Genomic DNA, 141,618 nt, shown 5'->3' with positions numbered 1-141,618 from the left:
CTGCAGCAGCTTGGGTTGCTGCTGTGAGGCAGTTTTGATCCATGGCCTGGAAACATCCACATGCCAAAGATGTGGCAAAAAAAAAAAGTGTTGGCGAGGATGTGGAGACATTAGAGCCCTTGTGCAGTGTTGGTGGAAATGTAAAACGATGCAGCCACTATGGAAAACAGTACAGTGGTGGAGTTCCCATCGTGGCTCAGTGGTTAAGGAACCCAACTAGGAACCATAAGGTTGTGGGTTCAATCCCTGGCCTCACTCAGTGGGTTAAGGATCCGGCGTTGCCATGAGCTGTGGTGTAGATTGCAGACGCGCCTTGGATCCTGCATTGCTTTGCTCTGGCGTAGGCCGGCAGCTACAGCTCCAATTAGACCCCTAGCCTGGGAACCTCCATATGCCGAGGGAGCAGCCCTAGAAAAGGCAAAAAGACAAAAAAAAATTAATTAAAAAAAAAAGAAAACAGTACAGTGGCTCCTTAAACAATTTAACATAGAATTACCACATGATCCAGCAATTCTACTGGGTGTGTACCCCCAAAAATTGGAAGCATGTTTCAAAGAGATATTTGCATACCTGTGTTCATAGCAGCATTATTCACAATAGCCAAAAGATGGAAGCAACACATGTGTCTATTGACAGATGAATGGAAAAACAAAATGTGGTATAGCCATACAATGGAACCATATTCAACCTAAAAAAGCAAGGGCATTCTGACACATGCTGCAACATAAATTTTAAAGACATTTTGCTGAGAGAAATCAGCCAGTACAAAGACAAATACTGTATGATCCCATAGTATTTGTGGGATCTATTTCTATTCTGTACCTCAAGTTCATAGAAACAGAAAGTGGAATGGTGATTACCAAGGCGGAGGGGAGGAAGAAATGGAAAGTTGTTGTCTAATGGGTACAGAATTTCAGTTTTGCCAGATGAAGAGAGTTCTGGAAACGGACGGTGGTGATGGTTGCACAAGAAAGTGAAAGTACTTCATGTCACTGTACACATGTACCCTTAAAAATGGTTAGGATGCTCAGTTTTATGTGTACTTCACAATATTTAAAAAGACAAACAATTTGAACATTGAATACATAATGGAATAGATTATTCGACCTTCCCCCAGTAGAATACATTGCCACTATAAAAAGGAATGAATGATCTCTATGTCCTGCTGAGGTGTGACCTCCAGGATGTGTCGTGGAGAAAGTGAGGGTGTCTGGCTGCACTCCACAGGCCTGCAAGCCTGGTAATTGCCCAGCTGTGAGACTTTAAAGAGATCCTGGAGAGAGTGACAGAGTCAATGATTTTAGATGGAGAATCTTACAAATCCCAGGCAAAGTCTTAGAGCACCCCCCACTGTGTATGACAGACAGCAAGCAGATCAATCAAGACAGCACTCTTTGCTACTGGGGTGGGTGGAGCAGCAGAGAGAATGAGGCTACCATTTACAAGGGAAATTGATGTCACCTCGGCTCATCAGTTACCAGGGAAACCAGCAGCTAGGGCAAACATGAAGGCGGTTACTGATTAAGCCCTGTGATTAAGAGGATTGAATAGTCAAGTGAGTCGGTGTAGGAGAAGCTGGGACTGGTCGAGCTTGAAATGTACCGAGAGCAGAAGAACAGCCATCTTGAGTGGCCTGACCATACAAGGGGGCTTTACAGGGTTTTGTTTTGTTTTGTTTTGTTTTTGTCTTTTTAGGGCTGCACCCATGGCTTATGGAGGCTCCCAGGCTAGGGGTCAAATCAGAGTTGTAGCTGCTAGCCTACACCACAGCCACAGCAATGCGGGATCCCAGCTGAGTCTGCGATCAACACCACAGTTCACAGCAAAGCTGGATCCTTAACCCACTGAGCGAATCCAGAGATCGAACCTTCATCCTCACGGATGATAGATGTGTTTCCGCTGAGCCATGATGGGAACTCCTTTACAGGTTTTATATTATGCTGCAGTAAGTGAGAAAGGGAGGAAATATGAATATATGTGTTTGTATTTTCAAATAGAAACAGTGGAAGGGTATTTCAAATCTCAGTATAAACATTGACCTAGATGGGGAGGAACGATCAGGGCAGATGGCACAAGGGTGTAGCTAGACACATCTGTATCTACCTCGCTTCATAGTTTTGTCTGTGGAAACATGTAAATGTGCACACAATTTTTCGAAGATTTATTCAGTATTGAGTTAGTTGGATTGATTTCTCTGCAGAGAAATAAATTGGTAAGCCTAGTCTGAGGAGGCAAATGGTGATTTTTGAGATTTCTTCCTCTAGGGTGGGTATTTTTAAAAACAGAGAAAATAACAAGTTTTGATGAGAATGTGAAGAAATTGGAATCCTCATACATTATTGGTGGGAATGTAAAATGGCTGCTTCAGAAAATAGCCTGGCTTCCACAAAAATTTAAACACATACCTAAGAGATAGGAAAACACATGTCCACACAAAGGCTTGTACACAAATGTTTGTAGCAGCTTTATTTATAATAGCCCAAAACTAGGAACAATCCAAATTTCTACCAGCAGGTGAGGAGATAAACAAACTGTAGTGTTTCTGCACAATGGAATACCACTCACTAATAAAGAGGAGTGCTAATGTACCAAACGACATAGATGAATCTCAAAGTAATTATGCAGAGTAAACGAAACTAGATTTGTTTCGTACATACTGAATTATTCCATATGTGTGTGTGTGTGTGTGTGTGTATATATATATATATATATGTTTCGTTGTTGTTTTGTTTTTGTTTTTGTTTTGCTTTTTAGGGCCATACCCATGGCACATGGAAGTTCCCAGGCTAGGGGTCAAATTGGAGCTACAGCTGCCAACCTATGCCACAGCCACATCAGCACAGGATCTGAGCCTCATCTGTGACCTATACCACAGCTCACAGCAACGCCTGCATCCTCATGGATACTAGTCAGATTTGTTTTTGCTGAACCACAAGAGGGACTCCATTTGCATAAATTTCTAAAAAATGACAATAATCTAAAGTGACAAAAAGCAGATCAGTGGTGTCCTGAGTGAGGGGTAAGAGGGAAGAATTACTAAGGAACACAAAGAACTTTTGGGATGGTGAATATGTTCATCATTTGATTGTGATGATGGTTTCATGGGTATATACATAAGACAAAAGTCATCCAATTATAGGAGTTCACATTGTGGCCCAGCGGGTTAAGGACATAACTAGTCTCCATAAGGATTCGGGTTTGATCCTTGGCCTTGCTCAGTGGGTTGAGGATCTGGCATTGCCACAAGCTGTAGCATAGGTCGTAGATGTAGCTGGGATCTGGGATCTGGCATTGCAATGGCTGTGGCATAGACCAGCAGCTACAGCTCTGATTTGACTCCCCCCAGCCTGGGAACTTCCATATGCAAGGTGCAACCATAAAACGAAAAAAAAAAGTCATCCAAGTATACACTTTAAACATGTACAGGTAATTGTTTACCAAAAAAGGATGCAACAGTAAAAAACAATACCTAGGAATTTTTAAAAACAATGGATGTTGGAAGTTTTTGGAGGAGGTCTTCTATCCAATTAAAAATTTCTCTCTCTCTCACTCTCTTTGGCCGTGCCCATAGTATGCAGATGTTCTGGGACCAGGGATCTAACCTGTACCACAGCAGTGGCCTGAGCCACAGCAGTTACAATGCCTAATCCTTAACCCACTGAACTACCAGGGAACTCCTTCTTTCTGTTTTTATTTTACAAAGAATTTTTCTTTCCAATGAAGTATTCATCACATACTTTCTTGGTATATATTGAGATCATTACATGGTTTTTCTTCTTTAATCTGTTTGTATAGTATATTTATAGATTTTCTAACATTAGTTTACCTTTGTATCCCTGGGATAAATTAAACTTAACCATGACACATTTGTCACTTTATTTATTTATTTATTTATTTGTCTTTTTAGGGCTGCACCTGAGGCATATGGAAGTTTCCAGGCTACGCAGAACCAGGCAATTAGGAGTTCCCACTGTGGATAAGCAGTAATGAACCCAACTAGTATCCATGATTTGGGTTAGATCCCTGGCCCCACTCAGTGGGTTAAGGATGTGGCATTGCTGTGAGATGTGGTGTAGGCTGGCAGCTGTAGCTCCGACTAGACCCCTAGCCTGGGAACCTCCAAATGCCTCGGGTGTGGCCCTAAAAAGAAAAAAAAGACAATAGGCAATTAGCATTGGTACAATATTTGTACAGTTCTGAGTCATTTTATCACATGAGGAGGTTCATATAACCACCACCATCACCATCAAGATACAGAACTAGTAGTTCCCACTGTGGCATGAGGGATCCGTGGCATCTCTAAAGCATAAGGACAGGAGTTCCCCTCGTGGCACAGTGGTTAACGAATCCAACTAGGAACATGGGGTTGCGGGTTCGATCCCTGGCCTTGCTCAGTGGGTTGGGGATCCGGCGTTGCTGTGAGCTGTGGTGTAGGTTGCAGACGCGGCTCGGATCCCGCGTTGCTGTGGCTGTGGTGTAGGCCGGGGGCTACAGCTCCGATTCAACCCCTAGCCTGGGAACCTCCATATGCCACAGGAGCGGCCCAAGAAATGGCAAAAATGACAAAAAAAAAAAGAAAGAAAGAAATTTTTAAAAAATAAAGCATAAGGACATAGGTTCGTTCAATCCCTGGCCAACCACAGTGTGTTAAAGGATCCCATGTTGCAGCTGCTGGTAGGTCAAAACTGTAGCTTGGATCTAATCCCTGGCCCAGGAACCCCAAATGCCACAGGGCAGCCAAAAATGAAAAGAAAAAAAAAAACTCAGTCAAAGCAATTCTGGCATCTTCAGGTCATCGATCATAGGCCACCATCACATCCAAGCTTCTAGAGTCATCCACTAGTACACTAGGTCAAGCTCCAGGTCTTCTTGGCAGGACTCTAAGTCTTTTTTTTTTTTTGTCTTTTGTTGTTGTTATTGTTGTTGTTGTTGTTGTTGCTATTTCTTGGGCCGCTCCCGCTAGGGGTTGAATCGGAGCTGTAGCCACCGGCCTACGCCAGAGCCACAGCAACGCGGGATCCGAGCTGCGTCTGCAACCTACACCACAGCTCACGGCAACGCTGGATCGTTAACCCACTGAGCAAGGGCAGGGACCGAACCCGCAACCTCATGGTTCCTAGTCGGATTCGTTAACCACTGCGCCACGACGGGAACTCCAGAACTCTAAGTCTTGAGTCGTGGGAAATGTTCTCATTACAATCAACTTCCAACCCAGTCTTATATACCCTCTACCCCCATCTGTTACCGTAGAGATCCATAAACACAGCTGTTCCCAAGGAGGTCCTACAGTTAGACATGGCCTGCAACCTTTGGGTGATCAAGCTATTTCCTCCCAGAGTAGGGATTGTACTTCACAACTTGGACTATGCTGATGCTTGATCCTAGCTATTGGTCTAGAGGCAATGAGAGGTGGAGCTTCAGAAGGATTGGCATCATTTTAAAAGTTATCCACCCACCTTAGCTGGGATCTTCGTATTGTCTACAGGAGAAATGAGGCTGTTCTTCTCTATCAAGGGAAGGAGGCACCTGCTATTGGTCAGAAGGGTCCAGGAGTTCTGGGGGTTCAAGTTTCTTAGGTATCCACCCAAATATCCCCATGAGAGACCTTAGGGTCCCATTCTTTCCTTTTCAAAGCCCTGACTTGGACTTCCCATTGTGGCTCAGCAGAAATGAGCCTGACTAATATCCATAGGATGTGGGTTCGTTCCCTGTCCCTGCTCAGTGAGTTAAGGATCTGGTGTTGCCCTGAACTATAGTGTAGGTCACAGACACGGCTCGGATTCCCCATTGCTGTGGCTGTGGTGTAGGCTGGCAGCTGCAGCTCTGATTTGACCTCTAGCCTGGGAATCTCCATGTGCCACGCATATGGCCCTAAAAGGCAAAAAAAAAAAAAAAAAAAAAAGAGCCCTGACTCTAGTACAGGAAAATTGTTAAGGATCACAGGTCTCCTCTGCAGCCATGCTGCCCTTGATTAAATCTTGGGCCTCATTTTCAGCACACTCCTCTTCCCTGGCTGCAGGAGCCCGTCTTTACATGCTGCCTTGGGAGAATTTCTGACTTTCATATCATGTCCTGAGTTGAGGGGGCTGAGAAGAGGCTTTCATTCTTTCTTCAAAGCTTCTAAGGTAGTTTAGAAAAGTTAACCACCTCTATAATCCTTGTAATTATATTTGGAGAGCCAAAGCTACTTCATAAGCCAAGCTTTCCCTTTAATTTCTACCTCATTCCAGTCTACCAAAGGTAAGAGTCTTGTGCTTCAGGACACTAGGGGTTATGACCATCCTACTCACTAACAGTGGTGAGGTCTTTGCTGCCTTCTGAATGGTGGGTGATCTAGTTCTAGATTCCTGTCCCTCTGGCCTGCCTTCTAGTGCTGCTTCCTACTAAGTGCTGTAGCTTGTATCCCCATAAAAGCAGAGTCTGAGCCTAGAACTTGGCTACAGATATTTGGTAGACGATTCCAGGAACTAAGAGAGAGGGAGTGAGGAAAATGACACAGGATAAAAGGAAAATTCTACAAAGTATGCTTTGGCTTCTGTCCTCAATTGGTGGTTGCCCCTGAAGGCATCAGCTCTTCTGCATGCCCAGGCTATGCCTATGGGTCAAGAGAGCTCCTAAGGCTTAGGAGAAAGCTCTGAAACAGAAAGGCGGAGAAACCCACAGCACACTTGAAATGAGGCACAGACAATATACACAGAGCCATCTACAAAAATTGCGGCTAAAATCAGAGGTGAGCTTGTCAGATGTAACCCAAAGTTCCAAAAGCATCTGGTACACCTTCCCTGCCTCCAAGGGGATCAGACATCTGTGACAAGGCCAAAAGCCAAATACCATCTGCTGCCACCTGGGATTCAGGTGCCTGTCTCTTGTAGATCTTTCTTCATTCTAGAAAATATTTGAAAGGTGCCTAGTGATAAGAGCTTTTCTACACTGAGATACAGGAGAGAACAGAAAAAAAAAAAAAGAAAAAAAAAGCCCTGTGGAACTTACACTGTGGTTGGGGCGGGGAAGGGAGACTGACAAATATATGGCATGTTAAATGGTGACAGATGCTAAGAAACTAAGCAAGAAAGGAGAGTAAGCAAGAAAGTACTGGTTTGGTTGGGGGTGAGGAGAATGCATGCCTTTTTTTTTTTTTTTTTTGTCTTTTTGCCATTTCTTGGGTCGCTCCCACAGCATATGGAGGTTCCCAGGCTAGGGGTCTAATGGGAGCTGTAGCCACAGGCCTCTGCCGCAGCCACAGCAACACAGGATCCAAGCCATGTCTGCCACCTACACCACAGCTCAGGGCAACACTAGATCCTCAACTTACTGAGTGAGGCCAGGGATTGAACCCGCAACCTCATGGTTCCTAGTCGGATTCGTTAACCACTGAGCCACTTTGGGAACTCCCTCTCTCTTTTTTTTTTTAGGGACGCACCCACAGCATATGGAGTTCCCAGGCTAGGGGTTGAATTGGAGCTGCAGCTGCTGGCCTACACCACAGCCACAGCAAGACAGGATCCAAACTGCATCTGAGACCTACACCACAGCTCATGGCAACACTGGATCCCCTACCCACTGAGCAAGGCCAGAGATCAAACCCACATCCCCATGAATACTAGTCAGATTTGTTTCCTCTGTGCCACACAGAAACTCTAATATATGCTCTTTTAAATTAAGCCATTAAGGAAAACTTCACTGAAAAGGTGACATTTAAGCAGACACCTGAAGGACGTGAGAGTAAAATTAACAAGACACTGAGAAGGAGCAACTGTGAGGCAGGGAAAAAAATCACAAGTGTAGTGCCCTAGAAGCCAAGTGTGGACAGTGTTTCAAGAGTAAGGAGGGGTCAGCTGCATGAAATGCTGCTGATGGGTAGCCAAAGACTTAACAACACTGGAGTCAAGGCATCCTTGATAAGAGCAGCCTGGGGAGAATTGGAGGGGAGGGGAACTATGAGCAAAGAGGGAGGGGAGGAACTGAAGACAGAGAATGTAAGCAACTTTTTGGTGTTTAGTTATAAAGGGAGATGAGAAATGAGGCAGTGGCCAAAAGGTGGCAGAGGGTCAGCAAAGGGCTTTTTCCAAGATGGAAGACCTACTAGGATCTCTACTTCCATTTCTCATCTTTCCTCTTGCTGTAGACACATCTACAACCTTTTGGACCTCCCTCCTCAAATCCAAAAATATTTTTGCAAAGCTCTGTTCTCCAGAGGGTTCTGAGCTGTAGAGGATGAAAGCCACAAAGAATCCTTTGTTCCTACTTTCTGCTCTGTCGCACCCCCCCTCTCCCCTGGGGCAATGAGCTTTGGGCCTCAGGGGGTGAAATTCTAGAGCAGAAAGAATGAGGTCATATATCTCAAAATATCACCCTGCCCCATTTAATCTGGGTCTTTAATCCCTTTGGATGCTCCTCCCTAAACACAGGGTTCCCTGCCTGCCACTTAGCTGGCAAGGAGATACTTTATTCTATTCTATTTATTTATTTATTTATTTATTTGTCTTTTTGCCTTTTCTAGGGCTGCACCCACAGCATATGGAGGTTCCCAGGCTAGGGGTCTAATGGGAGCTGTAGCCACAGGCCTACGCCACAGCCACAGCAACACAGGATCTGTCTGCCACCTACACCACAGCTCAGGGCAACACTAGATCCTTAACCTACTGAGTGAGGCCAGGGATGGAACCCAAAACCTCATGGTTCCTAATCGGATTCATTAACCACTGAGTCACAACAGGAACTCCCTTTTCTCTATTCTAAAACTATTTGTTTGAAGTGCTCTGGCCAAAGCAATATTTCCTAAACTTTAGGCAATTTTGATCACCTCTATGGGTTCTGCTATTTCCCCATACTACATAGTTTTTACATGTTTCAATGTAAAGCAATTTCCTCCTTTAAAAAAAAAATTTTTTTTTTTGTCTTTTTAGGCCCATACCCAGGACATACGGAGGTTCCCAGGCTAGGGGTTTAATTGGAGCTGTAGCCGCCAGCCTACACCACAGCCACAGCAACATGGGATCGGCGTTGGGTCTACAACTTACACCACATCTCACGGCAATACCGGCTCCCTAACCCACTGAGTGAGGCCAGGGATAGAACCTGTGTCCTCATGAATGCTAATCAGGTTTGTTAACCGCTGCGCCATGACGGGAACTCCTAAAAAAATTTTTTATTGTGGTAAAACTTACACAACAAAACTACCTTGGAGCTCCTGCTGTGGTGCAGCAGGTTAAGGATCCGAGGTGCCACAGCTGTGGCACAGGTCACAGTTGCAGCTCTGATTGAATCCCTGGCTTAGGGAACTTCCATATGCTGTAGATGTGGCCAAAAAAACCCCCAAACTAACTTAAAGTGTACAATTCAGTGGCTTCTAGAATATTCATAATGTTGAGCAATTATTACCACTACAGCTTCAAAACATTTGAACCCAAGAGGAAACCCTGGTCCTGTTAAGTAGTCACTTCCTCCTCACTTCTCCCCCCAGTTCCTGGTAACCACCAATCTGCTTTCTGTCTCTGTGGATTCCCCTACTCTGGATATTTTATATAAACAAAATCATACAATATGTAGTGGTTTGCATCTTGCTGCTGCTGCTGCTTCTTTTTTTTTTTTTTTTTTGTCTTTTTTGGGCCACACCCAAGGCATAAGGAGGTTATCAGGCTAGGGGTTGAATCAAGCTACAGCTGCTGGCCTACACCACAGCCACAGCAATGCTGAATTGGAGCTGAATCTGTGACCAACACCACAGCTCAGGGCAACGCTGGATCCTTAACCCATTGAACAAGGCCAGGAATCAAACTCTCGCTGTCATCGATGCTAGTCAGGTTTGTTAACCACTGAGCCACAACAGGAACTCCCTTCTTTTAACTGACTGATTTCTCCATCAGTGCCTTCTTTTATGTTTTTTCCCCCAGGGTATATTTTTTATTTTCTCAGTTATTCTAAAAGGAAATTTTATTTCACCATTACAACTATTTAAATATTTTAATCCACATTAACATAAGTACATATTTTTATTTATTTATTTTTTATTTTTTTGCTTATTTTAGGGTTGCACCCGTGGTTCCCAGGCTAGGGGTTAAATCGGAGCTACAGCTGCCGGACTACGCCACAGCCACAGCCACAGCAATCCAAGGATCCAAGCCGCATCTTCAACCTACCACAGCTCACCACAACGCCAGATCCTTAACCCACTGAGAGAGGCCAGGGATTGAACCCACAACCTCATGTTCCTAGTTGGATTCGTTTCTGCTGTGCCACGACGGGAACTCCAGTACAGAATTGTTAATAATACAAAAGATCCAGGAGATCTAAATCAAACCTATAGAAGGAAAGGAGTGAAGCTGACAATTGTCAGCCACAATTCAGATACCTGTTGCTGGGCAGAAGGATGGTCCAGGAAGGCTAAGAGTTCTGGGTTTTTCAGGATATCTGGATTTTTTTTTTCTTTTTAGGACTGCACCCTAAAAAACATACAGGATGGCATATGGAAGCTCCCAGGCTAGGTGTGGAATGGGAGCTGGAGCTGCTGGCCTAAGCCACAGACAGCCAAGATCCAAGAGATGTCTGCCACTTACGCTGCAGCTCCAGGCAACGCCTCATGGATCCTTAACCCAATGAGCAAGGCCAGGGATCAATGGAGTTAAGTTGGGTTCTTAACCTGCTGAGCCACAATAGGAACTCCCAGAAATCTGGATTTTTAATGTGAAATCTCCACATTCTTAAATGTTGGGAACTGGTTCAAGATTGTAAAATAAACGGGCTGAGCAAATCCTATCTATGCAGAGGATTGATTAGACTTGGAAAGTGCTTGTTTGTCCCTGGGTAGGACAAACCCATCATTCTAGAGAGAAAAAAGAAGCATGTAACCAAAAAGCCACTCGCCAAAAACCGCATGGCCAGGAGGGGGAGGCAGAGCCCAAAGTCTCGAGAAAGCTTTCGGGGGTTGGCTGGGGGAAACAGCTTCCAGGTTGTAAAACACACTTCTATTCTGGACTCCGGCTTAAACCCCTCCCGCGAGCGCCGCAAGGACGGAAGGGCCAAGTGCAAGGTCCCCGACCCCGCCCGTCCAACAGCACCCTCCATCCCTGCAGCCAGGGTTTCCTTGACGCCCGGATTTTGCCGCCTCTTTCCCTCCGCCCCTCCGTCCGCCGTCCCTTGGGTAAAGAAAAATATTGCTTCCACTGCCTTTCATCACCTGCCATCCCCCCCCACCCACCCCCAAGCTCTGCCTGCTGAAAGCCTGGCTTCCACTCCGCGTTCCCAGGGGACCGCAAACTGATCTTCCTCCAGGGCCTTATCGAACTCTCCTGAGACAGGCTGCTGGTTGAGCCACCCGTCCACACCAGTTCATGAGCGACGGTTTCTGCAGGCAGGCAACTCGCCCCACGCCCGCTGCGAGCCCAATCCAGGCCGGGCCTGCACCCTGTACGCGCCCAGGCCTGCGGCAAGGAGCAAGACGCCCATGCGCCCCATGGGCTTTATTGCGTCACCGCGACCCCGAAGCGCGCGGCTCGATCATGAGCACGCCGCCTGAACCTTCACGCTTGCGCATCTTCCTTTGCCAGGCGCGCGCCCCGGTCGCCAGGCTGGTCTCGTTATCCAGCTGCTTCTCCAGCAGGTGCATGCGCGCAGTGGTTTCGGTTAGCATGTCCATGAGCAGTTCCTGCTGCAATTTGAGGTAGTTGTTCTCCTCCAGCAGCACCTGGTTCTTGACCCGCTGCACCTTCCAGCCAGAGATGATCGGCGAGGGCGGCGGCGGCCGCGATCGTATCGGCTGGCCCTCAATCGTCCACCGACCGCGGCGGAACACGAAGGCCTCGTCGTTGAGGCGCGTGCGCGGCGCGCCGTAGCTTAGGCCCAGCTCGGCCTGGCGCGTCTGGTGGTCCAGCAAGTAGAAGGTGGACATGGAGGAGATGCGGCGCAGCGGCGGGCGCCGCGGCGAGAAGCGCCGTGAGAAGTGGTCCGCCCAGAACTGCCGCAACTGCGCCCACAGGCGGCTGGTGTGGCCCGAGGCCGAGCACCCGAAGACCTCCAGGGCGAGTGCAGAATGGTCCTCGTCGGGCGCGCGGATGCCTGGAGCGGAGCCGCTGAGGACGCGGACGATCCGGGCTGCGCCCTTGCCTCTGGAGCCCCGATGTCCAGAATGATGAAGGCGAACCAGGGCCACTGCTAGGGAGCAAGAGTCCGGGTGAGCAGCCTGCTCCAACAGGCTGCCCCTCAAACCCGGAGGCCCTTAGGGCGGGAGTAACCAACTGCTGGCCACTGAGGAGTCCATCCCTGAAACTACCTTCCCCAAAAAACACTCTGTGTCAGGCCTTGAGGATAGATAGGCAGATGTAGGACCAGAGTTCTGGAGTCTGAGTGCTTGGTGGCTGCTGAAAGGGGTTATGGGCCAGGAAGGGGGGAATGATAGCAGAAACAAGTACGTACTTAAAAGAGGTGCGGGAATTTGACAGGCAGAGTCCCTAGGCAGATCAAAGAGGTAGACATGGCTAGCACCTTGCGCATGTGAGGAAGAGCTTGAGGTCCAGTTGGTGCAGGGTATTCAGCTGGGAATAGCAGAAGAGGAAGCTGGAAAGGGACACCAGGACACTATGTGAAGGTGCCCTACTGGAGGCTTAAAAGTTTAGACTTCCTTCTGTGGCGTAGAGGGTGCTACTGAAAGATTTTGCACAGCCAGGACTAGATCTATATTCTGAAAAGTGTCTGGTGGGACATCTAGCATATCCAACAGCATTACTGTCCTCAGTTATTCAGTTATTTTACAACCTTGCACTGGCACGTGCTCTGTGCCTGGCCCTGATCTGGGCAGAGGGTCCCAGTAAGCCTGTGCCTGCCCTCCCGATGCAGCTTGGAAAGCCAGATGTGTGTAAGCAGATCAGAGTCCCGTGTGGCCATCCTGGGGGCATATGTCATGGGCTACGTCCTATGCTTAGAGCTTGAACTAACAGGGGTTGTGCAGACCAGACATGACTTTTGTCCCAAGCAGACTACATGCTCAAGAAATCCAAAGTCCAGATAACAGATATGTCCCATTCTCCCTATCTCCTGTACTGATTCTGTTGTGTGTGAAAGAAGACTATGTTTTCTTTTAAATTCCTCTTCTCACAGACAGCAAAAAGGAAGAGAACCCTCTGTCATGCCTTCATCAATTCAACACATGCTTATTCCTCACACTTAGCTGGGCAGGACTATCCCCTAGATCTGGCTCAGGGGCACATCTCTGAAAGACCACCCTTGAGGTTGCATCTTTCCAGAGGACCCTTCCCCAATAATCCTTGCATGTGGTGTCTCACCTGGAGGATGTGTTGGAGATGCTGAGCTGCTGTCCCAGGCTTGGCTCCATCTCTGAACCACTCAGTTGCTGTCTACCAGCTGTGACTCACAATGCTTCAAGGCCAGATCAGCTAAGCTATAAAACAGACCCCTAGGCCCCCCTCTTTATGCATTCAGCACACTTACTGAATGCCTACCGTGTACCAGGCACTGTTTGGGGGAGGTGATGAAGAGATTCCTTCATCGAGCTATCATTCTTGGAAGGAGAAGGTCAGAATCAGAATCTGAGATAGGAATTTATTCTAGGGGAGTGAACAATACGGTCCCTTGAAGCTAACCAAGGGTGTCATGGGTCAGATTTCCTAGAAGCGGAGCCTAGGATGAGAATTTATTTTATTTTATTTTATTTTATTTTATTTTTTGCTTTTTAGGGCCACACCTGTGGCTTACGGAAGTGCCCAGGCTAGAGGTCGATCGGAGCTGCAGCTGCTGGCCAACTCCACAGCCACAGCAACAGGGGATCCGAGCCCCGTCTGTGACCTACACCACAGTTCTGGGCAACTTTGATTGCCGACCCACTGAGCAAGGCCAGAGATCAAACCCGCATCCTCATGGATAGTAGTCGGATTGATTCCACTGTGCCACAATGGGAACTCCCTAAGATGAGGAATTTTGAAGGATTTACTTGGACGTGTTCTGGGGAGAAGAAGGGAAGGAGGACAGGGCATGGAAAAAAGCTAAACCTAAGCAAGAATGTGGCCTTGGATTCTGGTTCGATCCCTGGCCTCGCTCAGTGGGTTAAGGATCCTGTGTTGCTGTGAGCTGTGGTGTAGGTGGCAGACCTGGCTCAGATCCCACGTTTCTGTGGCTGTGGCTTAGGCCAGCGGCTGCAACTCTGATTGGACCCCTATAGCCTGGGAACCTCCATATGCCGAGGGTGGGACCCTAAAAAGAAAAAATAAACAACAAAACCTAGGAGTATAATGGCTGGATCATATGTTGGTGTGTTTACCTTTTTATGGTGCTGCCAAGCTTTTTTCAAAATGGTTGTACCACAGCCCCACCAGCAGTGAAATAGTTTCTATTCCTGTTTCCTCCACATACTTGCCAATACTTAGTACGTTCACCCTTTTTGGTTCTAGTCATTCTAGGGAGTGTATCTAAATTGCGGTTTTAATTTCATTCCTCTATTGGCTAATGATGTTGAGTGTCTTTTCATGTGCTCATTTGTTATCCTCACTGCTGAAGTTGTTCATGTCTTCTGCCCTTTTTTTAAAAAACTGGATTTTTTTTTAGTATAAAGACTTATTTAATGGTAGATAAAAATCATTTGTCAGATATGTTTTGCAAAAATTTTTTCCACTGTCTGTGGCTTGCCTATTAAAGCAAAAGTGTTTAATTTGAATAAAGTCTGGTTTGTCAATTTTTACTTTTATTTTTTTTAGGGCCACACCCAGGGCATATGGAAGTTCCCAGGCTAGGGGTCTAATTAGAGCTGTAGCCACTGGCCTACCCCACAGCCACAGCAACTTTGGATCCAAGCCACATCTGCAGCCTATACCACAGCTCATGGCAATGCTGGATCCTTAACCCACTGAGCAGGGCCAGGGATTGAACCCGCATCCTCACGGATACTAGTCAGGTTCATTACCGATGAGCCATGAAAGGAACTCCTATCGATTTTTACTTTTGAGGGTCATGCTTTTTAGTGTTGTATTTAGGAATGCTTTGCCAACTAGAAGTTTCATGGTTTTAGCTTTACATTTTGTGCTCCATTTTGAGTTAATTTTTGTTAGATGGTTTGCTTTGTTTTGTTTTGTTTTTCAGCCTGAAGGCCTGCCTTTGGTGTTTCCTATAAGGCAGTTCTGCTAGTAATGAAGTCTCTCACTCTTTGTTCATCTGGGAATTTTTCTCTTTCTCTCTTTCTCTCCTACCTTCCTTCCTTCATCTGTCTTTTTAGGGCCACACCCATAGCTATGGAAGTTCCCAGGCTAGAGGTCAAATCGGAGCTGCAGCTGCCAGCCTACGCCACAGCCAAAGCAACACCAGATCCCAGCCGCAGCTCACGGCATCACCAGATCCTTAACCCACTGAGGTGAGGCCAGGGATTGAACCCGAAACCTTGTGAATACCAGTCAGGTTTGTTAACCACTGAGCCATGATGGGAACTCCAATATTGTTTTCATGTGGATGTCAGGTTGATCCAGCACCATTTATAGAAGTCTAGCCCTTCCCCATGATTTGGAGTTGTGCCTTTGCTGTTCATCATGTGACTGTGTATAACTGTTTCTGGGCCCTCTATTCACTTCCTTTTTTTTTTTGTCTTTTTGCCTTTTCTTGAGCTGCTCCCGTGGCATATGGAGGTTCCCAGGCTAGGGGTCTAATCGGAGCTGTAGCCACCAGCCTACGCCAGAGCCACAGCAATGCAGGATCCGAGCCACATCTGCGACCTACACCACAGCTCACGGCAACGCCAGATCCTTAACCTGCTGAACAAGGCCAGGGATTGAACCCACAACTTCACCGTTTCTAGTCGGATTCGTTATCCACTGTGCCACGACAGGAACTCTGCATTGGTCTTTTTTTAAAAAGTTTTTTATTACAGTTGATTTACGATGCACTGGTCTTTTTATTCTTGCACCAATACTATATTTTCTTAACTGTTGTAGTTACAGTAAGTCTTTATCTCATAGTGTAAATCTTCCAACAGTTTCTTTTAAAGATTGCTTTGGTTTTCTAGGTCTTTGGAATTTTCATATAATTTCAATTCAATGTAATTGAATTTCTACCCTAATTTTAGAATTAGAATATCAGTTTCTACAAATAAACCCTTATGCTCACTGTTCAAAGTTCTCTCTTCCTATCATCAGCATAACGTTGAATCGGCCCTCAGAAGGTTGTCAAATGGACCTGGAATCAGAGCCCAGGAATATTTCAACCCTGCTATCACTCATTCCTACTCTCTCCCTTCCTCTCTCTTTTGCCCCCCTCCCAAGAGGGCCTATGTTATGAAAGCTAATTTTCACTAACAGTGGCATTTCAGGAAACCATGAGGTTGCGGGTTCGATCCCTAGCCTCGCTCAGTGGGTTAAGGATCTGGCGTTGCTGTGAGCTGTGGTGTAGGTCACAGACGCAGCTCAGATCTGCGTTGCTGTGGCTGTGGCTGTGGCTGGCAGCTGTAACTCCGATTGGACCCCTAGCCTGGGAACCTCCATGTGCTGAAGGTGCAGCCCTAAAAACACAAAAGACAACAACAACAACAAAAAGTTAACTCTTTTTACAAGCAGACATTGATTTTGAGGAAATTTAATGAAAACTGGAGAATTTAAAGGTCTGCAATTCAAAACAATGGTTCCCAGCTCCTGGCACAAGAAGAACATAGTTATATAAAATACACTTCACCAGGGACCTCCATTTCCTGCACGGTGCCTTTTTAGGAAGAACAACTTTAGCAGGGGAAGAAGCCCATCCACTAAGTGGTTCATTCTTCCCTTAGGCTTTTTCTTCTTTAGCTTCCCCTTCAGCTTTCCTCTTGGGCTTGGTGGTGACCCCAGTAGTTGTTTAGGGTTTGCTCTTGCTCTTTCTTACCCATGCTGCTTCTAAGCCACTGTGCCTTACAATTAGTTACATGCATGTTCTCTAGAATCTGCAATACTCTATGGAAGACATTTACATTTTCTGGGTTTTTTTTAATTTTTCTTTTTTGGCCACCCCAGGGCACATGGAGTTTGGCTGCAGATGTGGCAACACGAGACTTCCAACCCAATGAGCTGGGCTATGGATTGAACCTGCATCCCAGCACTCCCAAGACCCTACCCATCCTATTGGGCCACAGCTGGAACTCCTCTGTTTTAATTTTAAAACTAATAGAAGAAAAAGTATTGATGATGTTCTTTCTGCTTTAGATTAACCACCTTGTGACCAGGAAGCTCCCCAGAACCTGAGCGTCTGCACGGGGGTTGGAGTGTTGGCGGCTCACCAGAGGGGACGGCAAGCATGAGAGTACTGAGTTCCCCAGTCAATGGAAGATTTCAAAGTCTTCTGAAAGGTGAAAAATGAACTGAGAATGTGCACCATGGCCCAACAGAGAGCGTGTGCCTGCTGAACTCGAAAACATCTGCCTCGGGGCATTGACAGCAGATCACAGGTCAAATAGCACTTATTTTCAGCAGGAAACACTTTTTGCTGTTCTTTTTAAGTGTTAATTTAAATATTTCTGTTTTATAGGTAGCGTATAAATTTCTTGTGGTTTTACATTTGTATAACAGCTGTAAATGAATGAGCTTATATTTATAGACATTTATTATTTTCTCTGGCCACACCCACAGCAAGCAGAAGTTCCTGGGCCAGAGATCAAGCCCTTGCCACAGCAACAACACATGCCACAGCAGTGACAACACTTGATCCTTAACATGCTAGGCCACCAGGGAACTCCTACAGGCATTTAAGCAGGAAAGTGTAGTGGGCTAATGTTTTGATTAGTTTAGGTAATTTGTCCTGATTCTTTCTTTTTACATAGGTACCTGTTATCATTTAAATGGAAATATGAAAAAAAAAATAAATGGAAACATGAGGGCATTCCCATTGTGGCTCAGCAGGTCAAGAATCTGACTAATATCCATAAGGATGTGGGTTTGATCCCTGGCCTCGATCAGTGGGTTAAAGGGTCTGGTGTTGCTGTGACCTGTGATGTAGTTCACAGACTCAGCTCGGATCTGGCGTTGCTGTGGCTGCGCTATAGGTCGGCAGCTGCAGCTCTGATTCAGCCCCTAGCCTGGGAACTTCCATGTGCCATGGGTGCGGCCCTAAAAATAAATATAAATAAGTAAATAAATAGATAGATGGAAATATGAGGCTTTCAGCAGAAAACAGAATTATTTGAGGGTTTTTAACTTCCAAAATAGGCTCCGAACAATTGTTTTGAATTGTGAGAGCCTGGCATTTTTTTTTACGTTGTAGATTTTAAAATTGTGCAAGGAACATCTATATACCCTTTATCCAGATTCTCCTACATCCAACACTTTACCCTATTTTCTTTATCATTTCTGAACCCTTTATATACATCATTGTCCCCTAAATACTTCAGTGTGTATTCTCTTACATAACCACGGTACAGTTATCAACCTTATGAATTTATGTTGATATAATAATCAACCATCCATATGTTGATTTAGTTTACTAATAATGTCCTTTATAACATTTTTGTCCCTCTAGTACAGATACCATCTAAGGAAAGGTATTGCATTTAAATGTTGCAAGGGAGTCTTCTTGACTGTGGGCAGACGCTTTTAAGACCATTTAAATGTCCTGTTCCTCCATGAGGTTGCGGGTTTGGTCCCTGCCCTTGCTCAGTGGGTTGATGATCTGGCGTTGCCGCGAGCTGTGGTATGGGTCACAGACGCGGCTCAGATCCCGCGTTGCTGTGGCTCTGGCGTAGGCTGGCAGCTGTAGCTCTGATTTGACCCCTAGCCTGGGAACCTCCATATGCCGCAAAAAGACAAAAAAAAAAAAAAAAAGTCCTGTTCCTCAAAATTCCCCCTAAAGTTAGCATCCATTGGTGATTCTTCCTTGACCCAATCTTTACCTTTATGGTTGCCAAATTATGCTTCACTAACACTTGTACGCAACTGAAACTATCGGTCAGCCCTCAGCTTTCTACGATAAGCAAGAGACCTTCCTTCTCCTCCACTGGTATTGTGAGATAATAGAAAAAAAAAATGTATTGATCTCTGCCCCCAGTTCCTGGCACAGAGTTCTTAAAACCTTATAATTTCTTGAGTGTTAAGAGCACTACACACGTGTTTTGTTCTAATATTTGGTCTTTGACCCCTGTTTCTGACAGTTTCTAAATCCCTTAGAATTTCCTGAGTGATGGCAGTGTGTTTCAGTCTAATTAAATGACTCATGGCAGGCCTCTGGATGGGGGCTCTTTACCAGAAAGACCAAGCCATCACTGGATGCTTGGAAGTTTCAGTCCCCCTTCCGCCATTCTACAGACACGAGGAAAGGCTGGAAATGGAATTAATGATTGATCATGCTTCTATAAAAGTCCCCAAAGCACGGGGTTCAGAGAGTCTCCAGGTTAGTGAACCCATCCATGTACTGGGTGGGTGACGATGCACCAACTGCATGGAGACAGATCCTGCTTGAACCCTTCCAGACCTCACCCTGTATATCTCTTCATCTGGCTCTTTATCAGTATCTTTTATAATAACTTTTAATAAGCTGATACATGTAAGTGTTTTCTTGAATTCTGTAAGCATCAAGGGGAAGGAGGACATAGGAACTTCTGATTTATAGCCAAGTCAGACAGAAATTGTGGGTAACTTAGATATACACTACTTGAGATGAGCATTTGAGGTGGGGTCCATCTTAACTGAATTGCGCCCTTAATCTTCAGGTAGATGGTGTCAGAATTGAGTTAAATTGTAGGACATCCAGCTTGGCATGGGGAAAACTCCCACACATCTGGTATAGGAAATGTTGTGAATGTGGAAGTAGTGTGACAGTAAACAAGATACATAGGAGTGTAAACTTTTTCTAAGTGCAGACTTATTTCTATTTTACTTTTCCTTTTAAAAATTTGTTGACAGTTCTCTTTCTTCAGTGGTTTATCGTTTAATTTTTTTTTTTTTTTGGCCACTCCCGCAGCATGCAGAAGTTCCTGGGCCAGCGATTGAACCTGGGTGAAAGCAGTGACCCAAGTCACAGCAGCAACAACGCTGCATCTTTAACCTACTTGGCCACCAGGGTGGTACTCATTAAGTTGTTTTGATTCTCAAATGGCTGGGCCCTCCCCCAGAGATTCTGATGTAATGTTCTGGGGGTACAGCTTGGATCCCAGGATTTTAAAAGCTTTCCAGGTGATACCAATGCACAGACAAGGCAAAAAAAACCCCAAACAAACCTGAAATCAAAAAAAAAAACCTCACACTGTAAAACATAGAGGCCAAGGCGAGCAAACAGAAAACAACTTAGAGGAAACAGAAAATATATATAGAGAAAAAAATCTTCAACTAAAAGTAGTCTGGTGGCATGAGGAGATCAGTAAATTTTCTCCCCAGAAAACAATTATGAAACTAGAAAAAACTTTTTCAAATTTTTTTAGCTCTGGAAATTGACCAAAAGTAATTGAGAAGCATTTATCCATGAAAAATTTCTGAACTCTGGTTAGAACAGTGAGAGCCTGTGGTATTCTTGCCTGGGGCGGCTTACATTCCCACCCCACCCCACCCCCCCCGCCCCCCTTGCTCAGCAAGGTAGCTGAGAACTGCACAAAACAACAGCTTCTCTGACAAAGGGACCTCATTGAATTTGAAACACACAATAAAGAGACCCATTAAAATGGCTCTAATCAAAAAGTTATTTGGTGGAGTTCCCGTTGTGACTCCTCTTACAAGTCGGGTAACAAACTCAACCTGTATCCATGAGGACACGACTTCAATCTCTGGCCTCACTCAGTGGGTTAAGGATCCAATGTTGCCGTGAGCTGTGGTGTATGTCGCAGACATGGCTCAGATCTGACGTTGCTGTGGCTGTGGTGCAGGCCAGCAGTTGCAGCTCTGATTTGACCCCTAGCCTGGGAACTTCCATATGCCTTGGGTGCAACCCTAAAAAGACAAATAATAATAATAATTAAAAATTAAAAAATTTTTAAAAATAAAAATAAATATTGGGAGAGTTCTCTTGTGGCAGAGTGGGTTAAGGACCTGGTGTTGTCACAGCAGTGGCCCTTATTACTACTATGGCTTGGGTTCGATATCTGACCTGGGAACTTCTGCATGTCACGGGTGTGGCCAAAAAAAAAAAAAAAAAGGTATAGCAAGTGCTGGCAATAATCTGGAGAAACTGAAACCCTCCCACATGGAAATGTAAAATGAGCAGCCAATTTGGAAAACAATTTGGCAGCTTCTTAAACAGTTAAACATAAACTTAGGATACAATTCAGCAATTCTTTTCCTATTACTACCCAACAGAAATGGAAACATGTTCATAAAGACTTTAAGGAGTTCCCTGGGAGTTAAGGATCCAGTGTTGTCGCTGCTATGGCTAAGGTTGCTGTTGTGGCACATGTTTGATCCTTGGCCCAGGAACTTCTGCATGCCACAAGCCTGGCCAAAAACAAAAGCAAATGTTCATGGCAGCATTATGTTTATGGCCAAAAGCTGGAAATAATCTAAATGTCTGTAGACTGTTCAATGGATAAATAAAAAGTCTATCTATTCAGTGGAATAGTATTCAACAATAAAAAGGAGTCAGTTCTTGGGGTTCCCGTCATGACGCAGTGGTTTAACGGAATCCGACTAGGAACCATGAGGTTGTGGGTTCCATCCCTGGCCTTGCTCAGTGGGTTAAGGATCCGGCGTTGCCGTGAGCTGTGGTGTAGGTCGTAGACGAGGCTTGGATCCCGAGTTGCTGTGGCTCTCTTGAAAGCTCCGATTAGACCCTGAGCCTGGGAACCTCTATATGCCTCAGGTGTGGCCTAGAAAAGGCAAAAAGACAAAAAAAAAAAAAGGAATCAATTCTTGATACATGCTATAATGTGAAGTACAAAACCATTATCCTTAGGTAATGTACCTTAGTCAGATACCAAAGACTGCACATTGTATGATTCCATTTGCATGAAATAGCCAGAAAAGAGAAATCAATAGGAGAAAGCAGTTACATGGTTGCCTTGGTTTGGCTGGGGATTGACTACAAATGGGCACAAAGGAACTTTTTGGTGGTGGAATTATTCTAAAATTAGATTGTGGTAATGGTGTACAATTCTATAAATTTACTAAAAAAAAATCAATGAATCATTTACTGGCAGTGGGCAAATTTTATGGTATATAAATTATATTTCAATAAAGTTTAAAAAAACTATGTGAGGATAGAATAAAGACACTTGTAGATTGCAAGATCTCAAAAAAAAAATTACTACATAGTCTTTCTCAGGATGGATGCAACTATCCATTGAGGCAATTAACCAAGAAAAAGTGAAGGTGTCAGGTTTTAAGGGAAAAATTAAATATGTGTTTCTGCAAAGAGTGGTACAACATATCCACAGCAGTTTCATATTATATAGCAAAAAATTGGGAACAGCCCAGGTGTCAATTACCTGGCTAATGCATAAACAAACTGTGGCATACTTGTACAGTAGAATACTACTAAACAATTAAAAGCAACAAATTACTGCTAAATGTTACAACATAGATGAGGATCTCAAAACAATATGCTTTGTTTGTTTGTTTTTATTTGTTTGTTTGTTTCTTTAAGGTCATACCAGCAGCATATGGAGGTTCCCAGGCTAGGGGTCAAATCAGAGCTGTAGCTGCTGGCCTATGCCACAGCCATGGCAACTCGGGATCCAAGCTACGTCTGCCACCTACACCACAGCATTTGGCAACGCCAGATCCTTAACCCACTGAACAAGGCCAGGGATCGAACCTGCATCCTCATGGATGCTAGTCAGATTTGTTTCCACTGAACCATGATGGGAACTCATCAAAACAGTATGTTGAGTGAAAGAAGCCAGATACAAAACACTATATACTATATAATTCCATTTATATGAAGCTCTAGAAAAGACCAGTCTATTCTATAGTAATACAAAGCAGATCATTTTTTTGCCTGGTGGTGGGGACAGAATGGGAATGGATATGAGTATGAGGGAACTGTGGAATAATAAAAATACCTGTGGTCTTCATTGTGGGTTCCTGGCACAGAACTTCTAAAACCCTGGGCATTTCTTGAGTGATGAGTGTATTTTGTTATTCATAATTAGCTTCTTCCAACAACATCTGAATTTATTCTAATCAGGTGATTATTGCTGAGCACCCTTATCACTTCAGGAGAGGGGCTTTAGGAACCAAACCAAGTGATTAGAGTGGACTTTCAGCTCCACTTCCTGACCTCTGGGGAGGGAAGGGGGCTAGAGATTGAATGCAATCACCAATAGTCAATGATTTATCAATCATGCCTATTAATGGAAGCTTCATAAAAACCCCTAAATTATGGTGCTCAGAGAGATTACTGCTTGGTCAGCACATCTAGGTACTGGGAGGTTGGCACATCCAGAGAGGGCATAGAGGCTCTATGCGTGCCTACACACACACACACACACACACATACACACACGCATGCACACAGAGGTATGTTCACACCTTGCCCTCTGCATTTTTTCATTTGGCTGTTCCTGAGTTGCAGCTTTTTAAATAAACCTGTAATAGCAAGTAAAGCACTTTCCTGAGTTCTGTGAGTTATTCTAGTGAATTACTGAAACCAAAGGAGGGTCATGAGAACCCCTGAAGGGGTAGCTGTCTAAGCAGACATGTAGGTAGCCTGGGCATGTCATTTGCAGCTGACCTCTGATGTGGTGGCAGTCTTGACCCTTAAACTTGCAGTGTCTGAGTCTAACTGGGTAGTTAGTGTCATAACTGAATGGAGTGGTGTCAGAAGGCAACATGTTTTTTTTGTTTTTTGTTTTTGTTTTTGTTTTTTGTCTTTTTGTCTTTTTTGACTTTTTTTGTTGTTGTTGTTGCTATTTCTTGGGCCGCTCCCTCGGCATATGGAGGTTCCCAGGCCAGGGGTTGAATCGGAGCTGTAGCCACCGGCCTACGCCAGAGCCACAGCAACGCGGCATCCGAGCCGCGTCTACAACCTACACCACAGCTCACGGCAACGCCGGATCGTTAACCCACTGAGCAAGGGCAGGGACCGAACCCGCAACCTCATGGTTCCTAGTCAGATTCGTTAACCACTGCGCCACGACGGGAACTCCAACACGTTTTTTTTTGGTGTCAGAAGAAAAGAAAGAACTGCCGTCAAAACTTAAGAGGTAATGAAGGAATTCTCTTGTAGCTCAGTAAGTTGAAGGATCTAGCATTGTCACTGCAGAGGCTTGGGTCGCTGCTGTGGCACAGGTTTGATCCCTAGCCTGGGAACTTCCATATGCCATGAGCTAGGCAAGAAAGAAAAAAAGAAAAAAGATAACGTAAGTGTTCTGTATCTTTGTTATGTAGTGGTGACGTGGTATGTGCTATATATTACCAAAATCACAGAACAATGAAGTTGAATTTTTAATTTTAATTTTATTTTATTTTTGTCTTTTTGACTTTTTCTAGGGCCGCTTCCTGTGGCACATGGAGGTTCCCAGGCTCGGGGTCAAATCAGAGCTGTAGCCGTCGGCCAACACCGGAGCCATAGCAACTCGGGATCTGAGCTGCGTCTGTGACCTACACCACAGCTCACGGCAATGCCGGATCCTTAACCCACTGAGCAAGGGCAGCGATCAAACCCACAACCTTATGGTTCCTAGAGGGATTTGTTAACCACTGCACCATGACAGGAACTCCTGAAGTTGAATTTTTTGAATGTGGGTTGTAGGGATTGAGGAAACAGGAGCTCTGAATCCAGGAGAAGGAGGTCCAGTGACAGTGGCTGAAGAACAGTATGATGATTGAAAAAAAAAATTGCACAACATAAAAGCTGAGAATTATGTTTTATTTGGTGGACTTACTGAAGACTTAAGCCTGGGAGACAGCCTCTCAGCTCTGAGGGACTGCTCCAAAGAGACAGGGAGGAGTCAAGATACATAGGGGTTTTTGAAATGAAAATCAGGTAGTTGGAACATCAAAAGATTACTATTAAGAAAAATCAAACATCTCAAGTTAATGAATTTAACCCTTCTCTATGTATGGGAAGATGCACGTGCCTGGGCTCACTGAAATTATTCCTTGATATGCACCTTAATTAGGGCATCTTGTTTTGTTCTGTTTTGTTTTGTTTTTTGGCCACACCCATGGCATGCAAAAGTTCCCATGCCACATCAACAACCCAAGCCACAGCAGTGACAAAGCTGGATCCTTAACCCACCTAGGGACTCTAGCATCCTGTTTTTCTCTATCCTACATCCCCTCAGGGTGCAGAGTGGGAAAGCTGCAGAGGCTGATGGCTTGATGGCCTCAACATCCTTTGTTTACTGATACAGCAGGCAACATTCTTCATCCACAAGTCCTAGAGAGTAGACTAAAGTAGAGCAGGAAGACAGGTCTCTCTGTGAGCGATCTCAACCAAAAGATAGAATGGAAAAATTGTCTAGTGTGCTGGGACAGTTGGGAGGAGATGTCACAACTGAAGGAGAATTGGCGATGTACTGATCCTAAGTCCATAGAGGACTCCAAATGGCCCTTGAGTTGAGGCACCGGCATGTAAAGTAGAGTTGCAGGCATGTTAACCTTGTAAAATGGTACTGAGGTGAAACCTCTAAAGAGGGAGGGAGGAGAATGGAGCAGAGGTTTGGGCACCAGGTGGCTCTGAAAGGCACAGTCTCTATGCCCATTCCTAGCTCCCAGTAGCATAAGGTCAGGCAGGACTTCTTTTCCTTTCCCCTGGGTTCTTTGGCATTCCGATGTATTTTCCTTGAGTTTGTTTCAGAATATTTCTGTTCCATAGAACCAAAAAGAGCCCCAAACTAAAAGCTTTTAAACTGGGGGAGATAATTGTAATAGATAAACTGATATCCTAATGCATAAAGTTTTCTTATAAATCGAGGATAAGAAAACTGTTATAGACAAAACCTGCTATAGAAAAATAGACAATTCACAAAGGAAGAAATATATATGATTGATGAACATGAAAAATGTTTAATTTCATCATAATAAAAAGAAACTTGGGGGAGATCCTGTCATGGCACAGTGGTTAACAAATCCGACTAGGAACCATGAGGTTGCGGGTTCGATGCCTGGCCTTGCTCAGTGGGTTAAGGATCCGGCGTGCCGTGAGCTGTGGTCTAGGTCGCAGACGCAGCTTGGCTCTGGTGTGGCTGTGGCTGTGGCTGTGGCTATGGCGTTGGCCAGTGGCTATAGCTCCGATTAGACCCCAAGCCTGAGAACCTCCATATACCGTGGGAAGCAGCCCTAGAAAAGGAAAAAAGACAAAAAAAAAAAGAAAAAGAAACTTCGGGAGTTCCTATTGTGGTTCAGTGGGTTACAAACCCGACTAGTATCCATGAGGATGTGGGTTCAATCTCTGGCCTCACCCAGTGGGTTAAGGATTCAGCATTGCCTAGCATCGAGGTGCAGGTTGAAGATGAGGCTTGGACATGGTGTTCCTGTGTCTGTGGCATAGGCCAGCAGCTGCAGCTCTGATTCGACCCCTAGCCTGGGAACTTCCTTATGCTGCAGGTGCAGCCATAAAAAGACAAAAACAAAACAAAACCCCAAAAAACCCACCTTGAATGAACGTAATTACTTTCCGTTTTTCCCCTATCAATTTAACAAGGCCAGATTAGTGTGGGTGTAGAGAAATGACCATTACTGGTCTAACCGGTAAGAAAGGACCAGATGGGAATGTAGGGTGCTCCTCTGGCTGTGTGCCTACTTCCTCCTTCAAGCAAAGAGGGTAAGGATGAGCCAGGATGCGGGCTGCTTTGCAGGCAGGGTGGAGGAGCAAGTTAAGCTATAAGCAGAAGCTGGATAGAAAGGACAAATTGCTCAAGAATTTTTTCTTATGATGAGTTTTTTTTTTTTCCTTTTTGGCCACCAACGAGCATATGGAGCTCCTGGGCCAGGGATCAGATCTGAGCCACAGTTATGATTTGCTGCGGCAACACTGGATCCTTAACCCGCTGTGATGGGCCAGGGATTAAACTTGTGTACCAGTGTCCTCTGATCCCGCTGCATCGTAGTGGGAACTCGTCTGATGAGTATTTAATATATAGTCTCTTTTTTTGAAAAACTAAGCAAAAAAGCAAAAATTTGATTCCTTATTGCAAAAATAATATATAAACTTTATAAAAAAAGTCTCCTTTTGGAGTTCCCGTCGTGGCGCAGTGGTTAACGAATCCGACTAGGAACCATGAGGTTGCGGGTTCGGTCCCTGCCCTTGCTCAATGGGTTAAGGATCCGGCGCTGCCGTGAGCTGTGGTGTAGGTCGCAGACGTGGCTCAGATCCTGCGTTGCTGTGGCTCTGGCGTAGGCCGGCGGCTACAGCTCCGATTAGATCTCTAGCCTGGGAACCTCCATATGCCGCAGGAGCGGCCCAAGAAATAGCAAAAAGACAAAAAAAAAAAAGTCTCCTTTTCACTTCCAGAGTCTTAGCCACCTCTTTGGCCTCTTTGACCACTCTTAGCAGTTTCTTGTTCGTCTTTCCAGGATGGTTTTTGTCTGTGCTTATGATAATATATCTCCCTTTGCAACATGAAAGGAAACATACTTTTCTCAGTGCTTTTTCACATAACATTAAATCTTGGCAGTCATATCTATACACATATGTGTTTGCCAATGCCTTCCAATGGGGCAGAATCATTATACAGATGACCTATATTTAACTAGTCCTCTATGATGGTTAGGTAGTTTCTAGGATTTGTGTACCACAAACAATGCTGCAATGCACATCATTGTGTGTGTGTGTGTGTGTGTGTGTATGTGTGTATGTACATATATGTATATTTTGGCCACTCCTGTGGCATGTGGAAGTTCCCAGGCCAGGGATCAAACCCAAGCCACAGCAGTGACAATGCCAGATCCTTAAGCTACTGAGCCACTAGGCAACTTCTTGTGTATATTTTTAAACACAAGCACTTCACATGGCTTATTCTACCTACCTACCTGCAAGAAAACCATCTTGCAGGAGTTCCCGTTGTGGCTCAGTGGTTAACGAATCTGACTAGGAACCATGAGGTTGCGGGTTCGATCCCTGGCCTTGCTCAGTGGGTTGAGGATCCAGCATTGCCATGAGCTGTGGTGTAGGTTGCAGACTTGGCTCGGATCCCGTGTTGCTGTGGCTCTGGCATAGGCCAGTGGCTACAGCTCCGATTAGACCCTTAGCCTGGGAACCTCCATATGCCACGGGAGTGGCCCTAGAAAAGGCAAAAAGACAAAAAAAAAAAAAAAGAAAACCATCTTGCAGATTATACCATAAGATCGAAATACATTTAACCCAATCTCCCACATGTTCTACATCTAATAATTATAAAATGATTATAATTATAAAATATTCTAATACCTCAAGTACCCTTTTTTGCATTATCAAGAAAAGATTGCAAGTCTTTTTTTTTTCTTTTTCCTTTTATGATGTACCTGTGGTATATGGAAGTTTCTAGGAATGGGGTCAAATCAGAGCTGCAGCTGCCAGCTTACACCACAGCCACAGCAGCACCAGATCCAAGCAGCATCTGCAACCTACACGGCAGCTTGCAGCAACACTGGATCCTAAATCCGCTAAGCGAGGCCAGGGATTGAACCCGCATACTCACAGACACTATGTCTGGGTTCTCACTCCCCTGAGCCACAGTGAACTCCAAGATATCAAGTTTTCTTCCAGGTGAAACCATGGTGAGTTTAGAAGAAAAAAAAAAAAAAAAGGCAAATCCTTAAGAAAAAAAGTGGAGGAATTTTACGGACCCTGGGATTAAGTTCCTGAGTTTGCCTAAAAGAGGTTTTGAAAGGAAAGGAAGAAGCTTACCTATGAAAAAGCTAATCATGTCATAGGGAATATAGGCAGATAGAACTGAGATTCAGATGGCAAGGATAACAAGAAAAGTGGGCAAGTTTGGTGTACCTGAGGGACCCAAATGGGCATTCCTCATCAGGATCACAGATATCAATGGTGTGAGCCCAGAGATCTGAAAGTGTTGCATGTTCTTTGTTTTCACCAAATCTTCAACTGCACCCTTGTTAAGCTCAAGGAAGCTTCAGTTAACACTTGAGGATTATGGAACCACATACTGCATGGAAGGTACCCACACCTGAAGTCAGAAGATGAGTGGATCTCCAAGCCAGAAGATAAATGAATCTCCAGTCGTGGTTATGGCAAATCAACAAGAAGGAAACTGCCCTGACAGATAACACTTGGACTGCTCCATCTCTTGGTAAATAAGCCATCATGCAGGATCTTACCTTTTTTTTTTTCCCTCTTTTCTTTCTTTCTCCCCCTCCCTCCCCCCCTTTTGTTTTGTTTTGTTTTGTTTTGTTTTGTTTAGGCCCACATATGTGGCATATGGAAGTTCCCAGGCTAGGGGTTGAATCAGAGCTGCAGCTGCTGGCCTACACCACCGCCACAGCAACATGGGATTGCAGATGTGATAAATTCATTTGAGTAATAAAAAAAATGAAAAAAACAAAAACAACAACAAAAAAACCCCATGGGATTGCAGCCACATCTGTGACCTACGCCTAAGCTTAGGATGGATCCTTAACCCACTGAGCAAGGCCAGGGATTGAATCCGCATCCTCACAGACACTATGTCGGGTTCTTAATTCACTAAGCCACAATAGGAACTCCTGGAGGATCTTATTCATGAAATCCGTACTGTTGGAAAATGCTTCAAATAAGCAAACAACATCCTGTGGCCCTTCAAACTATCTTCTCCTGAAGGGCCCAGATAAATAGATGTAACAGGCTTACTAAATGGATGAACTGAGGTGTCTATGTGATTATTTTTGTAATCTGGGTCAGTAAATAAAGTGACTTCAAATTGTGAAAAAAACAAACACAAAATTCATTCTTCAGGGATTTGGCCTCAGCTTCCTTTTAAGAACATTGTGCTTTAACGGAAAAAAAATCTCTAACAAGATCCTTAGCAGGATCTACAGTCCTGCTCTGTCTCAGGCCCAGAAAACTGAAGATGTGCTAAAAGTTAGTTACAAAATCTGTGGTGTGTTTGAAAATTTTCCATTGCACCATCTTTTTCTCTCACTCACAGCTGTTAAGTGTGATTGTGCCCTTTTTTGTCTTATCTTACTTTTGGAAACATCACAAATTGAAAGTTGAAGTAACGCTGAATTATAGTATTCTGGGCTATATTTTGACTTTGGGTGATAAGGCGGCCTCAGGCTGCTGGGCCCAGAGCAATGACTCTGCAGGAACGGTGGCGCCTGGTATACAGCGACTCCAGCACAGGCCAAGGGAGCCGTGACTGATTCCGTCATATCTGCGCACTCGCTGCACTGGAAACCAGGTCCTTCCCGATAGCTCAATGGACCTCCCACCCATCCTGCCAGCTTCCATTTGCTCCCTCATCGAAGGGAATGAGATGCCAGACCCCGAGGCCCGGGTCCAGGCACCTGAACGGTCGAAACCATAGAGATTAGGATGCAGTGCCGGGCAGCGCGCCCACTAAGGCACCAGAACAACCAGCGCGGGAACGCCTGCCTGGCCAGTCCCGCCCCATGGCGCGCGCGCGCGCGCCCCCGCCGGTCCCGATGCCGCCGTACACCGCCTCCTTCCATACTGCCCAACCAACAGCCACTTCCTGCCTCACTCCTAGCCAATCCCCACACTCCACGAAGAATAGCCCTAGGGGGCGTATGGGAAGGTGCATAGAGCGATGGCCACAGTAACCAATAGAATTCAGGATCTTGCGCGAGAGGGCGGGACTTGGCGCTGGTGGTAGCTACTGAGGAGACAGGGGCGGACGCAGGGCCGGGCTTCGTGCGGTGGGGCTCGCTCGCGCGGCGGCTGCAGGAGTCGAGGCCTCTTGGTTCTGCGGCACGTGACGGTCGGGCTCCCTCAGCCGCTGTCTCCACTGCAGCGTGGGGCCAGGTGTGCGGGCGGGAGGAGGCGCGGGCACCACCGGCGGTCCTCCTGAGGCTTGAGGTGAGACTGGGGCCTGCCCGTGTCTTCGGGCCTGTGAGGACCCTCGGGGGCCTGGGTGCGCGGCCTGGCGGCGGAGGTCTCGAGAAGCCGGGCGTGGCCGGGGCCGAGGGGTCCGGCTGAGTTTCGAGAGCTCAGGCCCTGGTGGACGCGCCAGCCGGGATGGGTTAGGCCTGAACCTGGGCCGCTTGAGTTGCGGAGCCAGGCCCAGGCCGCGCCGCCAGGGTTGGGAGGCGTGGCAGGTGTCCTAGAGCCTCTCTTGACCTCTGGGAAAGCTAACTTCTCTTCATGGTTCTGCTTCTAGGGCTTTCTTATACCTATTGCTGACTGCCTGGGAAGCTGTGAGGTGGGCTAGAGTAACCGGGCAAAGGTCTGGAATAGGATCGGGCCTTGTTGGTACTCTTAGTAGTGGGGAAAGGTGATAATAGGACAGAGAGAGGATATTTAGAATTAGCATTACAGATCCAAAATTTGAAAATTAAAACCGCAAAGTGAAGACTGGACTGTAGTAGCCTGAAGAGTATGGAGAATGTGCCAGAACACGCACTGGTTAAAAAACTTAAGTCCTAACATTTACATCTATTTGGAGATTGGGGGAGTAAGTAATCTCGTCGTAAATTCAGTGGGCTTTTAAAAGCAGGAAAACACCCAAAAGCTCTCCGTGGGCAGGTCGTTTTATAGTGAAGGAAACTGAGGCCCAGAGCTCAGAAATGATCGGCCCAAGGTCATGCGATTAGTTTTATGATCACGTTGGAATTACAGTTGAAAGCTAGGCAGTTTGTGTGTAGTGGTTAAGACTAAGGCCCTTGTTCAGGTCCTTCATCAGCCATTTGTTGCTATGTGAACCTGGGCAGTTCACTTCTTTTCAGATAATGGATGTAATACCTGATAGAGTTGTTACGATTAAGACGTGTGTAAGAAAGAGCAGGAAAGTTAGATGTACATTTTTAACTGCTTGATAAATGACTGCAGTAAATTATTATGGTCTGAATGCTGTTGATCCACTACACTAACATCCTAATTAGCTAAGTCCTATTTTCCAGGACCTGAAGTCACATTTATGGAAATAGGAAGAAACTGGACCTAGTGGTTTGACTGCTGATTGAGGGAAGTTAAACTGAGCTGGATATTAATTAAAAGCTTGGGAGGACAAAGGTGAACCACAGTTAGGTCTCTTTACCTCTAATTTAAGAAATAGAACCTTTTACTTAATTTCTTAATGGGTAGAATGGTGTGGGAAGGTTTTTGTTCTGTTTTGTTTTGTTTTAAGAGGGGAACCCTGTTGATCTTCAAGACTGTTGTGTACCTCACTCTTTTTTCAGTACTGTTGAAGGGTCACTGCTGAGTTGTATATTTGCTGTAGTTAGAGCAGACGTAAAGCACTGTGTGGGAGTCCTCCTGTGCACCAGTCTGTGTGCACAAGCAAACAAGCCAGGAAACTGGATCATGAGGTGGCTACAGTGAGCTGTGTATTGGAGTAAATGTGTTGCACCGCAAATTTTCTGACCTATCCGATAATGGGTGTTAGCATCCCTTCCTACTTGACTATCTCTGCTTAACAGTTTCAGCTAACACATTATCTTCCAAAGAGTAAACGTTTTGACAGAAGTTGTTGCTGCAGTTTTGGCAATCCTGCTATTGCATCCTTTCAGTTACAGAGTTCACTTTGCCCTGAGAGATAGCTTAAGGGAACGAAGCGACAGTTGGTAAGCATAAATGTAGACTCAAGAGACTTGAATTCCAGGCCCAGCATGGTAACTAGCTTATGAGCTAAGTTGGTTTCTATGTCTTTAAAATTGGAATGAGAAATCCTCTGACTACCTACCTTACCATTAGGGGGCTTTTTAGAAGGGACAAGTAAGATGGTGAACATGAAACTACTTTGAATGGAATAATGAACTGAACTGTGCAAAGAAGAGCTGACAGCTCATAACTCCTAGAAAATAATAAAAGTGCCTGAACATAGTTATAACCTATAGACTTACTGTAGAATTGCAGGAAGGTGCAGGTTGAATATTTTGTTGCCTAAAACAGATGTACATTTAAATTAATCTTAGCTGTGAGCTGTGAAAATTATTTGGAGAATTATGCTTTTTAGAGGATTTAGAATCTTTAGCAGCGTTTGAGTAGCCACCTCTTAAACCTTCTTACTTTATAGGAAAAAACCGCTATGGGAAAATAGATTTTAATGTTCCTGTCAGTGAAAAGCAAACTTCAAAACAGTAAACTAGGAAACTAGGCAGTATATATCTATTTTCAAGTAGATGAGCATTTACAATAAAGACTACTTTGAATTTTATGTACTTCCCCCCTGTAAGTGCTTTTATGGACATGTAGTAATATCAGACAATACAGATACAGAAAGTAGTCGTAAAATGGTTATCTGAGACTGGAATCAAATTCCTTTTAAATGGTTCCTTTCCAATCTAAGACTTCAAATTTCTTATTGGCCTTAAAACTCAGAATTTTATTTTTAAATTTTTTTTGTGGGTTTTTGGGCTTTTTGTCTTTTTAGGGCCACATGCACGGCATATGGAGGTTCCCAGGCTAGGGGTCTAACCTGAGCTGTGGCTGCTAGCCTATGCCAGAGCCACAGCAAGGCAAGGTCTGAGCCCCGTCTGTGACCTACACCACAGCTCATGGCAACACTGGATCCTTAACCCACTGAGCAAAGCCAGGGATCAAACTCACATCCTCATGGATACTAGTCAGGTTCATTAACCACTGGGCCATGACAGGAGCTCCTCAGGATTTTAGAACCATCAAAACTTGGAGTTCTCTTGTGGTGCAACAGGTTAAGGATTTGGCATTGTCACTGCCATGACGAGAGTTTGATCCTTGGCCCAGAAACTTCCACATGCCATAAGTGTGGCCAAAAAAAAAAAAAAACCCAGACTTCAATGATGTCACTGGGCAATACCTAGCTAGTAACAGTAGAATTCACTACTAATGTTGAGCACATACCATAAGCCAGTTACTGACATAAACACTTAATATGAATTTTGTTTATCTAATAATCCTAAAAAGTAGATAATGTTATTCTCATTTTAGAGTTTTAGAAACTGAGGTCCTGGAAGTAATAATTCACTAACACACCATGTTGTTAAGTAGCCAATCAGGGAATGTGACTTCTGAGTTCCCGATCAAAAATACTACCTCATGTCTAACTGTGACCTTGGACAGTTTATGTAACTTCTCTTAGTCTTTGTTTCCTTGTGTGTCACATGGGTATGATAGAACTCCTGGGGTTCTTTTGAGGGTTAAATTAGACAACATAAGGTATTTGAAACCTGTAAGACTTGATGTTTAATAATGGTATATAAACAGGTGAATGGATATCCTACGTGAAAGAAAAATTACCTCATTTTTAAATTACATAATGCCTTATTTTTGCTGCACCCATAGCATGTGGATATTCTCCACCCAGGGATGGAATCCATGCCACAGTGGTGATGAGCTGCTGCAGTGACAGTGCTGGATCCTTAACCCACTGCACCACAAGGGAACTTCACAATGCCTTTTTTTTTAAATCAAATTTTTTTTTTCATCAAGAATACCAGCTAAGTCATTTCTTCTGTTCCTCTTTCTAAGAGACAGAGTTCTACAAAGAAAAGCCCAGAACCAAATGGTTGCACTGGTGAATTCTACCAAATACTTAGGGAAGAATTAACACTAATCCTTCATAAATTCTTCTAAAAAACAGGAGGAGAACACTCTTCAGCTCATTCTATGAGGCCAATATTACCCTGATACCAAAACCAGACAAAGACTTCACGAGAAAACGAGAGACCTGGAGTTCCTGTTGTGGCTCAGCAGCAAGGAGCCCAACTGGTATCCATGAGGATACAGGTTTGTTCCCTGGCCTCGCTCAGTGGGTTAAGGATTTGGTGTTGCTGCAAGCTGAGGCATACGTGGAAGATGCAGCTCAGATCTGACGTTGGCTGTGGCATAGCCCAGCAGCTGCAGTTCCAATTCCATCCCTAGCCTGGGAATGTCCATATGCCCAGGGTGCGGTCCTAAAAAGTAGGAAAAAGTAAACCATAGACCACTATGTCCTTTATGAAAATAGATGCAAAAATCTGCAAAATGCTAGCAAGTGGGATCCAGCAACATACATAAAGGATTATATACACCACAACCAAGTGGGATTTATCCCAGGAATGCAAGGTTGGTTCAGTATACAATAAAGAGTGTAACATGGAGTTCCCATCATGGCTCAGTGGTTAACAAATCCGACGAGGAACCATGAGGTTGTGGGTTCGATCCCTGGCCTTGCTCAGTGGGTTAAGGATTTGGCGTTGCTGTGAGCTGTGGTGTAGGTTGCAGACACGGCTTGGATCCTGTGTTGCTATGGCTGTGATGTAGGCCTGCGGCTACAGCTCTGATTAGACCCCTAGCCTGGGAACCTCCATATGCTGCAGGAAGCGGCCCTAGAAAAGGCAAAAAGACCAAAAAAAAAAAAAAGAATGTAACATACCATGTTAACAAAGGACAAAAACCACATAATTCTCTCAGTTTGACAGAGTGCAGCATCCTTTCATGACAGAAGCTCCCAATTAGGAATAGAAAGGAATTTCCTCAGCCCGATTAAGAGACAAATAACCCCTTCTGTGAGATTTCTTCTGTTTTTCCTGCTAATTTCTCATGGATTAAAGGAATCAGATGTAAAATTTCCAAATTAATTTTTTTTTTTTTTTTTTTTTTTAGGGCTGCACCTGTGACATATGGAAGTTCCCAGGCTAGGGGTTGACAGAGTTGTAGCTGCCAGCCGGTGCCACAGTCACAGCAACACCAGATCAGAGTTGCATCTGCAGCTTATGCCACAGTTTATGACAATTCTCGATCCTTAACCTGCTGCGCGAGGCCAGGGATTAAACTCACATCCTCATGGATACTGAGCCACAATGGAAGCTCCCTAACTACCTTTTAAGAGACAGAGTCCCACAAAGAAAACCTAGAACCAAATGGTTTCACTGGTGAACTCTACCAAAAACTTAGTAATTAACACACTAATCCTTCACAAAATCTTCCAAAAATAGAGGAGGCGAGAATACTCTTCAACTGATTCTATGAGGCCGATGTTACCCAGATACTAGAACCAGACAAAGACTTCATAAGAAAACCATAAACCAATATCTTTTATGAAAATGGATGAAAAAATAGAATTAACTTGAAAGTTTAAAGGCTTAGGAGTTCTCTTATGGCATGGTGGGTTAAGGATCTGGCATCATCACTGCAGCAGCTTGGGTCGCTGCTGTGGCATGGGTGTGATCTCTGGTTCAAGAACTTCCACATGATGCAAATGGGCCAAAAAAAGAAAGGAAAATATGAAAGTTTAACTTAAAAATAATTCGAGCCTTCATTTGTTTTAAGGATCTTTTTTCTTTTCTTTCTTTCTTTCTTTTTTTTTTTATATGACGGTGCCCACAGCATATAGAGGTTCCCAGGCCAAGGACTGAATCTGAATCCCAGCTGCGACCTAATGTCAAAACTGCAACATCACTGGATCCTTTAACCTACTGTGCTGGGCGGGGTATCCAACCTGTGCCTCTGCAGTTACCTTAGCTACTGTAGGCAGATTCTTAACCCAGTGTGCAGTGAGATTCTTAACCCACAGTGGGAACTCCAAAGATCTTTTTTCTGAATGGACCCCTTTTGAGCTTAAAGCTTCTGCCTTTGAGAGCTGACAAATTTAATATTTCTTTAGTTTTTGCCTATCCCAGAGCTGATCTTAATCAGTTTTGGATTTGTTAAAATTTAGGGAGTTCCCTTCTTGGTGCAGCGGAAATGAATCCAACTAGGAAGCATGAGGTTGTGGGTTCTATCCCTGGCCTTGCTCAGTGGGTTAAGGATTCGGCATTGCCGAGAACTGTGGTGTAGGTTGCAGACATGGTTCGGATCTGGCATTGCTGTGGCTCTGGCCTAGGCTAGCAGCTACAGCTCCAATTTGACCCCTAGCCTGGGAACTTCCATAGGCCGTGGGTGTGGCCCTGAAAAGACAAAAAAAAAAAAAAATTAGTAGAGAATGTGTTTCTGTTAGACTGTTTTGTGTTCAGTTGAAGTCTCATACATGTTTAAATATGTATAGTGAAATACTTTGGACTTTTGTTAGATTGTATGCTGATAACAATTATCGTTAACCAAAAATAAGTTAAATTTAGGGGAATTCATAAAATTGGTGGCAGAGCAGGGGGAAAAAATCACAAACAGATATTTTCATGTCCAAAAGCTATAATTGCATATGTTGTTGCACAGAAGAGTTAAATAATTAGAGGAAAGCGAGTTTTCCTTGTTATGTAAAACCAGTCAGCTTTGTTGAAATATATAGGAGACATGTTATACTTTTTGACCTCTTCTGGGAATTGAAAATGTACTTGCTGTGGTTCTGATTGTGTATCAAAGAACAAATCATTTGCATACTCCTATGAAGTGCTGGACTCTGACAGACTGTATTTTTACAGCAAGTCTTTGAGCCAGCAGTATTATTACCGCCCATCTATAAAAATAGGGAAATAAGATTTCTGGAAGTTTAATGAGTTGACCAAGGCCACAGAGAGGATCAGGCGTCTGAACCCACCTTTCTCTGACTTGACAGTTTATACCACCATGTACACTCTACTGTCTTGTGTACAAGGAATTAATTTTCTGAATCATCAGTTTTAAAATCTGAAACTTCCATCTCTAGAATTGAAGATATATTTACTTCAGACTGAAAGAGTAGACTGAAATATTAAAAGTGAGTAGGTTAGGTCCTCTTGAAGAATTTTTCTAACTGTGATATCAAGAACTGGGCTTTTTGCTCTATCCTTGGAAAATTGGGAAGCAATTCAAAAATCACTGATATTATTTATAAATGTATATGAAAAATGTGCATGTATTTAGTTCCTGTTTTCTTGGCTTTGTGTGCATTTGTCCATGTGATTCCAGAGGGTATTCTCTGATTTGGATATAGGTTGATAATTTGATAACTAAAAACAAAACACTAATTAGGAGTTGCCATTGTGGCTTGGCAGATTAAGAATCTGACTGGTATCCATGAGGATGCATGGGTTCAATCCCTGGCCTTGATCAGTGGGTTAAGGATCTGGTGTTGCCGCAAGCTGTGGCTTAGGTCAGAGATGCAGCTTTGATCTGGTGTTGCTGTGGCTGTAGCATAGGCTGGCAGCTATAGCTCTGATTTGACCCTTAGCGGGAGAACTTCCATATGCCACAGGTGTGGTCCTAAAAAGAACCCCCCCTCAAAAAAAAAGACCTCCAAAATACTAATTAGCTGGAAGAAGGGGAGGAAAAGCTCATATTTCTGAGTCTTCCTCTGTAGTTATATGCTTTAGAGGACCCAGTTGATCCAGAGCTAGTTTCTAGACAACTTTGATCAAGACTGAAGAACCATCTATACTGATCCAGTAATACTTATTTTTGGTAAAGAAACTTTTAATTTTGAAATAATTATAGACCTTCACGAAGTTGTAAAATAGTACAGAGGTCTCTTGTACCTGTTACCCAGCTTCTCCTAATAGCAGCATAGATAGATAACTATAGTAAGATAATCAAAACCAGGACAAAATTGCACTGGAACAGTCTACAGACCTTATTCAAATTTCTCCAGGTTTTTCATTTTACATTCCCCTGCATGTACATAGTTATATGCATTTCTTTCTTTTTTTGCCACACCAGCTCCTCAGCCCCCGCAGTGACAACACTGGATCTTTCACCCACTGCACCAAAAGGGATCTATAGTTACATGCAACTTTATCATGACACTAATACATTTTAGAAATTTTTACTTTTTTGGCATTGTTTGCTGTTGTTGGTTTTTTTTTTCTTTTTTTTTTAGGGCTGCTCCCGAGGCATATGGAGATTCCCAGGCTAGGGGTCTAATCGGAGCTACAGCTGCCAGCCTACGCCACAGCCACAGCAACGCCAGATCCGAGCCTCGTCTGCGATGGATTGTTAACCCACTGAGCGAGGCCAGGGATTGAACCCGCAACCTCATGGTTCCTAGTCAGATTCATTTCCGCTGCACAATGACAGGAACTCCTGGCATTGTTTTTTATAGAAGGAAAATACTAGCATGAGTCTTCAGTAGTACTAACAAACCTATGTGCATTTTTTTCTTAGGTGGAGGTTATAATATGAGTTTATTTTGATATTGTCCCCCTCAGTCCCCAAAAACTTGATTGGTAGAACTAATACGGGATATTCATAAACTCTTAAAACATGTGCAAATTCTTTTTATGTTTCTGGTTTTTAAGGACACCCTATATATAGGGTTGAACTCCTGAAGGTCAGAGACTTTTTTTTTTTATTTTTAAATGCTTGATAACTAGTTGGCACTCACAGAATTGACCCTTATCAGCAAACATTCTTTTCGTGTCTAATATGTACCAGGTTTTCTGATGGGCATCAGACGCATTTTCTCCTTTAACCGTTTTGAAACACAGAATTCAGACAGCAGAATCTTTTTTTTTTTTTTTCTTTTTAGGGCCACGCCTACGGCATATGGAGGTTCCCAGGCTAGGGGTCGAATCGGCTGCCCTACACTGCAGCCACAGCAACACCAGATCCGAGCCATGTCTGTGACTAACACTACAGCTCATGGCAGCACCAGTTCCTTAACCCATTGAGTAAGGCCAGGGATTGAACCTGTGTCCTCATGGATGTTAGTCAGATTCATTAACTGCTGAGCCGCAATGGGAACTCCCAGACAGTTCAGTCTTTTGACTGTCAGAAACAAGTCTTGAATTCTGCCACTCAGCATTTTATCAGAAATCCAATTGAAAGGTTACTTGATGAGTATTTGAAGGAAATGCTGTCTCTTCACGTCTCTATAACCTAGATATTGTTAAGTTTTATTTGTGGATCAAAAGAAATCAGCACTTGAACCACATAGTGTTGGCCCTCATAGTATTGTTTTTTATTGACTTAGCCTTTGCTCCTTTAAGGGATTTCATAAGATAAAGCCATATAAAACTCACTTTACATATAACTTAAAAGTATTTTTGAGAAAAGTCCACCTTAGTAGACTCATAAATGTTGAAAGATTTTCATGTTTGTGTTTTCAGCTTTTAATTGTTGGCTTTCCCGAGGTCCACACTGGTAATTTGGCCAAGATAGGAATTTAAATGGGCCCACTTTGAGACAGTTTGTGGCACTAAGTAGCTTAGTCATTAATTAGACATCCATCCACCATTTGCATCCTAGCTCAAAGGGGCACTGCTATAGAGTTTAAGGTAATGGTCTTGCAATGAGGAAAAAAAAATTATGAGAGAGAGAGAACAGAATGGCTTCTGAAAGAAACCAGGAAATGAAGTGCTCAAAAAAATGTTGGCTTTCAGGTAGAAAGTAAAAGTATGGGTAAAACTGTGCTATGATGGCATTCAGGGATATGGGACACCTTGCATTAAGAGAGCTAATATATTTTGGTGAGCATAAACTGAAGGAGAAGGACTTTTAGAAAATGTGGGAGTTCCTGTTGTGGCTCAGTGGTAGCTAACCCAATTACTGTCCGTGAGGATGCATGTTTAATCCCTGGCCTTACTTAGTGCAAATATCTTATGTTGCCATTAACTGGTGTGTAGGTCACAGACGAAGCTCAGATCTTGAGTTGCTGTGGCTGTGACATAGGCCAGCAGCTGCAGCTCCAGTTCAGCCCCTAGTCTAGGAACTTCCAGACGTGGCCCTAAAAAGCAAAAAAAAGGGGGGGGGGATATGGTAAATGTTTCTCTATTGCAGAAAAGTGTAGAAATAACAACAACAACAACAAAAAGACAAAAAAAAAAAAGGAGTTCCCATCGTGGCGCAGTGGTTGACGAATCCGACTAGGAACCATGAGGTTGCGGGTTCGGTTCCTGCCCTTGCTCAGTGGGTTAACGATCCGGCGTTGCCGTGAGCTGGGGTGTAGGTTGCAGATGCGGCTCGGATCCCGCGTTGCTGTGGCTCTGGCGTAGGCCGGTGGCTACAGCTCCAATTGGACCCCTAGCCTGGGAACCTCCATATGCCGTGGGAGCGGCCCAAGAAATAGCAACAACAACAACAACAACAAGACAAAAGACAAAAAAAAAAAAAGAAAAAGAAAAGAAAAGTGTTACTCAGTTTTAAGGTACACAATTTCTTTATTAACATTTATTCCTGAGCATTCTAGATCTAGGAATCACTTGCTCTGTGGCTTTGGGGCAATGGGTGGGGGTGGGGGGAGGAGAGGTGTGCTATTTGTTTTTTAAAAGCGCTGTTGCTTCACTGTTGAGCTACTTGTTATATATTTACTACTGATAATCTTAGAAATGGTGACAACAGAAGTACACTCTGGTGAGGAGTATAAATGTTAAATGAAAAATTTTTTAGGGAAAAAACTTCTGAAATCTTCTTAGACATTAAAATTTGTGAAAAAAATTTTCGTGTCTCTTAAGACAAAAGCAATATAGAATTACTAAGTAGGATGCACGTTATTGGGAGATGGGAGACTTGGCTGTGATCCTGGTTCTGCCATTAACTGGTTTTTGGCAAGTCAGTCTCTTATACCTCAGTTTCTCCTCAAAAAGGAGCATTGACTAGATTCCAATAGTGTATTTCAGCCTTGTGATTTTTCTTTGGAGGGCTGAGGAGATCAACATTTGATCCATAAGAATGGAACATCTTTTTTTAAAAAAGAAATAACTAATTTTTATGTAATAGTTTAGATCTATGGAAAAATTACTTGGGGAAAATAATTGTATTCCCATATAACCCATACCCAGTTTCTGCCATTTTAACAACTTAACATTGGTATATACATTTATTATAGTTAATGAAACAACATTGATTAATAATTACCAGCTAAAGTCCGCATTGAATTCAATTCAGGTTTCTTTTTTTTTTTTTTTTTTTTGGTCTTTTGTCTTTTTAGGGCCACACCCGCGGCATATGGAGGTTCTTCAGCTAGGGGTCTAATCGGAGCTGTTGGCCACCAGCCACAGCAACACCAGATCCGAGCCGCTTCTGCGACCTACACCGCAGCTGGATCCTTAATCCACTGAGCAAGGCCAGGGATCGAACCCGAAACCTCATGGTTCCTAGTCGCATTCGTTTCTGCTGTGCCACGACGGGAACTCCGTATTTAGGTTTCCTTTGTTTTTATCTGCTGCCCTTTTCTGTTCCAGGGTACCACATTACATTTAGTCATCATGTCTCCTTAAGTGCCTCTTGGCTGTGACAGTTTTCTATTTATTTTATTTAAATTTTTTTTTTTTTTTTTTAGGGCCACACCTGCAGCATATGGAGATTCCCAGGCTAGGGGCTGAATCAGAGCTATAGCTGCTGGCGTACACCACAGCCACAGTAATGCCGGATCCATGCCGAGTCTTCGATCTATACCTAGTCAAGTATAGAGTTCATTTACTGCTGAGCCACGAGTGTGACAGTTTTTTAGACATTTGTTTTTAATGACCTTGGTGTATTTGAGGGCTACTGATCAGATTATTTTGTAGACTATCCCTCTATTAGGATTTCTTTGATGTTTTTCTCATGATTAGAAGGAATATGCGTTTTCGGAAGGAAGACCCACAGAGATTAAAGTACTGTTTTCATCACCTTGTATCAAGTGTACATACTATCAACATGACCTATGACTGTTGATGTTGTTCTTGATCACCTAACTGAGGTAGTGTTTGCTAGGTTTCTCCACTGTACGGTTCCTGTCTTTCCCCCCTTCCCATGCTGTGCTCTCGGGAAGCATATCACTATGTGTAGCCCATGTGTAAAGAGTGGTGTCGGTTAGGTTCCATCTCTTTGTCGGGTGGAGTATCTATGTCTGTTACTTGGAGTGTTTCTACACGGTAAATTTGTCTCTTCCTCATTTATTCATTTACTCAGTCATATATTTGTATTATACAGATTCTTGGGCATTTATTTTATACTTTGGAGTATAATCCAGTACCACTTATGTTGTTGCTAGCATTGTTGCCATTGCCTGCTCTTGTGGGATCTCATTCCCAGACCAGGAATTGATCCCAGGCCACAGTGGTGACTGCACAGAATCCTAACTGCTAGCCTGCCTGGGAACTCCCAAGATAGCCCCCATCTTTGTGGATATTCTGTTTTTATTTTTGTTTTGAACACTTCTTTCCTTTCTGGCACTAGAATCTCCTGCCCTGATCCTAGAATCAGCCAAGGAGCCCTGTTTCCTTTTATTGGAGATAATTTTGGAAACCAGGATCCTTGGTACCAGGTATATTTATTGCTATTGGAGTGTAGCAGTTTTTCGTATGCCCTCTGTGCAAACAGAGCAAGGAAATGTATGTAAGTATACGCATGTAGCTGTAAATACTTCTACATGTGACCCTTTGTATATTAAAATAAACATGGGTTCACACTGTAGTCTCCAGCTCTTGCCCATTACCATGTGGATTATTCTAGCCTCTTTTCCTTGCTTATCTGTAATCTCTCCCACACCCAACATTGAAAGTGGCTCCCACCATCTGCCATCCATTCACTTAGTTGTTCAGTATACATGTATGGCAGTATGTGAATTGTTAACCTGTATACTTAGTGTGAAACAACTCAATCAGCTTGAACAGTGCTTTTGTACAGTCTAGTTTTACAGACTCCACTCATTTCCGGAGTTACTCAGGTTAACGTCTTTTCCCTCCACCCATTTCACTGAGGTTGTTTCATATATTTGTAATACAGTTAGATTGTTTCGTCACATCCTGCATGCATGCTATCCTTGGATCACTTAATCTCCTAAATGATTTTTAAAATTTTTGGACATAAAGAATCACTTTGAGTTGTAAAGTTTTACAGGTTTTGATGAGTGCATAGTGTCATGTATCCATAATTATACCATCACTTGTAATAGTTTTACTGCCTGAAAAAGTCCCCTGTGCTTACCTGTTCAGCCTCTACCAAACCCTGCAGCCACTGATTTTTTTTTAATTTTAATTTTTGTTATTAGTGTATCCAGAGATTTGCCATTTCCAGATTGTGATATAATTGGGGAGTTCCCATCGTGGCTCAGTGGTAATGAATCCATAGGATCCATGAGGATGTGGGTTCGATCCCTGGCTTCACTCAGTGGGTTATGGAACTAGTGTTGTCGTGAGCTATGGTATAGGTCACAGACAAGGCTCAGATCCTGCCTTGCTGTGATTGTGGTATAGGCCAGCAGCTGCAGCTCCAATTTGACCCCTAGCCTGGGAACCTCCATATGTTGTGGGTGTGGCCCTAAAAAGCCAAAAAAAAAAAAATTATAAGAATGTGATACAAGTGGAATTATATTAGCATGTCATCTTTTCAGACTGGCTTCTTTCACTTAAGTTTTTTGGTTGGTTTGTTGTTTTTGTTTTGTTTTGGCTTGATAGCTCATCTTTTAATTTCTGAACAGTATTCCATTGTATGGGTATACTACAGTTTGTTTATTCCTTCACCTATCGAGGACATTTTGGTTTCTTTGAGTTTTGGGTGATTGGATAAAGCCGCTATAAACTTTTGTGTGCAGGTTTTTGTGTGTTTGTAAGCTTTTAGATCAGTTCGGCAAGTACCTGGGAGCATGATTGCCAAATCCTGTGGTAAGATTATAATTAGCTTTGTAAGAAATTGCCAAACTTTGTTCCAAAGTGGCTGTACTACTTTGGATTTTCACCAGCAACGAAATGAGAGTTACTGTTACTCACATGCTTGCCTGTTTTTTTGGATCATCTTAGCCATTCTAATAGATGTACGGTGGTATCTCATTGTTTTAATTTGCAGTTAAGAGTTACCTGGCAATGGCAAATGATGTTTGAGCATCTTTTCATATGCTATCTGAATATCTTCTTTAGTGAGATATCCGTTCAGGTTTTTTGCCTATTTTGTAATTGGATGATTTGTTTTCATATTGAATTTGTGTCCTTTTGTATTTTGGAAATCAGTTCATTATCAGGTATGAATTTTACAAATATTTTCTCCTAGTTTGATTTGTCTTGTAATTCTCTTAATTTCTTGAACAGGGTTGAAGTTTTTCTTTATTTTTTTTGGCTGTGCCCACAATATATGCAATTTCCTGGGCCAGGGATTGAACTTGAGCCACAGCACTGACTCAAGCCACTGTAGTGACAATCCTAGATCCCTCACCTGCTGTGCCACAAGAGAACTCCTGAAGTTTTTATTATTTATTTATTTATTTATTTTGCTTTTTAGGGCTGCATCCTCGGTATTTGGAAGTTCCTAGCCTAGGGGTCAAATCAGAACTGCAGCTACCAGCCTACACCACAGTCACAGCAACATGGGATCCTAGCCGAGCCTTCGACCTACGCCACAGCTGATGGCAACACTGGATGCTTAACCCACTGAGTGAGCCCAGGGGTGGAACCTGCCTCATGGATCCTAGTCAGGTTTGTTAACCACTGAGCCATGAAGGAAACGCCTGAAGTTTTTAATTTTATTTTATTTTATTATTTTTTTTTTGTCTTTTTGTCTTTTGTTGTTGTTGTTGTTGTTGCTGTTTCTTGGGCCGCTCCCGCGGCATATGGAGGTTCCCAGGCTAGGGGTCCAATCGGAGCTGTAGCCACCGGCCTACGCCAGAGCCACAGCAACGCGGGATCCGAGCCGCATCTGCAACCTACACCCCAGCTCACGGCAACGCCGGATCGTTAACCCACTGAGCAAGGGCAGGAACGGAACCCGCAACCTCATGGTTCCTAGTCGGATTCGTTAACCACTGCGCCACAACGGGAACTCCTGAAGTTTTTAATTTTAATGAAGTTCAAATTAACCAATTTTTTCTTTCATGTATCTTGCTTTCAATGTTGTGTTGAAAACTCATTGTCAGTCCCAGGATCACTTTAATTTTTCCTGTGTTTTCTTTGAGAAAGCATAATAGTGCAACATTCTTGCTCTACACCCACTCAATAGGTACAGACTTTTGGACTCCATTTGATAAAAGGGAGTGTGAGTAGGAGGACTGAAATGAGGGGAAATTTGATTTCTTGGTAATGTTGGATTTTCATTAATGAAGTGGAGAATTAGGATCACCTTAAAATATACTGTCTTGAATTATTTGTAAGTGCAGACAAGTCTTTAACAAAACATGAAATGCTGGAGTTCCTGTCATGGCTCAGTGGTTAGCAAATCTGAGTAGGAACCATGCGGTTATGGGTTTGATCTCTGGCCTTGCTCAGTGGGTTAGAGATCTGGCGTTGCCGTGAGCTGTGGTGTTGACTCAGATCTGGCGTGGCTGTGGCTGTGGCATAGGCCAGCAGCTACAGCTCCGATTAGACCCCTAGCTTGGGAATCTCCATATGCCCCAAGTGTGGCCCTAGAAAATGCAAAAAGATCAAAAAAACAACCTGGAAAGTTTAAGCTGGCTTAATAGTGGCTCTCAGAACTAGACCTGTTTATTTATTATTATTATTTTTTTTGCCTTTTCTAGGGCCACTCCCTCTGCATATGGAGGTTCCCAGGCTAGGGGTCTAATCGGAGCTGTAGCCGCTGGCCTATGCCACAGCTGCAGCAATGCGGGATCCGACCCATGTCTGCAAGCTACACCACAGCAATGCTGGATCCTTAACCCACTGAGCAAGGCCAGGGATAGAACCTGCAACCTCATGGTTCCTACTCAGATTCGTTAACCACTGCGCCACAACTGGAACTCCTAGACCTGTTTATTTCTGTAGCATTTTCTTGGGAGTATTGGCAAATTACACATGTTGAAATAGCATATATAAAACTAGCAATGGCTTAGGCTCATAAGTGCACAGCTGTAAGAATCACATTTGTCACACATTTTGGCACTAGTGGTTCATCCACAGCCTTAAAGACCCCCTGGATAGTGTGAAAGTTAACAGATGAGTGCCCAAGACATCTCCTATCTGAAAAACCAGTTGCAACTCAGGGTGTAGGGGAAATGGAGGTGGAGAGAAGTGCGTTTCCTGGAAACTCCCTATCTGTGACAGGGATGGTAGCCACCTGCTACCTGAAAACTATTTTCCCCTGCCTCCCCCACATAGATGCCTCCTTGGTCCGCCAACTCGGCCTAGATGTTCTGCAGTTGCATTCTGACTCACTAAACCCTACCTGAAACCCCCATTCCAGACCACTCCCTTTGGTACCCTTCCTGGCTTAGTTGTCCTGGCCTGTCTCTATTACACCGCTTCAGTATTCAGCTTACATTTTGTCTAGTGTAATAGAAATATGGGATTTGGATTCTTGGATTCGACAATTATTGGTTGTGATGATGAGTAGATGATCAGGTTATTTTAATTTCACCAGGTCTTAGTTACTGATCTGTAAAGTAAAGTGAGACTAATACCTCAAGGGAGGTTTATGTGAAACAGTGTAACAATGTATGTTTGTGAAAGTGCTTTATAACCTGGAAAACAAAGCACAAATTATTAATAAACCCTAATCAGTGGTTCTCAAAGTGTGTTTCCTGACCTAGCAGCCTTAGCATCCCCTGGAACTTGTTAGAAATATAAAATCCCAGCCCACACCTACTGAATCAGCAGTCTGTTCTAGGAAGCCACTCCCTGAGTGATGCTGATACATTCTAAGTTTGAGAAGCAGTGCCCTATAACATTATACTTAACCTAAGGACAATTGTATTAGTCTGCCGTAACAGTACCACAGACTGAGTGGCTTAAACCACAGAAATTATTTTTTTAATTTTTTTATTTTTTTTGTCTTTTCTAGGGCCGTTCCCGCGGCATATGGAGGTTCCCAGGCTAGGGGTCTAATGGAGCTGTAGCTGCCAGCCTACACCACAGTCACAGCAACATGGGATCCGAGCCTCACCTGCGACCTACACCACAGCTCACGGCAACGCCAGATCCTTAACCCACTGAGCGAGGCTAGGGATTGAACCTGCAACCTCACGGTTCCCAGTCAGATTCGTTAACCACTGCACCACAACGGGAACTCCCACAGAAATTAATTTTATCACAGTTCTGGAGGCTGGGGGTCCAAGATCAAGTCATTGACAGAGTCACTGTCTGGTGTGGACTTTTTTCTTGACTTGGAGAAGACCACCATCCTCAGTGGACTTACCTCTGTGCCCACAAACTCTTTTTTCTCTTGTACTTATATAGACACCAGGCCTGTTGCATTAGGGCCCCACCCTTATGACCTCTCTTAACCTTACTTCCTTCCTTGAAGGTCCTGTGTCCAAATATAGTTACATTGGAAGTTATGACTTTAACATATGAATTTGGGGGAAAGATGGTAAAGTAGTTAACCCTTCGCTCTGATTAGCTTTTACTTGAGCAGCAGTGTTCGAGCAGCAGTGTTCTAGCATCAGTATTTAATCCTGATTAATCCATTGGTTTTGTGTTTTACCTAATTACTACTAGGCTTACTGCATTTTGTCTTACTTTTTAAAAGTTGTAGCAATTCTATGCATGTATTGTTTTAGCTATGTTTTGAATTAATTTGGTTTTGTAGCTTATCCCTGGAATCCATCTACTATTTATACCATTGTTTCTTTGAGGACTTGTACAGAGTTGATTTAGATAAAAAGTGTTGAATCAGCCTGTTTAGTTTTAGAGACTCCCTTGTAGTTGTAAATCAGAGCAATATTGGTGTTTCATTGTATTTTGGCATTAGAGAATAGAGGCCTTTCCAGTGAATAAATGTAAGATTACTGCTATTTCATAGTGTATAAGAAACGATACCAGAATGTTGACATTGAGAGTTTCTTCTAAAAACTAATGCCATCCTAGGATAGGTTATAAATGATTTTATTTAGCACTTTTATTTTCTGTAGTGCCTAAATGCTAAGAATTTAGGAATCCAGTGAATTTTGCCTTCTTGCATTTTGTGAACACTACCCATGATGTGTAAATAAAGGAAACACTACCAAATGGTATATGAGAACCTAGTTTGTTTTTGTTTGTTTGTTTGTTTGTTTTTGTCTTTTTGCCATTTCTTGGGCCACTCTCGCAGCATATGGAGGTTCCCAGGCTAGGGGTCGAATCAGAGCCATAGCCACCAGCCTACGCCAGAGCCACGGCAACGTGGGATCCGAGCTGTCTACACCACAGCTTACGGCAATGCCAAATCCTTAACCCACTGAGCAAGGCCGGGGATCGAACCCACAACCTCCTGGTTCCTAGTCAGATTCGTTAACCACTGAGCCACAACGGGAACTCCAGAGATCTAGTTTTGTGTGTGTGTGTGTGTTTGTACCTTTTTTAAGGGCTGCACCTACTACATGGATATTTGCAGGCTAGGGGTCGAATCAGAGCTGCAGCTGCTGACATATGCCACAGTCATTGGAACACCAGATCCAAGCCATCCATGTCTGTGACCTACACTGCAGCTCACAGCAATGCCGGATCCTTAACCCACTGAGTGGAGCCAGGGATGGAAGTCGAATCCTTATGGATATTAGCTGGGTTTGTTACTGCTGAACCTCAACAGAAACTCTGAAAATCTAGTTCTATGTATTGTTATTTTAAAGGATTATAGAGTTTACAAGGAACTAGACATTAAATTCATCATTAGAGTAAGTTGAGACCAAGAAATTAAGATCATTTTATTTTTTTAAGTCTCTGTTATTGTAGCAAAAAAGCTGGAGTTCCCGACGTGGCGCAGTGGTTAACGAATCCGACTAGGAACCATGAGGTTGCAGGTTCGGTCCCTGCCCTTGCTCAGTGGGTTAAGGATCCGGCGTTGCCGTGAGCTGGGGTGTAGGTTGCAGACGCGGCTCGGATCCTGAGTTGCTGTGGCTCTGGTGTAGGCCGGTGGCTACAGCTCCGATTGGACCCCTAGCCTGGGAATCTCCATATGCCGCGGGAGCAGCCCAAGAAATAGCAAAAAAAAAAAAAGCTTATCATAAGATTTACCATCTTAACTGTTCTTAAGTATAGAGTTTGGTGGCATTAAGCATATTCAGTCTTTTAACTAACTGATTATAGGAAAACCTCTTTATCTCCCCGGGCTCAACTCTCTTTATCTGTAAAATGAAATAACTCACATAAAGTTCCTTTTAGCTCTGATTTGAAAGCCTTAATTTTAGATGGGTGAGGGGTTAGTGGTCTTCACAAAATTTTTAAAAGGAGGTGATAGATTTCACTTTACTCTTTTTATATTTAGATCATGGAAGGGAAGTGGTTGCTATGTATGTTACTGGTCCTTGGAACTGCTGTTGTTCAGGCTCATGATGGACACGACGATGATGTGATTGATATTGAGGATGACCTTGATGATGTCATTGAAGAGGTAGAAGACTCAAAACCTAAACCAGACACCAGTGCTCCGCCATCTCCGAAGGTTTGAAATTGCCTTTGCATTTATTCGCATTTAACTCTTGAGATGATCAGAGGGTGAAGGTAAATTTAACTCTTGAGATGATCAGAGAGTGAAGGTAAATTTTGGATCCTCATCACAGGGAAAGCAAAATTTGCTAAAATCCTCTTATTGATCTCTGTCAGCCTTTTTATATTGTACAAGAGATAAATTATATGGATTGAATTCGAGGTTCAGCCATTAAAGTTTGAAAGCAAACCAATAGATCCTGCTAAGAAAGGAATGTTGCTGAATGTTTCTTTTTTTTGTCTTTTTTTTTTTTTTGGTCTTTTTAGGGCCATACTCATGGCATATGGAAGTTCCCAGGCTAGGGGTCAAATTGGAGCTGCAGCTGCCAGCCTAGGCCAGAGCCACAGCAATGCCAGATCCCAGCCACGTCTGCGGCCTACACCACAGCTCACAGCAACGCCAGATCCTTAACCCACTGAGCGAGGTCAGGAATCCAACCTACATCCTCATGGATGCTAATCGGGTTAACCATTGAGCCATGACGGGAACTCCTGAATATTTCTTTTCTTTTTTTTTTTTTTTTGCTATTTCTTTGGGCCGCTTCCGCGTTATATGGAGGTTCCCAGGCTAGGGGTCTAATCAGAGCTGTAGCCGCTGGCCTACGCCAGAGCCACAGCAACGCGGGATCCGAGCCACATCTGCAACCTACACCACAGCTCACGGCAATGCCGGATCGTTAACCCACTGAGCAAGGGCAGGGACCGAACCTGCAACCTCATGGTTCCTAGTTGGATCCGTTAACCACTGCGCCACGACAGGAACTCCTGAATATTTCAATTCTTAGTTTATTTTTTATATTTAATGCAGGTCACCTACAAAGCTCCAGTTCCAACAGGGGAAGTGTATTTTGCTGATTCCTTTGACAGAGGAACTCTGTCAGGGTAAGTATTTCTTAGGTGGGGAAAAAATCTTAGGGCAGATATCATGTAAATAAGATGGATTCCTTTTTGGATATTATTTTACATAGTGAATATCTGATTATTTTATATTTTCAGAATTCATGTCCATTTAGGAAAAGTCTTTTAGAACATAAAAGTTGAAAGTAGAGGTTAAGTAGGCTAAGAAGAGCTGGATGGATGTTTCCTGTTTTTATTAGTATTTACATTGTTTCTTTTCACAGGCCAGCTGTAATTTGAATCTTAACTTGAGTGTGTGTCTTAATTACAGGTGGATTTTATCCAAAGCCAAGAAAGATGATACTGATGATGAAATTGCCAAATATGATGGTGAGAGTTCCATTTGATTTAGCTATAATAACAGATTGAGGTTTGACATATTTCTGTAGTGTCTCTTAAAATTAGTTTAAAGGGAGTATGTATACATTTTAAGATTTTTCTTTGGAAGTTTGCTGTTTTTGTGTTTTCCATTACATTTTATAGGGTTAGACCAGTTGAAATGTTTATTTTACACCATAAAACAGAGATAATTTAGTACCTGTGATGCTGTATTTTGGAAATGGAAAGTCTTTTCTAGGCATTGGTAAAATGAATGTGCTATAAGTTTTTAAAAACCATATCTTAATATTTGTCAGTTGTATGCGTTTGATATTAAAACACCAGCTCTTAGTTGAAAGGAACGTTTTACACATTTGTCAGTATGATGGATTTGCATAAATTGGGGTTTTGTTTGTTACCATTTAAAGGATCTTCAGAGGTAGAGTTAGGGAGTGGAACTTTTTTTTGTTGTCTTGCAGGAAAATGGGAAGTAGATGAAATGAAGGAAACAAAACTTCCAGGTGATAAAGGACTTGTATTGCTATCTCGGGCCAAACATCATGCTATTTCCACTAAACTGAATAAGCCCTTCATCTTTGATACCAAGCCTCTCATTGTTCAGTGAGTAAAACACTTGCTTGACAGAAGCTCTCTAGGAATGGTGAAGACATTATGTTGTAAAACTATTACTTTATCTAAAAAAAAATTGTGAGAATAATTACATGCTAGAATAGGCATTTGGGGGTGTATTTAAGCATCCTATAACCTTAACTTTTTTTTCTTGCCCAATAAATCATTTTGAGTAAATCAGCTTTTTCATCCTGGTATCAAATTCCTGGATTTTTGCAGAATGTATTTATTGGGAATCTACATTAAGACTTTATTTTCTGGGAGTTCCATTGTGGCTCAGCTCTAACAAACCCAACTAGTATCCATGAAGACATGGGTTCGATGCCTGGCCTCGCTCAGTGGGTTAAGTAAGGATCCAGTGTTGCCATGAGCTGCAATGTAGGTCGCAGACGCAGCTCAGATCTGGTGTGACTGTGGACTCTGGACAGCAGCTGCAGTTCTGATGCAGCCCCTAGCCTGGGAACCTCCATATGCCACAGGTGCAGCCCTAAGAAAAAAAGGGAAAAAAAAAAAGAGTTTATTTTCTTTTACTTATTTATTTTGAGGGATTGTGTAGCCATAACGATGGAAGATGGAATCTTCATATATGACCTGTGATAAAACATGTGACCGAGATGAGAGAAAGGGCACATAAATTAAGAAATTTGATTTTTCAAAATGCCACATGGTTTTCTGCCTTTCTCTCTGCTATTAGGTATGAGGTTAATTTCCAAAATGGAATAGAATGTGGCGGTGCCTATGTAAAACTACTTTCCAAAACTCCAGAACTCAACCTGGTAGGTACTTCCATTTCTTTATGTGGCCACCCAGAGTTATCTTTTAAGAATCTCAGAGGAAAGGAAAGAAAATTTTCTAAGAATGAAAGTAAAGGCCTTCTCTTATGCTGTTGAAATACTTCGGAGGTTGGGAATACTGACTTTGACATTTCTGTGCTTTTTATTTGAAATGTAAATTTCAAGCAGTGCTGTTTTATCCTTGGTTTCTGTTCTGTGTGTGTGTGTGTGTGTTTTCTTTTTTTTTTTCTTGTTCTGTGTAATTTTTAGTTTCATCAAACTTTGTTTTATGAAAGAAGCAGTTAACTGTCTAGATATATACATTATTGTGTGTTTTTAAGCACTTTCATACATTCTCATGTAAAATTTCTTGTTAATTTCTGGTTATTTCTTTTCACTGGTATCTATACAAACCTCACAAATGAATAAAGTTTTCCTTTAATGCGACACTGTTTGGGAGTTTATAAGACAATATATCACACTTTTGAAAGGTTACTTTTCAACACTTTGAGTTACTTAAACCATTTTTGTTTCTGAAGGATCAGTTCCACGACAAGACCCCTTATACAATTATGTTTGGTCCAGATAAATGTGGAGAAGACTATAAATTGCACTTCATCTTCCGCCACAAAAACCCCAAAACGGGTGTCTATGAAGAAAAGCATGCTAAGAGGCCAGATGCAGATCTGAAGACCTATTTTACTGATAAGAAAACACATCTTTATACATTAAGTAAGAAAAACTTAATTTCTGGGTTTTATGGCATTACACATTTATCACCCATTTAAGTTAAAGGTTGTACACCTGCAGAAGACCTAAGCCTTCAAATAAGAGTCTCTGTTTACTTAATATCTTAGTGGTGAAATGAACTTAATTTCTCTGCACTAAAAGAAACGTCTTTTCATAGGTGGAATTGAGAACTAAGGTTTGAAATAATTTTAAGAATAAGCTCGTATGCCCTATATAAAGAGCTTCTGTGCTTGATTCCCACCCCTCATTTCCTCCCTTTGTTTTCTTCTTGATAAAATCTTAACTAATACTACACAAAGTAGAAATATAAGTATATTTTTTTTTCAAAGTATCTTTTAGTTTGGCTGCTCTAACACCTAGACAACTGAGTAGACACATGGTTTGATAAATAAAAGGTTTGTGTAATGTGAAATTTTGGTAACATAGTGATAATCCAACTCAAAAAATGAAGAAATGGGCCTTTCCCACTGGGGGATGGTCATAATAAATACTTACTTGCCTGTTGACTGGTGTGTAACCATTTGTGTTAGACCAACATTGCATTAGTACCTTTGTTTTTTTGATGCTTTTAATGTTCATACATGGAATCTTTTAGTGTTTTAAAATTCTATCTCATATTTAATTCCTAGAAACTGGAAGAATTAATGTTTATGACTTACAGATAAGGAAAAGAGTGCTAACTTGCCCAACGCTCTAAGACCCGAGGTCTTTACTCCATGCTTTCACTTTATGTAAAGAGAGCTTAGGAACGAAGAGCTAATTAACTTTTTAAAATTGCATTTAATTTGTTTCAGTCTTGAATCCAGATAATAGTTTTGAAATATTAGTGGACCAAGCTGTTGTGAATAGTGGGAATCTGTTAAATGACATGACTCCTCCTGTAAATCCTTCACGTGAAATTGAGGACCCAGAAGACAGGAAGCCTGAAGATTGGGATGAAAGACCAAAAATTCCAGATCCTGATGCTGTCAAACCAGATGACTGGTGAGTCTTTGGGACCTGTCTTTGAGTGCATTGGAGCATTTCATATGTTTCATGTGGCTTGAATAAGCAAATATTGGTTGAGATCTGATAATTTCAATAATCCGTGATGCAGCCTAATGTTAGGAAACATAGAGACTACTGTAGCTGAAAATAGTAGTGACTACCCTAGTGATCACTAGGGCCATCATGATCGCCTGCCTTGCCTCACACCATTTTACAAGCCACCAAATGCTAAAACCAATGATATAGTTTGCCTGGGTAACATGTTGGTTTGTGGCAGAACCTCAAGTCTCTTGGACCAGCCTTTCTAATGCTTCTATGAATTCATATTTAAAGCTGGAGTCCTAAAATTATAAATTTTATTTTATTTATTTATTTTTGGCCACCCTGCAGCATATGGAGTTCCCCAGGCCAGGGATCAGATATGAGCCACATCTGTGGCCCACTCCATAGCTGTGGCAATGCCAGGATTCCTAACCCTTTATGCCAGGCTGGGAATTGAACCTGTGTCCCAGTGCTCCTAAGACGCTGATCCTGTTACATTGCAGTGGGAACTCCATAAAATCTTAAATTTTAATTTGAAGAATTACCTCTTTCCTATTGAAACAATACTCAGGAGATTACTGCTCTCTGTTGGGCGGTGGAATACAAAGCCACAAGGACACCAACTGCCTATGCAACTCCGAGTGGAGTTGTAAGACAGGCAAGTGAAGTTGACGTGTATGTGGTAAGTGGTCTAATAGGTATTATTTGATTACCAGGGCACCAGGTATACCTAACTCTAGCAGTTTCTTGGAGCAGGGCAAATCAAACTGAAACTTGCAAGTGGGGCAAGAATTAACTAACTGCTGCAGATGTGAAATGGTAATCCCTGATTAAAGAATATGTAGAAAAGTAGAGGAACAGGAGTGAGCTGAGCATATATATGAGGGAAATTGAGTATATGTAGCCTTTTATGTAGGGAACACATTGGAGCCTGGTGAGAAAACAAGCAGCTTATACTCTTATGTAGTATAAGAGTTTGAACACAGTGCAGTGACTCTTGGCAATGTCAGAAAGTAAACAAAGAATAATAGTAAGACTGATCTTCCATTTGTAAAAGTATCCTCTTAGGCTTAGCAGTTAAATTCTAGTTGATAGTGCATGGCTATAAAGGGTGAGTTTATTTGTATATTTGGTGAATACCAGGTTTGGACTAAGCCTTATTATTCAGTATTGTGTTCCTTAACTAGCTATTTTATCTTGGGAGTAAGGGGTGAATGTTCAGTTTAAAAGGCCACTGAATGATATACAAGTTTAAGTTTTCATACAGGAAATTTTAAGACAAGCATAGTTCAAAAACAAGCATAATCCTGACCAAGAATTTAAAAAAGAAGCCCATACCCATTAATCAGTTACTCCCTATCTCTGCCTTCCACTAACCCCTGAAAACCACTAATCTGCTTTCTCTCTCTATGGATTTGCCCATTCTGGATATAGAATAATAAAATACGTGGTCTTTTGTGGGCAGTTTCTTGCACTTAGCATAATGTTTTCAAGACTCATCCATATTGAAGCATGTATCAATCCCTTTTATGACTGAGTAGTACTCCATTGTATGGATAATACCACATTTTATTTATCGATTATTTAATCAGTATGTAGGTTTCCCTTTTTTGTATGTGGTTAATGAATAACGCTACGAACATTCATGTATAGATTTTTGGGTGAATGTCCATTTTAATTTCTCTTGGTCGTTATTCCTAGAAGTGGAATTGTTGGGTCATATGGTAACTATGTTTTACTTTTTGAGGAACTGCCAAATTGTTTTCCAAAGTGGCTGCACCACTGTGCTTTCCCACAAGTGGTGTATGAGAGTTTCATTTTCTCCACATTGCCAACATTTTTCTTTTTTTTGGCCGCCCCAAGGCATACGGAGTTCCTGGGCCAGGGATCCCAAGCCATAGTTGTGACCTACACCACAGCTGTGGCACACTCGTGTCCTTAACCTACTGTACCAGGCTGGGGATCAAACATGCCTCCTGGCACTGCAGAGATGCTGATGATACCATTGTGCCACATCGGGAACTCCCAAGAGATTTTTAGATTGCCCTAAGATTCACAAAGTGGGACCACATTGTGATTTACTGGGCAGTGTTGTCAGTTGACCTTTTCTTTTGTGTTTAAGGGATGAAGATGCCCCTGCTAAGATTCCAGATGAAGAAGCCACTAAGCCTATAGGCTGGTTAGATGATGAGCCTGAATATGTACCTGATCCAGATGCAGAGAAGCCAGAGGATTGGTATGAGCTTTAGTTAACTTTTCTTTCTTTCTCTCTCTCTGTCTCTCTCCCCCCCTCCCTTCCTTCCTTCCTTCCTTCCTTCCTAGGGTTGCACCTGCAGCATGTGGAAGTTCCCAGGTTAGGGGTCTAATTGGAGCTGTGTGGCCACAGCAACTCAGCAGCTGACCCACGTCAGTGACCTATGCCACAGCTCACGGCAACACCAGATCCTTACCCCACTGAGCCGGGATCTGAACCTTCGTCCTCATGGATGCTAGTCAGATTTGTTAACCACTGAGCCACTTCGGGAATTCCGAGCTTTAGTTAACTTTTAAACTTACCTACTTTTTTTTTTTTTTGAAGTAAAAGTTGGTACCTAAATACACCCAAGTGTTCAAAATGTAGAGCTCAACAAACTAATTACATTTTCATCTCTCTCCTTTTTTTTTTTTTTTGGCTTTTGTCTTTTTTGTTGTTGTTGCTGCTATTTCTTGGGCTGCTCCCACGGCATATGGAGGTTCCCAGGCTAGGGGTTGAATCGGAGCTGTAGCCACCTGCCTACGCCAGAGCCACAGCAACGCGGGATCCGAGCCGCGTCTGCAACCTACACCACAGCTCACGGCAACGCCGGATCGTTAACCCACTGAGCAAGGGCAGGAACCGAACCCGCAACCTCATGGTTCCTAGTCGGATTCGTTAACCACTGCGCCACGACGGGAACTCCCCACAGCTCTCTTTTTTTAATGCACCTGTCATGAAATACCCTTGTTGCTGGAAATGTGAAAACAAGATGATGCTCTGTAGTACAACACTTAGAAATTATCATGCAGGATTTCAGGGAAGCCTTGGGATAGCTTTTCATAGTCCTGCATCACAGCATCCACTTGGAGTTTGTTTATATCTCCACAGGGATGAAGATATGGATGGAGAGTGGGAGGCTCCTCAGATTGCCAACCCCAAGTGTGAGTCGGCCCCTGGGTGTGGTGTCTGGCAGCGACCTATGATTGACAACCCTAATTATAAGGGCAAATGGAAACCTCCCATGATTGACAATCCTAACTACCAGGTTTGTACCTCTTAATGGTTGAGTTGCTTCATTGATCTCTGTGTTCAGATAGAAGCTTTGTCTGTAGTGAGGCTGCCAGTTTGATCACTATATTCAAACTGTTGTATTAAAAACAAAGTAAACTTCAAAACTGAGAGGGAACTAATGTGTTAATTATTAAAAAGATAAACCTGGAAGCTGGAAGGAAGAGCATTCCTAATTGCTTTTTATGTTTAGAAACAAAAAGAAACAAAAAATGGGAAACTTGTGATTTGGTTACCCTGCTCCTGTGTGGCAGGGGTGCGGTAGCCACAGAATTCAAATTGTGATGGGGTGGGTAGAGGACTGTGATGGGAGTTGGCTTCCTGACCACAAGTCAGCTTATTACTTGACCTCAGTATTTTCCACTGTAAAAAGACTGTGAGACTCAAATGAGATGATAAGAATAAAGGTGGTGATATTATAAAGCTTCGAGTTTACTATAGACATAACCACTCAGACCCTGGTCTCACTTCTGTTTCTAGTCAGGTTATTTAAAATCATTAATTTCTACTTTGTTACATTTTCAAATGTGCGGTGTAGGTCTGCATCTCTCTGTATAAACTGTATATTTTTCTGTTTTTAAATGTATTTTTAATTGAGCCATTAATGAGAAATTAAAAATTGCCTTTTAGCTGCTTTATCTATGGCCATTTTGGTGAATTGCCATTTTTGCTTTTAGTCCTTACTTAAGTGATTTTTCTTCTGAATGTATGTGGTAACTATTTCTTTAGGAAGTTAGCTGAAGTGAAATAATCTGGTTGAAGATGGTGTACCTTTTAAATCATCCCTGAAGAAGTCTGTACTGACTCCCTGCTAGCAGTTGATAAGAGTAGAGGCTTTTGGGAGTTCCCTTTTGTGGCACAGCAGAAATGAATCTGACCGGGAAACATGAGGTTGCAGGTTCGATCCCTGGCCTCACTCAGTGGGTTAAGGATCTGGTGTTGCTGTGAGCTGTGGTATAGGTTGTAGGTACAGCTTGGATCTGGCGTGGCTGTGGCTGTGGCGTAGGACGGCAGCTACAGCTCCGATTAGACCTCTAGCCTGGGAATCTCAATATGCCACAGGTGTGTCCCTAAAAAGACAAAAAAAAAAGAATACAGGCTGTTGGAATGTGCCAGGCAGAGGAAGCTTGTTGGTTTGAATCACAATCATGGGTGATAATTAGAAATTAAAAGGGGTTGGAGTCTAGACCTGAATTTATGTTGATCATTATCTTTTCTCTAGGGAATTTGGAAACCCCGGAAAATACCAAATCCAGATTTCTTTGAAGATTTGGAACCTTTCAAAATGACTCCTTTTAGTGCTATTGGTTTAGAACTGTGGTCTATGACCTCGGACATTTTTTTTGACAATTTCATCATTTGTGGTGATCGAAGAGTGGTTGATGATTGGGCCAATGATGGATGGGGTCTGAAGAAGGCTGCCGATGGGGCTGCTGAGGTTTGTGCTTTCTTGTTTCTTGTACATTTATATCTTTTATTACAGGTAACTAACTGCTGCTGTTGCGAAAAGCCGTCTTCTAAAATTTGTCTTTTCTCTTATTTGGGAATATTGGCATAGAAAGTGTGTGACCTCTGTGTGCTCAAGACAAAATAACTGGGTGTTTGGATATGGTTTCATTAGGCGAATGTAATGGCTTTAGAGTCCATATTTGTGTTACTTACAGTGTATTTTTTTAAAAATAGTGTTAAGACATATATATAACAATATTTGCCATTTAGGGTATATTTTGAGGCATTTTTAACTATTGAATCTTGGAGTTCCCATTGTGGCTCAGCAGTAATGAACCCGACTAGTGTCCGTGAGGATGTGGGTTTGATCCCTGGCCTTTCTTAGTGGGTTAAGAATCTAGCATTGCCATGAGCTGCAGTATAGATTGTAGCTCAGATCCTGTGTGGCTGTGGTGTAGGCTGGCAGCTATAGCTCTGATTGTACCCCTAGCCTGGGAACCTCCATATGCCGCAGGTAAATACTGAATCTTGATTTACCCATAAATGGAGTTTTTAAGGAATTTGTCATATGGCCAAGCTGGGAATTGGAGAGATAGAGACATTGAGATCAAGAAATTCTTGATTCGTCGGAGTTCCCATCGTGGCGCAGTGGTTAACGAATCCGACTAGGAACCATGAGTTTGCGAGTTCCATCCCTGGCCTTGCTCAGTGGGTTAAGGATCTGGCGTTGCTGTGAGCTGTGGTGTAGGTCGCAGACTCGGCTCGGATCCTGCGCTGCTGTGGCTCTGGCATAGGCTGGGAACCTCCATATGCCACGGGAGCCATCCTAGAAAAGGCAAAAAGACAAAAAAAGAAAAAAAAGAAAAGAAATTCTTTGTTCGTTGATCCCTGAGGTTAAGGGAACCTTTGCAGGTGATTAAGAAGCCAGCTTTCACACCTAGGAAAGGAAAGTTACCTTGATGATAAGGAGAGCAGGAAAATTAAGGCTTTTCTCTTCTTTGCTTTTTCATCTGTATAAACAGCTAGGCTTGAATGAATCCTTTGAAACAGCACGTGCCTGAGTAGTGCCTTGCAGTAATTGAACAGTGGAACAGTACAGCCACAGCCTGTGTTTGGTGTCAAAGGTCAGAAGGTGAAATCAGTCCTGTCTTGTTTTTCAGCCAGGTGTGGTGGGGCAGATGATTGAGGCAGCCGAGGAGCGCCCATGGCTCTGGGTGGTTTATATTTTGACTGTGGCATTGCCTGTGTTTCTTGTCATCCTCTTCTGCTGTTCTGGAAAGGTATGAGTTGTTGGTTTGTTTTGTTTTTTATTTTGATTCACTTTTAGTCACTCTTATAAATTGCCTGAAATTTTCTTTGTAGCAGCATGGTAGTGACTGGGCCACATATTGTGTTGACTTCTGAAACCTGTTCACTACTCTTAGTGTCTATTTAATGTTCCCAGGTAGGAATAGGATTTTTTAGCTCCTAGTAGAAGCCCCTAGTAGTTTCTAGTAGTATTAGTCCACTGTGTTACTCTACTTTATATTTGGCAGCAGCTTTCTAAAAGAAAAGAAACCAACTTAGATATAAAACCTAGCCATCTGGGCACAGACTAGCTTTTCCTTCTGTCATAGCTATTTCTATTCATGTACTTTATATTTCAGTCTTTGATTCCTCATTATCCATTCCTTCCTCAGTATCCCTACCTTTCCTCCTGGAAAAACACATGTTAGGGGTATTCCACAGCCTTATTGTAGGTTTTTCTTGTTTAGCCTTTGATATTTAAAAATTTAGGGAGTTCCCATCGTGGCGCAGTGGTTAACGAATCCGACTAGGAACCATGAGGTTGCGGGTTCGGTCCCTGCCCTTGCTCAGTGGGTTAACGATCCGGCGTTGCCGAGAGCTGTGGTGTAGGTTGCAGACGCGGCTCGGATCCCTTGTTGCTGTGGCTCTGGCGTAAGCCAGTGGCTACAGCTCCGATTCGACCCCTACCCTGGGAACCCCCATATGCCGCGGGAGCGGCCCAAGAAATAGCAAAAAGACCAAAAAAAAAAAAAATTAAAAAACAGGAGTTTCCACAGTGGCGCAGTGGGATTGGCAGGCTTTCTGCAGTACTGGGAGGCAGGTTTGATCTCCAACCCAGCACAATGGGTTAAGGATCCAGCATTGCTGTGGCTCGAATCTGATCCCTGGCCCAGGAACTCCATATGCTACAGTGTGGCCTAAAAAGAAAAAAAAAATTACAAAATAAAAAACAAAATTTTGTGTAGGCCCTCTACTTCTACTAAATGAGAATTATGCTTTACCTTGCATTCAAGATGTTTTGTAACCTGATCCCCAATCTTCATTTCCAACCTTATCCCCCACCATTATTCTGCATATCTGTGCCTCAGTCACCTTGATTAATAATGAGACCTGCACATTACTCTCTGAACCCTTTGCTCATACTGTTTCTTCTACCTTGAACCACACACATGCTCACTGAGAGGAAGCTGTGAGGCAGGAATTCAGTCTTAATTCATTTCTGTGTATCTACCCCAGCATATATGCTGGATACAGAACTTTGCTCATAAGCATTCAATAATTATGTGGTAATGTAATCTATAAAATGTGAACAAAACTGTAGTGCTTTGGGGGCATATTTCAGAAACAGGTCAGTCCTGTGGAGTATAAGAAGACTGATGCTCCTCAACCAGATGTGAAGGAGGAAGAAGAAGAAAAGGAAGAAGAAAAGGAAAAGGGAGATGAGGAGGAGGAAGGTGAAGAGAAACTTGGTAAGAAGTAGACCCCAAGATGTTTCAAAGCCGTTTAAGCCAATTACTGGCAAGGTTATTTTAGACTCTAGAGGTATGTTCTAATGCTAATTTTGGGCTACTAAAAACAAGTGTAAGGTTTTGCTCATTTGTTTTACTTTGACTTATGTCTTAGAAGAGAAGCAAAAAAGTGATGCTGAAGAAGATGGTGGCACTGTCAGTCAGGAGGAGGAAGATAGGAAACCGAAAGCAGAGGTAATACGGGGGGAGAGTATATTTTGTATTTCAAGCAACTCGAGTGAAGCTACATTTAAGTAGAGAGTATTTTCATAGGGTAATTTTTAGTGGCTGTGGCAATAAAAATTCTGTTACAGCCAATTTTGTAAAAGTGGAATTCTTAGCAACACAAGTCAGCATTTTATAATTTCTAATTACATCTTAATCTCAGAAGTATTTTATGTGTTGAAAATGGTTTTCTGGAATAAGCAGAAGGTTGTGGGGAAAGACTGATAAAATGCTTTCTGCGATGACAACTTCAGGTCATTTTATAATTCTGTCTCATCATCTCTCTCTCCTCATTGTGCTCTTAAAAAATATTTCTTGGACAGGAGTTATTAGCTGAAGTGAAATAATCTGGTTGAAGATGGTATACCTTTTAAATCATCCCTGAAGAAGTCTGTACTGACTCCCTGCTAGCAGTTGATAAGAGTAGAGGCTTTTGGGAGTTCCCTTTGTGGCACAGCAGAAACGAATCTTACTAGGAACCATGAGGTTGCGGGTTCAATCCCTGGCCTCACTCAGTGGGTTAAGGATCTGGCATTGCTGTGAGCTGTGCTATAGGTCACAGACGCAACTCGGATCTGTCATTGCTGTGGCTCTGGCATAGGCCTGAAGCAACAGCTCCGATTAGACCTCTAGCCTGGGAACCTCCATATGCTGTGGCCCTAAAAAGACAAAAAAGACCAAAATAACAATATTTCTTGGACAAATCACTGCATTTTATTTTATTTTATTTTTTTGTCCTTTTAAGGCCAAACCCACGGCATATGGAGGTTCCCAGGCTAGGAGTTGAATCAGAGCTACAGTTGCTGGCCCTCACCACAGCCACAGCAACATGGGATCCGAGCCACATCTGCGACCTACACCACAGCTCATGGCAACACCAGATCCTTAACCCGCTGAGCAAGGCCAGGGATCAAAACCAAGTCGTCATGGATACTAGTCGAGTTTTTAACTGCTGAGCCCTGACAGGAACTCCAGTCATTGTCCTTGCTGATGGATTCATTTGTTCATTCATTCCACAAATACTTGTAGAGTACCATTATGTGCCAGGCATTGTTAGTGAATAAGACAAAGATAACCCTGCCTTGGGGAGTCTGTATTCTAGTGAAAGGAAGCAGACCATATGTGGTAGACATTATAAAGAAGTAAATGAACAGTATATTAAAGAGCAATGGGGAGTTCCCCTCATGATGCAGTGGAAACGAATCCAGCTAGAAACCATGAGGTTGCAGGTTCGATCCCTGCCTTCGGCAGCAACAGCTCTGATTAGACCCCTAGCCTGAGAACCTCCATATGCTGCAGGTGCAGCCCTAAAAGGACAAAAGACAAAAAAAAAAAAAAAAAAAAACAATGGGCTATGAAGAAAGTAGGACAGGGAAAGATATGAAAGTGCTAGAGGTGGTGGGATGGGTTGCTAGGTAGCCCTCAGTGGAGAGGTGAGCAGAGACTTGAGAGAGATTAAGGATTTTGCCATGGAGCTGTCCATGGGAAGAGCATTTCTGGGAGAACAGCCAGTACAGGGGCCTGAGGTAGTAGTCTAAAAGGCCAGTATGGCCTGCAGATTGAAAGGGTGGGGAAAAGGCACATGGACATGGGCAAGGCTGCAGATTAGGTGGGGCCTCTGAGGCTGTTGTATGGGCTGCTTCTCCTAGTGAAATGGGCAGCCATTGTAGACTTTGGAGCAAAGTTGTGACTGGATCTCATTACTCTAGCTGCTATGTTTTCTACAGAGCAGGGAGCATCAAGGAGCCTGATTAGGAAGCTGTTATAATCCAGGAAGGGTATGGTGGCTCTGAGCAGGGCAATAGGAGAGAAGGATGTGAGCTTATCTGAGTTTTCTCGTGGATTGAATATGAGGTATAAGGGGAATAAAACAGTCCACACCTTTCTTAGCAGGGTCCCCTCTCCCCCCCCCCCCTTTTTTTTTTTTTTTTTGCTTTTTAGGGCCCCACCCATGGCATATGGAAATTTCCCAGGCCAGGGATCGAATCAGAGGCCTACACCACAGCCATAGCAACTCGGAATCTGAGCCGTGTCTGCAACCTGCACCACAGCTCACAGCAGTGCCAGATCCCTGACCCACTGAGTGATGCCGGGGATCAAACCCTCATCCTTGTGGATACTAGTTGTTGGATTCGTTTCTGCTGCACCACAATGGGAACTCCCCAGGGTCCTTTTTCCAAGTGCTTCTCTGTTTCCTTCTGATCCTTTCTGGAAACTCTGGAAACTCCACCCATTTTCCGTTTCTGGCTACCAGAGCTCCCCTCCTATTGATAAAGGTCAGTGCTGTTTATATTTTCAATGGATATATTCTGACTCAACCAGAATGCAGTTCTTTCAGGTAGAGACTGGTCTCACATACATTTCTATATTCTCCAAACTTCCTTGCAAATACGAAGTCACTGTGTAGAGTAGTAGAAAGAGTGGTCTTGAGTATTGTATGGGACCTCATGAATCTTGAAGTCTTCATGAATCTTTGCTTTCTTAGTCTCAAAATGATGGGGCTGATGTGTCCACAGACCAGTAGATTATTTAGAATTGAGCAAGATTACATGGAAAGGCTTGGTGTCCAGTTGTTTTTATTTTTATTTATTTGTTTATTGTCTTTTTTTGCCAATTTTTTGGGTCACTTTCATGCCATATGGAGGTTCCCAGGCTAGGGATCCAATCGGAGCCATAGCCGCCGGCCTACGCCAGAGCCACAGCAGTGCAGGATCCAAGCCACATCTGCAACCTATACCACAGCTCACGGCAACGCTGGATCCCTGACCCACTGAGCAAGGCCAGGGATCAAACCCTCAACCTCATGGTTCCTACTTGGATTCATCAACTACTGAACCACAACGGGAACTCCCCCCAGTCGTTTTTAAAGAAAATGTTTATGGGTTAGATTTAGAAAAGTGTTAATGGAAAACAGAGACTAACTTAGAACACACACAACTCCATCACCTCTGCAACAATCATGTTTTGGTGTGTTTTCTTCTAATTATTTTTCTTTTCTTGAAAGATGGGTTAAGCAGGTTATACTCAGCTTGGCTGATCTTGAAAACTTGGTGAATTTTTACTCTTTAAAAAATTACTATGGAATTCCCCGGTGGCTCAGCGGATTAAGGGTCTGGCATTGTCACTGCTGTAGCACAGGTTTGATCCCTGGCCTAGGAACTTCTGCATGCCATGGGTGAGGCCAAAAAAAGTTTTTTTAACTTCTAATTACAGTGAATTTCTTTTTTTCTCAACCAACAGGAGGATGAAATCTTGAACAGATCACCAAGAAACAGAAAGCCACGAAGAGAGTGAAACAATCTTAAGAACTTGATCTGTTATTTCCTCTCCCTCCCCTCCCCCTGCAAGTGTGGGTCCTAGGAGAGGACCTGACACACCTTAGGTTGAAACTCAGAAAACCTCCAGACGTCACCATCAACAGGTTCCAGTTGAACACTAGCCCGTGTAATTTTAAACACCTAGCAGTACATAATTGCAGTTGTGACATAAAGGACCCTGTTTCTGTAGAAAGAGCATTTAACATAATGGTTGTGAAATGTAACTTGAGGCAACTAACTTGTACTTTTTTTTTTTTAAAACATCTTTGTTTTTTTAAATAGAGTGATAGAACTTTGCCAGTCTTTAAAAATGTTGGCTTAATTTAATATATTAATATGTCCATGCAGAAATAACACCAACCTTTAAAAATGCTAGGGAGATGAATTTGAAGTTTTTATAACTGATTTTGTTTTTTAAGTGTGGTATTATAAAACATGCAAGTGTCTCTGTCCCTTGAAGTTGATAATCATGTTTAAAGTTCAGTCATTTGTGGTTATGATCTTGTTTTGCTTGCTTCCATTATTCAATTCCTCCTAAGGAAATTGAGGAGAGGGATTGGATGGAAGCCCAAATTTATATAAAGGTTCTGTTTAAGTTGTATTAAAAATAGACATACAAAAAGAAAAAACTTTTCACTTGATGTTGGTTATACCATAAAAAGTGTGTGTTCTTTTGCCCTTGGAACAACTCAGTTCCCAGACATCTTTGCAGTTAGCGGAGGAGGTGGCATAATGTGGCACTCAGGCATTCATACTTCATATACTGAGTGTCTGCGTTCCAGCCTTCTCGAGCAGGTGGCTTTTTCAGGAACGCTCCCAGGGCATGTGAGCTCCAGAGTAGATGCAGATGTTTTCATCACATCTTCCACTGTGTTGACACTGTTTTACCTTCCTAGTTTCCCCAAATTCCCAGTTTTCTCCTCTGCTATGCATTGTCTTCACTGTGCAGCTTGCAGTCTGTTGCTGAAAAATGATTATAAGCTCTGCATAGTGTTAAGCTTTATTGTAATTAAGTGTATGTTTCTTCTTCCTTTGTTAAGCAGACCCACACCTTTCCAGGGTCAAAAAGTACAGGATAGAATACCATCTTCCATTTTTACCATTTTTTTCACTCTGTGTAAAGACTTTAGAAGTCTAATCCAGAGGTGAACCAATTCAGAATTGACTAATTGAACACAGGCTAAAAGTATTTATGGGAGGAGTGACTTATAGCATGAGTTTTCCGATTTTTGTAGCTGCTGATAAACCTTTTAAATCTTTATTTGCAGTTTGTGTAACAGTTGTGTCTTCAATTACAAGATAAAGCAGTCAGTCCTATTCCAAAAAAAAAATTTTTTTTTTCCAGAGTATGTGGCTTGTAGAATTTTTAAGAAATGATCTTAAGTTTGTTTTTTCATGTGGAATGCAGATGGGTGCTATCATAGCCTCTCTCCCATCACGATAGTGTAATAATATCATTATTACACCACACTGAAATGTATTCAGAATTAGATTTTTTTTTAGCTTTATTCTTCAGAGGTGTTTCAAATGTACCGAAGATACTGTTCCTTGCACTGAATATATAAACACTCCAGAGTGTTTATATTGGGGAAATATTGGGGAGGAAGTATATTCGTAAAAGATGAAGGCTGTATCTGTTTATTTTGTTTATCTTCAATTTTTTACTGGTTCACTTAAATTCTTACGAGGGTGGGATGCATTTTTCTTGCTGTTCAGTGCTTTATCCTTTTCATCTGTTGTTCTGTGGTCACAGTGACCTTAGCTATGTAGCAGACTTTCCCAAATGTATTGAGTGCAAATAAACAGTTTCTTAGCAAGACCTGAAAATATGTCTGCAGGTTTCTCCTTGAAGCAAGTGTGTGGGATCATTGCATTTCTAGAAGCCTTCTTCACTCTCCATTGATATTATATTTCATGCCTTCCTTAAAGTTTCTTCTGCTGAGCTATCAAATAATAAGTATAAATCAATAGAGTGTTCATTTGCCTTTCAGGGTAATTTAGCAACACTTGTTCGGAAAAAAAAGAAAACCAAAACAAAGTCTTTTCTTGATTCTCTTTTTCACTCTTTGTAGAAGGTGCAGCCTCCTGACACATTAAAGAATGACCAGCAGCCATGAACGGCCCTTTAAAAGGCACTTACGTTATGATTTTATATGCTGGTTGTTTATAGCATTGTTGTAAAATGCCCAGCCCAACAGATATGTTCCTCAATTTCTCTTATCCATAAAATAATCTCCATTTTTCTCAAATTGTCACGTTACTAAATGGTATTACATTAAAGTCCTGTGTTAAAGCATCTGCTTTTGACTCAACTTCTTCATAGTAATCTTCAGTTTGTGTGTTTTACTGTTTCAATAGTGGGTTAATTTTCCTTTAATTGGCCACTTCACAAGCGTTTACTAATGTGCAGGAACTATTATGGACCATGAAATAATTCATCTCATCATGTGGATTTGATCCAGTCTAACTGAAAGTAGCCTTTGCTTCCTTTTTCTGCTGGGTTGGGGGTTCAGCAGTTTCAGTTGTATAGCAGCTCATAAAGGGAGGGATCATTTGTACATAATAGTCTTGGAGATTGATGAGAACCATTGATTGAACTTTTTAATTTTTTTTATTAGAAAATAAATCTTTGTTCAGAATCGGACTCTTTCAGGATTTCCCACTGTGGCTCAGCAGTAATGAATCTGACTAGTATCCTTGAGAACCATGCAGGTTCTATTCCTGGCCTCGCTCAGTGGGTTAAAGGCTCCTGCGTTGCCATGAGCTGTGGTGTGGCATTGCTGTGACGGTGGCATAGGCTGGCAGCTGCAGCTCTGATTCGACCCCTAGCCTGGGGGTATTCAACTCCATAAGGCAAAATATATATATATAGAGAGAGAGAGAGAATTGGATTCTTTCAAATATTCCTACATATTTCAGTTTGTTTTTTTAATGGTCGCACCGAGGATAGATGGACCTTCCTGGACCAGGGGCTGAATCTTAAGTCATAGCCACAGCTGCAGCAGCACCAGAGCCTTTAACCCCCTGCTGGGTCAGGGATTGAACCCTCGCCTCCTCATCAACCCAAGCTGCTGCAGTCAGATTCTAGACCCACTGCACCACAGTGAAACTCCTTCAGTGATATTTTTGAAAGACCACAACTATTTTTATGCAATATTAGGCTTTTGAAGTGCTTACTAAAGTACTGGAAATGTAATGCTCCTAGTTACTATTATCTTTGCTATTAGAAAAGAAATTAATTCCAGTGTAGAATTTGTTTGAAGAATGTTAAGAGCAGGACCATGTTATGGCATTCATGAGCCCTAGGCAATTTTGCCTTTCTGGGCCACTTAAATTTTTTTCTGCGTTTGTATAAAAACAAATACTATTTGAATGAGGACTCAATTTTTTCTTCTGATTTTAAAATAAAACGTTTTCACTGGCCTAGTAAAAAGTGTAACATGTTTGAGCTATTATTGACGTTTCTCATTATTTTGGCACCTCCTATTTAACTTTTTAGCAATCAGGGTGCCAATACCTGTTTCTAGTTAACTTGGCCCAACACCACAGACTATCTGTTTCATTGCTCCTGTTTTTTCCCTACAGTCTTCCATTCTCTTTAAGTACTGGTTATAATACTAGAGTGCAGTTGTCTTTAGTTGGATTTTGTTGAGTGACTCTTTTACCTAACAATCTTTAAAACTTTTTAAAATCTTTAAAATATATTTTTTAAACAGTTTGCAGGCTAGGCTCCCTGATTGGGTGGGTGTGTGTGTGTTTACTTAAGGATCATCCTTTGCACTTCTATTCTCCCACCACCACCACCACCCCGCACAGAAAGAGCTAGACTCTTCTCTCTTCGTATCTACTAGGGATTTTTTTTTTTAAAGTGGTAGTTGAACTTTTGAAATCTGTTAAGACATATAAAGGGAGATGATAGTCTCGATGATTCAGAATAGTGCAAGAGGAAACCTCTTCAGCTCACTCGTGTACGATTCTGACCAATTGTGAGGCTGAATATAATGAGTGAGGGAAGAAAATCAGCTGGAAAAAGCATGGCGTACTTGAGAGCTCATCAAAGCCGAATTTAAAGAGGCTGAAGGAGTGCCAGGCGGGCGTCTGGGTTTAGCCAGTTAGGCCTGCCCCTCCTTCCTCTGCGGACCCGGAAGGGCCTCCCCGCATGAGGCGGTGTTAGGGCCGGCTCCGGGCGGTCTCAGTTGGCTGGAAGCCCAGGCCTGAAGCCCGCCCAGCTGCTACCCTCTGCCTCTCACTAGAGAGTTCCTTTTAAACTCCGCACGGGAGCCCTAGCGTGCCTCTTGCGTGCTCGCGCCCGCCCCTCGGGCCGCCCACTCTTTCTTCTCTGATTGGCTGCAATCTCTGTTCATCAGCCGTGACGCCGGGGTAGCTTGCCGGGGCCCTGCCCTCTTCCGAGAGCCCTGAAAACAATTTTAAGATGGCGGCGGCGGCGGCGCGGAAAACAATGGGTTCGGGGCGGCGGGGACAGGCCGAGGCCTGAGGTGGGCAGCGAACGCCTGCCCCGGTTGGGCCGAGCGGGGCCGGAGCAAGACCCGCCGCCGCGCTCGAGCCCGCTGCACAGCTCTCGGGGTCATGGCGTGGCCATAAGGCGGCCGGGCCACGGGCGGGGAGCGGAGCCCACAGTGCCAGCCGGCCCCGAGAGGCCCGACTTGGGCCCGGCCCGTGCAGCCCGCGGCCCATGGTGCTGCCCACCTGCCCCATGGCGGAGTTTGCGCTGCCGCGGCACAGCGCGGTCATGGAGCGCCTCCGCCGGCGCATCGAGCTGTGTCGGCGCCACCACAGCACCTGCGAGGCCCGCTACGAGGCCGTGTCGCCCGAACGTCTGGAGCTCGAACGCCAGCACACCTTCGCCCTACACCAGCGCTGCATCCAGGCCAAGGCCAAACGCGCCGGCAAGCACCGGCAGCCGCCCGCCCCGGCCCCGGCCCCGGCGCCTGCCCCGGCCCCCCGCCTCGACGTCACTGACGGCCCGGAGCACGGCCGCCCTGTCGCGGTGAGTAGGGCTCGGGGAGCCTCCCCTTCCTGGGAGACTCTGCCCCGACGCCTCCTGGGGCCCTTTGAGACTTCCCCAGTGCCCTCAATTCGTCGGGTCTGGCTCGGGGGAGGCTAATATGGCAGGGACTGAGCAGTTGTCATCTGCGGGAAATGGCACTGTGGCGTTACTTTGGGAAAACACGACCCCAAGGACCTTACGTTAAGGCTCCGGCCGGGAAGGTTGGCGAACCATCGCTGAAAGGTTTTTCTTCCAGACTTGATTCCGAAATTATGAATAGTTTACTTTGGAACAGACTGGTATTAAAGTTGCCTTTGAGAGTGGCTTCATTTACTCTGTAAATGTCCATTGGGTCCTTGCTCTTTACAGCGTCAGGGCTTAAATATGAGAATAAGACGAACTTTAGTTGACCAGATCAAACTGTTCTGAATGGAAAATCCAAGAATCTGGAAATCTTAGTGAAGGCATAGTACTGCTCATTGCGTGGCACAAAAGTATTCTTTGTTTAGGGAATTCTGAAGTTTGTGTATTTGTGATTCCAGCAATATTGTGGACAATTCCAGTTTTAATTATAAGCCTGTTTAAAATCTCTGACGGTGTTAAGTTTCGTCGGTAAATTATTGTTCCCTTTGGGTTCTCAGTAGATATTCGGGAAATTTGTTGGTTAGAAGTTTTCCTCCCTGAAACTGATAAAACAGGTTTTGTTGTTGTTGTTTTCTGGGTAATGTGGAGTTTAGAACAAATGTCACCAATTTAATTTGTAATGTGTATTTTTTAATTCATGCCTTTATTACCTTTCACCTGGCCTGTTGCAGTACTCCTCCCTAACTAGTCTTTAGGTGTTTAGTCTCTTAACCTTTAAATGCTATGTCCCTCACAGGTCCTATGCGCTGGTTGAATTATTTTCCTTATTCTCTCCCACACTAGCCTGGGATGATGGATGTTTCATTGTGTATTGTTATCAAATCTAATAGAGTCAGATTTTCTCCTCCTCATTTTTCTCGTCTGTAAACTGAGGATGTGTTTGGTTTCTTATCCTCTAGGATTCTTACAATTCAAAAGAAATGAGTGTGCATATGAAAATATTTCATCAACTTGGAAAGGCTGCCTGCCACACTCTCCCCCGTCACCTTTTCAGAATTCTGCCATTCTTGAGGTCCAGCTCATCTTCTCTTTAAAGCCAGTTCTCATCCACCCTACCCCACAGCAGTTAGAATCTTGTCAAAACATTTTGGAAATGTATTGTCTGTGCTATTTATTTTAAGCACCAAGTCACATACTGCTTTAGATCACGTCTTGTAAACCAGACTGTAAACCTTGGGATGCAGGGAGGAGTTGAAGGAAAGACTTGTAAGTTGTGGGTGATCATTGCAGTGTAAGTAAATAATGAAAGCTCTACAAATCTCAGTTTTACACACAAATAGCTGCTTTGAACACCCCCTAGAAAGTATATTAGTAGTGATTCTGTTTGTTTAAAGAGGGTGAGAGTTTAGATCCTCAGTGGTATTTTTAGTCCTAAACTACTGGAGAGAAATTTGGCATGCTCTTTGAAGAGAAATTAATTCTCAGTGTGTTAGAACTTGAGTCTGGCCTGTCAGTCATTCCTTTGGGTTATCAGGTATGCCATGTTAGGTTGATGTCTTATCACATTAAACCTTGACCTATGGGTTTCATGAGTTTAAACTTTAGAATGGAAGTGCTCTTTCTTCTCCCTGCTAGGAAGAGGGACCCTTTTCACTTCAGTCTCCAAGTGATTCTAGGGGAGCTCTTTAGCCTTGGAGTGGGTTTTTAGGAAGGGAAGATCAGTGTCATTAAGAACACAGTGGCATTTTCCGTTTTGGTGGCTCCTTCAGTTCAGAGGGGGAGAGAGTCCTTACCTGGGTAGGATTTTGGCTTGGAAGGAGCACAGCTTTGCCCAGAGAGATGGAGAGGAGAAATTACCTCTTAGTCATTGTTATTTTTGATAACTCAGAATTTATATTTGATCTAATTAATAATCCTTACATAAGGAATATTATTGTTTTTTTCCAAATGTTCTTCAGTACTCTTAGGCAGCCTTTCATAGCAAAGTTACCATCAATGAACCATTTGTACAAATGAAATTTACTAATAGAGTTCACCCTCTGGTTATTTTTCCCCCCTTAGGCTCTTCCACCACACCAAAGGCCTGACCACTATGTACTTATTCTGTTAGAGGTGGATCAGAAACAGTGTTTCAGACTTTTTTTTCTACTCTAGTAGTTGGTTTTCATCATATCCTATGTGCTCGTTAGAAAGTAAAGTTTTCTAATAAGTTAGTATTGACTTCTTTTTTGACATAAAGAATTATCTACTAACTTTATACAAACATTCATTCTGTCATGAAAATCGTCTTCTACAAGAGTTTGAACATTTTCTTTTAGTAAAATGCTATAAAGGTTTACGCCATATGCCTTTATCCATCTTTGTCAAACTTTTACTGCTTATTCCTTAAGTAGTTATGATATTGTACTAAGAAATTTGGCAGTTGCATGCCAACCATTCATGGAAGTTGAAGTTGCCTTTCCTGCTTAGTTAGGCATGCAGAATTTCTTTCTCTCTCTCTCAGCTGTACATAATTTAAAACTTAAGAGTTTTGTCATTTTCACACAGACTCTCCTTCTCCCCTCTATCCCTCTCCCTAAAACTTTGTTCTCTAAACCGCTTGTGAAGACACTGCACGCAGGCACTCTATCCCAGACACCCCCGTGTATACCATCTAAAAGTTAAAGATGTGCAGAATTTTAATAATGATCTTGTAGAAAGAACTTATGTAAGAATTACATTAATAACAGGTTATTTTCAAGGAGTAGAAATTTCTGAACATTAAAGACATTGTACTGTGGAATAATTTTATAGAAAAGATGACTACCACTGTGGCTTTAGGATCTCATTTCTTCCTAGAACATTTGAGACCTTGTCCTAGCACCCTCTTTCTTTTTTGTCTTCAGTATCCCCTTTCCCACTGGATCCTTCCCTTTAGCTTGAAAGCATGAGCAAATATTCTCCTTTCTTTTGTCTTTTCTCACCCTGAAAATAGTATTCCATCATCTCCCTTCCCTTTGCCCATTCCACTGCACTTCCCATTTACTCGTTAGCCCATTGTAATTTGCCTTCTACCTTTCTACTTTTCCAAAGCTGTCCCCTTAAAGGACACCAAAGATGGAATTGCCAAATTCAGTGGCTTCTTAGTCATTCTTCTTGACTTCCTCCTTCTTAAGACTCTTCTCAAAAAAAAAAAAAAAAAAAAAAGACGCTTCTCTTAGCTTTTACTCTCTTTGATCTGCTTTCCAGCTTTCTGACTCTCTTCTCGGTCTCCTTCCTGCTTTCCCTTATTAATTCATACAACAAATATTTGAGTGCCTACTGTGGGCCAGAGCATATTTTAGTCATTAGGGATACAGTGATGAACAAGACAAATTAAAACTCTGCTTTCCTGGAGAGGGATCAATAATTTTAAAAATCAATTTTAAGTTATAATAAATGCTAAGAAAAAATTTAAGGAGTTATGTGATACTAAGGGATTTATAGTAGCAGCTTTAGAGATGATACGTCTTAATTTGCCTGAATCACAGGAGGTTATTGATCAGCTGCAGCTGAAAGTTTCAGAAAAGAACATTCTAGTTAGAAAGAACCACCAGCACAAGGTCTCTGAGGCAGGCACCTTCTGAGCTTGCATGAAGAACAGAAAAGAGGTCAGTGTGGTCAGAGCAGCAGATAGACAACTGATGTGAGAGGTGGGTAAGTAAGGATCAAGATAGTGCAGTGGGAAGCGATAGCTTGATTTTAAGCAAAAATATTACATGATCTGACATTTTTAAAGGACCATTCTGGTGTTAGATAGAGGATGTTTGGGCAAGAGTGGATGCAGTCAAAGCTTTTCAATGGTCTAGACTGGAGCTGGTAGTAATAAATAGTACAGATAGGAGGAGATGGATTCTGGAGAGCTTCTGAAGGCAGAGATGACAGAGCTTTGTGATGGGCTAGATGGATTGGATGGGGGCAAGTGGGAGAAGTTGAGGGGAATTCCAAGTTTTCTGGCCTGAGAAAATTTCTTTGCACACTTTTTTTTTTGTCTTTTGTCCTTTTAAGGCTGCACCCAAGGCATATGGAGGTTCCCAGGCTTGGGGTCTAATCGGAGCTGCAGCTGCCGGCCTACACCACAGCCACAGCAACGCCAGATCTGAGCCTTGCCTGCAGACTACACCACAGCTCACGGCAGCACCAGATCCTTAACCCACTGAGCGAGGCCAGGGATCGAACCTGCAACCTCATGGTTCCTAGTTGGATTAGTTTCCACTGTGCCATGACGGGAACTCCCTCTTTGCACATTTTTAAAATGTTAATGTTCCTCAGCCAATTACATGCTCTACTTTTTTCACTCGATTTTCATTTCCTGGATTAATGTCATTGATTCTTTCATGGCTTCATCTATTGCCTGTAACAGTGAGATTCTCCAGATCTCCATATTCTCCAGATATCTCTTCCAGCTGTCTACTGGACATTTACACTTTGATTTCCCATATGTCCAAAAGCAACTCTCCCTTTTTCCTGCCAATCTTATATTCCTTCAGAGTATTTTCCCTAGTCCAGTGATCCAAAGTAGAAGCTTAGGAATTATCCACTCATTGCCTTCCATCTTTAAATTGGTCATTTGTTCAACCAACTTTGAGCTGCTGGGAGCCAGGAATTGTGGTGGTGCCAATAGGTGCAGCCTGTTGGGGAGTAGATGGTAAATAGGTCACTGCAAAGCCCTATTGAGGGGTGCAAAGCTTGTCGGAACATTGGGAAAGGGATGTCCCTTGGGTGAAGTTTGAAAAGCCTTAAAGACTTGACATTTTTTTGGCCACACACATGGCATGTGGAAGTTCCTGGGCCAGGGATCAAACCCACACCACAGTACAACCCAAGCCACTGCAGTGACAATGCTGGATCCTTAAACTGCTGCACCCCAAGAGAACTCCAAGACTTTACATTTTAAATGAGCCTTCATATTTCGCCAGATGTTTTCCCAAAAAGTGTTCCATGGGACTTCCCATCGTGGCTCAGCAAAAACGAATCTGACTAGTATCCATGAGGACACAGGTTTGATCCCTGGCCTTGTCCGGTGGGTTAAGGATCTGGCATTGCTGTGAGCTGAGGGGTAGGTCGCAGACTTGGCTCAGATCTGTCATTGCTTTGGCTGTGGAGTAGGCAAGTGGCTATAGCTCGGATTCAACCCCAAGCCTGGGGACCTCCATATGCCACAGGTGCGGCCCTAAAAAGACAAAAAAAAAAAAAAAAAGTCTTCCATGAAACACTAATTTCGTGGGCTATTAAAAGAGTTATAGAGTGACACTGGGACAAAAAAATTTAAACGGTTTTCTTCATTTAGGATATTTCCAAACATTTAGTATGCATGCGGACTTGAGCTCTTTCACGGGGCATCAAATGGGGCTTTGGTCCCTTTGGGAAACTAAACAAAAGCACGAAATTATTACAGTGAGTAATTCTTTTAATTTGGGGCTTAATGTGCCAGAGGCAGGAAGATAAAACTGGAAAGGTAGGAGTAGTATCACAAAAAACTTTATATTTGATACTGGGTGATTGGATTAAATAATTTTGAAACATTGTGAACCCCCTCACACATTTTTGTTGACATCTCAAATTTTCATCCTGTTTTTAATCTTACTAGAAATTGTAATACATTTATTGTGTTGATCAATTTTATACTAAATTACCATAACAATTTGTTGAGTGAAATATATGAAATAAGAAATTAGTGCAACACAGAGCCTAATAAGTGCTAAATATGTTTAATATGAATCAACTATTTTAAAAAGAGAAAAGAGAAAGGACCAAAAAAATGCTGTTTATAGTTGCGTAGGATATAACTTCCAGAGAATTATAAATATTGACATTTAAAAATAAAATGGTTATGTCACTTTTAAAAACATAGCCAGTGGAGGAGTTCCCTTATGGTGCAGCAGGTTTAAGGATTCGACATTGTCACTGCCATGGCTCCGGTCTCTGCTGCGGCATGAGTTTGATCCCTGGCTCGAGAACTTCTGTAATGCCACAGGCATGGCCAGAATAATAAGCAAAATAAAATGTAGCTAGAGGAATCTGAATACCTTAGTGATACGCTTTCATCAACCATTTAAAGAATGCTTTTCTTTTAGCAAAAATTTTAAGTCATTCCTTTTTCTTTTGGAACTTGCATTTCTTCTACACTTGTCCCACATAGTTTTATTCTGACATAATGAATCCTTAAAGGTATTTGATCACTCTAGCATATTTCTCTGCAACAGAAAACGGTATTAAAAACTTTTCAATTTACTTTGATCATAAAGCTCTATGCTTATTTTTGCATTTTTAAAGTTGTTTTAGGGGGTTCCCTTTGTGGCTTAGCTGTAACAAACCCAGCTAGTATCCGTGAGGGTGCAGGTTCGGTCCCTGGCCTTGCTCAGTGTGTTAAGGATCCTGTTTTGCTATGGCTGTGGTGTAGGCCGGCAGCTGCAGCTCCAATTCAACCACTTGCCTGGGAACATCCATATGCCTTGGGTGCAGCTCAAAAAACAAACAAACAAAGGTGTTTTATAAAGAAGAATGTATGTAGCATTTATAAGGTTCTGTGTGTTATATATATTTATCTCATTAAGTTGAGTTAGGCATTCCCACTGTGGTGCAGTGGGTTAAGAGTCTGACTCCTGCAGTTCCGGTTGCGTCAGAGGTGTGGCACAGTGGGTTAAAGGATCCAGCGTTGCCACAGCTGCGAGCTCAGATTCTATCCCTGGCCCAGGAACTTAAATATCCCTCAGGTGCAGCCATTAAAAAAAAAAAAAAGTTGAGTTATAGCAAATAGAACAAACAAAAAATACATTATAAATTTTTATAAATACCGAGTTCCTGTCATGGCTCTGTGGTAACGAACCCAACTACTATCCATGAGGATTGGGGTTTGATCCCTGGCCTCGCACAGTGGGTTTAGGATCTGGCATTGCCGTGAGCTGTGGTGTAGTTTGCAGACTCACCTCCCATCTGGTGTTGTGACTGTGGTGTAGGCTCATAGCTACAACTCTGATTTGACCCCTAGCCTAGGATCTTCCATGTGCCTTGGGTGCAGCCCCCCAAAAAAAGGACAGATTTTTTTTATATATAAATAATTGCTAAACAAAAAAATACAAGTTTATTAGAAATGCTTCCCTATTCCTGTTTTCTCATTTTTATAAATATAAGTTCTGGAAATCCTTGTTCACTAAAGGAGGAAATTTAATTATAACATTATTTTTCAGGAGTTCCCTTGTGACTCACCTGGTAAAGGATCTGTTGTTGTCGCTGCAGTGCCTCTAGTTATTGCAGTGGGGGTTCAGTCCCACGCCCAGGAACTTTCATGTGTTACAGGTGCAGCCAAAAAAAAAAAGTTTTTAATTTTTTGAAATTAGAGTTATGTGCCAAAAATCACAGTGCTATGTATCATCAAAAATTAAGTTACTATGAGCTGACAGCTTGGTTAGGTATACTTTCAATTTTAATGAAAGCAGAGAATTAGAAACCATCTGACTTATGAAAGGATAACCTAGTCATCAGTCACTCACTTTCTCAGTTACTGAGAAATGTAACAAAAGGGCTTTATATACCTGATCTTATCAATTGATTGTTGATTATACTTGTTATTCTTTCACTTAGAAGGACATCATTTAACCTTATATACTCAAATTTGGTTGGGAAAATCAAAATACTCTTCATTTTAGTGTACCTTTGCCAGTAGTGTTTTTGGGAAAATACTTTTATCTGTTTTACATATGTTTTCATCAAAACCTTGAGCTGTAACTATAGCTTGTTTAGTATATAAAAAATTTCTGCAAAAAAAAAAAAAAAAGTTCCCGTCGTGGCGCAGTGGTTAATGAATCCCACTAGGAACCATGAGGTTGCGGGTTCGGTCCCTGCCCTTGCTCAGTGGGTTAACGATCCGGCGTTGCCGTGAGCTGTGGTGTAGGTTGCAGACGCGGCTCGGATCCTGCGTTGCTGTGGCTCTGGCGTAGGCCAGTGGCTACAGCTCCGATTCGACCCCTAGCCTGGGAACCTCCATATGCCGCGGGAGCAGCCCAAGAAATAGCAAAAAGACAAAAAAAAAAAAATTTCTGCCAGGTAACCGAATTGGCAAAATCAGTCTTCATTGTCAAATTAATCAGCTTTAGGTCAGAAAAAGTTTGACTTCATTTTTCAAGTCCACATAATAATATACATTACCGTAACTGCCATCTCACTTCTGAATTCTTGTCACGAGTTTTGTTGCCTGCATCAAACACGGCATATATCTTACTCATATTAAGCATTCTTTTTTTTTTTTTTTCTTTAAGCATTCTTTTTAAGAACTATACATTGTTTGGTCAGGTGAGGATGGAAGAATGATATCTTTGAAAAATATCATCACTCCTGTTGTCCACTCTATGGTGTTCTTTTTTTTTTGTCTTTTGTCTTTTGTTGTTGTTGTTGTTGTTGCTATTTCTTGGGCCGATCCCACGGCATATGGAGGTTCCCAGGCTAGGTGTTGAATTGGAGCTGTAACCACCAGCCTACACCAGAGCCACAGCAACGCGGAATCCGAGCCGCGTCTGCAACCTACACCACAGCTCACAGCAACGCCGGATCGTTAACCCACTGAGCAAGGGCAGGGACCGAACCCGCAACCTCATGGTTCCTAGTCGGATTCGTTAACCACTGCGCCACGACGGGAACTCCCTGGTGTTCTGAATTCAAAGCATCCCAACTCACAGGCCAAACTTTGACTATTTATTTTTTGTCTTTTTGTCTTTTCTAGGGCCGATTCTGCGGCATATGGAGGTTCCCAGGCTAGGGGTTGGATCAGAGCTGTAGCCACCGGCCTACGCCAGAGCCATAGCAACATGGGATCCGAGCCACGTCTGCGACCTACACCACAGCTCACGGCAGTGCCAGATCCTTAACCCACTGAGCAAGGCCAGGGATCAAACCCGCAACCTTATGGGTCCTAGTCGGATTCATTAACCACTGAGCCACGATGGGAACTCCCCAACTTTGGCAATTTAAATGCTCGAGGCCCTTAAATTAGTGAAGAACTATGTGCCTAGCAGAGCAGCAGAAGAAACCATGGTACACAATAAACGTTTGGAGCAGCTTCAGTGTTTCTAGGCCTGGTGGAGCAGCATGTCGTGGGATGGTATCTGACATCATGGGAATAAAGCCCATGTGCGGCATTCCAAGATCCCTAAAATTCTTTGAATACAGTTCTTTGAAAATGGCCTAATTTCTCTTGTGTCTTCATATGTATGTCCTTCCCTCATTTCATAATGTTTGACACCTGCTCACCATTGAGAACTTTTTCTTTTCTTTTTTTTTTTTTTTTTTTTTTTGGTCTTTGTTGTTGTTGTTGTTGCTATTTCTTGGGCCGCTCCCGCGGCATATGGAGGTTCCCAGGCCAGGGGTTGAATCGGAGCTGTAGCCACCGGCCTACGCCAGAGCCACAGCAACGTGGGATCCAAGCCACGTCTGTGACCTACACCACAGCTCACGGCAACGCCGGATCGTTAACCCACTGAGCAAGGGCAGGGACCGAACCCGCAACCTCATGGTTCCTAGTCAGATTCGTTAACCACTGCGCCACGACGGGAACTCCACCATTCAGAACTTTTTCATGTGTCATCTCCTGTAGGACCTCTTCCTTAAGTCCCTCCTCTGGTCAGGCTATGTACTTAACTTCTGTCAGAACAACAACACTGAGCTTTAATAAGTGTGTTTCCTGCTGTCTGTTAGACTGTGAGCAACCTGAGAGCAAGACCAATAGTCTAGCATCATATCTGCCACATATTTATTTGTCAGAGAGCATCTGTTGAATAAATGTTAATGATATTGTGGAAGGAGCTCTGAATTGGGAGTCCGAAGCTGTAGGCTTTTAGACTGGAATTATCTCAGAGGTGGAGTTGGCAGAGGTAAGATTTGTACTGCCATGTTCATGATAGCCAAGAGGTGGAAGCAATCTAAATTTCCATTAGCAGATAAATGGAAGAAGAAAATGTGGTATACACATACAGTGGAATGTTATTCGGCCTTATAAAGGAAGCAAAGCTTGTCATGTAGGAACATGGATGAACCTTGAGGATATTCTGCTGAAAGAAATTATCCAATTGCAAAAAGACAGCTGCATGGGTCCATACTTATCTAATATATCTAAAATAGTCAAACTCTTAGAAACGCAAAGTAGAATGGTAGTTGCCAGGGACTGAGGGAAGGCGGGAGTGGGAATTCTTTATTGGATATAGAGTTTCAGTTTTGCAAGCTGAAAAGTTTTAGAGACTTTATAGTGTGCATATAGTTAATACCACTATACTGTACACATAAAAAATATGGTAAGTGTTAAAATATGGGTTTTTTACCTTTTTTTTTTTGCCTTTTCTTGAGCTGCTCCCCCAGCATATGGAGGTTCCCAGGCTAGGGGTAGAATCGGAGCTGTAGCCACCGGCCTACGCCAGAGCCACAGCAACGTGGGATCCAAGCCACGTCTGTGACCTACACCACAGCTCATGGCAACGTCAGATCCTTGACCCACTGAGCAAGGCCGGGGATCGAACCCACAACCTCATGGTTCCTAGTCAGATTCATTAACCACTGCGCCACGACGGGAACTCCACCACAATTTTTTTTTATTAAAAATTTTTTTTCTTTTTTGCCTGCATCTGTGACGGGTCAGGGATCGAATCCAAGCCACAGCTGCAGCAGCACTAGATCCTTAACTCAGGCCAGGGATCAAACCTGCACTGCTGCAGGGACAATGCTGGATCCTTCACCTGCTGTGCCTCAGAGGGAACTCCTACCACAATTGAAAAATAATAATTACAAGAGTAAGAAAAAAAAAACAGAGTTCCCGTTGTGGTGCAGCGGAAACAAATCCAACTAGGAACCATGAGGTTTCAGGTTCGATCCCTAGCCTCGTTCAGCGGGTTAAGCATCCCGGCATTGCCGTGAACTGTGGTGTAGGTCGTGGACTCAGCTCAGATCCTTCGTTGCTGTGGCTATGGCATGGGCCAGCAGCTACAGCTCCAATTAGACCCCTAGCCTAGGAACCTCCATGTGCCGTGGGTGCAGCCCTAAAAAGCGAATAATGATAATAATAATAATGATTACAAGACTAAGATTTTCCAAACCATATGCTCTGAAATTTTTCTAACAATTACAAGGACTGGGTTTTGTTTTTGTTTTTGTTTTTTGCTTTTCAGGGCCACAGGTACGGCATATGGAAGTCCCCAGGCTAGGGGTGGAATTGGAGTTGCAGCTGCAGCTGCTGGCCACAGCCACAGCCATGCTGGATCCAAGCCGAGTCTGTGGCCTTCACCACAGCTCATGGCAACGCCGGACCCTTAACCCACTAAGCAAGGTCAGGGATCGAACCTACATTTTCATGGATTCTAGTCGGGTTCATTTCTGCTGAGCCACAAGGGGAGCTCCCCATAAGGGCTTCTTAGGTATAGTGATGATAATTAGAAAGACTAGAGTCATTTTGAAGTCAAATCAGAGAAAGATGTGCGATAGATGCTATGGTTTTCTGCCTAAATATAAAACAAGGAAAAATTTTATATGCATGTGTCTCTGTTCCTGTATTGTTATTACCATATAGTTTTTAATAAAGTACGTTAATCTAAACAAAAACAAAGAGACAGTAAGCACTATGTCTCAGTGAAGGATGATGCTGCTTATAGACACAAGGAAGACAGTTCAATGTTTGCATGCAGCCGAAGCAAGATAAAGCTAGTTATGGGCCAGGAGTCAAAAAACCTGAATGCAATGACAATTTTGGCTTAAACTAATTGTGTGACTTTAGGCATAAAACTTACTCTCTGCTCCAACCTTCTTGTCTTTAAAAGATATTAAGGGAAAAAAAGTTTCTAGGAGACCAAAGATCGTAAACTAAGTAGAATAATTTTACCCCAAGCTGGGAACCCAGTCTAGCATAGTCTAGGCTCTGAAGGATGGATGTGGGTGATTCAGGGGAGGAAAAATAAGGTGGTTCTTTTGAAACCAGAAGACCACAGGAGTTCCCATTGCGGGTCAGTGGTAACAAACCCAGCTAGTAACCATGAGGACATGGGTTTGATACCTTGCCTTGCCCAGTGGGTTAAGGATCTGATGTTGCCTTTGAACTGAGGTATAGCTCGCAGATGTGACTTGGATCTGGTGTTAATGTGGCTGTGGCTGTGGCTGTGGCCGGCAGCTACAGCTCTGATTTGAACCCTAGCCTGGGAACTTCCATATGCCATAAGTGCAGCCCTAAAAGACCAAAAAAAAAAAAAAAAGAGAGAGAGAGAGAGAGACCATAAATCATTTCCTTTTACTGGGAAAGCCAAGCCAAGTCACCAAGGGCTGCTGATTGGCTAATGGTATCAGAACCTTTCCATTGAGGAAGCCATGGGCTGGTAGAGGTGGTCTACTGTGTCATGGGACACCTGTCTTGGGATTTTTTTCCCTTCAGCTGCTTCTGTTACTTATATGTGATGTGCCTGTTTTGAGATAATGGCATCCAATCAGGTCTGCTTTGATATAAGTAGCCTAGCTGGTCAGGTCACAAGAAATTTTAAAAGGCCCGAACCCTTTAAATATATTGTCATTTAGTCCTCACAGTAGTCTGATATGGTAGATATTATGTCCAGTTGTACATGTAAGGAAACTAAGACTCATAGGTTAACTTTCCAAGATTGCCAGCTCAGTGGTAGAACCAGATGTACAAACTCAAGTCCGATACCAAAGCTCTTTATTTTTCCACTGTGCCATTTATCTTCTGCAGATAAGATCATACATGAAAAAGATTTCATAAAAAGCAGAAGTCTTTTAGAAACATATTGCTAGTTAATATGTTATTTAGAACAGTGATTTTTTAGTCAAAAACATTCTGCGGTAGAGGGGCATGTATATCAGAATCATGGTGGTCCCCACTTATTTGTGGTTTTGCTTTCCAGTGTTTCAGTTACCTAAAGGGAACCATTGAACTATTGTCTGAAAATATTTAATGAAAAATTCTAGAAATAATTCATAAGGGGTGTGTGTGTGTGTGTGTGTTGGGCTGCACCGATGCACATAAAAATTTCCAGGCCAAGGATCAAACCTACGCCACAGCAGCACCCTGAGCCACTGCAGTGACAACACTGGATCCTTGGCCCACTGCACTGTAAATTAAAACTCCTGCAAGTTTTAAATTGTCTGCCATTCTGAGTAGCATGATAAAATCTTGTGCTGTCCTGCTCTGCCCCACTGGGAACATGAATCATCCCTTTGTCCAGCATATCTACACTGTATACCCTACATACCCTTTAGTTACTTAGTAGCCATCTGGGTTATCAGCTGTCAGTGATATTTAAGTGCATGTGTTCATCTGACCCTTATTACTTAAATAAAAAAGTGCAAGGGTAATGATGCTGGAAATTCAGAGATGCCAAAGAGAAGGTATACAGTCCTTCCTTTAAGTGAAAAGGATATATCGAGTTCAGTACTATCTGCGGTTTTAGGCATCCACTGGGATGGAACTCAATGGATAAGTGGGGACTACTGTACTTGGGGCACTTTTTTTTTTTTTTTTTTTGGCCACACCTGTGGCATGAGGAAGTTCCCGGGCCAGGGATCAAACTCTCACCACAGCAGTGACCTGAGCCACAGGAGTGACAATGCCAGACCCTTAAGCCACTGAGCCACCAGGGAACTCCTTGGGGGCACTTTTTAACTCTATATCTTCTTACCTTTTGATGCCTTCCCTCTTCCATTTCTCCCCTGACTTATTTTATTTTATTATTATTATTTTTTTGTCTTTTTAAGGCTTCACCCTTGGCATATGGAGGTTCCCAGGCTAGGGGTCAAATCTGAGCTGTAGCCACTCGCCTATACCACAGCCACAGCAATGCCAGATCCAAGCTGTGTCTGTGACTACACCACAGCTCACAGCAACGCTGGATCCTTAACCCACTTAGTGAGGCCAGGGATCAAACCTGCATTCTCATGGATATTAGTCAGATTCGTTTTCACTGAGCCATGACGAGAACTCCTCTCCCCTAACTTTTATCCTTTATCATGGCTTAAATGAGTTGCTTTTATTGATGAGAATATGTCATATTCTGTTGTTGTTTGGGGTAGGTTAAATGTTTGGTCTCAATTCTTCATTCTCTGGTCATATAAATCTACAGTCTTGCTATAGCTTCAGAGCAGGTAGTGTATACTTCTCCATTCCTTGATTTGGAGCTTGGACATAAAACTTGCTTTGGCCAAAGAGATGTTAATGAGAGAGATAAGAGGATATATTGTATTTATGAAACAGTAATTTTTTTTTGTCTTTTTGCCTTTTCTAGGGCCTCTCCCACAGCATATGTAGGTTCCCAGGCTAGGGGTCGAATCAGAGCTGTAGCCACCGGCCTACGCCAGAGACACAGCAACGTGGGATCTGAGCCACATCTGCAACCTACACCACAGCTCACGGCAACGCCGGATCCTTAACCCACTGAGCAAGGCCAGGGACCAAACCCGCAACCTCATGGTTCCCAGTCAGATTCGTTAACCACTGCGCCACGACAGGAACTCCATGAAACAGTGATGTTTTTTAAATTCAGAAAACAAAATCTTGGAAATATTTAAAAATATGAACTATGTGTGTGAACTATACATATGAAATATGAGTAATTTCCCCAAAAAAGTAAAGGGGAAAAAAAGAGACAAAGGCAAAAATAGAAAAGAAAATTAGAGGACCGGTGTAAGAGGTTGAACATCTGAATAATAGAAGTTACTTAAAGAAAGAAGTTATTTAAAAAGTAATATGGAAACTTAAGGGCATGAGTTGCCAGATTAAAAGGTTACACTGTGTGCCTAGCACTGGGGAAGAAAATGGACCCACATCAGTCATAAAATCTCTGAACATTGGGTTTAAAGAAAAAAATAGGCCTCCAGCATGGGGAGGTTACTAGGTCACGTATCAAGAATCAGAATATCTTCAGACTTCATGGCAGAAACATAGGAATCAAGAAGACAGTAGTACAATGCTGAAATTCTGAAGGAAAATTATTACCAACCTAGAATTCTATATGTAGCCAAAGTATACGCAGGAATGAGTATAAAGTCATTTTCAGAAGTTAAAGATTTAAAAATTTTTACCTGTCACATACCCTTTCTCAAGAAGCTACTGCAAGGAACATACCATCAAACTTGAAAGGATTAAATCCAGAAGGAGTAAGACATGAGATACAGAAAACAGGAGACCCAGCAGGAAAAAAATGATAAGGGTTCACTTGGAGGAAGATGAAAAGTGATGCCAGGATGACAGCTCTGCATCACATGTGGAGGGCAGCTGAGCCACACTGCAGCAGTGTTAGCTGGCACATAGACTATCATCTCTAAGATCCCCAAGTCCATCAGGTCATCCTTTTAACTGAGGATAGAATGCCCAGAAGAACTTGGCCCATTTCTCATCAGTACTTGGCTTGTCTTGATCATGTCTTTCCCTTCATGCCTTACTGAGGACACTCATGGAAGTTTTAATCTTTTCCCGGAGAGCAGGAGGTAGGCCAATGGGCTTAGAAGCAGAAGTACAGAGCAGCCTACTCTCCCTGACTGGGCTTCTCCTGCATGTCCAGTGCCTGGTCAACTTGCTCTATGTCTTGCCAGGCGCCCAACTGTGGAAAGCCCTGTGTTTCCCAAGACTCACTCGTGACCTTGCTTGTAACTTCCTCAGTAGGGGCCTTGTCAACTTCTGCAGAAGCAGAAGTCAGACCCATGACCCAAGATTGCTCTGCTCACCTCCTTCTGGAGCCTCTGTTCGGTGAGATCAGTGGTGCCCTCTCCTTGAGTTTGCTGGCCCAGTATTTTCAGGACCACACAGTATGTTGTTTGGTGATAGAGTACATGAGGGTTGTAGAACTATTTTTAAAAACAACTAGTAGTTCCCTGGCAGCCTAGCAGTTAAGAACTTGGTGTTGTCACTGGGGTTTGATCCCTGGCCTGGGAATTTCCAGTGCCAAAAAAAAAAGAGCAATTAGCATAAAATCAGGGTATTTGTTACCTGGCAGAGGTTGAAGAGCGGGATACAGGGTTTCTAAGGAGAGCTCAGACTTCCTGTGCATATGAATCGCCTGGACACCCTGTTAAACTGCAGATTCTAAGACAGAGGTGGGGAAAGCTGAGATTCAGTATTTCATAATCTTTCAGGTGATGCCAGTTCTGCCCAGGGACTATACTTTAGTGCCAAGGTTCTAAAATACTGGTACTATTGTTTCTCAATTTGAGCAGTTGGTATACAGTGTAATTTTTAAATTATTATTTTTACTCTTTGCATTGTCATATATGCATATATGTATATAGCTTTCACAACAACAAAAAAATTTTTTTTTGTCTTTTTGCCATTTCTTGGGCTGCTCCCGCGGCATATGGAGGTTCCCAGGCTAGGGGTCTAATCGGAGCTGTAGCCGCCAGCCTACGCCAGAGCAATAGCAACGCAGGATCCGAGCCACTTCTGCAACCTACACCACAGCTCACAGCAACGCCGGATCGTTAACCCACTGAGCAAGGGCAGGTCAAACCCGCAACCTCATGGTTCCTAGTCGGATTTGTTAACCACTGCGCCACGACGGGAACGCCCACAAAAAATTCTTAATTGCAAAAGAAAAATGTAATATGAGAAGGATGTATTGAACAATAATCTTGGAGATATAAACATGTCAAATCATAAAAGCCTTCCATACTTTATTATATTAAGGTTCCCCAGAGAAACAGAACCATTAGGAGACATGAGAGAAGGGGAATGGGGAGGTTGATTGATTTATTATAATCAGTTGGCTAATGCACCCAATGACAGAGGCCGACAAGTTCCAAGATCTGCAGTTGGCAAGCTGGAGGCCCAGGAGAACCAATGCTGTTGTTCCGCAGTCTGAATGTTGGCACACTCTAGACCCCATGAAGAGCTAGTGTTCCAGTTTGAGTCCCCAGGCAGGGAAAAAACAACAACAATGTCTTGGAATTCCTTTGAGACTCAGCCTCTCAGTCTATTAAGGATCAGCATTGTCACCAGGTGGGTTTGATCCCTGGCCTGGGGACTTCCACATGCTGCCGATGTGGCCAGAAAAAAACGAAAACAAAAAAAGGTGTCTCAGCTCAAGGCAATCCAGCAAGAGTTCCTTTTTACATAGCCTTTTTGGATCCATCCAAATCAGGATAATGTGCTTTACTCATTCTACATGTAAATATTAACTTCATCCAGAAACACCTTCACAGACACCCAGAATAATGTTTGACCACATATTTGGGCATATTTGATGCACAGAATCAACTGTTGCACATATCCTGGCAAGGAGTTTGCACTTTGATTTTTCCTGTGTACTATGGAGAACCAGTTCAAGGATTTACTTATTTATTTATTTTTGTCTTTTTCCCTTTTCTAGGGCTGCTCCCGTGGCATATGGAGATTCCCAGGCTAGGGGTCTAATCAGAGCTGTAGTTGCCGGCCTACACCAGAGCCACAGCAACGAGGGATCCGAGCCGCATCTGCAACCTACACCACAGCTCACGGCAACACCGGATCCTTAACTCACTGAGCAAGGGCAGGGATCGAACCCGCAACCTCATGGTTCCTAGTTGGATTTGTTAACCACTGAGCCATGACGGGAACTCCACAAAGATTTAAATAATGGTAAACCATGAGTAAATTTGTGCCTTGTATAATCGTTGCCATGTTGTGGAGGGCAGGTTGGGGATGGGCGTGGGCGGTAGGACAGGGCTGTCAGCAGAGAGACCAGCTAGCAAGAAATGAGGAGGAGGAGCAAGAAAGTGACAGTGTAGGAACAGAGGGGGCCAGATTCCAGGGAGACTGAGGTGGTAAAGTGAATGTGGTATGGTGATTGATCAGAATGTTGAGGAAGAGTAGGAGTGAGGGATGAATCTAGAATTTCTGATTTTTGAGATTCCTTTTCCTAAGCCCAGGTTAGGAGAGTCTCTTCCAAGCAGTGGATTGCTAAGAAGTTGCCTTCAGCTTCATTGATCCCCTTTGCCGGGGTACCTGCAAAGGAATGGCAGGGGGTGTCAGACTCAGAGTTAATCCACCATTATGAAGTTAATTTCTGTGTATCCTGTGTACCATATAGTACCAGCCTCTGGTATGGCAGGCAGTGAACCACCCCTGGGAGCTACGAAGCCTCAGGTGAATGTTTGTAGAAACACCCCCCACCCCAAGGGATTCTCAACTGTGCCTTCAAGGACTGTTAAGATGTGAGCAGCTGTCACTCCTATGTTCACTCCACACACACACACACACACACACACACACTCTCTCTCTCTCTCTCTCTCTCTGATACTGCTTCTGAGCTATGCTGTAAAGGTTTTGAACATAGTAACTTGGAATGCTAGTTTTGTTGGGTTCCTCCCTCCCTCTTTCTCCCTTCCTTCCTTCCTTCCTTTTTTTCTTTAAAATTTTATGGCCTCACCCACAGCATATGGAAATTCCTGGGCCAGGGATTGAATCCTAGCCTCAGCCATGACCTAGGCCACAGCTGCTGCAACGCCAGATCCTTTAATCCACTGCTCAGGGCCGGGGATCCACAGTGAGCTGAGCTGCTGAAGTTGGATTCCTAACCCACTGCACCACAGCAGGAACTCCTGCATGTTTATTTTTAATGTGACTACACCTGGAGGGCTTGTACAAGTACAGGAATACAAGTACTTGTACAAAGTTTTGTTAGAGCACTAAAGAATGGAATAAGGAACTTGACCAGGTTTGGGCTGAGTGATCAGGGGAAAAAAAATACTATAGAGGAGTTGATGTGTGAGCTGAACCTTAAAGGATTAGTAGTAAGTCTCCAGATGGAGGTATATTCTCAGTTCTGAAAGGAGTTCAGTTTAAGTCAGGGCCTCAAGGAAACAGCAGGGGATTAAAAGGAGAAGCTTATTGAGAGCAGATCAAATAGGCCTGAATGTGCCTGTGAGTTAGGAGTTGCAACTTCAAGTGTGAGTGAGGGGGGAATAAGGAATTTTTTCTTTTCTTTTCTTGACAGCCCATGGCATATGGAATTACCTGGCCGGGGATCAGATCTGTACCACAGTTGCGACCTCTGCCATAGTTTCAACAATGCCAGATGCTTTAACCCACTGTGTTGGGCCAGGGATTGAATCTGTGTCCTGGTGCTGCAGAGATGATGCTGATCCCATGGTGCCACAGCAGGGACTCCAGGAATTTTAAATGGTTCAAATAGTTTTATAGAGCTCATATTGAAAGCATCATGAAGGGTGGGTTAGAACAGAGGGAGAATGAAAACAGATCAGCATGAAGTTACTTTAGTAATCTAGGTCAAAAAAAGACATGAACTAAGATGGAGGTATCAAGGAGGGATCTCCTTGGAGAGCAGTTTAAAAGGTAGAATGGACAGAAATCAATGCCTAATCATCTGGAGGACAAGGATTGAGCCATGTACCGAGTCAGGGAGCAAAAGGAAAAGGGAGATTTGGGGAAGAAGGCAAAGAGTTGCGTTTGGCGACTATGCTGTCTGATATCCACGTGGAAATTACCAGTTTACAGTTGTCTGGGGCACAGGACAGAGGGCTGGGCACAAAGATGATGACTCAGGAAATGTCCACTCAGTAAATATTTGAGTGCCTGCTCTGTGCCAGGTGGTCCAGCTATATAGATGGGGTTAGCAGGGGAGATGACAGCAATGAAAAGGGATGGGAGTTTCCGTCATGGTGCAGCGGAAACGAATTCGACTAGGAACCATGAGGTTGCGAGTTCGATCCCTGGCCTCAGTGGGTTAAGGATATGGTGTTGCTGTGAGCTGTGGTGTAGGTCATAGACACAGCTAGGATCTTATGTTGCTGTGGCTGCGGCATAGGCCTGTGGCTGTAGCTCCGATTAGACCCCTAGCCGGGAACCTCCATATGCTGTGGGTGCGGCCCTGAAAAGCAAATAAATAAGTAAATAAATGAATAAATAAATATGAAAAGGGATGAAGGCCCTGCAGGTGTCATCACTGAAGGAGCAGGCATGAGAAGAAGCAGCCTTCAAAGAGTGGCCTTGGAGTTTAGGAGCAGGTCCAGAGTGACTGCATGGATCTTAAAGGAGGAAAACGTTGAGAGTCAGGAAGATTAGTTATCAGAGCACAGTGCCTCAAAAAGGTCAAGTAGATACAGTTTGAAAAGTGTTCCTTGGATTTAAGAACCAGGAGGTCACATTGGTAAGTATGACAAAGTAGAGACTGGTCTTTGAAGAAACTCTGAAGCAAAGGAGGAGGATTAGCTGGACACTAAGAATGTTATCAGCTGCTCAGCAAGTGATAATAACCAGCCTCACAGCTGCACCCCCCCCCATGCCGGAAGTGGCTTTTCTCCCCACCCCCATCCCTCCTTTTTTAGGTGGAGGAACCAAAGCTTCTCTAGATGTTTAGTAATTTGCCTGCTGTGAGCGCACTACAGTTAAGCAACAACTAGGATGCAGACCCCACCTGGCTTTGCTCTTAACTCTGTACTAAATGGTATGTAGAGTAGGCTAGAGGTTAAAAGATGGGAAGTACTGAGCATTTGTCATAGCTTAGGGGAGGAAGGAACTGGTAAAGAGGGAGATGAATGGAAAATAGAGGGAAAAGGTGGTAATTGAGTGAGCAAGGACTTTGAAGAAGCTGGATAGAGAACCCAGGGGGGAGGGCTTGGTTTTGGAAGGGCATAGCATCACTTCTAAATGCACAGTTCCTAATTAAGTCAGAATGTCTCCATAAACAAGAAGATTGTGGAGTTTATGCCTTCAGTAGTTGTCACGATACATCTTTTTCATATTCATATTCCTATGCTTGATTGCATAGGAATAGGATAACAGAGTTCCAGTGGACTTCAGAGAGATCTAGTCTGTTCAGCAAGTAACCTGTCTTTAAGTGAGCTCAGGTATTATTCCAAAATAACCCTGTCTTTGACCCTCTGTGGCTGCCAACCAGCCTCTCTCTCCTACTTTTTAAAAATAAATTTATTAAGATATAATTTATATACCATAAAATTCATCCATTTAGGAGTTGTCTGTTGTGCTCAGCAGAAACAAATCTGACTAGCCTCCATGAAGATGCAGGTTCGATCACTGGCCTCGCTCAGTGGGTTAAGGATCCAGCGTTGCCGTGAGCTGTGGTGTAATCACAGACACAGCTTGTATCTGGCATTGCCGTGGCTGTGGTGTAGGCCAGTGGCTACAGCTCTGATTTGACCCCTAGGCTGGGAACCTCCATATGCCGAGGGTGCGGCCCTAAAAAAAAAAAAATCATCCACTTAAAGTGTACATTTCAGTGGTTTTTTCAGTATATTCGCAGAGTTGTGCAATCTTTAGCACAATTACTTTAGAACATTTTATGTCCAAGAAACCTATATGGCTTAGCCTATCAGTCCTCTCGCTCCCTTCCTTCCCAGCCCTAGTCAGCCACTCATCTACTTTTGTCTCTGTATCTCCCTTTTAAAACTAAACTTGGGGAGTTCCTGTCGTGGTGCAGTGGTTAACCAATCCGACTAGGAACCATGAGGTTGCAGGTTCGATCCCTGGCCTTGCTCAGTGGGTCAAGGATTGGGCGTTGCTGTGAGCTGTGGTGTAGGTCGCAGATGCGGCTCGGATCCTACGGTGCTGTGGCTGTGGCATAGGCCGGTGGCTACAGCTCCAATTCAACCCCTAGTCTAGAAATCTCCATATGCCGCGGGAGCGGCCCTAGAAAAAGGCAAAAAGACAAAAAAAAAAACCTAAACTTGGGAAAGAACAATCCATATTCTCTCGACATACTGACTTCTCAGTTACTTCCTAAGTCGAGGATTTTTACTCCAGTCATTCTTCTGGAACTGCTTTGGGCAGCAGCATTGGTGATCAGACCCAATAGGTATGTTCAGCCTTTATCTTTCTGGGCGCCTTTTTTTTTTTTTTTTTTTTTTTTTAGAACAGGGACTACTTTATGTTTGGACTTTTCTGATGCATTTAACTCATCACTGTCTTTCATGCTCTGCCTTCAGTATGGGACCTTCACCTGCTTCTTGCCTGGCTTCTCTCTCTGAGTGAATGGATCTGCTCATGGTTTTTATGTGCATGCATTGCTGATGACTATCTTTCCATGAACTCATGTCCAGTATTATTCGCTGCCTCTTGGACATTACCTGGATTTCTTTCTTTTTTTTTTTTTTGTCTTGTTGTTGTTGTTGCTATTTCTTGGGCCACTGCCTCGGCATATGGAGGTTCCCAGGCTAGGGGTCGAATCAGAGCTGTAGCCACCGGCCTGCACCAGAGCCACAGCAACGCGGGATCCGAGCCGCGTCTGTAACCTACACCACAGCTCACAGCAACGCCGGATCGTTAACCCACTGAGCAAGGGCAGGGACCGAACCCGCAACCTCATGGTTCCTAGTCGGATTCGTTAACCACTGCGCCACGACGGGAACTCCTGGATTTCTTCATGACTAACTGAAGGAACCCTCCCCTTCTGTGCTGAAAAACCTTGTTTTTCCTTTATTCTCTAATCTTACCCATGTGTGTAAACTAGATAGAAACTCCTTTATCCCACTCCCCTAATACAAAATCAGTTTCCTGTATCTGCTGACTTTTCCTCTACCCTAAATCTGAAATCATTTCTTTTTTTTCCCATATCTGTGGTCAGGTCCTCATCTCTTTCATGAATTAGTTCTGCACTTTCCTACTTGGTCACTCTGGCGATAGCCTCCCTCCTAAATCCATTCACCACAGAGTCATTATAGAGAGCTTATAAAAACACAAATCTGACCTCACTTGCTTAGGTCCTACTAAAGTGACACAAAGCACATAAGTATTTAACACCCCACCCTCCCAGTCTGAATCTGATCAAGCTCTACCTGCCAGTTTATAGGAAGTACAGAGGATAGGAGGGCTTGTAAAGGATGGGGGCCTATAGTCAGCTGACACTATGAAAGTGGAAAATTTTACAGGACAAGTGACTAAGTGTCTTGGACAAATAGCAAAGGAAGAAAAGGAAGAGAGAACTGTTACATATTGAAAAAGTCTTAAGAGCATGTCAACCAAATGCCAGTGTGTTGGATCCTGATTTGAATAAATCAGCTGTAGCAACAGTTGATCTTTTTAACCTTCAGTAATGTTACATATCTTTTTTTTTGTCTCTAACTTTTCATTGGAGAATTTAATTCATTTGCATTTGTATAATGACTGATATTTCTGAAATTATTTATATTCTTCTAGTATGTTTTGGTTTATTGTCTCTTTTTTTTCTTTCCTACTTTTGAGTAGATTGATAATGTTTTCTGTGATCTCTTTTATTCTACTGCTGGTTCTAAAGCTAAAAACCATATTTCTTTTTTTCTTTTTCTTTTTCTTCTTTTTTTTTTTTTTGGTAGCTTCCCACAAACTTTAAGGTAAATACTTAACCACAGTTTTTTTCTGACATACTTTATTAAGTCTGCAGCATAGGTATTATTAGTCCCTCTGTATAAATGAAAGAAGTTTGAAAAGTAAAGCATATTGCCCAAGATCATATAGCTTGTAGGTGACCTAAGTGGATTTTAAATGAGGTCTATATTATTTGAAAGCTTGTATATTCAGATATCTAACATTATGCTGCTTAAAAGGATTAAGGTTCAGTTAACTAGAATCACCCCTTTGTGACCATCTTGTTTTCTAGTGTTATTAGGCAATCTATATCTGCCATTAATTTGCTTTGCAACTTTTTTTTTTTTTTTTGTCTTTTTGCTATTTCTTTGGGCCGCTCCCGCGGCATATGGAGATTCCCAGGCTAGGGGTCAAATCGGAGCTGTAGCCACTGGCCTACGCCAGAGCCACAGCAACGCAGGATCCGAGCCGCGTCTGCAACCTACATCACAGCTCACGGCAACGCCGGATCGTTAACCCACTGAGCAGGGGCAGGGACCGAACCCGCAACCTCATGGTTGCTAGTCAGATTCGTTAACCAGTGCGCCACGACGGGAACTCCTGCTTTGCAACTTTTAACAACATACTTTCTCTCTCCAGGCTTCAGTTTTCTCATCTGTAAAACGGTTTGAGTATCTCTCGTAACACCTTTTTTTTTCTCTGCTTTTTAGGGCTGCACCCACAGCAATGTGGAGGCTCCCAGGCTAGGGGTCAAATTGGAGCTACAGCTGCCAGCCTACACCACAGTCACAGCAACATCAGATCCGAGCCGCATCTGCAACCTACACCACAGCTCACAGCAATGCTGGATCCTTAACCCACTGAATGAAGCCAGGGATCGAACCCACAAGCTCCTGGTTTCTAGTCAGATACGTTTCTGCTGTGCCACAACGGGAACTCCCCTAATAACACTTTTACGTCATGTTTTTAAAGTACTTGGTGAGTTCTTTGATGATTTTTTTTTTTTTTTTTGGCTACAGCTGAGGCCAGTAGAAAGCTCCTGGGCCAGGGATCCAACCTGTGCCATAGCTGCAGCAATGCCAGATCCTTAACCCACTGTGCCACATGGGAACTTTGCGATGGTTGTCTTTTAAGGAGCTTTTATATTTTAGCGATACATGCTGAAGTATTTAGAAATGATGTGATTCGTAGGTTAACCCAGGGAGCATGGGCAGGATGTGAATAAGACCAGATGGGCTATGTGTTGTTTCTGTTGGGCAGTGGTTACATGGAGATCATACACTTTTTTTCTACTGTAGTGTACGTATGAAATTTTCCATAGTTATTCTCAATTTTGTTTTTTGTTTGTTTGCAAAAGGTATTGATGAGACATAGAAATATCAACACTAATGGGATACAGGATAATAATAAAGAATTAAAGGGGATTCCCATTGTGGCTCAGTGGTAATGAACCTGACTAGTATCTGTAGGATGTAGGTTCAATCCCTGGCCTTGCTCAGTGGGTCGGGAACCCCACATTGCTATGAGCTGTGGCATAGGTCGAAGATGCAGCTTGGATCCTGCATTGCTCTTGCTATGGCATAGGCCAATGGCTACAGCTCCAATTCAGCCCCTAGCCTGGGACCTTCCAAGTGCTGCGGGCACGGCCCTAAAAAGCAAAGAAAAAAGAAAAAAATTTTAAATTGTGGTAAAATATATGCAAAAATTTACCATCTTAACCATTTTTTAAGTGTATGGTTCAGCACGAAGTACATTGACATTGTTTGCAACCACACCATTGTCCATCTCCAGAACTCTTTCATCTTATTAAACAATAACTCTCCACATCTTCCCCTCCCCAGTCTCTGGTAACCCATTCTATTTTCTTTTTTTTTTCTTTTTTTTTTTTTGTCTTTTGTCTTTTTGTTGTTGTTGTTGTTGGCTATTTCTTGGGCCGCTCCCTCGGCATATGGAGGTTCCCAGGCTAGGGGTCGAGTCGGAGCTGTAGCCACCGGCCTACGCCAGAGCCACAGCAACGCTGGATCCGAGCCGCGTCTGCAACCTACACCACAGCTGACGGCAACGCCGGATCGTTAACCCACTGAGCAAGGGCAGGGACCGAACCCGCAACCTCATGGTTCCTAGTCAGATTCGTTAACCACTGCGCCACGCCGGGAACTCCTTTTTTTTTTTTTTTGTCTTTTGTCTTTTTGTTGTTGTTGCTATTTTCTGTCTTTAATAAATCTGACTGTTTCAGATACTTCACACAATATCTGTCCTTTTGTGGCTGGCTTATTTTACTTAACAATGTCTTCAGGAGTTCCCACTGTGGCTCAGCGGTTGACAAACCCAACTAGTATCCATGAGGACATGGATTCGATCCCTGGCCTTGCTCAGTGTGTTAAGGATCCGGCATTGCCATGAGCTGTGGCATAGGCCAGCGGCTGCAGCTCCAGTTGGACCCCTAGCCTGGGAACCTCCACATGCCGCTGGAGCGGCCCCAGAAAAGGCAAAAAGACAAAAAAAAAAAAAGACCAAAAAAAATAGACAAAAAATGCCTTCAGAGTTTATCCATATTGTAGCATGTATGCGAATTTCCTTCCTTCTTAAGGCCAAATAATATCAATATTCCATGGCCTGGGTATATACCACATTTTGTTTATCCATTTATGCACCAGCGGACCCTTGGATTGCTTCTGCCTTTTGGCTCTCGTGGATAGTGCTACTGTGAACATGGGTGTTCAAATATCTGTTCAAGTCCTTGGTTTCATTTCTTTTGAAGATGGTATTTTTTTTAGAAATTAAATTGCTGGTTAATACAGTGAAAATTTTTTTTTTTTTTTTTGGAACCAACCATAGCAGTTGCATCATTTTACTTTCCCATAATTGTGCACAAGGGTTCCAATTTCTCTATATCCTTGCCAACACTGGCTACTTTCTGGGTTTTTGATAGTAGCCATGCTAATGGGGTTTGAGGTGGTAATGATAAAGGATTACTGTGTTAGCTGTAAATGGTTATACACATGCATATATTTAAGAGTTTTTATTTCTAGAGATAAATACTGAAGTGTTTGTGGATTAAATGATATTATGCCTAGGATTTGTTTTTTAAATTATCCAGTTTTTGGGGGGGGTAGGTGAGGGGAAGATAAAGACTTAGGGATGAAACAAAATGGCCAAATACCAATAGTTGTTTAAGTTAAATGATGCGCATACTTGGGTTCATTATACTGTTTTCTCTAATTTTTTGTATTTTTATAAATTTTCCACTAAATCATCTTCCATTATTAACCCACTCCATCACAGTCCATTCCAGCCTTTCCTTCAGCACTCCCTGTTGTGTCTTTACACTTCAGCAGTATAAAACAACTCGTCGTTGCTGTTGACTGTGCCCCTGGGATGCAGAAGCTCCCGGGCCAGAAATCAAACCTATGCCACAAGCAGTGAACGCTCCAGATCCTTAACCCGCTGCACCTCAACAACTCATTTTTTTTTCTGCTTACCTCCCTCCATCTGCTGTCATTCAGTGCTCATTTGTATATCCTTGCCTTTGTCTCTCAGCCAAAGTGCCTCCTCTCTTTTCTCTTGGATGATTCCTCTGGCTCATTTAATACCTAAGTCAATGTCCCTTTCTTCAGAAAGTCTGGCATATCATCTCCATAGTTCCCCTATCTTTCCTCCCATAGTTCTCTGGCCTGCCTGTATTGCTTTGGCATCACTTCGTGGGGGTGGGGCAGGAACTATGTCTTGTTTATCATTTTATCCCCAGTGCCTAGTACTCTGCCTACAATATAGTAAAAACCTTGTGAATGTCTGAATTCACCATTATTTTGTGCACAGCCTGTATAGGGCAATGTCTGGCATATAGTAGAATCTCCATAAATAGCACTGCGTGAACCACAAGAGTATCTCCCTCTAAACAGGGCAGTAATTAGCAAGATAGCAGTATGGACATTTAAAGCTGAGTGGAGGAGTTCCCGTTGTGGCGCAGTGGATAACGAATCCGACTAGGAACCATGAGGTTGCGGGTTCGATCCGTGGCCTTGCTCATTGGGTTAACGATCCGGCGTTGCCGTGAGCTGTGGTGTAGGTTGCAGACGCGGCTCGGATCCCGAGTTGCTGTGGCTCTGGCGTAGGCCGGTGGCTACAGCTCCGATTCGACCCCTAGCCTGGGAACCTCCATATGCCGCAGGTGCGGCCCAAGAAATAGCAACAGCAACAACAGCAAAAGACAAAATAAATAAATAAATAAATAAAATAAAGCTTAGTGGAACCTCAGATCATCTTACCCAGGTTCTTAAATTTATAGGGCATGAAACCAGATCCTTTGAAGGATTTCAAAGGTCACACAGCCAGTTAGTAGTAGCCTGCTTTGTTTTCAAGCACCATGCAACCTTCTGAGCCTCACGTGACTTCCTAAGTACATTTTTCTATAGCCAAGAAATGTGCCAGCTGCCTGCCAAGAACAAGAACCAGTGTATATAGCAATTTTGATTCTCAGTAAACAGTGTGAATTTTAACTTTCTACCTTATAATCATACAGGAAGAGATTACATTGTATTTAATACATATACTTGCTTTCTTTTTATTTTTTCATTATACACTTATTTTTTTTCATGAATTTTATTTCATTTATAGTTGTACAATGATCATCACAACCCAATTTTGTAGCATTTCCAGGCCCGCCCCCCGCCCCCCCCCCCCCGCCCACAACCTGTCTCCCTTGGAAACCATAAGTTTTTTAAAGTCTGTGAGTCAGTTATCCGTTCTGCAAAGAAGGTCATCATATACTTTTTTTAGATTCCACATATAAGTGATAGCTGTGATGTTGGTGTCTCACTAACTTCACTTAGCATGATAATTCTAGGTCCGTACATGTTGCTGCAGATGCCATTATTACATTCCTTTTTGTGGATGAGTAATATTCCATTGTGTATATGTACCACATCCTCTTTATACACTCCTCTATCCGTGGACATTTAGGTTGCTTCCATGCTTGTCTGTTGTATATAGTGCTACAGTGAACATTGGGGTACATGGATCTTTTCAAGTCATGGTTTTCGCTGGATAGATGATGCCCAGGAGTGGGATTGCTGGATCAAATGGTAATTCTATTTTTAGTTTTCTGAGGAATCTCCATACTGTTTTCCACAGTGATTGCACCAATTTACATTCCCACCAGCAGAGAATAGTTTTCTCCACACCCTCTCCAGCATTTACTGTTTGTAGACTTTTTGATGATGGCCGTTCTGGCTGGTATAAGGTGTACTTCATAATACTTTTGATTTGTATTTCTCTAATAATGAGTGATGTTGAACATCTTTTTTTTTTTTTCTTTTTTTTTCTTTTGTCTTTCTGCCTTTTCTAGGGCTGCTTCCCGCGGCATATGGAGGTTCCCAGGCTAGGGGTCTAATTGGAGCTATAGCCGCCAGCCTACACCACAGCTCACAGCAACGCCAGATCCTTAACCCACTGAGCAAGGCCACGGATCGAACCACAACCTCATGGTTCCTAGTCGGATTCGTTAACCACTGCGCCACGATGGGAACTCCTGAACATCTTTTTTCATGTGTTTTTTGGCCATCCATATGTCTTCATTGGAGAATTGTCTGTTTAGGCCTTCTGTCCTTTTTTTTTTTTTTTTTCCCCCCACTGTACAGCAAGGGGGTCAGGTTATCCTTACATGTATACATTACAATTGCATTTTTCCCCCAGCCTTTCTTCTGTTGCAACATGAGTATCTAGACAAAGTTCTCAATGCTATTCAGCAGGATCTCCTTGTAAATCTATTCTAAGTTGTATCTGATAAGCCCAAGCTCCCGATCCCTCCCACTCCCTCCCCCTCCCATCAGGCAGCCACAAGTCTCTTCTCCAAGTCCATGATTTTCTTTTCTGAGGAGATGTTCATTTGTGCTGGATATTAGATTCCAGTTATGAGTGATATCATATGGTATTTGTCTTTTTCTGGCTTCTGCCCATTTTTTGATGGGGTTGTTTGTTTTTTTGGTATTGAGCTATAGGATGTATTTATAAATTTTGGAGATTAAGCTCTCGTCAGTTGATTCATTTGCACATATTTTCTCCCATTCTGTGGGTTGTCTTTTCATTTCTTTTAGGGTTTCCTTTGTAGAAACGTTTTAAGTTTAATTAGGTCCCATTTGTTTGTTTTTATTTTTATTGTCGTTACTCTAGGAGGTGGATCTGAGAAGATATTGCTGTGGTTTATGTCAGTGTTTGGCCTGTGTTTTCCTCTAAGAGTTTTATAGTATCCGGTCTTATATTGAGGTCTTTAATCCATTTTGAGTCTATTTTTGTGTATGGTGTTAGGAAGTGTACTAATTTCATTCTTTTATATGTGGCTGTCCAGTTTTCTCAGCACCACTTATTGAAGGGGCTGTCTTTTCTCCATTGTATATTCTTGCCTCCTTTGTTAATTAATTGGCTGTAGGTGTGTGGGTTTAATTCTGGGCTTTCTATCCTGTTCCACTGATTTATATTTCTGTCTTTGTGCCAGTACCATGTGGTTTTGATGACTGTAGCTTTGTATTATAGTCTGAAGTCAGGGATCCTGATTCTTCCAGCTCCATTTTTCTTTCTCAGGATGACTTTGGCTATTCTGGGTCTTTGGTGCCTCCAAACAAACTTTAAAATATTTTGTTCTAGTTCTGTGAAAAATTAGACTTACTTTTTTTTTTTTTGTCTTTTTAGGGCCACACCCATGGCATATGTAGGTTCCAAGGCTAGGGGTCTATTCAGAGCTGTTGCCACTGGCCTGTGCCACAGCCAGCAACGCCAGATCCAAGCTGCGTCTGCGACCTACACCACAGCTCATGGTAGTGCCAGATCCTTAACCCACTGAGCAAGGCCACGGATTGAACCCACAACCTCATGGTTCCTAGTTGGATTGGTTTCCGCTGCACCATGATGGAAATTCCTAGACTTGCTTTCTTTTTTTTTTATTACTCAATGAATTTATTACATTTGTAGTTGTACAGTGATAGACTTGCTTTCTTAAATAGCTTTTTTCCCCCAAAGTTTTTTAAAACTTCTCTATCAAAAAAAAAGTGATAGTCATGTGCTCAAATGACATAGAGCTGTACACACACATTGTGCTCATATCTTCTTCATGGTTGATATTGTGCTATAATTACGTAAAAGACAACTGTTGGGGGAAACTAGGTGAAGGTTACACAGGACCCTCTGTACTTGTACTCTCCTTGCAACTTTCTATGAATCTATAATTCTTTCAAAATAAGTTGGTTTTTTTTTTTCCAAGGTGATGCTAAAAATGTCTAGGCACAAAACTGGAAAGTTTTTTGGAAAATGTATTTCTCAAAACTTGCCATTTTCAGTATATCCTTGTAGGTAGATTCAGTGGCAAGGGATGGTACTTACACATTTCCTTAGTAATAGAGAAGTTGCTGAGATAGCTCAGTTGGAAGAGCATTAGACTGAAGATCTCCTTAGTATTCACTATGCTTCTAAATTGATGATACCAACCCATTAAGACCATTAATTTCTTAAGAGTGGCAATCTTTAGTAGCAACTTATAGAAGGTTCTCTTTCTTTACATACTTTACAAAATCATTTGTGACCATAGTGTTTGAGATTTCCTCATAGCACAGCCCATTTGTCTGGTAACCTCTTGACAGGGCTCTTAGTGATTGGACTCAGGGAAGTTCTCCTTACAGTTTGAAACTCTGACTCACTCCCTGCTGTTGTGTTTAATACCAAATGCCGCTTTTAGTTTCACAGGTGAAGGTGGAATTAATTTGGGCCTAGTCTCAGTCTGATCAGGGGAGGTGCAGGGATTTGGGGATCTGCAGCAGATCCTTCTCAAGCTTTAGGAAAGCTCGTGTAATCTGACTTTCGACTTGGTAGGAAGTGAGGGAGCTGTCGAACCCACAGCATGTGGAAGTTCCATGGCCAGGAATCAAACCTACACCATAGCAGGACAATACAAGATCCTTAACCTGCTGAGCCACTAGGGAACTCTGACTTTCATCTGCTGTAAAACAGGGACAGTGATACTCCACTGGAGTGCAGTGTGGGTGTGGTTGGAGAGTTGGTGGGAAGTTAAACTAGTGCCAGAGCCTGAAGGACTGCAGCACCAGGCTCAGGATTATAAAGACCTGAGGGCAGTGAGGTTCCCTTGAGGAGCTTTAAGGAAAGGAGGTACAGGATCTGATTTGCCCTTCAGCACAATCACTATGACCAAAGTGCAAAGTATAAACAAAGGTGAGGCAGCAAAACTAGATTTAGACTTGGTTGAAATTACTCAAGTAAGAGAAATTGGTGTTAATGAATTCAGAGAAGTGTGTGGATTCAAGAAATGCTGAGGAGGTGGACTCAGTGGCTAGGGTTCTGATTGGATCCAGGGAGTAGAAGAGGGAGGGGCAAGACACCTCTCTGGTTCCTCATTTATGGGCTGGGTAGATAGGGGTGACAGTCTCTGAGACAGAAACAAACAAGGAAAACAGGACTGGGGAGAGGCTGCTTCAGGTTTGGACAGATTTAATCCGAGTTATCTGTGATACACCGCAGTAGAGCAGCCAGATAATTGGACAAACAGGAGTCCAGAGCTCTGTAGACATTTGTGGGTTAGAGATAACACATTCACTCACAAATATTTATTGAGTACAAGACGTTGTTCTATGTACTGGGGTCTCTGCTTTTCATTCTAATGGGGGAGAGCTAGGTCCATTCAAATTAGTGCCAGAATTGGGGAATTAACATGGAAATAGGATAGATACTGACTGTGAGGGAGGAGTAGGTGATTTGATCATCACTTTGAGGAGATAAGGGACCTGAATTAGAGATGAGCCACCCCTGAGAAGATCAGGGGAAGAAGTGTCCTGGACAGAGAGAAGAGCAAGTGCAAAGGCCCTGAGGCAGGAGTGACCAGGCACATTTAAGTAACTCTAAAAAAAAGATTGGTGTGATTTAGGCATGATGCACAGTAGGAAGGGCCTGTGAAAGGAGGTTGGAGGGAGGCAAGGGCTGACAGATCAGCACTTGGTTCTTGGGCAGTAGGGTTTATTCTGAATGTGGTGTTCAGTCATAGGAATACGAAGACATGGAAATGTGTGTAGAGTGAAAAGAGGAGAGGACTCATATTTATTTGAAGGGGAGACCTATCTATCTCAAGGAGACTGAGAAGAAACAATTAGAAAAATGGAAGAGAAAGCAAGATAATGTAGTAAAGAAATAAGAGGAAATGAGTTCCCGTCGTGGCTTGGTGGTTAATGAACCCGACTAGTATCCATAAGAATGCAGGTTCGATCCCTGGCCTTGCTCAGTGGGTTAAGGATCTCGTGTTGCTGAGACCTGTGGTGTAGGTAGCAGACATGGTTCGGATCCTGTGTTGCTGTGGCTGTGGTGTAGGCCAGCCACTATAGCAGCAGTTTGACCCCTAGCCTGGGAACCTCCATATGCTGCGGGTGCGGCCTTAAAAAGACAAAAAAGAAATATGAGGAAAAAGAACTTTAAAGATGGAGGGAATCATTAAGTGGCAGATGATGAGGGAGGGGGTATGAGGGAAAGACTGAAAATGTAGACTGTAAAACAGCATAAAGATCACTGCTGGTCTCCGAGAAAGCAGTCCTCCTAAATCCTCTCTTTTATCCTCCTCATATCCAATATCCAGTCACTTCCCACAGGGTGGACCAGAATGCTGGCTCTCAGGGTTGGGGGTTGGTGTAGGAGGAAAGCAGAAGAGGGAGGAGAAGGAAAATAGAATGCCCAGTGAGAAGGGGCAGGAAGCACTAGCGGTGGCTCTGGGTAAGGATCACTGATGAGGGGGCCACCCCTGTCTTAAACAGCCACATCTGTTTGTTATCTCAGAGTGGAAAAACTCTCATTCTGAGTAGTTTGACCACAAAGCACACTGGAATTTCATTGGTGGGTGGTAGAAGAGGGAGGAAGTAGAGATTGTAAGGCTAATGGATGGGTGGGGACAGGATGCTGATTTGGTGTCCATAAGATGTGGCCACTTCAGCTTGACTCAGAGCAACATTAATATCCTGGGGCCCCTCTCCCAGAGCAGAAGATGATGAGTGGCACAAGCTAGGGTAGGAGTCAGGTCTGCAGGGTGCATTGCTGGAAAACTGACTGGATGAGCATGCAGGGCTTCCAGTTTATCATCAAATGTGCAATATTCTTCAGCAGCGCCCCCCACCCCTTGTGAAGGAAATGAGCGTCAGATCACCTTATTCCAGAACTGGATCCTTCTGAAACCCTATGTATCAGGAAACCATTCAGTAGTTAACACTAGGAACCTCTGAGCTGATATTCAGAAATGCTGAGGGCAAGTACCTGACAGCCAGTCTTAGTCATCTATGCTGTATAGCTCTTATTGTATTTGTTCTTAAATAATGTACAATCTGTTCAGACCATTTTCCCATCTCTGTTATAAATTCCTGGAGATCAGTCTCCATGGTTTACTCATTTTCGCTTTACTCTGCAGTGCCCTGCCCATATCAGGCACTCCTGCAAATGCTCAAGGCTGAAAAATCTGCTAGGGCCACCACATTCCACACTCCTTAGCCCTGCCTACATCATTCTGCTTAAATTTTGTGAGCAGTTGAGAAAATGACCCCCGTGTTTCCATTGGCCAGAAGCAATTGGTATTGCAAAATTAAGTTGTGACTTTGGAACTTGTCTGCAGCTGTTTGCATGTGGATATTGAAAGGAGTGGTAGCCTTTATAATTGTTAGGGCAAAGAAGGATTCTGTTCTGAGCTGACTCATCAAGTGCCTTGACCTCTTAGGTTTCCATCTTCCTCCTTAGGAAAATAGAAAACTGAGTTTCCAGGTTTGCAAACAGTCCAAACCTGACACTGAAGAACGAATCATTTTCCAAAAAGAAAATAATAGAGTAAAAATCCAGAAAAAATTAGCAGCTCATTTTGATTTCCTTCTGACTGCTTCAGTGCATATGAATTTACCTTCCCCAAAGGAAACTTCAAACAATGCTGTTTTAGGATCACGCTTGCTTTCCTCCTCTTACCCCTAGGTGGCAGCAGGAAGCAGAAAAACCTGCATGAGCATAAAGCCCACATCCTTCTGTTGAGGGGCTGTGTTCTTGAGTTGGGTCTTAGGGTCATGTTTTGCTTATACCTCTGCCCTACGGTTGCATTTACTGAGCATTCCTGTTTTTCTAAGCTAACTTAAGTACCCACGTGTGTATATAAAGAAATAGCTAGGATTTATAGAGCACTATGCAGTCAGCTTTAAGTTAAGAAATAAAATCTTGAAGGGGAAGGGTTGGAGCATTAAAATTGTAATTCGGGGTTGATAAAATTGCTCTCCTTGTTTTCTTGCTTGTTGCATGTTTGTGTCTACAGATAGATTGCCCCTGAGAGCTAATGCTCATGGGCCACACCCGCTACCCTCAGGTACTTCTGTACTCAGGCTCCTAGGGAAGGTGTGGTGGGTCACTGTGGCCCTTCTCTGCAGCAGAGGACAGCAGCACAGTGTCCCGTGCTACTCTCTGACTCCTCTGAAATCCATTTAACCATAATAATGAAAGTTGTTATTTGGAACATTGTAAAAAGCACAGTACCGATGCTTTGGGCCAGTTGGGGGAAGGGATGGAATATCAGTGGGGGATGAAGGACAAAAATGTAACAGAAGTAAACATAGGAAAAGAGCAGCCATGAATAGAGGCCAAGTGTAGGTGTGTCTATTAGTGGAGGAATTGTGTCCTGGCTGTTGAAAATAAGGCTGGGGAAGAAAGATACTGCGTTTTCTCTTCCCCACCCCTACTGTTATGTTCTTTCCATGAAACTCCTGCCCTTGGACTCTCAGAGTGCTTGTTGCTCTACTTCTTGCATAGGGCATTTGTCTTAGTCTGTAGCCACATCCATGTATGTCCTGTATCCTAGAAGATTGGAAGCCCGTGAAGAGATAGACCACCTCATCTGTCTTGATATCCCACAGCATTTGTCCCTGACACATGATATACTCTTTTTTTTTTGTCTTTTCTAGGGGTGCACCCATGGCATATGGAGGTTCCCAGGCTAGGGGTCTAATCAGAGCTATAGCCACTGGCCTACGCCAGAGCCACAGCAGCTTGGGATCCGAGCCACGTCTGCTACCTATACCACAGCTCATGGCAACAATGGATCCTTAACCCACTGAGCAAGGCCAGGGATCAAACCCGAAACCTCATGGTTCCTAGTTGGATTCGTTAACCACTGAGCCACACCGGGAACTCCCATGATAGACTCTTAATAAGGTTAGTTGATCAAATCTAGTTGAGGACAACACAGGGAAGTATGTGACAGTGCCAGATGTGACTGTGTTAAAATTAACGGTCTTGTTAAGAAGTGGTAGGGTTTGTGAGGGCTGGTGACTGGGTGCAGGGGATTAGAAGATGCTCAGTGTTGGTGGGGAGGAGAGTGGGACAAAAACCAAAAGTCAGAAGTCTGCAAAGCATATGAGGAAGCAGCCTAGCCTGGAAAGAAGGGGTGGAGCCAGGCAAGGGCACCTAGAAAGGCTGGGAAGGACATGAAAATGCCCGTGCACTGAGCTGGAGGCCTGGAGCTTGTGATCAGCCTCAAGCAAGGCCTGAGAAAAAGTCTGTACTAGCCAAATTTCCTTCAGCTGAAAGCAATAGAAATCCAAGTTAAACTGGTTTAAACACAAGGAGGGATTTATTTGTTCCCGTAAGTGAAAAGTCCAGGGGGATGGCTGGTTTTGGGTATAACCTAGATCTAGGACTCAAATGGTGGCTTCAAGCATATGTATGTATCTTCTGGCTCTTACTGGCTCCATTCTCAGGCATATCCTCAGATTAGATGACTGTGGGCTATATCAGGCTTGTGTCCTACAAAAAAAGCTGCAAAAGTCCAGGAACTGACGGGTTGACTGCAGCTGGGTTGCTTTCCCATAGTTGAGCTAGTCCTGACTCAGGCGAGGCCACAGGACCTGAGGGAGGGAGAGACAGCCCTGGAGGGGAAATGAGAGTTTGTTCCCAGAAGTGAAGGGTAAACTGGGCAAACAAGATCTGCAGAGGATTCAGGACCCTGGTTTAAGTCACCCTTAGAAGCAGAGGGGCCTCATATGTGGTGTTGTATACATAAGTCACTCTTTTTTTGTGTTTTTCAGCATCTCCATGATACAGTGAAGAGGAATCTTGATAGTGCCACATCCCCTCAGAATGGTGATCAACAGAATGGCTATGGAGACCTCTTTCCTGGGCATAAGAAGACCCGCCGGGAGGCCCCTCTGGGAGTAGCTGTGTCTTCCAATGGCCTGCCTCCTGCCTCCCCCCTTGGTCAGCCTGATAAGCCTGGCACAGATGCCCTGCAAGTCAGCGGAAAGCACTCACTGGGGCTGGACTCTATTAGCAAGAAGTGTCTGGCAGACTCAAGCCTCCACCCAAATGGAGGCAACAACCCTGGTGAGTCATTTCCCCTGAACCGGAATAAAGAACTGAAGCAGGAGCCGGTGGATGACCTGCCTTGCATGATCCCAGGGGCTGGAGGCTCCATATCTCAAAGCAACCTCATGCCTGACCTCAACCTTAACGAGCAGGAGTGGAAAGAGCTCATCGAGGAGCTGAACAGGTCAGTGCCCGATGAAGACATGAAGGATCTCTTTAATGAGGACTTTGAAGAGAAGAAGGATCCAGAGTCTTCTGGTTCTGCCACACAGACCCCTTTGGCACAGGATATTAATATTAAGACAGAATTCTCTCCAGCAGCCTTTGAACAAGAACAGTTAGGCTCTCCACAAGTGAGGGCTGGGTCTGCAGGACAGACCTTTATGGGGCCTTCATCTGGCCCTGTGAGCACAGATTCAGCCAGCCTAGGGGGCTCTCAGCCTCTCTTCCACACCTCTGGTCAGCCTGGGGTGGACAGTCCCAGTCCTAACCTGATGCCGGCATCAGCTCAGGCCCAGAATGCACAAAGAGCCCTCTCCAGTGTGGTGTTGCCTAGCCAGGGCCCCGCCGGGGGCTCAGAACTGTCCTCTGCCCACCAGCTCCAGCAGATCGCTGCCAAGCAGAAGCGCGAGCAGATGCTCCAGAATCCACAGCAGACTGCCCCAGCACCAGGTCCAGGCCAGATGTCCACATGGCAGCAGACAGGCCCCTCCCACAGCCCTTTAAATGTCCCTTATCCCATGGAGAAGCCTGCCAGCCCTCCCAGTTACAAACAAGACTTCAGCAATTCCAAATTGCTCATGATGCCCAGTGTGAACAAGAGCTCCCCTCGGCCCGGAGGCCCCTACCTCCAGCCCAGCCATGTGAACCTTCTGAGTCACCAGCCACCGAGTAACTTGGGTCAGAATGCCGTGGCTAGCCAAGGGTCAGTGCTAGACTACGGCAATACCAAACCCCTTTCTCACTACAAAGCCGACTGTGGGCAAGGCAGTCCTGGGGCTGGTCAGAGCAAGCCGGCCCTGATGACTTATCTTCCCCAGCAGCTGCCTCATCTGAACAATGAGCAGAACTCCTTATTTCTGATGAAACCAAAGCCAGGAAATATGCCCTTCCGATCACTGGTTCCACCTAGCCAGGTGAGCACGGGACTTGCTCTCTTACTCTTCGTTCACTTCTGTCCATCATGTTACCAAGTCCTAGGTGATTGGGGCACAAAGTGAGGGAGGGAGTGGCTACTTTCAACCTTTGACTCCCTTGGGAGTGAAAATTGATCAAGCCAACCAAGATTGATTCTTTGGGGGGGGGGCACGATTGCAGCATGCAGAAGTTCCCAGGCCAGGGATCAAAGTCTGTGCCACAGCAGTGAGAGTGCTGGATCCTTAACTGCTAGGTTGCCAGGAAACTCCAGGATTGATTTCCTTTTTTTTTTTTTTTTGTCTTTTGAGGGCCACACCACGACATATGGAGGTTCCCAGGCTAGGGGTCCAATCGGAGCTGTTGCCGCCAACCTGCACCAGAGCCACAGCAATGCCAGATCCGAGCTGAGTCTGTAACCTACACCACAGCTCACAGCAACGTCAGATCCTTAACCCACTGAGCAAGGCCAGGGATTGAACCCGCAACCTCATGGTTCCTAGTCTGATTCATTTCTGCTGCGACATGATGGGAACTCCCAGGATTGATTCTTAATAAACAAAAATAGGATAAAATCCCCTAGTACAACTTGGTTTTAACTGCATACAGGATTGAGGAATCCCCTGCACTTAGTCTAGTCTCTCTTTCATGCCATATGACTTAAGTATTTAAGCAGGTAAAGATCACATTTATGAGTTCCCGTCATGGCTTAGTGGAAACAAATCAGACTAGGAACCATGGGGTTGTGGGTTTGATCCCTGGCCTTGCCCAGTGCATTAAAGATCCAGCATTGCCATGAGCTGTGGTGTAGGTCACAGACGCGGCTTGGATCTGGTGTTGCTGTGGCTTTGGTGCGTAGGCCAGTGGCTACAGGTCCAGTTGGACCCCTAGCTAGCCTGGGAACCTTCATATGCTGCGAGTGCAGCCCTAAAAAACAAAAAACAAAAAAGGAGATCACATTTAATGTCCTCCTCACGGACTCTTCTTTGGTTTTTGGGTTTGTTTTTTTTTTTTGGTTTTTGGTTTTTTTTTAAACCACCTTTCAGATCTGTATTTTCAAAATACAGTACATTTTAGGTGAGTGGCTGCTTCCTAACATATCTGATAAACTCTATAGTTATTTAGGCAAGACACTCAAGCCTGACAGAATCACATGGCTCTGTAGGGTGGAGAATGGTCAAGTACCATTTTTATCATGATCATTAGTAGCATTTCTACTCACGTTCAAATATGTTCTAAAATGTCATCTCCCTGGAAGCCTTCTCATGGCGTGGGCTTGTATAATAGTAAACAGAGTGTTCTCATACTTCCTCAAAGTTTAAATGATGCCAACTTGCTTTTCTCACGCCACAGTGTGTCCTGGACTTTCTTCCACATCAGGATATGTAGATCCATTGTTTTTTGTTTGTTTGTTTTTGTTTTTTTCCCATTTTAGGGTCATACCGCTGGCATATGGAAGTTTCCAGGCTAGGGGTCAAGTCATCGCTGTGGTTGCCAGCCTACCCAACAGCCATAGCAACGTGGGATCTGAGCTGTATCTGCAACCTATGCTTATCTTAACCCACTGATTGAGGCCAGGGATCAAACCTGCATTCTCATGGATACTAGTCAGATAGTTAACCCACTGAGCAACAACAGGAACTCCCCCATTGATACTTTTTAACAGTTGTGTGACAGCGGTTGTGTCACATGAAGTTTTGTGGCTATATTGCATTGTCTCCTATTTTTTCACTACTGAAAATAAGCCTGCAGTGAATACCTTTGTGTATTTGTAGCACACTCTAAATCTTTAAAAATTAAAAAACTTAGGGGAGTTCCCATCATGGCTTAACGGTAACAAACCCCACTAGTATCCATGAGGATTTGAGTTTGATCCCTGGCTTTGCTCAGTGGATTAAGGATCCAGCATTGCTGTGGGCTGTGGTGTAGGTTGCAAACTCGGCTTGGGTCCCACGTTGCTATGGCTGTGGTGTAGGCTGACAGCTCCAGCTCCAATTCAGCCCCTAGCCTGGGATCTTCCATATGCCTCAGGTGCAGTCCTAAAAAGACCCCCCCCCCCAAAAAAAAAATTGGGGGAGTTCCCACCGTGGTTCAGCAGTAACCAACCCAACTAATATCCTTGGGGACATGGGTACGATCCCTGACCTCACTCAGTGGGTTAAGGATCCGGTGTTGCTGTGAACTGTGGTATAGGTTGCAGACTTGGTTCAGATCCCTGAGTTGCTCTGGCTGTGGCGTCGTAGGCTGACAGTTACAGCTTTAATTTGACTCCTAGCCTGGATACAGGTACGTCCATGTGCCGCAGGTGAGGCCCTAAAAAGAAAAGCAAACAAAAACCCTGGGGAGTTACTGTTGTGGCACAACAGGATCAGCAGCACTGAGTCGCAGGTTTGGTCCCTGGCCCAGCACAGAAGATCTGGCATTTTCCCAACTGTGGATCAGTCCTAAAAAGACAAAAAAAAAAAGAAAACCTTGCGGAGTTCCACGGTGGTCTGATGGTTAGGACTGGTTGCTTTTACCACTGTGGCCTGGGTTCAATCCCCGGTCTAGGAACTGAGATCCTACATCAAGCTGCTGCTTGCTGTGGCAAAAAAAGGAAGGAATTTAAAAACTCAGTGCTAGTAATACCATAAGGAAATTGACGTGTTCAGATAATAGAGTTTGTAAATGGGCACAGTGCTTTTGGAAAATGATTTAATGTTAAGTATTTTTCATAATAGCCAAAAACTGGACGTGTTGTAGGCATCTCTCAACAGAGAGAATGCATGTGTAAATGTTAATACTACTAATTTCAGCTACTAAACTGCTACACAGCCGCTAAGAGTGTCCTAAAGCAAGAGCAGCATAGTGATGACTGCCATTTCAGTAGTACTTTGCACCTCACAAGGCACTCTTGTAGTCCATAAGCCTCTGGTGATTGGGGTAAGGAGATTGTCTCAATCTGTCTGCTCTAATATTCAAATCTTATAAAGACTAAATATACAAGCATTTCCTTCATGGTTCGGCAAGTTAAGGATCTGGCATTGTCATTTGGGTGGCTCTGGCTACTGCTGTGGTACAGGTTCTGTCCCTGGCCCGGGAATTTCCATATGCCCACCCCTGGCAAAAGAGAGTTAAATATGCAAATGAGTAAGGAGTGGAAAGAAAGCTCCAAAAGTTGAATCTTTTTTTTTTTTTTTTTGGTCCTTTTGCCATTTCTTGGGCCGCTCCGGTGGCATATGGAGGTTCCCAGGCTAGGGATTGAATTGGAGCTGTAGCTGCCAGCCTATACCAGGGTCACAACAACAAGGGATCCAGGCTGCGTCTGCAACCTACACCACAGCTCACAGCAATGCCAGATCCTTAACCCACTGAGTGAGGCCAGGGATCAAACCCGCAACCTCATGGTTCCTCGTCAGATTCGTTAACCACTGAGCCACAACGGGAACTCCATAAAAGTTGAATCTTTTTAAGTGAGAATCGCTTTTTGCTTTTTTCTTGGTTTAAGTAAAATTTCTTTTATTTATTCATTTTTTTGTCTTTTTGCTTTTTTTTTTTTTGTCTTTTTGCTCCCACGGCACATGGAGGTTCCCAGGCTAGGGGTCTAATCAGAGCTGTAGCTGCCGGCCTACACCACAGCAACTCGGGATCTGAGCCACATCTGCAACCTACCCCACAGCTCACAGCAACGCCAGATCCTTAACCCACTGAGCAAGACCAGGGATCGAACCCACAACCTCATGGTTCCTAGTCGGATTGGTTAACCACTGAGCCACGACGGGAACTCCCTAAAATTTCTCCTTTTAAATGTAAGTAATGATATTGGAGTAGTATTGTGGTAACTCTTGGTACTCAATATTTGATACTCAGGTTCTCTTGATACTCAGTATTTGAGTTGAGCTTGAATATCTGACAAATGCCAAGCAATCTCTTCCTAGGGAAATACTATACACAGGAGAACAAACCACGTAATTTCAGGCAGTTCAGGAACAGTGCTGCCACCAGGGGCCCAAGGTTTACACACTCAGAATGTAGCATCTCCGAAAACCAGAGCCCCTCCTCTGGGGGCCCATCTGCACCCATGCATTCCAGTAAGGGAGCATTTAAAGCTACAGTTGCCACTGAACTATGTATGCATTTATACCAGCTTAAATGTAAGATCACATCTTTGAAACTGGTGAATCACGGGGAACAAAGCTAACACGCAACTGGTTACTATTCACTGCTGTGCCTGGGTGCTTTTGGTTTCCGGCCTGGCCCTGGAGGGTGGTTACACTGGAGTCACCTGCAAGAAAGCAGAGGCTTGCAGAGAAAGCCTTGAGCTAGGCTTTCACTGAGCAGAGCTCATCACTCTGATTGGGGCTTAGTGTGTCCCACCTGACTCGAGATACCCCCCCTCCTTTATCTGTGTTAACAGGAGCAGAATCCTCCCAACGTCCCTGTACCAACCCAGGCCGCCAGTGTGGGGACTCAGCCGCCTGCTGTGTCCGTGGCCAGCACTCACAGCAGCACCCCCTATCTCAGTAACCAGCAGCAGGCAGCTGTAATGAAGCAGCATCAGTTGCTCTTGGACCAACAGAAACAGAGGGAACAGCAACAAAAGCATTTGCAGCAACAGCAGTTTTTGCAAAGGCAGCAGCACCTTCTGGCAGAACAGGTAAAGAAGAAGGTGAAAGAAAGTGCCCATCATCGCCTCCAATGTTTGTCTGCCTCACAAGTGACTGCAGTGGCTGCAAACTCCACTGTGTGTGTATGTGGATTTGTGATTGTTTGCATGTCTAGTATTAGAGTACTTTGCCCTTTTTAAACCCATTTCCAGGATTGTGAATTTCCCAGTGGTAGCCTGTGTCAGAGCAGCTTTTTGTCACTTAAGGGGAATTAATGAAGGCCAAATCTGTGGCTAAAACTGTATGTGTTGGGAACATTTTTCCTTGTCCCTTGTCAGCAGCTACCAAGGCACTGAGCTCTCTTGTCCACCAATTTTCTGTAGGAGCCACTTTGTTTCAGCAATAGAATTTGCTGTAAGTCAGAACATAAAGCAGAGAAATGAAGACATTTCTGAGGTCCTGGGGTTCTAGAATCAGGAGTGACAAGCCCCTTCCTGGTCCTGCAGTTCACCAAGTGTAGTGTGTAGGTATGGAGGTTACAGGAGTTCTCAGGATTTTAAATTACATTCTTAAGACGTAAGAAAAGAACTAGTACCCAGAGGATAAAATTGATTGAGAATGACTTTAAAACCCACATCACTGCCTCAATTCTGCCATTTTTTGAATAACTTCTTTATTGGGATATCATTCACGTGACATACAATTCCCCCCTTTAAGGTGTATAATTCTAATGGTTTTTAGTTTATTCACAATGCAACCATCACCACAGTGAATTTTAGAACATTTTATCACCCAAAAGAAACCTTATACTTACTAAAAGTTATTCCCCCCATCTTCCCAAGCCTAGGCAACCTTTTTTTTTTTTTTTTCTAGCCACCCCGAGGCATATGGAGTTCCTGGGCCAGGGATCAGAGCCAAGCCACAGTTGTGACCTTGCCACAGCTGTGGCAATGCCAGATCTTTAACCCACAGTACTGAGCCAGGGATCGAACCTCCAATCCAGGGCACCAGAGACACTGCCAATTCCAGTGCACCACAGCTGGAACTCCTATTTTTTATCTTTATAGATTTGCCTATTTTGGATGTTACATATAAATGCATTCAAGGTTCATCCATGTTGTAGCATGTATCAGTACTTCATTCCTTTCTCTTGCTGAGTAGTATTTTGTTATATGAATATGCTGTACTTTATTTATCTGTTCATCAATTGGAAGACATTTTGGGAGGGTTGTTTCCCCTTTTTGTAGATAGGTTTTTAGTTCTCCTAAATGTATACCTGAGGATAGAATTACTGGGTCATATGGTAACTCTTCACTTTAATCTTCTGAGGAACTATTGGACTATTTTCCAAAGCAGCTGTGCCATTTTGTATTCCCTCTGCAGTGTGTGGGGGGGCTGTTTTCTCCACATCCTTGCCACGCTTATCTGTTTGATTCAAGAAATCGTGGTAGGTGTGGCTTTGATTTGCATTTCCCTGGTCTGCCAATCCTTTTTTTTTTCTAACTGATATACCACCTTTTTTAAAAAAAAAGAAAAAAAAGGAGTTCCCACCGTGGCTCAGTGGTTAACAAATCTGACTAGGAACCATGAGGTTTTGGGTTCGATCCCTGGCCTCGATCAGTGGATTAAGGATCCAGCGTTGCTGTGAGCTGTGGTGTAGATTGCAGACTTGGCTCAGATCATGCATTGCTGTGGCTGTAGTGTAGGCCGGTGGCTACAGCTCCAATTCGACCCCTGGCCTGGGAACCTCCATATGCTGCAGATGTGGCCCTAGAAAAAGATTGGGGGGAAAAAAAATCATTGCTTCTTGAATGACCCCATCCTTTTCTTTCATACTGTTTATTAAGGCTCACCCAGGAGTTCCCATCATGGCCCAGCAGAAACAAACCAACTGTGAACAATGAGGTTGCAGGTTTGATCCCTGACCTTGCTCAGTGGGCTAAGGATTTGGCATTGCTGTGAGCTGTGGTGTAGGTTGAAGATGAGGCTCGGATCTGGCATTGCTGTGGCTGTGGCATAGGCCAGCAGCTATAGCTCCAATTGGACCCTGCCCTGTGAACCTCCCTATTCTGCAGGTGTGGCCCTAAGAAAAAAAGCAAGAAATATCCCCCAAAGTTCCCTTGTGACTCAGCTGGTTAAAAATCTGGCATTGTCACTGGAGCGGCTGGGGTTGCTCTTGTGGCACAGGTTCATTCTCTGGCCCAGGAACTTCTGCATGCCACAGGCATGGCAAAAAAAATAAAAAGGATCCCCCAAATGAAATGATGAGCATCGTATCTTTACAGGAATCCCTTTGGGTGACAAACCTGAACAGTTTAGTTCTTTCTAATCTAATACTTTGTTTTTGTTTTATGTGGGTCTTTTTGTTTTGTTGTGTTGTTCTTGGCATTTTCTAGGAGAAACAGCAGTTTCAGCGCCATCTGACCCGCCCACCACCCCAGTATCAGGACCCAACACAGAGCACCTTCCCACAACAGGTTGGACAATTCACAGGTGAGAAACGTCTGAGGCGATGAAGTCGGGCAAGGAAGTCAGGCACTGGACAAAGCAGGTTATCAGTTCCACTCGTGCTGAGTTCTGCTGCCTGCAAGCTTTATGCTGTAGATGCAAAGTGGATTTAAACTCGGTCCTGTAACTTCAGTCTACATAAGGAGCCTCACTTTCTGGTTACCCTACAGGTCAGGAGAAGAGAGTCATAGAGGGAGGCTCCTTTAGCTAAGTGCTTTGGCTGGGTCCCTGCTCTATAATCTTTTGAAGCAAGATCATTTCTAGTTGGAAGATAATTTTATCAATAGGAAGTGGTTTCTGTAATTCTTTTTTTTAAATTACTCAATGAATTTTATTATATTTATAGTTGTACAGCAATCATCACATCCCAGTTTTATAGCATTTCCATCCCAAACCCCCAGCACATCCCCCCATCCCCAACCTGTCTCATTTGGAAACTATAAGTTTTTCAAAGTCTGTGAGTCACTATCTGTTCTGCAAAGAAGTTCATTGTGTCCTTTTTTTAGATTCTACATGTAAGTGATAGCAGACTGACTTCACCTAGCATAATTTCTAGGTCCATCCATGTTGCTGCAGATGACATTATTTCTTTCCTTTTAATGGTTAAGTAATATTCCATTGTGTATATGTACCACATCTTCTCTCCTTTCCCCCCCCCCCCCCCGCCTCTTTTCTAGGGCCATACCTGCGGCACATGGAGGTTCCCAGGCTAGGGGTCTAATCGGAGCTATAGCTGCTGGCCTATGCCAGAGGCACAGCAACGCAGGATCCGAGCCACGTCTGTGATCTACACCACAGCTCACGGCAACACCAGATCCTTAACCCCCTGAGCAAGACCAGAGATCGAACCCACAACCTAATGGTTCCTAGTCGGATTCGTTAACCACTGAGCCACAACAGGAACTCCATGTACCACATCTTCTTTATTCACTCCTCTGTTGATGGACATTTAAGTTGTTTGCATGTCTCGGCTATTGTATATAGTGCTGCAATGAACATTGGAGTACATGTGTTTTTTCAAGTCATAGTTTTCTCTGGATATATGCCCAGGAGTGAGACTGCTGGATCAAATGATAGTTCTATTTTTAGTTTTCTGAGGAATCTCCATACTGTTTTCCACAGTGGTTGCACCAGTTTGCATTCCCACCAACAGTGTAATAGGGTTCCCTTTTCTCCACAGCCTCTCTAGCACTTACTGTTTGTAGACTTTTTGATAATGGCCATTCTGGCTGGTGTAAAGTGTACCTCATAGTGGTTTTGACTTGCATTTCTCTAATAGTGATGTTGAACATCTTTTCATGTTTTTGGCCATCTGTTATGTCTTCTTTGGAGAATTGTCTGTTTAGATCTTCTGCCCATTTTTTGATGGGGTTTTTTGTTTTTTTGGTATTGAGCTGTAGGAGGTGTTTATTGTGTGTGTGTGTGTGTGTGTGTCTTTTTAGGGCTACACCTGCGACACATGGAGGTTCCCAGGCTAGGGGTCTAATCGGGCTGCAGCTGCCAGCCTACGCCAGAGTCACAGCAACTCGAGATCTGAGCCGCATCTGCTGCCTACACCACAGCTCACGGTAATGCCAGATCCCCAACCCACTGAGCGAGGTCAGGGATGGAACCCACAACCTCATGGTTCCTAGTCAATTTCTCCTGCACCACGACGGGAACTCCTAGGAGGTGTTTATAAATTTTGGGGATTAATTTCTTTCCTCTCGATTCATTTGTAAATATTTCTCCCATTCTGTGGGTTGTCTTTTCAGTTTTGTTTTTTTGTTTTTGTTTTTTGTCTTTTTAGGGCTGCACCCGGGGCATATAAAGGTTCCCAGGCTAGGGGTCTAATCAGAGCTGTTGCTGCCAGGCTACGCCAGAGCCATAGCAATGTGGGATCTGAGCTGTGTCTGTGACCTACACCACAGCTCACAGCAATGCCAGCTCCTTAACCCACTGAGTGAGGCCAGGGATGGAACTCACAACCTCTTGGTTCCTATTCAGATTCGTTAACCACTGAGCCACAACAGGAACTCTGTCTTTTCATTTTGTTTAGGTTTCCTTTGCTGTGCAGAAACTTTTATGTTTAATTAAGTCCCATTTGCTTATTTTTGGTTTTATTGTCATTACTGTAGGAGGTGGATCTGAGAAGATGTTGCTGTCAGAGAGTGTTTGGCCTGTTTTCCTCTAAGAGTCTTATAGTATCTGGTCTTATATCTAGGTCTTTAATTCATTTTGAGTTTATTTTTGTGTATGGTGTTAGGAAGTGTACTGATTTGATTCTTTTACATACGGCTATCCAGTTTTCTCAGCACCACTTATTGAAGGGGCTGTCTTTTCTCCATTGTATATTCTTGCTTCCTTTGTCATAGATTAGTTGACTGTAGGTGTGTGGGTTTAATTCTGGGCTTTCTATCCTGTTCCACTGATTTATATTTCTGTCTTTGTGCCAGTACCATACGGTCTTGATGACTGTAGCTTTGTAGTATAGTCTGAGGTCAAGGAGCCTGATTCCTCCAGTTCCGTTTTTCTTTCTCAGGATGACTTTGGCTATTCTGGGTCTTTGGTGCCTCCAAACAAACTTTAAAATATTTTGTTCTAGTTCTGTGAAAAATGTCCTTGTTAATTTGATAGGGATTGCATTCAATCTGTATGTTGTCTTGAGTAGTATAGTAATTTTGACAATATTATTCCAGTCCAAGAGCATGGAGCACAGTATGTCTTTCCATCTGTTTGTATCATCTTTGATTTCTTTCATCAGCAACTTAAACTTTTCAGTGTACAGGTCATTTGTCTTTTTAGGTAGGTTTATTCCTAAGTATTTTTTTCTTTTTGATGAGATGGTAAATGGGATTGTTTCCCTATTTTCACTTTGTGATCTTTTGTTGTTAGTATATAGAAATGCAGTTGATTTGTGTATTAATTTTGTATCCTGCAACTTTGCCAAATTCATTGATGAGCTCTAACAGTTTTCTGGTATCGTCTTTAAGATTTTCTAGGTATAGAATCCTGTCATCTGCAAATAGTGATAGTTTTACTTCTTCCTTTCCAATTTGGATTTCTTTTATTTACTTTTCTCCTCTGATTGCTGTGGCTAGAACTTCGAAAACTATGTTGAATAGTAGTGGTAAGAGCAGACATCCTTATCTTGTTCCTGATCTCAGCGGGAATTCTTTGAGCTTTTCATCATTGAGAATGACATTAGTTCTGGGTTTGTCATTATATGACTTTTATTATGTTGAGATAGGTTCCCTCTTTGCGCACTTTCTGGAGGGTTCTTATCAGAAATGGGTGTTGGATTTCGTCAAAGGCTTTTTCTGCATCTATTGAGAGGATCATATGGTTTTTATTCTTCAGTTTGTTAATGTGGTATATCACACTTGATTGATTTGTGGATATTGAAGAATGCTTGCATCCCTGGGATAATTCACATATGATCATGATGTACAATCCTTTTAATGTATTGTTGGATTCGCTTTGTAGTATTTTGTTGAGGTTTGTGCATCTGTGTTCATCAGTGAAATTGACCTATAATTTTCTTTTTTTGTGGTATCTTTGTCTGGTGTTGGTATCAGGGTGATTGATGGTGGCCTCATAGAATGAGTTTGGGAGTGTTCCTTCCTCTGCAATTTTTTGGAATAGTTTCAGAAGGATAAGTGCTAGCTCTTCTCTAAATGTTTGATAGAATTCACCTGTCAAGCCATCTAGTCCTGGACTTTGGTTTGTTGGAAGTTTGTTTTTTTTTTTTTGTCTTTTTGCTATTTCTTGGGCCACTCCCGCGGCATATGGAGGTTCCCAGGCGAGGGGTCGAGTCGGAGCTATAGCCACCGGCCTACGCCAGACCCACAGCAACGCGGGATCCGAGCCTCGTCTGCGACCTACACCACAGCTCACGGCAACACCGGATCGTTAACCCACTGAGCAAGGGCAGGGACCGAACCCGCAACCTCATGGTTCCTAGTCGGATTCATTAACCACTGCGCCAAGACGGGAACTCCTGTTGGAAGTTTTTTTAATCACAGTTTCAATTTCATCACTGTGATTGGTCCATTCATCTTTTCTATTTCGTCTTGATTTAGTCTTGGAAGATTGTACTTTTCTAAGAATTTGTCCATTTCTTCTGGGCTGGCTGTTTTATTGGCATATAGTTGCATGTAGTAGTCTCTTATGATCCTTTGTATTTCTGTGATGTCTATTGCAGCTTCTCCTTTTTCATTTCTAATTTTATTGATTTTGAATCCTCTGTCTTTTTTTCTTGATGAGTCTAGCTAAGGGTTTATCAATTTTGTTGATCCTTTCAAAGAAACAGCTTTTCATTTCATTGATCTTTTCTATGGTTTTCTTCGTTTTCTATTTCATTTATTCTACTCTGATCTTACTGATTTCTTTCCTTCTGCTAACTTCAGGTCTTGTCTGTTCTTCTCTCTCTAGCTGCTTTAAATGCAAAGTTAGGTTGTTTATTTGAGCTTTTTCTTGTGTGCTGAGGTAGGCTTGTATTCCTGTAAATTTCCCGCTTAGAACTGCTTTTGCTGCATCCCATAGCTTTTGGAGTGTCGTATCTTTGTTGTCAATTGCTTCTAGGTATTTTTTAATTTCCTCTTTGGTTTCTTCAGTGATCCAGTGGTTGTTTAGTAGCATGTTGTTTAGTCTCCATGTGTTTGTGTTTTTTGCATTTTTTTCTTATTGTTGATTTCCAGTCATATAGCATTGTGGTCAGAAGAGATGCTAGATATGATTTCAGTTTTCTTAAAGTAACCAAGGCTTGATGTGTGGTCCAGGATGTGATTAATCTTAAAGAATGTTCCGTATGCACTTGAGAAGAATGTTTATTATGCTGCTTTTGGATGGAATATTCTATAAATATCTATTAAGTCCATCTGGTCTAATGCTTCATTTAGGGCCTGTGTTTCCTTGTTGATTTTCTGTCTGGTTGATCTGTCCATTGCTGTAAGTGGAGTGTTAAAGTCCCCTGCTATTATTGTGTTAGTGTCAATTTCCCCTTTTAAGGTTGTTAGAAATTGCCTTATATTATTGAGGTGATCCTATGTTGGGTGCATATATATTTACAATTGTTATGTCTTCTTCTTGGATTGATCTTTTGATCATTATGTAATGTCCTTCTTTGTCTCTTAAAGTATTCTTCATTTTAAGGTCTGTTTTGTCTGATATGAGTATTGCTACTCCAGCTTTCTTTTGATTCCCGTTAGCATGGAATATTTTCTTCCATCCTCTCACTTTCAATTTGTATGTGTCCCTAGAAGTGAAGTGGGTCTCTTGAAGACAGCATATATATGGGTCTTGTTTTTGTATCCATTCAGCCAATCTCTTTCTTTTGGTTGGGACATTTAGTCCATTTACATTTAAGGTAATAGTGATATGTATGTTCTTATTGCCATTTTGTTAACTGTTTTGGATTTGTTTTTGTAGCTCTTTTTTCTTCTCTTCTCTTGTTCTCTCCTCTTGTGGTTTGATGACTATCTTTAGTGCTGTCTTTTTTTTTTTTTGGTCTTTTTTCTTGAGCCGCTCCCATGGCATATGGAGGTTCCCAGGCTAGGGGTCTAATGGGAACTGTAGCTGCCGGCCTGCACCAGAGCCACAGCAATGCAGGATCCGAGCCACATCTGCGACCCACACCACAGCTCATGGCAGCGCCAGATCCTTAACCCACTGAACAAGGCCAGGGATCGAACCCACAACCTCATGGTTCCTAGTCAAATTCGTTAACCACTGCCATGACGGGAGCTCCTTTAGTGTTGTCTTTGATTTTTATTTGTGTATCAATTGTAGATTTTTGGTTTGCATTTACCCTGAAGCTTTGATATAGGAGACTATATATATATGAGATTGTTTTAAGTTGTTTCTTAATTGCAGGTGCATCTCCATTGTCCTGCATTTGTACCCTTCTCTTATAATTTCTGATTTTGATAGCATATTTGTGCGTGGATAATTTCCTACCTTTACTGTATATATGCCTTTACTGGTGAGCCTTGTCATTTGTGGTATTTTTGTTTCCAGTTGTCACCTTTTCTTTTCTGTCTAGAGAAGTTCCCTTAGTATTTGTCATAAAGCTGGTTTAGTGTTGTTGAATTCTTTTAGCTTTTGCTTACCTGAACGCTTTTGATTTCTCCTTCAAATCTGAATGATTGAAGTAGTTCCCATTGTGGTGTAGCAGAAATGAATCCAACTAGGAACCATAAGGTTGCAGGTTCAATCCCTGGCCTTGCTCAGTGGGTTAAGGATCTGGCGTTGCTGTGAGCTGTGGCATAGGTCACAGACACGGCTCGGATCCTGTGTTGCTGTAGCTCTGGCATAAGTTCGACCCCTAGCCTGGGAACCTCCATGTGCGGTGGGTGTGGCCTTAAAAAGAAAAAAAGAAAATCTGAATGAGAGCCTTCCTTGCTGGGTAGAGTAATCTTGATTGGAGGTTTTTTCCCCTTTCATCTCTTTAAGAGTATCATGCCACTCCCCTCTGGCCTGCAGAGTTTCTGCTGAAAAATCTGCCGATAACCTTATTGGTTCCCTTGTATGTTATTTGTTTCTTTTCTCTATCTTCTTTCAGTATTTTCTCTTTGTCTTTAATTTTGGTCAGTTTGATTTAATATGTTTCTCAGGGTGTTCCACCTTGGGTTTATTTTATATGGTATTCATTGTGCTTCCTGGATTTGAATGAGTGGTTCCTTTCCCATGTTAGGGAAGTTTTTGGCTATATCTCTTCAAGTATTTTTTCTGTCCCTTTCTCTCTCTTCTCCTTCTGTCACCTATCCTATAATACCAGGTGTTGGTGTGCTTAACATTGTCTCAGAGTTCTCTTAGGCTGTCTTCATTTCTTTTCAGTCTTTTTTTCTCTTTTCTGTTCCACTTGAGTGATTTCCAATAGTCTGTCCTCCACCTTGCTTATTCGTTCTTCTGCCTCCCATATTCTGCTGCTGGTTGCTTCTAAAGAATTTTTATTTCAGTTATTGTATTTTGCATCTCTGCTTAAGTTTTAAATCTTATATTTCTTTGCTCAGTGTTTGCTGTAAATTATTTCTCTTTGCCTCCAGTTTATTTCCAGTGTCTTGCATCATCTTCACTATGATCAATTTAAAGTCTTTTTCCTGGATGCTGATAATCTCTGGATCATTTAGCTGTTCTTTTTTTCTTGTTCCCTTATCTGAGTTATAGTTCTCTGCCTTTTCAGTTTTATAGGTTTTTGGTGTCGTCTCCTTTTTGCAGACAATAGAGTTGTAGCCTCTCTTGCTTCTGCTGTCCTCCCCCTTGTGGCTGAAGTGGGGGGGGGCTTGCTGTAGGCTTCCTGATGTGCCTGCCCACTGGGAGGTGGGGCCTATTCTTAACCCTCTGGTGGGTGGGCTTTGTCTCTGGGTGAGATTAGAGGCTGCTGTGTGCCTCGAGGGTATTTAGACAGCCTGTTTACTGACAGGTGGGATTGTGATCCCTCCTGGGATTATTGTTTGGCCTGGGGCTTCTCAGCCCTGATGGGCGGGGCCTGATTTTACCAAAATGGCCATCTCTAGAGGAACACATGCTGATGATTATTCCAGAGAACTTTGCCTCCAATGTCCTTCCCTGAAAATGAGCCACAGTCATCCCCTGTTTTCCTAGGAGATCCTCCAAGAACTGCAGTCAGGTCCAACTCAGATTCCTCTGGAACCTTTACTTTGCCCTGGGACCCAGTGCACACAAAAGTCTGTGTGTGCCTTTCAAGAATGGGGTCTCTGTTTCCCCCAGTCCTGTGGAGCACCTGTGCACAAGCCCCACTGGCCTTCAATGCCAGAGGCTCTGGGGCTCTTTATCCCAATTCCAGATCCCCAGGCGTGGGGACTTGACGTGGGGCTCAGAACTCTCACTCCTGTAGGTGAGTCTCTGATACAGTTACTTTCCAGCTGTGGGCTGCCCACCCGGTGGGTATGGGCTTGCTTATATCATGTAATAGCATCTCCTACCATCTTTATGTGGCCTCCTCTCTGTCTTCTGTAGTAAGATATCTTTTTTTTTTTTTGTCTTTTTGCCTTTTCTAGGGCCACTCATGCAGCATATGGAGGTTCCCAGGCTAGGGGTCTAATTGGAGCTGTAGCTGCTGGCCTACATACACAGAGCAACACCAGATCCCATCTGCATCTTCGAGCTCATGGCAACACCAGATCCTTAACCCACTTAGCAAGGCCAGGGATTGAACCTGCAACCTCATGGTACCTAGTCAGATTTGTTAACCACTGCACCAGGACAGGAACTCCTGTCGTAAGATATCTTTTTGAAAGTTTCCAGTCCATTTGCTTGAAGGTTGTTCACCATTTGGTTGTAATTCTGTCGTTTTTATGAGAGAAGGTTAGCTCCAGGCCTTCTGTTCTGCCATCTTAATCCCATCTGTTTCTGTATTCTTAAGAAAGTTATTTACTTCTGTTAGGTGTCTCTTCAAAAAATGACCCTCTTCTATTTTCCAGATAAGGAGCTTAATGTACTTGTCTGGCCTTTTGCTTCTTTCTTCCTTTCTGCTCATATTGGTGCCATAGATGCAGTAGCAGCAGCATAGAGTTGACCAGAAAGGGGCAGGGAGCCTTTTGAGATCTCAGCTGGCATGTGTCAGTTATGTGAGGAAACCTGACTGCTTGGCTATTGCTCCAGAAATATAGTTGACAGATGCAATAAAATCTGGGCCCTACCTGCCTTCCTAGCTCTTGGGATATCTTTGAAACCAGTGCTTTTCTTGGACAGTGATTCTCACTATAAAGTGTCCCAGAGAAGTTGACCACAGCTGTGCATTCCAGAGGAGACTAAGTGGGATTTTATGTGTGTGCTAAACCAGGACTTAGGGGTTGCAGTCTATAGGCATCTCGGAAGCCTGGCTCTTGGCCAGCTGTCCTCTTCATCCCATCTGATGTGAGTTGTCACTGGAGTAAAGTGGACTATTTCAGCTGTTTCTCTTTTCCTCAACTCAGTGTTTAGTTAGGTGCTAATGGAAAAAGGAAGAGGATAAACCACTATACTCAGTTATGGCCAACCCCCGAATAGTATCTTTCCTACCCACAAAAACCATCTCAGTGCTGTCCCTGTGCACCATAGCTTAAGATAGAGTCCCAGGCAGCAAGTTCACTGAGGACAGGACTTCTCTGTCCCATTCCATGCCATCTCCCCAGCCCAGCACCCACCATAGAGCAAGTACAGAGTAACTGTCTTCTGATTTCAGCCTAGGCTTCTCCCTCACTTTTCCCCTGCAGCACCACATTGTGTGGGCCTCTCATCTGAGGGGGTTTACCAGTCCCTGTCCAGCAAGGTCTAAACCAGAGTCATAATCCAGTTACCCTTTGGCTCTGTATATGGTGGCCGCAGCTCTTCTGAATCTGGTCAGGACCATCTCTTCACTTACATTTCCAGACGTGCTTCCCACATCCTAGCCAGAGTTTGCCACTTCCTCTCTGCCTGTCTCAATCTCGTCTTTGCTCCAGACTGAACTCCATTCCACCCTGTTGGAAACCTTTGGCCCCCAGGGCTCTCTCCGAGGTTCCACTGATCAGAAGGTATCTGGTGTTCTGATTTTTGCCTTTTGTGCCTGTAGGGTAGGGGCTGCTGCTTGGGTCCTAGAGGTGTCCCCATAGCGGTGGTCAAGAAATGCTAGCTGTGTTGACAGAATTTTCTCTGTCTTCTAGGGTCCTCTGCTGCCTTGCCTGGCCTGAACAACTTGGGTCCATCTAACTCCAACTGTCCTCGAGTGTTCCCTCAGGCTGGGAATCTGATGCCAATGGGCCCTGGACATACTTCAGTTTCCTCTCTCCCCTCCAACTCAGGCCAGCAGGACCGAGGTGTGGCACAGTTCACTGGCTCCCAGAGCATGCCCCAGAGCAGCCTCTATGGCATGGCTTCTGGTATAACCCAGATAGTCACCCAGCCACCGCCGCAGGCCACCAACGGACATGCCCACATTCCACGGCAGACCAGCGTCGGCCAGAACACCTCAGTTTCAGCTGCCTATGGTCAAAACTCTCTGGGAAACTCTGGTCTCTCCCAACAGCACAATAAGGGGACCCTGAACTCTGGTTTAACCAAGCCACAGGTCCCCAGGGTGTCAGCAACCATGGGAGGCCAGAATTCCTCATGGCAACATCAGGGGATGCCGAACCTGAGTAGCCAGACCCCAGGGAACAACACTGTAAGCCCCTTTACTGCAGCGTCCAGTTTCCACATGCAGCAGGCCCACCTGAAAATGTCCAGCCCGCAGTTCTCTCAGGCGATGCCCAGCAGACCCATGGCCCCCATGAGCTCAGCAGCTGCAGCGGGGTCCATGCTGCCCCCAGTGAGCACACAGCAGAGGACCAGTGCCCCTGCCCCAGCACCTCCCCAGGGAGCCCCACAGCAGGGCTTGCAGGGCCTGAGCTCAGCTGGGCCTGAGCTGGGGGCCTTCAACCAGAGCCCTGCCCCAGCGATGGGCAGCCGGGCAGGGCTGCACTGCGCCCAGGCCTACCCTGTGCGGACTGCAGGCCAGGAGCTGCCCTTTGCCTACAGCGGGCAGCCAAGTGGCAGCGGGTTGGCCAGTATGGCTGGAGATGCTGACTTGATCGACTCCTTGCTGAAGAACAGGACTTCGGAGGAGTGGATGAATGATTTGGACGACCTTTTAGGGCCTCAGTAACAGGAGGATGTGTGGTGTTTTCAGTGTTCATATATCCTATACTTTTGTTCTCAGATTCAAGAAAGAGCAACTACTTTGGACCAAAAGCCCACCGCCCAAGGAGCTGGGTGGGTAGAGCTAAAGTCGGGGGCCAAGGCCTGGCCCTCACAGGATCTGTGGGGCCTGGGGCTCCCAGCCAGCAGTTGTGGTCTGTCAGGCTGGCCCCACCCCTCTGCTGGTGGCATCATTACCTGGTGTTGGGACACCAGGACAGGGTCCTATAGCTGGTTTTCTATCCAAATGACCAAAACCAACAGTGAAGCCCTACGATGTCAGGCTTATAAAAATCTGTGCCATCGTGTTGACCTAATCCAAGATTTCTCCACTTGCCCCAGGGTTGGGGACAAATTTTTGTTCAAACGTTATAGCAGAACCATTCGCAATTTGTAGCATAGAAAAGATTTTTTTTTTTTTTTAATTTTTAAGATTTTAAAACAGATTAGAATAGGTGATGGTTTAAATTGATTATGTGGCATTGGAAACCTGGGGCTTTTTTGATTAAGAGCCTTTTTTATTCCTGTTCTTTGTCAGCTTTCAGGGGAAGGGGAGGCTCACTGGAAAATCATTTCCATAAGTGCAGGCTCTAACTGCATGTGCCAAAAAGAAACAGGATGCCGTGAGACAGCAGAGCTAGTGACACAGATGTGGTCTGTCCCTCAGCTCCTCCTCCCAGAATGCTGTTCTCCCAGGTTGGCATTTAGGAGGACCTAGGCCGCGGAATCCCTTCCTCCTACACCTTGGTAGCCAGACCCCAGGCAATCCCCAGGCTAAATGCTGAAATGGAATAATTGGGGTTCCTGTGTCTCTTGTTGTAACTTCCTACCTTTTGCAGTTTCCCCGAAAACTCATGTTTAACCTGTTAGGAAAGTGATCATTATTGAGTTATGCACAGATGTCTTTCCTTCATTCACACTGTCTTTAGTTCCCATATCCTTTCTGCCTTCCCTTCTTTTTCTCTCTGGCCCAAATGGAAAACCTCCTTAAGGCACTGATCTGCTAGATTTAGGGGAAGAGAATGAGTTGTTAGAATTCCTTAGGGAATCCTAGCATTGTAAGGAGGGGGAGGTATTCCCTCCCCGCAACGCAAAGGTTTGGGGGAAGGAAAAAAAGAAGCTTGCCCTGTTTGGCAGGGAGTGGGCGGGCCCGGCCAGAGGAAGGAGTGCCACTTTGTTTTACTACTTCTGCCACTCCCTCATCAGATGACTTGCACTTTTTAAAGAGAATTGCTTTATAACACTAATACATCCTTTCTAAAGATTCTAGTGGATTTCTCTTTTATAAGTCTACAAAGTAATGGACTTGACTAAGCTAAGAGTCCACAAAACAGTATTACCTGTGACTGTGGAAAACAGAGAGCACTTCAACTTATGGAAAGCGCAGGGTGAGACCCTTTTAAACAGTGTTGGAGAAAAAATAGTACACTGAAAAGAGTGGCTTGTGTGCAGAGTGGTCTGTGGAGACACCACAACCCCGTTTTTGTTTCCCTGGAGCCTCAGAAAGAGTAATTCAAGGAGTATCGTATGTAAGGAGTTGAGCCAAGGAAAATAGTCACACAACCAGCTTGAGTGGCTTTGAGGGGATGAAGGGTTGTACATACATTGGTAATTATTTTGCACCAGCAGTGCCTTTCATGGGGGTACATGGACCCTCAGATCCTCTTCTCTAATAGCCATTTGGCACCATGGATGGTGTTTGGGCCATTTCCCCTTTAAACACTTCCTTGCCTTCCCCAGATGCTGAATTTAGCTCTCAAAGAAGGGAATGAATCATAAAGCCAGTGAAGACTCCACCCTCTGAGTGAGTTCCCCAATCTGAAGGGGAAGAGGGTGACTTCAGCGGGTTTTCTACCAAAAATAGCGGGCTGAAGGCTGGTGGTGGGTCCTTGTTCCTCTCCTGATCTCTCTCTGGCTGCTGCTCACCTCTTTCCCCGGGCAGGCGCTCACGCCTCTGCCTCCCCCTTCTGGGGAGGGCTGCCTCTGCCTTAGCCCTAGGGCTGCCTAGACAGACAGCAGGCTTCTCACTTGCTTCAGTGTCAGAGCAATAAAATGTGATGCTTGGGGTCTCCCCAGGGAGCTGCCCATGGCTTTTATTTATGAATCTGGTTTTTGGGTAGTCAGGGAAGGAGACAACTCCACTTCAGTGCAAATCCCCATCTTCCAGGAGCCATGACTCAAAAGAAAAGGGTGCTCGGACTTTTGTTATACACATTTGCTTTGTGTAAATAAATGTTTACAATTTTTTATTAAAGATGGAATAAGTGTTAGAGTTTCTGACTGTATATTTTTTACTTTTATAGATTTTAAAACTATGATCCTTTATATATATGTTTTGGGGGAGCTATGATAAGTTTTATGGCAAACAGTTGGTATTGTTAACTTTTTACTGTCATCAAAGTACCTAAAAGTCCTATTAATCCCCTTAATTTTCTACTTCCCTTAACTCTGGTATACACCAAAAAGAAATCTTTACTTTCCTTGTTTCATCATATAAAATAATAAAAGTATTTTGCTAGTACGGAAACTGCCCGTGTATTTCACTTCACATGGCTGTGCCAGCAAAGGTAGGAGGTGGACCAGGACACAATTGCTTTGTTTGGAAGTTGGTTTCCTTTTGCGATTTAGCTTTTTTCTTGATGCACATGGGTGTGGGCCGGAGCGTTTAGTTTGCTTTCCCTCAGATTACCTTCTGTTTTTTGATGATACAAAACTAGCAGTGACACTGTCCAGGGCCACCAGTCTCCCCTCTGGCGCATCCATGTCCTTACATCTAAAGTGAGGGATGTTGGACCAGGTAACACTCAGGGATACTTTAGGTCCTAATTAGCAATTCAAATGTTTGACTTTTCCTTTTATATTGTAAGTACAAGTGCTCTGACAGATTCACTCACCCATTCCCGTCAATGTCACACCATGAGGGACGTGAGATGATGGTGGTAGAAGCCACACCAGGAACCTGGAAGGCAAGGTTTTTCAGTGACCTCTCACCTTAGCCATAGCTTGGAAGTTGGTCAGACCTGGAGAAGCTGGAGCTCCAAGAAGGGCAGGAAAGCAGCCTTCAGTGAGGAAGCCTGTCATGATGGGATGAAAACGTTTGATTACTCAAGTGAAGCCTAATTAGCTGTGAATATAAAGTACAGTTAAACTCAAGACCCATGAAATCTTGGCTGAGAAGGCGCAGAATATGTTTGGGGCGGGGTAGGGGGTTCACTCTCATTAGTAATCAAAAAAGTGCAAATTAGGAGTTCCCATCCTGGCAAAGTGGTTAACGAATCTGACTGGGAACCATGAGGTTGCGGGTTCGATCCCTGGCCTTGCTCAGTGGGTTAACGATCCGGTGTTGCCGTGAGCTGTGGTGTAGGTCACAGACGCGGCTCGGATCCCGCGTTGCTGTGGCTGTGGCATAGGCCAGTGGCTGCAGCTCTGACTAGACCTCTAGCCTGGGAACCTCCATATGCCACAGGAGCAGCCCTAGAAAGGCAAAAAAAAAGTGCAAATTAGAACAAAGATGAGATGATTCTGCTTGTCAGATTAACAAAGATGAGAAATACTCAGTGCTGACTACAGTGTGGTGAGGCAGGCTGCCACACAACTTTCTGTGGAAAGAATTTTTTTTTTTTTTTTTTACCACATCAGTGGCTCTGGGACCAGGGATCGAGACTGTTCCACAGCAGCAACCCAAACAATAATGGATATTTTAACCCACTGAGCAACACAGGGATTTCTGTGACAAGAAATTCTGAAAAAGGTAACAAGCACCTTAAAATGTTTATGCCTTGTGTCCAACCCAGCAATTCCAACTCTGAAAAGCCATTCTTAAAAATAATTTGGGGGGTTGCCTGGGAATCCAACTGGGAACAATGAGGTCGTGGGTTCACTCCCCGGCCTCGCTCAAGCTATGGTGTAGGTCACAGACGCAACTTGGATCTGGTGTTGCTGTGGCTGTGGTGTAGGCCGGCAGCTGTACTCCAATTAGACCCCTAGCCTGGGAAACTGCACATGCTGCAGGAGCAGCCCTAAAATAAATATTTTTTAAAAATTTCTGGACACAAAAAGATCGTACGGAAAAGGTTGTGTTTCTGGTACCACTGTGTACAATTGCAGAAAAGTAGGAGAATCTAAAGAACTGTCAGAGGAGACTGGCTAATAAAATTGCAGTACTTCTAATGATGACATGATCATATATTTAATTTTAAATATTTACCAAGACTGGAGTTCCCCTCACGGCACAGTGCGTAATGAATCCGACTAGGAACCATGAGGTTGTGGGTTCGGTTCCTGGCCTTGCTCAGTGGGTTAAGGATCCAGCATTGCCATGAGCTGTGGTGTAGGTCTCAGATGTGGCTCAGATTCCCATGTTGCTGTGGCTCTGGCGTAGGCTGACCGCTACAGCTCCAATTGGACCCCTAGCCTAGGAACCTCCATATGCCAAGGGAGCGACCCTAGAAAAGGCACAAAGACAACCACAAAAAAAAATTAACCAAGGCTTTAAACACAGTAACTTGGAATGCTGGTTTTGTTGGGCTTTTTTTTTTTAATTTTATTGTGGCACCAGGGGAAATTCCTGGGCCAGGACTGATCTGAGTCACAGCTGTGAAGTATACCACAGCTGGGGCAACACTGGATCCTTTAACCCACTGCACTGGGCCAAGCAAGAATGGAACCTGCTTCCGAAGTGACCCAAGCTGCTGCAGCTGGATTTTAAACCCACTGTGCCACAATGGGAACTCCTTTGGGCTTCTATTGGAAGCCAATAGGAAAAAAATCAGGTTTATGAAACCCTGAGCATTCCCTGCCCCTAGCCTGTTTTATAGATTACAGAGTAACTCTGAAAAGTAAAGGAGGTGTTGAAAGTGACAGCACTAACAGCTTGAACCTAGCCAGAACACCTACTGCGACTTGAACCCACATACTGGGACTTGAACCCAACCAAAACCCAGACTGGGACTCAAACCCACAGTTCAAAATTACAATGACTCACCCCATGTCTGGTCTCACTGAGTTTCAGGTTCTTTATGCCTCGGCGCAGAGGGAATTCAGCGAGAGACAAGGAGAGAGGCAAGAAACAGATTTCTCAGGATAGGACACTTGTGAGAGATGCAAGCTGGCAGGCAAGGAAGCTCTGCCCCCAGGCTCTGGGGGGTCACAGTTTGGTCATCCTAGGGGCATGGTGGTTGAAGAGGCCCGCCTCTTCCTTCCTGGGAGTAGTAGCTCCTCCTTAGTATCCCCTAAAGGGTACATTGAAATCAGCTGAAGGGCGGCCCTCCAACTCTTACCCTTGGTCTGCCTCTGAATGCAGGCCTCATCCCATCTCCCACCCAATTACCTGAGGCAATTGTCCTACCTCCACGAGGCAAGCAAGGCTGCCTCATTCTGCTGGCTTTCTTGAACTTAACTGTGGCCTCCCAACATCCCCCAGGTTTCCCTCTTTATCTAGGATCCCCTGTGGGGACTTGCACACCCACCTGTGCCTACTCCTCCCCTATCCTGTCCCCCTCCAGGTGTTTGCCCCCTTTATGCTTAAAGGGGATACTGGGCCAGACGACCATCCAATAACGACTTCCTGCTGCGACAGGGCCCAGGCCTGCCTAGGGAAAGAGGAAAACACCTGGCTAACTGTCCCTTTCCTGCTGGGAAGGCCCTAAGCCAAGGTGACTCTGGTTAAGGTGATTTTCCCTAGCCACCCTAGAGGTTAAACAGCATATGTGCGGAAACCAGTAGCACCAGGAAGACCAGCGCTTCCAGGAGCACCTTTGGGTCCAGGAGCACCAGTGTTCCCAGTGGGGCCGGGGGACCAGCATCGGCAGGTTTGCCTTGAGCACCAGGTTGGCCAGTGAAGCTAGCAGGGCCGGGGGATCAGGCTCACCGTGCTCGCTGGGCAATCCTCTCTCACCTCTTGCTCCCGAGGATCCAGGAGCTTGCAGTGGGGTGAGCACGTCTGGGGTGGGGGGGAGGTCGCTGAGCTCCAGCTTCTCCATCTGTGCCAGCAGGACCAACAGTACTGGGAGGGCCAGGAACATCTTGCTCTCCAGCTCTGCCAGGCTCCCCAGCAGCACCCAGTCCACATGCTCGCCAGGGGGTCCAGGCAGGCCAGCAGGTCGGGGTTCACCTTGGGCTCCTCACTCTCCTTCTCCAGCAGGGCCAGGAGAGCCCGGGACACCAGTGCAGCCAGACCACAATTTGAGCATCCAAGAGGCGTGGGGGGTTGGAAAGGCCCGCCTCTTCCTTTCTGGGAGTAGTAGCTCCTCCTTAGTATCTGGTAAGGTGTTTATTTGAATCAGCTGAAGGGTAGTCCTCAAACTCTTACCCTTGGTCTGCATCTGAATGCAGGCCTCATCCCATCCCTCATCCAATGACCTGAGGCAATTCTCGCACCTCCCCTAGTTAAGCAAGCCTGCCTTGTTCTGCCTGTTTTCTTGAACTTACAGCAGCCTCCCAGCATCCCCCAGGTTTCCCTCTTTATCTAGGATCCCCTGTGGGGACTTCCACACCCACCTGTGCCTACTCTATCCCTATTCGTGTTGAACAAGCCAGACCTCAGGAGTGTCAAGGGCCAGGTGGTTGTGATCTCTGCCACTTGGTCATTATCCAGTATCTGTCAAGAGTCACAAACCAGGCTCCTGTGGTGATGGCGGCAGGCTCAGTGAGACACCGCTCCCTCTGCCCGTGTTTGTGGAGCAGCTGCTATGGCCAGGCATCATGCTGGGAGCAGGCAACGTAGCAGCAGTGTAGGCGAGCAGGGCCCTGCCCCGTGGAGCTTCAGTCTCAGGTGAAGGGCATGTCTGTCATAGACAGGTGACAGATGATTTCAGAATGGTAGGTGTCAGGAAGAAACGAAAGTGTAAGATAGTGGGTGTTTGGGTGGCCAGGGGTAGCAGGGGAGGTGAGGCCAGAGACTTAGATGGGGCGGGCAGGGCAAGCCCCTCGAAGGAGACACTTAGCTGAGGCCAGGGCTGGAGGGGATCCAGGCAAAGCTCTGGGGAAGAGCTGTTCACCACCCCGTGGCATGGAAAAGTCTGCTCCCCAAAAGAGGGGGTTGCTGTTACCAGGAGGGGAGGAGCGCTGAAAAAGCCAAGTCAACAGAGGTCCAACACCTGTTCAATTAAAAGCACAAAGGGCGAGTGAGTTAAGGACCTGGCATTGTCACTGCTGCGGCTTGGGTCGCTGCTGTGGCACAGTTTCCAGCCCTGGCCCAGGAAGGTTTACATGCCACAGGTATAGCCAAAGAGAAAGAAAGAAAATCTAGCACAAAGGATGTACGTTGCATATGGCAGGAAAGAGGGTCACATCCCTCCGCCAGGTGCCCCCAGCGCTGCGGCCCTACGTCACTGGTCTGCACTACACTGGGCCTCTGCCAGCCCAGCCCAAGGAGATGCTCAAAGTAAGACAGGGTCCCAGGTTCATCCCTGGGGTTGGACTGTCCCTGCCATTGTTGGCATCTTTATCAATTAGTCAACCTTAAGGCCAGTCAGCTGATGAGGGCATGGAAGTGGCAATGTGGCTATGAAGCTGTTGAAAGATACGAAATGGTGGTTGCCTGTGAACTTGGTCCAAGGCTAGTCAACTGAAAATTCCAGGCATGAGGAATGGTAGGCGATGTCTTGAAAATACATCAACTCTTCTTTTTTTTTCTTTCCCTTTTTAAGCCATATCTGCTGCATATGGAAGTTCCCAGGCCAGGGGTCGAGTCAGAGCTGCAGTTGCAGCCTATGCCACACCATGGCACCAGCGGATCTAACCCGCATCTGCAAACTACACTGCAATTTACAGCAATGCTGGATCCTTAACCCAGTGAGCCAAGTCAGGGATCAAACCCACATCCTCACAGGGACAATGTCAGGTCCTTAATTCACTGAGACACAAAGGGAACTCCCAGATCAGCTCTTCTGCACATGGGATCAGTTTGCCTTACTGGACCCTTCCCCCTTAGTCTTAAAGCTGGTGATAAACCTGCCAATTTTCAGATTGACTTTGCTTATGTGTCAAAGATAACTTGGGGAGTTCCTACTGTGGTGATACAGGATCAGTGGCATCTTTGAAGCACTGGGACATATTTCCCAGGGCAGCACAGTGGATTAAGGATCTGGTATTGCCACAGCTGTGGTGTAGGTCACAACTGTGGCTCAGGTCTGACCCCTGGCCCAGGAACTCCACATGCCATGGAGCAGCCTAACAAAAAGAAAAACAAAAGCTAAGTGCTCTCCACATGGTTGCATTTAAGCAGGGCTGCAGACTCTAGTTTGTGCATGCAGAGCATTGTATGAAAATTGGAAAAAATAGCTTTAAACTCACCCAAAGCAGAAAGCAGCGTGGCAAGGTCAGAAAACGTGGCAAGGGTCCACCTTGATATCAATGTCGAGGGACACAAACTCTGAGAGAAGTAACCTATGTGAGATAAAGGAGATGCCATTGGCTGCAAAAAACAGACATGACAACAAATATAGCAGTTGCCGTGGGGTGGGGTGAGGTGGCTCAAGATTCCCTGTTCCTGGAGTTCCCTGGTGGCCTAGCAGATTAAGGGTCTGGTGTGGTCACTGCTGTGGCGCAGGTTCATCCCTGAATTTGCAACTTCTGTATGCCGCAGGTGAGGCAAAAAAAAAGATTCCAGTCTGTCCAGTGCGGCTGGGTGAGAAGATAATTCTGCTGCAGGTGACACAGTGGATCTTGGCCCGACAGGTGCACTGCGCATGCAGGAGCCATTAGGTCGACCCAGGGAGTCCAAGCAGAAGGCTCCATGTGTCTGTATTTGGAAAGCAGAACAGTTCAAGGTTAAAGAAAGTAAAAGTGGAATTACATATTCTGAATAACTGTGAAGGAACTAGCTGCTCTTGATGCAGCTGAGGTAAGTGTTTGCTGTACTGCCCTTGGATGTATCACTTACTGACACCACCACCATCTCATCTTGAGTTTTAAGGCTCTAGATTGACTGTATACCTTTTTTTTTTTTTGCTCTTTAGGGCCGCACCCACGGCATATAGAGGTTCCCAGTGTAGGGGTCGAATCTGAGCTATGGCCACAGGCCTACGCCACAGCCACAGCCATGCCAGATCCCAAGCCGAATCTGCGGCCTACACCCCAGCTCACAGCAATGCTGGATCCTTAATCCACTAAGCAAGGCCAGGGATTGAACCTGAAACCTCCTGGTTCCTTTTTTTTTTTTTGTCTTTTTGCCATTTCTTGGGCCGCTCCCGTGGCATATGGAGGTTCCCAGGCTAGGGGTCCAACCGGAGCTGTAGCCACCAGCCTACGCCAGAGCCACAGCAATGAGGGATCTGAACCGTGTCTGCAACCTACACCACAACTCACGGCAACACCAGATCCTTAACCCACTGAGAAAGGCCAGGGATCGAACCCGCAACCTTATGGTTCCTAGTCAGATTCGTTAACCACTGAGCCATGACGGGAACTCCCAACCTCACAGTTCCTAGTTGGATTCATTTCTGCTGTGCCACGATGTGAACTCCTAGATTGGCTGTATACTTTCTTAAGTACTCATTTTCTATAACTCAGGGCAAAGCCCAACCACACAGAGTCATCTGCTAAGTCAAAAGCTGCAAATACTGCCATCCTTCCTATGTCATAATGTGTTGTAGTTGGAGGTCCAAGAGGGTCTTTGCCCCCAAGTAGTAAAGAAATCCAAATCTGCTGTTTTAGTTTTATCTCTCCCCAGGCCATTTCTTTCTTTCTTTTTTTGATACTTGTTTGTGCAATAAAAGATGCCTTTTTTTTTTTCTTTTTCTTTCCCCTACATCCATGGCATGGGGAACTTCGCCCAGCAGGGATCGAACCCGCACTGCAGTTAAAGTCTGCACCACAGTGGAAACTCCAAAAAGACACTTTTCTTAAATTCTCATTCCCACTGTCAAACCTATCCTATCCAACCTACTTTGTTGGCTCCTCTCTCCATCCAACCCAATTTATAGTCCTGCCACAGTGTTACGACGACTAGAACAAGAGAACAGGGCTTGTCTGAGCCCAGTCCTGCCATACAGATGGAGTGTTAGCTCAGCTGCCCCTTCTGGACTGAGGGGCTTTTTCCCTCAAACGCCAGGAGTGATGGCTGCTGGTGGATCTCAGCTGAGTCTTTCTGAGAATTGCCTTCAGAGGAAGGGAGCAGCCTTGCCTGTGGCTATGCCCCCTACCCAGGGGCAGCCCACATCTGGGACCTGGCCAATATGGGGGTACAAAGGCCCAGCCCCTCTCCTCAATTTGGGACGTTTCCAAGGGGCCACCCCAGCTCCACAGTGCCTGTGGGATCAGCTGATGTAGTGTATGAAGCAAGTGGACTGGAGTGGCAAGGTATGGCCTCTAGGCGGCGCTGTGGCGCCCCACTCCAGCTGCCCCCGCTTCCGGGTCCCTCACTCCCACGTTCAACCTCCAAGGGCAGCAGGCTGAGAACCGAGGGATCCCTCACCTTTGCAAGGGAGCTGTCTCTCCCCAGTTTACACTTTCTAACCAACCGGGGCCGCCCAGCGTCTTAGATTCCTGTGCCCTGGGGAGTGAGGGTGCGGGTTGTGCAAAGGCCTGACCTGCTAGCTCCAATTTGGAACAACTTCGAAGGACTTCCTGGCTCCAGGGACCTGTCTGGGGCCAGCTAAGGCTCAGCTGCAACCACAGCACATCTCACACTCCTGTGTACTGTGTCCCTCACCTCTTTTACAGCTTTTTCCAGGCCCAATCCCCAAGAAATACACAGCATGCAAACGCTCTGTTTCTGAGGAACTCACTCCAAACAAATGGATGGTTTTGCATTTAAGTTTTGTTTTTTGTTTGTTTGTTTGTTTTGGCTGTGCCTGTGGCCTGTGGAAGTTCCCAGGCCTGAGATGGAACCTGAGCAACAGCAGTGACAATGTTGGATCCTTAACCCACTGAGCCACCAGGGAACTCCCAGAAAAATTAACTTTTATAAAATCATTATATTAGTTCTCATCGTGGCTCAGCAATGAATGGCAATTAATCTGACTAGAAACCATGAGGATGTGGACCATTTTATGAAAATGGCCTCACTCAGTGGGTTAAGGATCCGGCATTGCCATGAGCTGTGGTGTAGGTTGAGACGTGGCTTGGATCTGGCATTGCTGTGACTGTGGTGTAGCCAGCAGCTACAGTTCCTATTCAGTCCCTAGCCTGGGAACCTCCATATGCAGCAGGTGCAGCCCTAAAAAGACCCCCCCCAAATTATTATATTAAAAAAATACAACATAATTATTCACTGTAATTGCAAAATATTGAGATCACTCTAACAACAGGATCATTGAATAAACTCCAATACCTCCATACAATGGGATTGCCTGCAGCAGTAAGAAAGAATGAGGAAAATTTTATGAATGGGTCCAGCTTGCTGTCCATGATATTTCGGTAGGAAAGAGAGCAAAGTGCATACTAGTGCATGTCTAGTATGTTACCTTTTGTGTAAGAAAAAAGAGGAGGAGTTCCTGTTGTGTCACAGCAGAAACCAATCCAACTAGCATCCATGAGGACACAGGTTCAATCCCTGGCCTTGCTCAGTGGGTTAAGGATCCGGCGTTGCCATGAGCTGTGGTGTAGGTCGCAGACGCGGTTTGGATCCCACGTTGCTGTGGCTGTGCATAGACTGGCAGCTGCAGCTCCAACTTGACCCCTAGCCTGGGAACCTCCATATGCCACGGGTGCGGCCCTAAAAGACAAAAAAAAAAAAAAAAAAGAAAAGAAAAAGAAAAGAAAAGAAAGAAAGAAATAAAGAGGAAATAAGAAAATTTTACATGTGTCTGCTCATTTGGCAAAAAGAAATAAAGATAAAGCAGAAACTGAAGGGATGAGTTACTAGAGGTGTGGGTGAAGATGCAAGGACTGAAGGAATGGATTGGAAGCAGAGATGGTTCTTTGAGCAGCTTTTTGGAATCTTGTGTGTTTTACATTCTCAAAAAAAAGAGTGAGAGACAGATAGAATAGGAGTTCCCATTGTGGCTCATCAGTAATGAACTTGACTAGTATCCATGAGGACACGGGTTCAATCCTTGGCCTTGCTCAGGGATTTGGCATTGCCATGAGCTGTGGTGAAGGTCGCAAACATGTCTTGGATCTGGCATTGCTGTGGCTACAGTTCTGACTTGACCTGTAGCCTGTAGCCTAGGAACTTCTATATGCTACCTGTGACCCTAAAAAGCAAAAAAAAAAAAAAAAGAGAGAGAGAGAGAGCGAGAGAATAAATAAAATCAACAAGGATGAGAAACACATACACCAAATAGTATTTCAGATGTATCACATTTGGACTACATGCCCTCTGGCCAAAGACAAAGGGAAAGCTAAACAGATATGCAGCTCTAGTTTGTAGGTTTCTAGAAGCCTAAGTTAACAACTGTGGAACTCCTATCTGCGCAAATAAGTAAATAACATTGTGGATAATGGGAGCCAGGTTTTTCACTACTGGAGAAAGCTAAGAGTTATAAATATGGAAAGGAGGAAGGACAGAATGAACCCTGTGGTTTGGGGTTTAGAACTAAAAATATCAGTGCAAACTCATGGTTTTTTAAACACAGATAAATATAATTATATGTATATCTCTCTGTGTATACATATACACTATATATATTATATACACACACTATATATGTAGACACATACACACACACACACCTGTATGTATATACTTCTCTTTCCCAGTTGTCTTGGCTGGTAAGTCATGATATCATAGCAGCAGTGAGTGCACCTGGGCCCAGACCTTGGATTCTAAATACCACTGCCCACTAAAAAGAATAGGTCTTGGAGTCCCCATTGTGGCTCAGCAGGTTAAGAACCTGACATAGCATCTGTGAGGATGTGGGTTCAATCCCTGGCCTTGCTCACTGGGTAAAGGATCTGGCGTTGCTGTGAGCTGTGGTGTAAAACCCAGACGAAGCTTGGATCTAGCATTGCTGTAGTTGCAGAGTAGGCCAGAAGCTGCAGCTCAGATTCAGCCCCCAGCCTGGGAACGTCCATATGCCACAGGTGCAGCCCTAAAGAGAAAAATAAATAAATAAATAAGTCTTACCTAATGAGAGTACTTAAAAGCACTCTGAGAACCTTGTGATGGAAAATAAGGAAATGCTCAAAGGAACATAGGGACATGTCAAAAGGACACAGAAGCCAGTTTGAAGGAATGCTCACTGGTCAAATTTGGGACAACATGGACATCAAAATAAGTAGTGGCACTAAAGAATTATTCAAAGTAAGTATTTTTAATTTAAGAATGTATGAATCCGAAATGATTCAGATAAGTTAACAAGTGGAGGAGACGGGAAATCGCTTTCTTATTAATAAAGGTAAAAAGAATGACAGGATAAGAAAATCACCATTTGGGGAGTTCCCGTCGTGGCTCAGTGGTTAACAAATCTGACTAGGAACGATGAGGTTGCGGGTTTGATTCCTGGCCTTGCTCAGTGGATTAAGGATCTGGCGTTGCCATGAGCTGTGGTGTAGGCTGGCAGCTGCAGCTCCAATTCGACCCCTAGCCTGGGAACCTCCATATGCCACGTGTGCAGCCCTCAAAAGACAAAAAAAAAAAAAAAAGAGAGAGAGAGAAAGAAAGACAGAAAATCACCATTTGACAACCATCTAATGATAATAAGTGACTCATATGGTTACCAAAGGGGAAACGCTGGTGGGAGGGATAAACTGGGAGATTAGAATTGGCATATAAAAACTGATATATACAAAACTGACCCTTAACAAGGACCTACTATATAGCTCAGGGAAATCTACACAATACTCTGTGATAGCCTGCATGGGGAAAGACTTCTGAAAAAGAATGGATGTATATGTATATGCAAGGCTGATTCACTTTGCAATACACCTAAAACTAACACAACATGAAGTCACCTACACTCCAATAATATTTATTTTTATTTTATTTATTTTTTTTGTCTTTTTAGAGCTGCACCTGTGGCATGTGGAGGTTCCCAGGCTAGTGCTCTAATCAAAGCTACAGCCGCCAGCCTACGCCAGAGCCACAGCAACTCGGGATCCGAGCCTCGTCTGCGACCTACACCACAGGTCATGGCAACACCGGATCCTTAACCCACTGAGCAAGGCCAGGGATCGAACCTGCAACCTCATGGTTCCTAGTTGGATTCTTTTCTGCTGCGCCACGACAGGAACTCCAAAATTTATTTTTATAATAATAATAATAAGTGATTCAAGGAGGAATCACGAATAGTTGTTAAAATTGAGGGGTGAGGAGTTCCCGTCGTGGCGCAGTGGTTAACGAATCTGACTAGGAACCATGAGGTTGCGGGTTCGGTCCCTGCCCTTGCTCAGTAGGTTAACGATCCGGCGTTGCCGTGAGCTGTGGTGTAGATCACAGATGCGGCTCGGATCCCGCGTTGCTGTGGCTCTGGCGTAGGCCGGTGGCTACAGCTCCGATTCGACCCCTAGCCTGGGAACCTCCATATGCCGCAGGAGCGGCCCAAGAAATAGCAAAAAAAGACAAAAAAAAAAAATTTGAGGGGTGAGGAGCTCCCATCGTAGCTCAGCGGAAACGAATCTGACTAGTATCTATGAGGACGCAGGGTCGATCCCAGGCCTTGCTCAGTGGGTTAAGGATCCTGCATTGCCATGAGCTGTGGTGTAGGCCACAGATGTGGCTCGGATCTGGTGTTGCTGTGGCTGTGATGTAGTCCAGTGGCTACAGCTCCGATTGGACCCCTAGCCTGGGAACCACCATATGCTGCTGGTTCAACCCTAAAAAGAAAAAAAAAAAATCGAGGGGTGAAAGTTTGACAAGTAACAGGATTTTTTACATAATCTCAAAGTGTGGCCCTGCAAAGATACTTGTACACTTCAATGGGAAAAAAAGTTACTTTTGTCACAGATAAAGTTAGATATTAGGTAAAGGAAGTAACAAAGCCCGCACTCCAACAAAATTAGGGAAGTAAAAAATAACAAAATGTGGGTGAGAGGGTTGGCCAGTGTCAAAGTGATTAGGCCATCCTTGTCTGCTAACTGGCACTTAGTGAAGTTAGGTTTCTCTCCTCCCTTTGAGACTGGCAGACAGAGACCCCAGTCTTCCTGATGATGACATTTCAAAGGAATGACTTTCAGGTCCTTGTGAAGGACACTCCTGAGTTGTAGGAGATACCAATACATCTTAAAGGGGCAGAGGAAGTTCTTGAAATTGTAAGGTTTTAAAATAAATGCTCTAAGGTCAGGAGGTCTGGCGACCATCTTTAGGTGTTGGCTGGAACCAACATATTAGGGTTTTTTTTTTTGCATACTGCCAAATGCCTCCTGTGACCATTCTAACAATACATCCAGGAATAAGGCAAATGACCCACAGGTCTTGGACCCAGTGGGTCCATGTGCTAGGACTGGATCTGGGAGGCTTAGAACACTCTTGGATTGTTACCTGACCCCCAAGGTCCCCCCCAACGGGAGCCTCATGGCACTGTCATCAGTGCTTTGGGTTCCTA

General features: G+C 43.9%; 3 protein-coding genes and 1 pseudogene across 6 annotated transcripts; 3 read left to right on the top strand and 1 right to left on the bottom strand.

Moving 5' to 3' along the window:
- Window positions 1-11,233: 11,233 nt before the first annotated feature.
- On the bottom strand, window positions 11,234-13,327 carry CBY3 (chibby family member 3). Its single transcript, XM_047774723.1, is given in 4 exon segments — window positions 11,234-12,067; window positions 12,069-12,150; window positions 12,481-12,552; window positions 13,278-13,327. Coding segments are annotated over 4 exon segments (804 nt in total). The 3' UTR covers window positions 11,234-11,467.
- A 119-nt stretch (window positions 13,328-13,446) lies between these two features.
- Window positions 13,447-29,627, top strand: LOC125124691 (60S ribosomal protein L7-like; annotated as a pseudogene).
- Window positions 29,628-30,652: 1,025 nt separating this feature from the next.
- CANX (calnexin) lies at window positions 30,653-67,879 on the top strand. The gene is made up of 15 exons (XM_047777880.1): window positions 30,653-30,837; window positions 49,876-50,052; window positions 50,905-50,978; window positions 51,265-51,323; window positions 51,791-51,932; window positions 52,636-52,717; window positions 53,254-53,446; window positions 54,259-54,448; window positions 56,616-56,729; window positions 57,618-57,774; window positions 59,020-59,235; window positions 60,407-60,526; window positions 61,876-62,002; window positions 62,157-62,236; window positions 65,507-67,879. The coding sequence occupies exons 2-15, from the start codon at window positions 49,879-49,881 to the stop codon at window positions 65,558-65,560; spliced, it is 1,782 nt and encodes a 593-aa protein (XP_047633836.1). The 5' UTR covers window positions 30,653-30,837; window positions 49,876-49,878; the 3' UTR covers window positions 65,561-67,879.
- Window positions 67,880-69,993: 2,114 nt separating this feature from the next.
- On the top strand, window positions 69,994-128,460 carry MAML1 (mastermind like transcriptional coactivator 1). Of its 4 annotated transcripts, none has more exons than XM_047777879.1 (6): window positions 69,994-70,591; window positions 107,048-108,460; window positions 112,855-113,094; window positions 115,441-115,537; window positions 123,137-123,389; window positions 125,179-125,240. In XM_047777879.1, exons 1-5 carry the CDS (start codon window positions 70,277-70,279, stop codon window positions 123,358-123,360), a joined length of 2,289 nt encoding a protein of 762 aa, XP_047633835.1. In that variant the 5' UTR covers window positions 69,994-70,276; the 3' UTR covers window positions 123,361-123,389; window positions 125,179-125,240. The 4 variants fall into 4 exon arrangements, 3 of the variants coding, with proteins under 3 accessions (XP_047633835.1, XP_047633833.1, XP_047633834.1); XR_007134492.1 differs by lacking the exon at window positions 123,137-123,389 and adding an exon at window positions 124,907-125,049 and having other exon boundaries at window positions 69,995-70,591; window positions 125,179-125,312; XM_047777877.1 differs by lacking the exon at window positions 123,137-123,389 and having other exon boundaries at window positions 69,997-70,591; window positions 125,179-128,460.
- Window positions 128,461-141,618: the final 13,158 nt, after the last annotated feature.

The sequence above is a fragment of the Phacochoerus africanus genome, chromosome 4 (assembly GCF_016906955.1).
Source record: "Phacochoerus africanus isolate WHEZ1 chromosome 4, ROS_Pafr_v1, whole genome shotgun sequence".
NCBI lineage: Eukaryota > Metazoa > Chordata > Mammalia > Artiodactyla > Suidae > Phacochoerus > Phacochoerus africanus.
Note: the sequence above shows the minus strand (reverse complement) of the source record. Positions and strands in the feature narration are given on the sequence as shown.

Coding starts and splice junctions, on each gene's coding strand:
- CANX (XM_047777880.1), top strand. CDS start 49,879: ATGGAAGGGAAGTGGTTGCTATGTATGTTACTGGTCCTTGGAACTGCT. Junction 54,449..56,615: donor GCTGTCAAACCAGATGACTG/GTGAGTCTTTGG, acceptor TTTGTGTTTAAG/GGATGAAGATGCCCCTGCTA. Junction 57,775..59,019: donor TTGACAATCCTAACTACCAG/GTTTGTACCTCT, acceptor TCTTTTCTCTAG/GGAATTTGGAAACCCCGGAA.
- MAML1 (XM_047777877.1), top strand. CDS start 70,277: ATGGTGCTGCCCACCTGCCCCATGGCGGAGTTTGCGCTGCCGCGGCAC. Junction 70,592..107,047: donor AGCACGGCCGCCCTGTCGCG/GTGAGTAGGGCT, acceptor TGTGTTTTTCAG/CATCTCCATGATACAGTGAA. Junction 115,538..125,178: donor ACAGGTTGGACAATTCACAG/GTGAGAAACGTC, acceptor TCTGTCTTCTAG/GGTCCTCTGCTGCCTTGCCT.